Source organism: Schistocerca piceifrons, chromosome 7, assembly GCF_021461385.2.
Source record: "Schistocerca piceifrons isolate TAMUIC-IGC-003096 chromosome 7, iqSchPice1.1, whole genome shotgun sequence".
Taxonomy (NCBI): Eukaryota; Metazoa; Arthropoda; class Insecta; order Orthoptera; family Acrididae; genus Schistocerca; species Schistocerca piceifrons.
The window spans coordinates 350,854,955-350,999,133 of NC_060144.1; the positions used below are offsets into that span (position 1 = coordinate 350,854,955).

The window sequence follows — 144,179 nt, forward strand, 5'->3', positions numbered from 1 at the left end:
CAGAAGAAGTAAAGAGAGAAATGTCTGAGTACGTTCAGTTCTGCTCAGCTGCTTGAAAAACAAATAACGTAAGAGGTTTATCAGCACAGTCATTCATTAATTTTTCCAATGGGACGTTTCAATGTTACTGTTTTTAATCTTATTTTAATAGAGTTTTATTTACATGTCAATGTCTCTTGTGGTTGGCACCGCTACTTATGCGAGCGCCATCTAAGCGTAAGTTTCCTGCTGGCTTGTCCCTTCTGTCTTATTAGTTGTCCGTTTTTTGTACGCTACACATAGTCTTAGATTTTACAAGGACAGTTTTTACTCTTGACTAAGCCTTATGATATGTTTTTCTTCTCACACAGTGTGTAACACCCAAGTTTATTTCTATTTCCACCGTATGTAATTTTTCAAGTTGTTTTTTCTCTTTCTCTCTCTCTCTCTCTCTCTCTCTCTCTCTCTCTCTCTCTCTCCCTCAGTCTCTCTCTCTCTCTTTTTTTTTTTTGTTCGATGTTATTCGTTGCACTTGTCGGGTGCGGATTGCGGATGTCACAGGACACCCGTTCAAGTTCAGTGCAGTGTTGAGCCGTTGACTCAGTTTTTTATTACAAGCAATTAACAATTTGGGTCTGACAGGTAAATGTAAATGCCGTGTGACTAGGGCCTCCCGTCGGGTAGACCGTTCGCTGGTTGCAAGTCTTTCGATTTGACGACACTTTTTGACTTGCGCGTCGATGGGGATGAAATGATGATGATGATGACAACACAAAACCCAGTCCCTGAGCGGAGAAAATCTCCGACCCAGCCGGGAATCGAACCCGGGCCCTTATGATTGACATTCTGTCACGCTGACCACTCAGTTACCGTGGGCGGACAATATGAAACTTCCTGGCGGATTAAAACTGTGTGCCACACCGAGACTCCAACTCGGGACCTTAGCCTCTCGCGAGCACGTGCTCTACCATCTGAGCTACCGAAGTGTGAATTTCGCCTCGTCCTCACAGCTTTAAATTCTGCCAGTACCTCTCCCTACCTGCCAGGATTTAAAGCTGTGAGGACGGGTCGACCGTCATGCTTGGGTAGCTCAGATGCTAGAGCACTTGCCCGCGAAAGGCAAAGGTCCCGAGTTGGAGTCTCGGTCTGGCATACAGTTTAAATCTGCCAGAAAGTTTCATATAAGTGCACACTGCGCTGCAAAGTGAAAATTTCATTCTGACTATACTGCTTCTCAAAACTACACTAACTGCCTAATGCATTTTGGATTAGAACCAAGCCAGATTTTCTCGTTCGTCTGGACTCTTAGCTCCTACTGAGTCAACTGATGCATTCTTCAGCATATTGGACTCGCATTCGGTAGGACACTGGCTTAAACTCGCCTCCGGTCAACCTGCCTTAGTTGCTCCGTAATTTCCCTAAATCGCTCCAGGCAAATATCGAGATGGTTCCTTTGAAAGGGTACGACCGGTTTCCATCCCCACCCTTGAATCAATCCGAGCTTCTGCTCTGTCTCTAATGACCTCGATGTCGACGGTCCGTTAAAACCTAATCTTCTTTCCTTTCTTACTTAACCCATGGTGCACCGGGGCACAACTCAGGATTCGCAGAGGCTGTACTGCTGCGCTCCCCAAGGCGTAGAGATCGGGAGATGGCTGTCAGCGTTCAGGAAACCCTGATCTTCTCCGAGGCTCATCTCCTTATTGCTTCAGGAGGATTGTTGTAGATGGACGTTCTGCCGTGGAGCGTGTCATTGTCGTGATAAACCGCCTCTTCTTGGTTGCCTCTCGGACATGCAGGATTGCAGTTCGTGTACGACATTACAAGCAGCAGTTACCTGTTGTACCTCAGCCTCCAGAGGCAGTGATAACAAGGTGGGCAACATTGACAAGCTGTGATTTAAGCTGTCTACGAGATCAGCCTGATCACTCCTTATTACGTTATAGGCTGTTGTATTAGCGAAGAAGTTCCCGTCCTGATATGTAACATCTTGTCAAGTGTCTGTGTGTATTTGGTGGGTATGTCATTTTGATTTTTGTATGTTATCGATGTGCACGTCAGAGAGAGAGAGCAAGTTATGTTACTGTGAAACAATCTTCGTTCCTGTCGTAGCACAGTGTTTGCCTCTGTGCAGTTTGATACATTCTTAGTTGAAGTGTGGTAGGTGATGGATGTATTCAATAGTGCTGTGTTGCCTGTGATTGTATCTGTTATATGAAGAAAGATTTACTGTAAAGAGCAGCAAGGATGAATATGATAATATATATATATATATATATATATATATATATAATTCATATTTTCTTCGCTTTCCAATATATATACTGTGTGTGTGTGTGTGTGTGTGTGTGTGTGTGTGTGTGTGTGTAGGAAAGCGAAGAGCATATGGAATTTTCAATAATGTTGTTATTTCTGAAGAGAAGAAGTCTGAGATAAGTTTGTAGCACTGCACAGTTAATGTTTTAGAATGATTGTTGTCAGCTACTTAACTTACTCATAGCTGCGAAAAAGACCACCCCACTTCCGTGAATCATGCATTAACTTATCAACTGATGAAGCTGTTTGGCTTTTTTTATAGAAATTCTGTTAACACTGTACCATTTTAAAATCATTTTTCACCTTGTTAAGCATGGTATTGTTCAGACCAATGTTACCTGTGAAAATCACGAGAAGCTTTACATTGTCTTTTTGAATACATACTTCATTCTAAAATCTTTGTCTTGGAATATGATTTCGTAGGAATAGTTACTCTCCCCATTCTACTATTTAAAGAAGGTTTATCATCACGGATTACCACATTGCACTGTGTGGCATGCAACAGTTTGAACTTTTTTCTTTTTTAATCTAAATCTCACTTAGCTGCAGCCTGCTTGCTGTTTGCCATCGTGCTTCCGAGAAATCTGCAACAATGTTGTCCGCAAGGTAAGTGAAAATTTGGCTTCAGTTGCGCATTTAGTATAAAGACAATTTGTATTCAAACCAGTTACAGTTCAATTCAGATTAGGTACTCTTTATTCAAAGGTTAGCATACGAGTTTGTGAGGACACAGTTTGGCAATACGTAGACTTTTTTATAGAGTAAGAGGTAAAGTGGGGCTATATTTCATATAGAAACACATATAGTGGGTAGATTACATGTACTGCGTTGTATTTTTAGTAAATACACACACACAAAGTTTTGCATCACCTCTATTCCGAAAGTTCCGGAACGTGTACAGAAAATTGTAATAGAGATCAACACAAACATCATGTCCGTACGTTTTATTGCTCATGAAAACCACACATCGCATGTTGTACCACCATACAGCGAGACCTTCAGAGATGATGGTCCAGATTGCTGTACACACCGGTACCTCTAATACCCAGTAGCACGCCCTCTTACACGGATGCATGCCTGTATTCGTCATGCCATATTATCCACAAGTTCATCAAAGCACTGTTGAGCCAAATTGTCCTTCTCTTCAACGGCGATTCGGCGTAGATCTCTCAGAGTGGTTAGTAGGTCACGTCGACCATAAACAGCCCTTTTCAATCCATCCCAGGCATATTCGATAGGGTTAATATCTGGAGACCATGCTGCCCACTCTAGTAGAGCGATGTCGTTATCCTGCAGGAGGTCATTCACAAGATGTGCACTATGGGGGCGCGAATTCTCGTCCATGAAGACGAATGCCTCGCCAATATGCTGTCGATATGGTTGCATTATCGGTCGCAGGATGGCATTCACGTATCGTACAGCCGTTACGGCGCCTTTCATGGCCACCAGTGGCGTACGCCAGCCCCATATAATGCCACTCCAAAACAGCAGGGAACCTCCAACTTGCTGCACTCGCTGAACAGTGTGTCCTAAGCGTTCAGGCCGGCCGCGGTGGTCGTGCGGTTCTAGGCGCTGCAGTCCGGAACCGCGGGACTGCTACGGTCGCAGGTTCGAATCCTGCCTCGGGCATGGATGTGTGTGATGTCCTTAGGTTAGTTAGGTTTAAGTATTTCTAAGTTTTAGGGGACTGACGACCTTTGATGTTAAGTCCCATAGTGCTCAGAGCCATTTGAACCATTTTTTCTTAAGCGTTCAGTCAGACTGAGTTGCCTCCAAACACGTCTCCGACGACTGTCTAGTTGAAGGCATATGCGACGCTGATTGGTAAAGAGAAAGTGATGCCAATCCTGAGCGGTCCATTCGGCATGTTGTTGGGCCCATCTGTACCGCGCTGTATGGTGTTGTGGTTGTAAAGATGGACCTTGCCATGGGCGTCGGGAGTGAAGTTGTGCATCATGCAGCCAGCCTGTTGCGCACAGATTGAATCGTAACACGCTCCTGTGTCTGCACAAAAAGCATTATTCAACATGGTGGCGTTGCTGTCAGTGTTCCTCCGAGCCATAATCCTTAGGTAGCGGTCGTCCACTGCAGTACTAGCACTTGGGCGGCCTGAGCGAGGCATGTCATCGACAGTTACTGTCTCTCTGTATCTCCTCCATGTCCGAGCAACATCGCTTTGGTTCACTCCGAGACGCCTGGACATTTCCCTTGTTGAGAGCCCTTTCTGGCACAAAGTAACAATACGGACGCGATCGAACCACGGTATTGACCGTCTAGGCACGGCTGAACTACAGACAACACGAGTCGTGTACCTCCTTCCTGGTGGACTGACTGGAACTGATCGGCTGTCTGACCCCCTCCGTCTAATAGGCGCTGCTCACGCACGGTTGTTTACATCTTTGCGAGGGTTTAGTGACACCTCTGAGCAGTCAAAGGGACTGTGTCTGTGATACAATATCCATTGTCAACGTCTATACTCAGGAGTTCTTGGAACCAGGGTGATGCAAAACTTTTTTTGATGTGTATATAAAGACAAGTTGCATTCAGACCATTTACAATTCAATTCAGATTAGGTTTCTTTATTCAAAGGTTAGCATACGAGTTTTAAGATGGGTAACAGTTTGTAGGGACATAGTTTTGGTAATATGTAGGCTTTTTTGTAGAGTGGGAGGTAAATTGAGCTATATTTCATACAGAAACACATATAGTGGGTAGGTTACATGTGCTGCGTTGTATTTTTAGTAAGTAGCTGGGATATGGACCATATCTCGAAAGGTAATGTATAGCTCCCTTGATCGAAGTATGACATTATGGATCTTGCTTTTGTGTTAGGAAAGAAATGGTAAGTTTTTCTCTCTGCTTATCCCATGTCCCACATTTCTCTCCATATCCTTATTTAAAGCTGCTCATATGCCCAGAATCTTCGTTACCTTATCATGTTCTCCCCTTTTTAGCCAGTACCGTGCAGTTCTCTTTCAGATGGCTTGTCCATAGGTAGCAAGCTTCAAATCAGCTCAGTCGGTGGTGTTCCATACGCGCCTGTCAGGCGGAGGAGTACGCTTCTCTGTGCTTGCCCGACCATTCCTGTGTGGCCATCGTTGTCGTTATTTCACAGTCTTCGACGGGCCCCTCTCTGCTGCCGAATCAAAGGAACCAAACGTTGTGGACAGTTGTTTTGCTAAAAACAAGCCTACTATCTGAACCAACATTACGTGACTGTGCGATCCCACAAGACGGGGCGACCTGTTCCATCGTCTAGGGCACTAGTACGAGAAGTTGCTGAGATCCAGCATGAGGTTGAGTATGGCTCTCCTGAACCATTTGATTCCGTATTTGCTTGACAGTCGTCTGAGCGCGATTGACACGAGCAGCGATATCGCAGTATGGTGAACTGCAGTCTAGATAAGCCACGACCCTGCGTCTGTGAAGTTCCAATAGACGCTGCTACACGTTTCTCCTTCTTACAGGAATCCTAACACAACCTCTCACAAACAACATTCAAATGTTATTTCTGACTGCAGGGTATCCCAGGAGGATTAGACAGTATGATATTACAGGAACCATCATTTGATGCAAAGAACTTCATATAGACATATGCCCTATTCCGATTCTCTTCCGAGGCAGAACACATTTAATGTACATTGTTATTTATATTTTGCACAAATATCTCTGAAAAGGTCGCGCACAGAATCGTGGATTGGAAAGGGTTTTGGTGTGCTCGGTTCCTATTTGTGCTACGACCGTGGGGTAAAATTTTTTGGTTTAGCCCGGACCAGCGGTCATTTGTATAGCCACTCGAATATCTGTCTTACTATACTGTGTTACAGTATATTGAGAAAAGTTTGAAAGATGAACTGGGGCAAATTGTGCGAATCGATCCATTTCCTCTTGCAAAAGATTTTAATTGGCCTGAAATCAATTTTCAGCTGAAGGCACTATTTGTATGCACACTTTTCGAAATTTACCTGCAAAAAACAGTTGCCCTCGTTCGGATTTTGCGTGTGAAAAGAGTCACCCATAAATAACTGCACACTAAAGTGAGACTGATGATTCGACTTTGGCCCACCGTTGTATCAGAACTTGATCTAACCGTTCTGGGAGATTTTTGCAACTTCCCCTTCCATAGTTTAAACTTGTACGAATCCGTCCAAATAAATAAATAAAGTCAAAAACAATTTAGTTAATCAGTAACATTTGTCCGTTGCACAAATACAGTGGTTTAAAATCGAGGTAAAGGACGTAAAATTCGATCTTACGTTAACTGAACGAGCGGAAGCGATTTGAAGTGAATCAAATAAATAAAAAATGTTTTCTTACAATAAAATTGAACTGGCTTTCAAAAACCTAGGTTCATTCTGATTTTACGTGCAGAAAATACGTTTTTGTGTGTCTTTTTACGAGCGCCACTACTACGACGGGCGTCAGTAAGTAATACATTTCCTTCTGGCACCGTATCACTCCCCATTCTTTCTATTTTGAGACCTAATCTCCGTTCAATGTGACGGCCTTTCGCCATCTTACTGGGAGGGCCTGTATATGTGCATGGACCATCCTACTGGTCGACGTCTTGCTGCCTCAATAACCTTCCCATCACTCACATACTGCTTCACACGAAATGCATCTTTCATTGGGCTAGACAGATTCTTCTGTTAGGCGACGAGGAACTCAACGGGCACACATTTTTGAAAACCCCATCTTGTGCACGAGTGTGTCAACACTAACAGTAGAGTCGTCCAGGTGAGCAGTGAAATGTTTGATTGTGACCCGTCGATAACTTCGAATGAGAGTCCGCAGTTTCCAACACTGCAGAAGTCACAGTTACGTGCGGCAGGCCGGCAACCGGGAGACCGGACTGTTTGGCGCGACCTTGTTGCTTTAATGACGTACGCTTTGCTCAACGACTCACTCAACTTTTGTTCACTGCCAGTTCTCCGTAGACACTCTGCAAGCGCCTATAGCTATCTGCGATGCTCTTGTTTTCCGCCAAAAGAAACTCAGTGACAGCTATTTGCTTCGAACACACCTCCGCTACAGACGACATTTTGAAGGCGACGTATAGCACTGCCACCTGTCGGACCGTCATGAAACTATAGGAGCTGAAGTAGGAATATTCCACGATGTCCCACAACAAATTCCGCATTTTTTCAACCGAAACTGTCACACAGAAAAAAATGCATTGATTGGCGGCTCCATAGTGTCCTGTGCACTACGACCAGGTAATGGGTATACTTGGAATGAGAGACAGCCTTGGTCGTATATTTTTGTTTATTATCGCAAAATCGATTTTCGATCACTTAGTGACCATCTTCAGTGCTGTAATACATAACTTAAATTAGTAAGCACTGGTATCAATCCATCGACAAATAGCTCATTAGAGACGGAGTACAAGCTCGGATTAGGGAATGAAATCTACCGTATCCTTTCAAAGGAATCATCCCGGCATTTCCGTGTAGCGATTTACAGAAATCGGGATGGCTGGACGGCAGTTTGAACCATTGTTCTCGCGAATGCGATTTATCCGTTGCTACCATATAAGCAACATGGTAAAAGACAATAAAAGGTTGCTGTGCCGGATCAATCGTCGCCCGAATCAACAAAAATCTACATCGGCTGCCAGGTTTTGGTGTACTAATGTCAAGATTATAGTAAAATAAAAGTTGGGAACCAGAATGAAAAATGCTCCTAAATACAAAAGAAGGTGAGTACATCCCCGACTGAATTAGGGATGTAAAAGAAGGGAACTAGCTTTTCGATTTATCTGGCAGCTTCAAAGACATTTAAATCAAAAGATCTTGGCATATTTTTTCGAGTTAGTCCTACTTCCCCAACACAGTGAGCTATCTTACACCCACCTCCTGTTACATGTAAGATGGGGAAAGTAAGAACAAATACAAATTTATATGCTTCTAGAGAGTAGGATGCACCTACATTAGGAAGTGTCCTGGAGTGGAGGCGTATCTATAACAGGAAGTATCCCAAAGTGGAGATGCATGCATCCATGTCGTTTTGCACTATATTACAAATGCTATGTTGCAGGACATAATGATACATGTCATGTTATACGACATTACGTCATAATAATACGAACAAGTAAAAAAGCGCGAATGTGTCATGATGTTTTTATTTGAATGTCTTCGAAACTACCAGATAAGTCGAAATGCTAGTTCCGTGCAGGACATGTTCGCCTTTTTCTGTGCTACGATAGGAGCATTTTCCATTCTGGTTCACTACACTGTCAGGTTTACATGTGTACAGTTAGTAAACGTCAAAACATGCGTTTTACAAAATATCAACATTCGCCTAGCCGTTGTTAAATACGTCACATTACACCTGTTTTATAGCTCATAATAAATGTTCGAATATCCCAGCATCAGCTTCAGTACATTTGTGTACTCTTGGGAGTGCATGTTGTGTTGCTCTTCTGCGTGCACCTACAAGTTCCCTAATGGGGGCAGCAGCGTCCATGATGTGACCCAGCAGTTCATCTCGCGGTATCCACCTTTCATTCGTACACATCAGACTCCACCCAGCCCCATAAACAAAAGTCCAGTGACTTAAGGCCTGGTCACCTTGGTGGCGAGTTAATTGAGCGATTAGAGTAAGTGCGGTTGGGATGTTCATCCACACAGATAGTAAAATGTGGATGCCCACCGTAATGTTGGAAGTGCACTGTAGTCCGCGTGGGCTAAGGAACATCCTCCAGCTGTTCAACAAACGAATTTTCCAAAAAATGCAAGTAATTCAGTTTCCTCTTTCGCTCTTCTAAACTGACCGGACCTGTCAACATGTTACCGAACGTGCCGTACCAAACATGGATTGAAAAACGACAGTGGAAAATGGTTTCCACTGTGGCGTACGTATTTTCCTGCGAACTTCAGTAATACGCGTGTTGTTGATTTCACTCCGTGTAAACGTGGCTTCATAAGTGAATAGCATTAATGGAAGCAACTGACAACTGAAGACCTCCATCAAAGAACACGACCACCATCAGCTGTGTAGTGGAATGATGACAAAGAAAATTTGTGCCGGTCCGGGACTCGAACCCGGATTTCCCGCTTATAGCGAGTTGTCACCTTCCCATTTCTTTTTTTTTTTTTTTTTTTTGTTCGATATAGTTCGTTGCGTTTGGTCTGGCGGACGTCACAAGACACCCGTTCAAGTTGATCGTTGATTCCTTGACTCAGTTTTCTTATTTCAGAGAGCACGCAGCCCTGTGACCGAACACGCTGAGCTACCGTGCCAGCAACCATTTGGCTAACGGTGCACGTTTCACTGTCAGACCCAAACTTCCATATGTCACCAACCATACGTCCACGACCTGTACTCGTACATCCATTATGTATATTCTCATGCAGGTCAGACGTTGTACTTGTAAGTCGCTTACCCGGTATCGGAAGATAAAAACCATATCGCACTGCCTGTGTTATTTTGATTACAATGCAAAGTTCCTCTGGACTGGCATGCCTGTCCAAAGGAACTTTGCATCGTAATCAGAATAACACAGGCACTGCAATTTCGTATACATCCTTATCCCTCAAAGGTTGTATATTACATATTTGGAAATACTGAGTTTCCACTAGAATGAAGTGGTACATCGCATGGGACATGCTACTAAAACGGATGTATTTTTCCTGTTTACAGTTTGAGCTACTTATGTTTGAAAAACCTGGAATAACGTTGGCTATCAATGAAGACGATGGATGAGGCTGATGAAACTAGCACTCCTAAGGATATTGTAACGTTAAATAAAAGCGTAGGAAGGAAAATGTATCGATCAAGGTAGAAGCAGAATTTCAAGAAAAGTATGCGGAACAGTGGAAAATCTTATATTCCCACAGCTGGTAAAGACGTGCCTCGAAAAAATTACATCAAATGTGGTATGTGCAAGAACTTTGTGTATCGTTATAATGCAAAAATTTTTACACTAGAATAATTTGTTTAGTCTGGCCGTTGGTTTGGGAAAACAACAACAGGACAGTGACACTTTTGTACAACTACCTTGTTTTATAGGATATTTTACATCAGTACAGCAAAAGTTTATTGTTTCAGGACGAAACTTTCTGCCCTGTGTCAGTAGTACCTATCTAATAATCGGAAAAAAAGAATAATGGAAGTCATGATTACGTATGAGTGGAAGTACGTTATACCTGAAGCTTGTTTCAGTGCACCTTTGATTATAAAAGAAATGAGCGAGAATGTCTTTGCTGCCGTCAATGTTCTTACTAGTTATGTAGTTGAAAATCAGGGCAGGTGATCGAAATTCAGTGTGTGTGTACCTTAGTCATAACGACACTCACACTTAGGTACCTCGTTCTCTGCTAAAAACAGAAGAGAAAATCTAATTCTACTTAACATCCCTGTCCACGTTACGAGGTTTCCTACATCCACATCTACGTGAGTACTCTGTAATTCACGCTTTACTGCCTGGCGTAGGGTTCATCAAACCGCTTTCACATTATTTCTCCGTTCTTCCGCTTTCTAACAGCACGCGGGAAAAAGGAACACTTAAATATTTCTGTGTGAGCTCTGAGTTCTCTTATCTTCTGACAATGATCATTTCTCCCTGTGTATACTGGTGCCAACAAAATATTTTCGCACTCAGAGGAGAACGTAGGACAGTGAAATTACGTGAAAACGTCTTGTTGCAGTGCAAAATGTCTTTGTTTTAACGACTGCCCCCAACCAGTACCCAACTCATGTGTCATACTGGTGATACTCTCTGCCCTATTTCGTGATGCCCTTCTTTGGACATTTTCGATGTTCTACTTTGTTATATGAAAAGTTTCTTCCTCTATCGAAAAAGAAAACTAGGAACTTGTTGAATATTGGTAAATGCCCTATGTAGAATACAAAGAATTTTTTATGAATTTACCTTATGAGTGAATTGTTTAGTTTATTCTGTCTCTGTTTATTTTTTTCTGTCTTATTTTTTCTTGTCCTGCATAGAACTAGTTTCTTTCTTACTTTTTGTTTTTTGCTTTTCTTAGGTTGGAGGTGGATTAGGTAAATACAGTGTATTATTTTGGCAATCTGTTAATGCTTTTCATAATTTTTCCCAGTGTAAGAGAAAATTATATTTTCTTTAAGAACATTATTCCACAGTGTACTTTTACAGGACATGCAACGTTCTTACACGGAAGTCCCATAAAAATTAAAGATAACTTTCTAGATATTGTAAAATATGCTAAACATGTGTTGCTGTTCTGTAACATACACTCCTGGAAATTGAAATAAGAACACCGTGAATTCATTGTCCCAGGAAGGGGAAACTTTACTGACACATTCCTGGGGTCAGATACATCACATGATCACACTGACAGAACCACAGGCACATAGACACAGGCAACAGAGCATGCACAATGTCGGCACTAGTACAGTGTATATCCACCTTTCGCAGCAATGCAGGCTGCTATTCTCCCATGGAGACGATCGTAGAGATGCTGGATGTAGTCCTGTGGAACGGCTTGCCATGCCATTTCCACCTGGCGCCTCAGTTGGACCAGCGTTCGTGCTGGACGTGCAGACCGCGTGAGACGACGCTTCATCCAGTCCCAAACATGCTCAATGGGGGACAGATCCGGAGATCTTGCTGGCCAGGGTAGTTGACTTACACCTTCTAGAGCACGTTGGGTGGCACGGGATACATGCGGACGTGCATTGTCCTGTTGGAACAGCAAGTTCCCTTGCCGGTCTAGGAATGGTAGAACGATGGGTTCGATGACGGTTTGGATGTACCGTGCACTATTCAGTGTCCCCTCGACGATCACCAGTGGTGTATGGCCGGTGTAGGAGATCGCTCCCCACACCATGATGCCGGGTGTTGGCCCTGTGTGCCTCGGTCGTATGCAGTCCTGATTGCGGCGCTCACCTGCACGGCGCCAAACACGCATACGACCATCACTGGCACCAAGGCAGAAGCGACTCTCATCGCTGAAGACGACACGTCTCCATTCGTCCCTCCATTCACGCCTGTCGCGACACCACTGGAGGCGGGCTGCACGATGTTGGGGCGTGAGCGGAAGACGGCCTAACGGTGTGCGGGACCGTAGCCCAGCTTCATGGAGACGGTTTCGAATGGTCCTCGCCGATACCCCAGGAGCAACAGTGTCCCTAATTTGCTGGGAAGTGGCGGTGCGGTCCCCTATGGCACTGCGTAGGATCCTACGGTCTTGGCGTGCATCCGTGCGTCTCTGCGGTCCGGTCCCAGGTCGACGGGCACGTGCACCTTCCGCCGACCACTGGCGACAACATCGATGTACTGTGGAGACCTCACGCCCCACGTGTTGAGCAATTCGGCGGTACGTCCACCCGGCCTCCCGCATGCCCACTATACGCCCTCGCTCAAAGTCCGTCAACTGCACATACGGTTCACGTCCACGCTGTCGCGGCATGCTACCAGTGTTAAAGACTGCGATGGAGCTCCGTATGCCACGGCAAACTGGCTGACACTGACGGCGGCGGTGCACAAATGCTGCGCAGCTAGCGCCATTCGACGGCCAACACCGCGGTTCCTGGTGTGTCCGCTGTGCCGTGCGTGTGATCATTGCTTGTACAGCCCTCTCGCAGTGTCCGGAGCAAGTATGGTGGGTCTGACACACCGGTGTCAATGTGTTCTTTTTTCCATTTCCAGGAGTGTATATTGCATCACTTATTCGCACATAATAAAACACATAAATAAACAGTACCAAAGGGAAACAACAATTATATTTATTTCCCAAGAAATTATGAAATTTTGATATACAACCTTCTTAAAGGCAGGTCTTCAATTGCCATTTAACCAGTGACAAAATTCGAGCCAAGTAGTTTTGTCGCCAATTTGAAGATCGTGGGCACGCTGCATGTGAAGTGAGTACATGTTTTGCTCACGTAACGTTTGCCATACACCTGTTCGTCGGGGGGGGGGGGGGGGGGGGAAGGCATTGATAGGTCGTCGTGTGCTGATAGTAGGACTACGTTGCTGCATTTCAACTGCATGTTGCTGTTCCTGCACAGGCAGTCGAACTACATGTTCAGAAGGAAAATAGGGACTTGGAAGAATTCCTGTTTCACGCAATGCGCTGTATGATCGAGAACAGACATGTTGAGAAGCGCCGATGGTATTTTTCGACAGCAGTAGGAACTCCATCATCGCAGAAGCCGTGAACATACGCCATATTTGTATATTCTTCTTTAGTGTAGATATGTGACAATTTCGCCAGTGCGCGTACAAGCACAGTTAACCGATACTTCGAAGAATTCTGTCTTCCGCATTACTTCGCTCACAACACGCTATTGACAGCCGTACATTCAACAGGCTGCGTTAATGTCAGAAAGACATCCCGAGCAAAGAAGTTGAAAGCAATGAGGCGGGTGGGGCTAGAATAAAACGCCAAAGAGTCGACCGCTAACACACATACGTGTGTGCCACTAGCCCAGAAAAATAAATGTACATTAAATGTAAATGTCGGAAACCACTCGAAATAGGGCATATGTCTATGAGTTTTTTTGCTTCAAAAGAAGTGCATTCCTTTCATACTCCAGTTCAACGATAATTACTTCGGGAACCCTGTATGCACAATGTAAATTGCCTGACTCCCACCTACTTTATGGAGTGGTGCTGAAAGTGATAATCATTTACGTAACCAAGTATGTAGTTCACTTCATGCCAGTTTGATGTTTGTTACAAGTGACTTACCTGGTGCTGCAGTTTCAATGAGCAGCAGGATAAAGACAGATTAGAAGAGCAGCACAGAAATCAACACCAGAACAACAAGGCGAAAGAGATATTTTGTATGAACGGAGAAATTTCTGAGGCAATGTAGAGAAAGATTTGAGCAAAATATTAATAAAACGTTTTGTAGATGTTGCACTCCTGTATTTTGCTACAATGTGGACACTGGGGAAGAAAGACAGAGAAAGGCTGGAGGCTTTTGAGATGTGGGCATGGCGAAGGATGGAAATAATAAGCTCGGTGGACAGATTGAAAAATGAGAAAGTACGGAAAAAATTGGAGACCAAAGGCAAATACTGACTGTAATAAGAAGAAGAAGAGAAATTGAATTGTACATTCGCTAAGAATGAAGGAGGGGAGTATGAAAAGTCTTAGAGGGTCATGTGGAAGAGGAGGTAAGGGAGGAAGAGATGATGTGTTGGATGACAGCTCACACAGCAACATTAAGAAGGAAGAGAAGGGTCACAGCAAGTGGTGACGCAAATAATCTGCCAACACAGCAGAAAACTGATGATGAGTGTTGTACGTACTAAGTCGTTCCATGGCCCCATTGTTAATTTGAACTAACTGCATTTCTCCAAGTTGGCTATTATAGTTTTAGTCTTATTATAATTTATTATAGTGCCTATCTGCACTAGAAGCAACAGCACAATGTCATCATCAAACTAAGCGCCTGGACAAACGGCTTAGTCTGTCGAAAGCGAAAAGAGCTGCAATGTTTTACGGTCGTTACTGCCCACTTACGAGCAGTAAACGCAACATGATTCATTGTTTTGCCCCTTTATTGAGACGTGACCCTGACTTTGAGAGCAGCTATAGCGACACGCGTGGTAAAATGGCCCCCTCGACGACTTTGTTACGAGCCGAGGGCGCCCACTGCCATTAGTCGACCTTCAGAGTGTACGCTAGCGCTACGTCGCGCCGCGGCCCATAACGGAACTAGCAGCAGCACGCTGGCCGCTGATGGCTGCGATCTCGTCTGCGCTGATGGCTTTCCCCGGCCAGTGCACCTCCGGCGCTCTGCCGAGACGAGTGCGCGCCGCTCCTCTGCGGTACTTCTAACTTCACCGGCATTTGCGTCTTCTGCCCCATGGAGCTAATACTCTTCGTGGGAGCGGCCGCGGTTGTGGGCCTGGCCGCACTGGCGCTGTACCGGAGGTGGACTTTCTGCAGGGCCGTCGACAAGATTCCCGGGCCTCTGGCGTTCCCGCTGATAGGGACTACGTACATAGCGTTCCTCGTCGAAAGGCAAGGTACTGTACCGACAATGAAAATTCTTGTATACAAACCCTATATTCACACGGTTAACCTTTGGTTACTGGTCACAACTGAGTGCCGGATAAGAGTTCGAACCTCAGCATCTGCTATTACAGGCAGATTTGACGAATATAAATGTACGAAGTTTAGGACTAGGAGCTGCGCCGCGTTGCTTATGCTTTGCATAGAAGACATTGATGCTGGTCCGATGTCTGGACTCACATATTTTTAAAACTAGATTACTAAATCCTCGTAAAATTTACGATTGCGAGGGGTATAAGATGGGATATTTTGTTTATTGTATCCATATTGGATCTTGTGAACTCCGCGGCCGTTAATGATAGTTGGTGATTGCCGTAACCAGCCACAAATACATTTTGAATGTTTTATTTTACTTCCGTGATCGGTTTCGGCTACCACGCCCATCTTCGGGTGGCTAACATTTTTCATTACATAGATGTTTTGGTTAAAGCATGTCGTGTGCCCCACACTGCACAAGAATATTTGAGTGATTAGTGCCACTTTATCAGTTGTTTTATTAATAAATACGCTGAAGTGTAAAATAATTGTCTTTATTTACATATGTATGTAAATGAACACACACACACATAATTATATATATATATATATATATGAATATAATAGAGGGAAACATTCCACGTGGGAAAAATATATCTAAAAAGAAAGATGATGAAACTTACCAAACAAAAGCGCTGGCAGGTCGATAGACACACAAACAAACACAAACAAACACACAAAATTCTAGCTTTCGCAACCAATGGTTGCCTCGTCAGGAAAGAGGGAAGGAGAAGGAAAGACAAAAGGATATGGGTTTTAAGGGAGAGGGTAAGGAGTCATTCCAATCCCGGGAGAGCGGAAAGACTTACCTTAGGGGGAAAAAAGGACAGGTATACACTCGCACACACACACATATCCATCCACACATACACAGACACAAGCAGACATTTGTAAAGGCCTTTACAAATGTCTGCTTGTGTCTGTGTATGTGTGGATGGATATGTGTGTGTGTGCGAGTGTATACCTGTCCTTTTTTCCCCCTAAGGTAAGTCTTTCCGCTCCCGGGATTGGAATGACTCCTTACCCTCTCCCTTAAAACCCATATCCTTTTGTCTTTCCTTCTCCTTCCCTCTTTCCTGACGAGGCAACCATTGGTTGCGAAAGCTAGAATTTTGTGTGTATGTTTGTGTTTGTTTGTGTGTCTATCGACCTGCCAGCGCTTTTGTTTGGTAAGTTTCATCATCTTTCTTTTTATATATATATATATATATATATATATATATATATATATATATATATATATATATATATATATATATATATATACAACACGCTGTTAACCAAAAACATCTATGTAACGAAAAACGATAGCCATCTGAAAATGGGTATGGTAGCCTAAAACCAGTTATGGCAATAAAATAAAACGTTCAAAGAGTATTTGCACTAAATTTGGGATGTAACGTACATCGGACATCTAATAGCGGTAACTAACTAATACACAATCTATAAACTATGGCTTCCACTGAACAAACTATGGAGTAGTGAACATTACGATGGTTTAGTAGCAATTTAACGTTTTTCCCTCTTGAGTGTTCTAGGGTTAATCTACGGGGTATTAGGCCTATGTAGATACAAACGAAAGAGGCGAGTATATGACGATGAAATAAGCAAATAATTGTAACAAACATAGGTCCGAAAACCAATGGTTTCCAAACTGCCTTCGTTTGATTTTATCAACATTCTGGATATTCAGTACTGGTAAATAGCATTTCGACAGCATATGTATTTTTGTCTTGGATCCCCAATGCCATGGCCACCCAGGTCCACCGACTTGAACGCGTTGGCTATTTTGTGTGAGGACATTTAAAAGGATGACTCTGGCAACATGTCAGGCATTGTTATCATTTCATGGGGAACCCATCTCGGATTTTTGACGTGTACAGGGATCGATAAGAGCACGTGCTGAGGCCTGCCTTCGCTCGTATTTATTCCCAGAATGATTTTTCACTCTGCAGCGGAGTGAGCGCTGACTTAAACCTTTCTGGTAGATTAAGACTGTGTGCCAGGACCAGGCCTGGACTCGAAGCTGGGACCTTTGCCTTTTGCGGACAAGTGCTCTACCGGTTGAGCTACCCAAGCTGTGATGGTGGGTCGAGATTTGTGAATGGATATCTACTCGATGGAGCACTTGCCCGCGTAAAGAGAAATTTCCATGTTCGGCGGCCGGTATGGCACAGTTTTCATCTGCCAGGGAGTCTTATGTAAGCGTTTTTCCTCAAGTATAGATCTGTAATTTGGATCTTCGGAGACTGTTATAAGGTGTTGGGGTACTCAGTGGTAATATGTGGTGTTAGTAAAACCATTGGTTTTCGGATCTGTATTTATAGCGTGTATTACTTCTCAAGTCAACAACCATTTTTCTCAACAGTTACCCATCGCACAGTATGAATCAGGTATCGTTAGAAAGGTTTTTGAGCGGGTTCTGACACTGGATACCGGTTTTGCGCTGAAACGTACTATTTGTGGGAAATTTTAACATTACAAATATTTAACTATCATAGGAAAAACGGCATTGTGGATTCCCAGGTTCAGACCTATATTTTACGAAGCTGACTTATTAATCTCTAATAACGGGCTGTCTTTTCATATTATCTTACTACAAATACCATTTTATTTGTTTTAAAGTACTTGTTTGTATATAGTACTGTCACAAATATTAACCGTGGCCACCGTGGTAGCCCATTATCTCTGCCTGTTATACAAACTGACTTTTCTAAGCGAATATACTTCCAGAAATGACAAATATGTTTGTCACTGTCTCCTTGATTTGTGATTACCTGTTGCTACGACGGCCTATCGTGCTTACTGTCACTGAAGATGTTTGTCGAGTCAAAGTCGTAGTTTATGTGGTCCTACTGATAGTCCCTCATCCCTGCTCGTCGTAGAAGTCGGGACAAACATTTTGTACACAATAAACATTTTTGGACACTTGCAAATGTATATACAAGGATGTATCATAAATTCTTGATTATTTCACGTCGTTCGGTTCATTTTTTAAAAAATATTTTCTCTTCATTCCAACGACAACACTTGTTCATTATTTAAATGTACAAAAGTGCTTAACTTTCGCACAGGACCCCTGGCTAGGATTATTTGCTTGTTTCATTGCCCTCTGTTCGTCTTTCCGTTTGAGCCTATAGTAGTACACATCCCATACAATGAAAGTTCGTTCCACTCTTTACCTAACATCTCCGTTGAATCTCCGTTAAATCTCCTTAAGAAAATACAGAAAATGAATTGAAAAGTATGCACTTGGTGTAGTGAATGATAACTCTGTTTATACGTCCTACAAGATAACGCCCGTAACAAAGAAATCCGATAATTCGATGCTAAGCTTCTTCTAAGACATTTGTGGAACTTGCTGTTTTAAATATTTACCGGCAATACTAAGAAACAGAAAAAGATAAATTTGGTAACACTGAATTTAAACAGTATGAACTCTTTTCCGAAGGTAGAAGGATCGTTCAAAAGTTTCGGTTTGAGGGCTTTGCTGCAGTGTATATAAAACATAGCGCGACTCTGATGCGGGTATACAAGCACCGACATGTGAGCAAGGGATTAGTGTAGCATTCGGGTCTTTCCGACGTACATGCGGTATATAAGGAAAGCGAATTGTGGCAACATTATTATCAAATGCATCCAAACAGGATCAACGTGCTGTTATTCTTTTCTTGGCGGCCGAAGAATTCATCTACAACTACATGGATACTCTGCAAATCACATTTAATTGCCTGGCAGTTATATCACCGAACCACTTTCACAATAATTCCCTGTTATTCCAATATCGTATAGCGCGCTGAAAAAATGAATACCTATACCTCTCGGTGCAAGCTCTGATTTCCCATATTTTATTATGGTGATCGTCTGTCCCTGTGTATATATTTTCGCATTCGGCGGAGAAAGCTGGTGATTGAAATTTAGTCAGATTCCGTCGCAATGAAAAACGCCTTTTTTTTAATGATGTTCACCCAAAATCTGTATCATTTCAGTGACACACTCTCCCCTATTTCGCGATAGTACAAAACGTGCTGACCTTCTTTGAACTTTCTCGATATGTATGGGGCAGCATGTCTGTCGAAAATATCCGTTGTGAACTGGTGCGTCAATTTCAGCAGTGGTCGCGATTCGACACAAGACGCCGCTCGATCTTGGAGGCCAGCCTCAGTCATTACGGAAAACAAAAAGCTGGTGGTTGATGATGAGATTTGGCCGGACCGGCGCATAACTATTCGTGCGCTAGCTGACGATCTCGACGTCAGCCTGCGTAGTGTGCAACACACCGTCCAGTAGAAGTTGGGCTACCTTAAAGTCCGCAGCCAGTGGACACACCGGACTTCGAACGGCGAACAAAAAGCAAACCGGATCCGGATGACTCTTTTCCTGAAGCACCTGATTCGTTTAAATGTTGAAGGCAACACGTTTCCTAAGCGCATTGTTACAGACGACGAAAGGTATGGCACCACTGGGAACTGGATTAGAAATTGTCGACGATGCAGTGGTCTCATCCATCGTCCCCTCGTCCGAAGAAGTTCAAAAGCCAGTCATCTGCTGGAATGGTGATGCTCACCCTGGTCTTTGATTACCAGGGCTCATTGCTTATTGATTTCAGCGTACCTGTGTCTCCATTTCTTGGGAACGATACTGCGCAACGCCTGAGAAATTACGGCGTGCAATTAAGGCGAAACGTCTGGTAAAACTGCGACAAGTTGTGCTGTTGCTTCATTACAACGCACGTCTCCATATCGCAAATGTCGTAACGCAGAAATTGCGCCAGCTACAGTGGGGGAGTCACTCGAGCAGACGTCTTATAGTCCTGATCTCTCCGTGCGATTATCACGCCTTCGGTCCCTTGAAGGTCGACGATTCCTGTCGGACCAATATGTGCAGCAGGCATTTACGGACCTCTTCACGCAGCACGACAGCGTGTTTTATCAAACGGGTATCTTCAGCCTTGTGCGTCGGTGGCATGATTGTCAAAACTAAGTTTTTGCCTGATTGGCACAGCGATTCTGCACTGTACGACCTTCGAGGGGGAACTTTTTGATCGCCTCTTACATTTCTCTAGAGCAGTGGTTCCCAATAGGTGGCCCGCGGACCCCTAGGGGTCTGCGAGCTATGCCACAGGGGTCCTCAAGATACTATTAGAATAAAAAATATTAAATATATTTCGTATTATAACAGATTTTTAGTTTTGGCAGCTTCCTGCATGAGCAGAGCTTTAGCGAACGCTATCTTCTGCGTCTGGCGTCTTCCTAGAGCCAAATGAAACTAGCACACTAGCGCAAAACTAGAATTAGACAGATGCAAATTGTTCTGCTGTATGCCGTTAGACTACACGCGCTGCCTCTTTGCAGCTGACAACTGTCACTTTACACAGAAACTCGCATTTCAAACGACAATCGGCCAATGTTAATTTATTTCCAGTGCTTTCACAGACCGTATTGTTCACATATTCAATATCCTGTATTAAAACAGTAATGAATGTAAAGCGTTGTTTTTCGGGGAAGCTACAGTTCGCGTAGTTAAAAATGGACCGTTTGTTAGAAAGTGGTTCGAGAAAGGCTTACAGATGAAGAGGAAGATAATGCATTTGTTATACTAAACACCCAGATTTGAAGACAAAGATTTTGAACAATAATCAAAAATATAACAATAACAATGATGGCTAAATTGAAAAAGTTTTAAGCTCAATATTTTTTCAATGATGAATATATCAATGTTTTTTTTCTAAGTACCAAAAATAGAAAACGTATAAAAAGACTCTTAATTTGGCTTTTTATGTACTTGATACTGTGATATGACAAGGGACCAATCATGCTCGATGAGGGGGCCTCGAGAAAATTTTGTTGGGAACCCCTGCTGTAGAGTGTAGCACTGAACGGAAGTAAGTCAGTTCAGAAAGAATAGAAGCATTCGGAATGAGGTGCTACAGAGACACTGCAGAGGATTAGATATGTAACTGGAATTGTACTCCTTAAAGAATATAAATTGCATGTTATAAGTAACAAAAATTAGCTACTCATGTAACTTCTGCACTTTTATGTAACCATAGCAATTACTTTTGATAAAATTACTGTTTACATGCACAAAAATTTATATAAGTGCTGTTATTATTTTCTGCTTAATAGAAGGTTTATCATGATCAAACGCAAGAACTTCCTGCTATTACTGATCAATGTGAAAGTTGTTTACGGATAACATAAACATGTTTTACTGAAGTTCGAAAAAGTACTGAAGCGATGTTTGATATATTTTTGTTATTTTTTTTTTATTTCACCTTTTTTCCCCACTCAGTTCCTAGATGGATCACCGATTCCGGTTTTTAGGGGAACCTAGTATGACACTGATAGACACTGATCGCATTCGGAAAGAATGCGATCGTAATGAACTTAACGCCCAACAGGTATGCAACACACCCAATTTACAGGTAAAACAGATTCGACCTTCCTTCACTGACCAAAGCTACTGGGAAAACTAGCGCATACTACGCTTACTTACGGTAGTCTATGGAAGCCTACAATAATATTACAACTCTATGCGTAACTGACGATGAGGTACTGAATTGAACAGGGGAGAAAAGGAATCTACAGCACAACACAGCTGAAACAAGGGCCCAGTTGATAGAACACCTTCTGAGGTATCATGGAATTAATCAATATTAAGCAGCAGCTGCATCCAGACATGGAGAAACTAATAACGTCTTGGAATTGTCAGTCGGTAATGGAGGGAAGTGACCGGAGAGGTGAAAATTTTAGGGAGGTATCAACGAGTGACAACAGAAGAGCGGTTTAGTTGAACGTTGGTTACAGTAGTTGTGCAGAAGAGGCTTGAATATGATAGCCTAGCAGGAAGAGTTGCATCAAACCTGTTCCAGCGATAGTTTTACTTAGTCGTCCTTTTTTTGTGCTTCCACAATCCGCTATTCGAACTTAAGCAAGTATATGGGTACCTAGTCAGAGTTGTTGACTTTTCCAGCTGTGCATCTCATTTCCATTTGCTCACGGTAACTGCTGCTGATAACATGAATGCCGTTTTTAACTCGTTGCCCTCAAGTTTGCATTCAGTACTGCCCCGTTCTGTCTAGGGTCTTGGTTCCCGGGCAGTGTTAGTTGTGCGTTAACGCTGACACATAAGTCCTGTGGACGGATTTAATGATGAACAGCTGGCCGATGTGCACCCCATGTGTGGATCCACTGAATGCAGTGGAAGTGTGGCATAACGACGCCACTGTTCTCGCAGCAACGGCAGTCACATCACAGTTCTGTCTGAGGGGTGTTTCATTACTCTGTGATGAATGCTGTACGTTCTGGTTATTTCATTTTATAGGCTTCTTCACTGTTTTGAAAGTACGGGATAGTTAAAAAAGGAATAGATTTCAGTTGTTTATTACAAGGAAACTATGAAAGATAGCAATACAGTGCGCATGTCACTCCATAGAGGAATGTTCAAAGTTTTGTGTTCGTACAGGTATTATACTGCACACATAACATGGGCACCATGAGTTGCTCGAGAAACATCGAAATTGCAGTCCATTTCATTCCACACACGAACCAACAGGTACCTGTTTACTGAATCGACAGTTTCAACAATTCAGGTCTTGAAGAGAAGTTGCCACAGGTGGGACAAGGACTCTGTCTTTTATGTACAACCACAGAAAAAGATAGCAATGTATGACTTCTGGTGACCTGGGAGAACAAAACCAATGAACAAGATCTTGTTATCCATCTCTTCCAGTCTAAAGTTGTGGGATGTTGGTGTTAAGATAACGCTGCACCTAAAGGTGGAAGCGAGGCGGGGCGCCGTCATGCTTAAAAATGAAATCACTGGAATCTTCGCGAAGTTGAGGAAACAATCAGTTTTGCAGCATGACCACGTATGACATTCCTGTCGCAGTTTCTTCCGAAAAAAAGGTCTGTAAACTTTGTGAACAGAAACGCCATAAACACGGTCAGTATCGGTGAGTCTCTTCCACGCTCGACAACGACACCAGGATTTTGTGACCCCCAAATTCTTACATTATGACAGTTTACTTTACCCGATAGATGAAACGTCGATTCGTCCGTGAAGATGAGTCGTTCAGAGAAAGTGCCCTTTGCCGTATCCTGTACAACTGGTATGCAAAATTCGTACCTTCTGTTGTGGTCGCCGTACGCATTTGCTACAGTAACTGTGACTTGTAAGGCTTCATATGCATGTGTCGTTTCAGAACGCGCCTCACCGTTGCTTGAGGAAATTTAACTGGCGTGCCCGTTTGTGGACTTCCGAGGGTTTCGTGTCAATGCATCTCTAATAAGCTCAACATTTTCATCAAATGTGGGTGGCCGATCAATGCTCTTCCCTTCGCATATGCAACCAACCTCCAAGAACTTTGTATGCCAGTCACAAATGAACGTCTGCGAAGGTGGCTTCTCGCTATATCGTCGGCAGAATGCACGTCGCACTTGAACAATGGACTGAATTCGCGCAGATTCCAACCCACAAACTGACTGGTAATGTAATCGCCAAGTTGCTACAAACAAACAAACAAGAAGGAGCTTCGAATCTTCCTCTACCCAGCGGCATATGCAATGTGTTTCTTTGATAGTTTGTCTGTAGTAAACAATTGAAACTTGTTATTTCTTTTTGAATCATTCCACATTTTCACAGAGACAGAAATGATTGCCCTAAAATACCGAATAAACCATAATTACATTTTTACTCTGCCCCCAGAGACCACGGATCCCTTGTACCAAAATACTTCGAAGTTATCTTCGAACAACCTCTGATAGTTTGTTGGTGGAGTTGGTTCACCCTGTATAAATCAGATCCACGTGAGGATGCGGTCTCCTCCAGTCACAACATTTAATAGAAACATGTACTCATTGTGAGTTAAGCAAAACAGAATGTTGTGATGGCTCCCAAACTCTCCACTCTGGACGAGGAAGACAGAAGTAATGCAGGCTAATGGGATGGATAAAATTCAGAAACTCGTAAAAGAATTTGCAACTAGAGTCTTCGGCCAACAGAATTAACTTCCAGGTGTCTAGGTAACGCCTGCGTAACTCGTCTACATATATTGCACAACCGTAAGTTACCAAGATACCTATTCGAGGAATCTCAGTAAGGAATTGTACAAACAAAAATTCAAACACTGTGAGAGAAAAACCAACAACAGTCAAAACAAACGAATATATACGCAACACCAAAAAATTATTAATGTAGTGTAATGAATGGTCTCGGAAACTGACATACGGTCGGGAGGGCGGTGTGCTGACCACATGCCCCTCCATATGCGCATCCACTGACGCCTATGAGCTGAGGATGACACGGCGGCCGTTCAGTACCGTTGGGCCTTCATAGCCTGTTCGGGAGGAGTTGTTTTTGTGTAATGAAACCTCGGGAATACATTTATCTAGGTAACACATTTATGTCATTAACATTTCTAGTACACACCTCCCGGTGTCTCCAGGTCTCTTCCACATATACAGTCTTCTTTTACGATTCTTAAACCAAATGTCAGCGATGATTGAATTATGCTCCTTGCAAAATTCTACCAGGCGGCTTCCTCTTTCATTCCATTCCCCCAGCCCATATACACCAGCAATTTTTCCTTCTTTTCCTTTTCCTACTATTTAATTCCAGTCCCCCATCACAATCAAATTTTTGTCTCCTTTAACAATCTGAATAATTTGTTTTATCACATCATACATTCTTCAATCTCTTTGTCATCTGCGGAGCTAGTTGGCATATAAACTTGTACTATTGTGGTAGGCGTGGACTTCGTGTTTATCTTATTTAGGGTGGGTGGGGGGGGGGGGGAGAGAGCGGGTTAATGTAATCGCGAGATTAAAAACATTGCAAATGTGAAATTGGGTACTGCAACTATCTCGTTCGTAGTAGCTTATCCGCGTTCCTAATTTTTTTATTCGTTATTAAACCCACTCATCCATTACCGTGATTTGATTTTGTATTTATAACCCTGTATTCACCTCACCAGAAGTCTTGTTCGTCCTGCCACTGAACTTCACTAATTCCCACTATATCTAACTTTAATCTATCAATTTTCCTTTCTAATTTTGTAATCTACCTGCCGTATTAAGGGATCTGACATTCCACGCTCCCTTCCGTAGAACGCCAGTTTTGTTTCTCCTGGTAACGACATCCTCCTGAGTAGTCCCCGCCCGGAGATCCAAATGGAGGATTATTTCACCTCCGGAATATTTTACCCAAGAGGACATCATCATCATTTAACCATGCAGTAGAGCTCCATGCTCTCGGGAAAAATTACGGCTGTAGTTTCTCCTTGCTTTCAGCTTTTCACAGTACCGGCACAGCAAGGCTGTTTTCGTTGCTGTTACAAGGCCATATCAGTCAATCATCCAGAGTGTTGTCCCTGCAACTACTGAAAAGGCTGCTGCACCTCTTCAGGAACCACACGTTTGTCTGGCCTCTCAACAGACGCCTCACTGTTGTGGTTGCACCTCCGGTGCGGCTATCTGTACCGCTGAGGCACGCAAACCATCTCACCGACGGCAAGGTCCATGGCTCGTGGGGGAGGGGGGGGGGCGGGGAGGGAGGGCAGGTTAATGTAATCACGAGATTTAAAACATTGCAAATGTGAAATTGGGTACATTAATTACCGGTGTAACTGCAAGAATGTTGAATACAAACGTGCATGCACTGTGTTGTACGGATGCCGGCTGTCAGTTTGTGGTATGGATTTCAATGCCTCTTGCACTTATTAGGTCATTACAGGGATGGTAAATTCTGTTTGTGAATGAGGCTGGATTTTTCGTCCGATGATGTCTCATATGTACTCGATTGGCGACAGATCCAGTGACCAAGCAGGGCAAAGCGATTTGTCGACACTCTGCAGAGCATGTTGGGTTACAACAGCGATATGTGGGCGAGGATTATTCTGTTGGGAAATACCGCTGGAATGCCGTTCATGAATGGCAGCACAACAGGTCTAATCACCAGACTGACGTACGAATGTGTAATCAGGGTGCGTGGGATAACCACGAGAGTGCTCCTGCTGTCATACGAAATCGCATCCCAGACGATAACTCCAGATGTAGACTCATTGTGTCTAGCTCACAGACAGTTTGGTTGCAGGCCCTCAAATGGACTCCTCCTACACGGCCTTCCCTGACACCGGGGCAGAGCCAGCATTTAACAGAAAACGCAGCAGATCACCACCCCGCCCTCCAATAAGCTTTCACTTGAAAACACTGAAGTCGCTAATGGATGTGGTTTGAGACCGAGGAATATACGCCAGTGGCCTTCTGGCTCAGAGCTGTTCCTGAAGTAATCGATTTGTAACAGTTCTTTGTCTCACTATGGTGCCAGCTGCTGCTCAAATTGCTGCTGCAGATGCAGTACGACACGCCAGAGCCATCCGACGAGTACAATGATCCTCTTTCTCGGTAATGACACGTGGTCATCCGGAACCTGCTCTTCTTGCGACGGTACATTTTTGTGACCACCGCTGCCAGCAATTATGTACAGTGGCTGCATTCTTGCCAAGGCTTCGTGCAGTATCGCCGAAGGAACATCTAGCTTCTCGTGCCCCTATTACACCACCTCGTTCAAACTCTGTGAGGTGTTGATAATGGCGTCATAGTTGTTTTAAAGACAGTGTTGACTAACGTCAACTCACCACATCCAATCTCAAAGGTAACCAGTGCTCACGATCCTTACAGGGCATATTTAAAGCAAACTTGATTTGTGTCCCCACAGTAGCGCTACTAGCGCTACTGATGCGTTTGGCGCCAAATTTGAATAGACATGATCTTTCGCATGTAAAAACATGCCAACCAACTTCCATTTACGTCACACAACTCATTCTTGGTGTTCCGATTTTTCACCTGTCAGCGTATACCAAATTCTTTGTAAACTGATTCGAATTTATAACCATTAAAGTAACATCAAATATCCTATCAATGTGTTAAGTTTCGTTTAGCATCTAAAATCACCATGATTGTTATAAACGACTTTGTCAGTTTCTACTTGTGTCGTGTCGTAAGAACTTAGTTTTACAGGGCTACATGAGAGGTTTAGCAGAATCACGAAAATCATTTCTAGAAGTTCGTGAGGTTTCTTCTCATGACCCACATGCGAACGACTACGACGTTTCACGCTGGCCTCAATCTCCACATCGATATCATTGTTGCGTTTCACACCGAAGTGAGATGAATTATGAAAAACAATCCAACACTTCTTAGTACAGAAGACGATTTTCTTTTCCAGACAGACTTCGTGTCTTCGACAAGGTGACGAAACAATACTGGCCGATATTCCGCGGCTGGATGGGTCCGAGTGCCTCAATAAACGTCAGTAAACCAGAGCATATCGAGGTAAGCCATTATTCTACTGTCTCCAAATCCATCAAAAACATTTAACAATATAGACTTCTTTGAGTTACAGACCTACGAAAATAAAGGAAATCCGGCACAACGTCCTTAAAGCATCTGACAATTATATTCCTAACCCGTCTCCAGAGGAAGATCATTCTCTGAGCTTTTCGATTATTGAAACCTCTGACTTCAGCAAAACATTTCCTATATCTCGATTAGTTGAACACTTACTGAACATAACTCCATAGAAAAATCATGAGAATGTTTCATGCCCGTTAACACCAGTCAGGTAAGATAAGATAAATCATGTTCTTTAATGTTTATTTTGCAAAAAAATAGCTGCATGTCACCAACAACGCAGCACAGAGAGACCCACGCTCTGTAGATCAAGCTGTTAGCGAGAGGCGACGACATAGGAAATTCTCAGCAGCCAACACAAGATAAGGCGGGTCGAGGTTAAGAGCCGTTTAAACTTTGTACACACGACCTCGATGTAGGTCTTTCACAGTAAGAAACAGCTTGGTCTTCTACTAACTCTGGTAGGAGTAACTGATATACGTAAGCCACAAGTTACTGTACAGTGTATGATAGAATGTATTTTGTACTAGTATTAGCCACTCTCTGGTACTAATGCAAACGGATATTAAGCTAGGTAACAAATCTTGTCCTGATTCCTCCTTTTGGAGATCTACGATGGGGGCAATAAAGCTATTGCTCAGAGTACGGCAAAACTAGGTCCCTAAATTTACCGGGAATAACGTCACCTTTGTTCCTGCTATTACAATTTAAATTCTTTGAGCATGTTCGTTCAGCTTTGGTACAAACAGTATCAACCTGTAACGTTCTCACAGGTGCTACTCTCAGTAGCTTTAACATCATTTCAGACTCAAAACGCTGAAGCAGTACTCCGTAACAGATGAGGTTCCTTTAGCAAATGCGCCGCACGCCACCAGAATTTCCTAAACAATATGGCACTCATCCACATTTAGTGCAAGTGATTTCACGTGCGTGTTCTCTCCATTTCATATCCCTTTGTAGAGTTATCTCCGGATATTTAAACAATGATACGTGCTCCATTAGTTTACCGTTATTGTTGCGGTCTGATAATGTCGGATACTTCCTTTATTTACTTTTATCACGAGGGCTACCCTCAGCGTATAGATGAAATTCTTCTAATAAATGTCTACCAAGATATTAAATTGATACATAAGTTGGTAGCATTTTTATTTTGCTTGTTGGTATTCCGGTTACTATGGATTTGTATATCGATTATCATTTTTTATTTGTAGTTCACTGTTGCTATTTAAGTTTACATTTGGAGATAGTGAGTGGAGCTGCAGAGGCTAGAAAATGGAGTGCTAAATGGAGAAATCGGAATATTTCCGACGTATTCTACGTTTGTTTACGTGGCCATCTTCCTCAGCAGCTCTTAACATATGTTACTATTAGTTAACCATCTTGAGCTCACTGCAATTTAATTAAAAAGAATTACACCAGATGCGTTTCGCTTTTATTTATAAAGCATATAACCGAAACAATAAATATTATAGAACAAAATCTTAAGACAAACAGTACACTTCCACAAGAATACATCAAAGAAGCAGTCAGGCTTCTAGAGATAAAACAGAACTGAACTATTTTCATTTCAATAATATATTCTTTTTATTAAGTGAAGGATAACCAGTGGGATCCCCAGTGTCTGGAACCATAGCAAACATATTTATGAACCATGTAGAATAGATTATATTTAACAAAACAGTGTAAAATAGGTACAACATCCTATACCGGATAAGATATATGGATCTAGTGCCTGATATATGAACCAAGCAATAATATTGACCAGTTCTGCACAGACATAAATTCTCTTCATGATAAGTGACATTTTACAATAGAGAAAGAACAAAGTAGACAGTTAAATTTGTTGAAATCACCATAAAGATTCAAAACAACCAACACACATTTGACATATACCGAAAACCGACAACAACAACAGACATAATTATACATGAGACGTCATAACACCCCAGTTCTCAAAAGCAGGCAGCACTTAGATACATGCTCCACAGACTAAACACAGTACCATTAGATACAGACAATTACAAAAAAGAAATGAGTACCATAATTCAAACAGCCACACACAATGGATACAAAGAGAACTTAGTAACAAAAGTGAACAAGAAAATCAAGAAAGAGAAACAACGAACATCCAGCTGTCATCAACACAAGGGCAAAATCACACACAAACAAATACACATAATACAAGAATAGGAAAAACACAGTGTTAAAGAAACAAAGTAACAGATAGCACACATTGACATACAACCACAAATATATACACGGAATATTCATTATTTAAAAAAAAAAAAAAAGGCTCAAAAATAGCCCACAGAACGAACAATTCAGTTTAGAAATACTTCCCGAAAACAATAGGAAAAACTGATCTATATAAGAAATCAGGAACATACCAACTGAAATCCAATACATGTGATTGGAAGATACATAGGTCAAACCAGGACGACTTTTGACACCAGATACAAAGAGCATCGAAGTATAGGACAAATCATTCAAATTTTGCCGAACACTTGCACCAACACCAATATAAAATTGCAGCCAGAGACACAGACCTGGAAATCATAAGGATAAACAACAATAAAAATCTACACCTAACCTTACAAGAAAACTACCACATCCAAAAAACCGTAGTAGAAGAGAAGCAACTCATAAATGTTGCAACCAGCTTGGCAAACCGCACACTATTTAAACTGACTGACCACTTAATATAACGTTAAATATAGACATACAACCACAGTCGCCATTTACCTCTACCATCTCCTCGCAGATTATGTCCTATAATCACCGTCCAGGCCCATTCCCACTACCCCACCCCCACCCCACAAAAAAAGTCAACCACCTCCACTCCTTTCACGTCTTTAACTAAGATAAAACAATTCACAAATTTTCGCTAACTCAAAAAAAGTAGTAACATGTTGGCAACACACAACGTGAACGAAAACAAACGAACAGACATGAACGCTGTTACTGTGCGGAATGAGAAACAGTTTACAAAGTGAAGTGTAAATAATGCAGTGCAAGAAGTACTGCACAATGGCAAAAAGTGACAAGTGCAAATCTGAACCGAAGTCCTTTGACGTCAAGCACTGCTAGCTAGTTGGGATGCAGAAGAGTAGGTAAAGAAACAGCGTAAGTAACTTGCACGCCAACTTTACAAACGAAACGCTGTTTTTAACCTAAAACAACCAAAAATGTACAAATATATGTCTACAATTTGCAGAACAACTACGGAAGATGATTTATAAATAAAAGCGAAATGCGACTGGTGTAATTCTTTTTACGTCAATTGCACTCAGTTCAAGACGGATAACCAAGGCAACCGACGTGTTCTGTTTGAGTTAAATAGCTTGGTGACAGCAGCGGCGGCAGTAGTCATAAACATGTGCACATGCTCACCATGTACGGGGATAATGACATTGGAGAGAGCGACGGCAAGAAAATGGTTACCTCTTTTTAAGGATGACCATATTGACATTGGTGACTCTCCACGTTCAGGAAGACCTTCGGGGTTTGACCTCAATAAACCACGTCAGTGTACTCGAAATCTGACAAACTCGGTGACCGATCATTCCACCATCACCGCTGACATTTATTGTCAACAACTGAGAAGTCTTGCGGACGCAATCCAAGAAAAACGACCAGGAAGACGGCGTGAAGTTATGCTACTCCGCGATAACGCCCGCTCGCATTTTGCTAGACTATCGAAAAGCACTATACAGGAGTTGTGTTGGGAAGTCATTCCGTATCCACCTTTTCGTCTGATACTGCACCTTCATATTTTCACCCGTTTCATTCTATATCGAATAATCTTCAAGCAAATTCCTTTCCGGATGAAAATGTGCTCCGATCACGACTCGGCGGGTCCTTCGCCTCAAAACCACGTGGTTAATACAGTCGTGGAATCGATAAGTTAGCCAGCGTTGGTAGACTGTTGTAAATAGTGGAGGAGAATATATATTTGGTGACTAAAGGCTCTGTTATGTGTACCAATAACTTATGGAAAAACGCTACGAACGTAACGCAGCAACCCAGTTTATAAAGAAGAGTTTCAAATTGTTTGTTTGTAATGCACACAAATCAACAGTTTTGTTGCGATCATTATGAAATTTTGCAAATTTTACCTTCGAGACCAAATTTCGTAATCTGGCTTGAAACATACATGAATGTAATATATAAAGAGGAAACTTTGTTACCAAAAGTCTCTTAAAGTTGTTGGCCGATTTACAAAAAATTTCCCAACGATTCCCTAATGGACATGTGGGCTTACATGGGTTACGTATCTTTTTAGTGTACGCAATACTTAAACATACATAAAACAAAGAAGAGAGAAAGGTGTTGCCACAGATCTCGAGAAGTACTTGACCGATTTACTTCCAAGTTCTTGGTTGATATACATGAGATTTATACATTCAGATGAAAGAATAAGAAACATTAATGAAAAATTAAATTACTAACAAACGAAATATATCGTAGTAAACTGGGTGTAATTGCTACTGCGAGAATAAATTACAGCGGCAATACCCGTCTTGGAGTGGTACCATCAGGTCGCGGGACGAGCGAAAGCTCGGGAATTTATCAGAAACATGATTACAAACCCCTATTAATTGATTAGTTGCCGTCATTGCTTATGCAGTGGCGGAACAAGGCTGGCTTTAAAGAACCTATTGCCGAACATAATAGAGGTGACCATCATTACGGCGTTTGCCACAGGTGAAAACTTATTCATTCCTCGCGTTCCGCTGATACCTAGAGATTTAAATATGCCCTTCGATTTTAAGCAGTTGCAGTTTTCCATGCGGCTTGCGTTCTCCACAGGTATCAACGAGGCACAGATCCAGTCACTTTTTGTGGCAGGTATCCGGGGCACCGCCTGTCACTGTAGCTAGTAGTTAATAAAGTAACTGAATTGTTGAAGCAAATTTAGTAGTAAAATCTACATCTTTGTAATGACAACTCATATTTAAGCGTTTGACTTACCCTTAAATAGTTCACAAATTCCCTCGTTATAAAATTGACGCGCATGAGTCTTCAGCCAACCAGTGGCAGCGTCTTTAACTTCTTTGTCGCAGTCAAAGCGTTGGAAGCTTGGAAGCCATTTCATCTGTATAAAGAACTATAAATTACTTCGAGGCATATCTGTGCTGTAGATCGAATGTAAAAATCCTCGCATTTGGTCTGATACAAAATTACTTGCTTCTGCCGCATGGTGTGTAGCCGAGCGTCGTGCAGAAACATAACGCCGATAATTAACACAATGACCTATTTAAATACCCTACTGGTTACTGTAGAATCAGATTTAGTACGTACCACTTAGAACGACAGTTTCAAGTATCAGCTACATGACAATTGGGTGTGGTATACCTCTACACAGTCTTCTAAATGTAGAGCAACACCACACTTTTTACACTGCTATGCTCTTTCACTTCGTTTTCACTGCGACTACAGCTCGTCATTTGAAGCGCCTAGGTAAGAGACAGGGTCCCCTGCGCTGAATCCTTCCACGTTCTACAAAATTCACAAATCAGTTTCCTTTAGCGTTACTACAAAAGGCAGCCATAACCTTTCGGGCTAACAGAGCCTGGCGTCGTTCTTTGGTTTCTTGACCGAGGAAAAGCCCACGTCGAATCATCACTTACGATTCTGTTCAGTAGATCTTCTGCTTTTGCATCGTAAAGAAAAAAAATTTAGACAATCAGTCATCGTTTGAGTTTTTCGTTTCCAGAAATGAGTTTTGTATCGAATCGAGCACTGAACTTGTCGTCTCCTAATTGTTTGGAAACTAACTCACGAAGAACACTCAGACAAACTGTGGAAAGTTGTCCGACAGTTTATATTTCGTGAACTCTTTCCTTTACCGTTTGCACCGGTGCTTTGGCGATTACAGATCTATCTTGCATCTGTCGACATTTGGGGCAATCTCTTTTCAGTACATCAAACTGTTTCGTGTTTTCCCACAGTTATTTAGCAGGTTTAGTTGTCTGCGTGCCGCAGTGTCGTCGGCGAGCAGCCTGACAGTCAGCTGACACGCCTGATAGAAAATTTATATATACTGAGAACATAAGCTTCAGGAATTCCCGACGTTTCTTTTTGTTGAGCGTTCACCATCAAGCTAAGCCTGAGGGCTTATGGAAGAAATGCAACCGTTTTTAATTTAATATGCCAAAAAAACTTGTTTTAGAGCTGTGTGTTCTTTCCGTACTGACATAGCGCTGTGACATTTGGATTTTAAACGAGTTTTTCAAAAGAAAACTTCGAGCAGTTGACAGAAACATAGAAACGTGAATCCTTGATCTCACTAAGAAAGATCGGAGAGGAAGTGATGATCAACAACATGAGTTCGGGACATTGTGGAAGGGTGAAGGCTCAAAAATGGAAATGGATAGGACATTTCGCACGAAGAAATGATGGAAGATATACGTAATACTACAGTGAAGTCTCAGAGAAAGACGATCGCAAAGCAGACGACCAGACCGCTGGGAGAAGAAAGTCGCAAGCTTGAACTGGTAGAGAACAGCAGGAGACAGGGAGGTCTGGAAAAGGAAATTGAAATCGCATTTTTAGCTTAAAATTAAAGAGTTTAGACCATGACAAGGTTGAATTAGCTCTAAAATAAATAAGATAGTTCTACGCTTCTGTCCTCACCAGTTCACAGAGTGATGCAAGAAGTTTAGTAGCAAGGACTCTTGTCGCTATGCCTACAGGTGCCATGACTCAAGTACAATTAGAAGCCACGAACATACTCTTCACCATAAGGGTGTGATTTCCTACGTCAGAATTCATGATGAAGAAGGTGGTGGGGGGTGGGAATGGCGTCGGGCTACTTTTGGCCCGCTGTTCTCACACCATCTCAGTCAATTTATTTGGAAATAGCTATGGTTAAATATCGGAACAGCTCAGCAGTGCCTTGAACATCTTTAAATCAAAATACAAGTTCTGTATATGTGGTGTCTGTTCTTTCGGATAAGTCCGAAAGAACAGATACAATTTTGATTCTGCAGCCACTCTGAATCAAGATACAATTAAATGGAAGACATTATCTATCAGTGAACATTGAATTTTATATTTTGACCGAGCGGTTCTAGGACCTTCAGTCCGGAACCGCGCTGCTGCTACGGTCGCAGACTCGAATCCTGCCTCGGGCATGGATGTGTGTGATGCCCTTAGGTTAGTTTGTGCTGGACCACGATTCGAACCTGGGCCTCCTGTATGCTGCGCAGATTTACTGACCACTACGCCATCCATTCGCAGTGGTCACGCCTCCTGTCAGACACAAATTCTCATCTTACACCACAGACTACTGATGTAGTGCCTGTGCTCTTTAGCCTCATTACAAATTTTCAACATGCCACATTCATGTAATTCAATGCCCACCGGCAGGTAGTGTCTTTAATTCCTTTGTATCTTGTTACACGTATTGTGTTTCAGTTCTGTAACGCCAATACTTGGAGCAGTTTAAGATCGAGTTAAGCATTTTGACTTGTACTTAGTCGTTTTGTTATCTTAAGTGAGCTACGCACTTTCCATGAACTCCAGTACGACCTTTTCTTTTTCACAGAAAATCCTGGCGAGCAGCGAGCTTATCAGCAAGGCGGCCAATTACCGCTTCCTGTTCCCCTGGCTCGGAGAAGGCCTGCTGACAAGTGCTGGTGAGCTCTCCTGCTTTAATGTACGTATTCTGAACGATAATTACACTAGCAGCCTCTCGTCTGAGGGTTCAGTTGCTGTGAAGAGGAACGCACGATCGAGCTGGGCAGGAATGACGCAGGAATCGGCCGTTTTCAGGAATCCGTTCCATTATATACATGAAAAGATTTACTGAAATCGTGGAGATCCAAACTGGATCTTACGACTTCGAGTAATCAATGCACCATCTCAATCAGTAGCAGCTGTAAGTGAAATCGTTGCATGACCACTAGTTTCGTAAAAATAACTGGTACACATATGGCAGAATCTTCATGTACAAACGAATAGTTACTTAAATTCTCTTGTCCGTAACTTGGGGGGTTTTACGGCCTCCTCTTGTTAAGAAGCTGCTTGACGTGCCTAATCTGCAACGTATCCTCGTTGAAACTGTCAAGCTGTTATGAACTGTTAGTTGTTCAGTTCCTCCTGGTATCAATAGGGATTAAGTAGGTAGGTACGTTGATTGATTGATTCGGTGGAGAGGACCAGACAGCAAGCTCACCAGTCCCATCGCATTAGCGAAGCATGGGGAAGGAAGTCGGCCATGCCCTGTCACAGAAACCATCCAGGCATTTGCCTGAAGCGATTTAGGGAAATCATGGAAAACCTAAGTCAGGATGTCTGGACGCTGGTTTTAACCGTCGTCCTCCAGAATGCGAGTCCATTATGCTAACTACTACGCCACCTCCCTCGGTAATGGAGTTTAAAGAGTCTCTGTCAGACATAGAATTTAATTAACCTCATTCGCAAGAAGTAGAGAGATAAACAAAGAACTATAAACCTACTGTATATCCTCATTTTGTAAATAAACAAGACGCATATAGAAAATTTTCAACAATCGTGTAGAAAAATCATTACTTTATAATCGAGGGAAAGGACAGACTGACTTACAATGTGAATATAACACAACTGACCTTCTGCAGATGGTGAACGAGGATTATAGGGAACCTTGCAATGAATTATCACTTTCACTACAGTTCATTGTTTTTGATAAACCTTTGGGCTCAGTTTTAGTAAAGTCTGCACTTTAAGCCTTTCGTATACAAAGAATGGAGGAAAATGGGGGCTTAACTTCCTATTGACAATGAAGTGCAAGTTCCGAATTCCAAAGGGTGACGAACGAAATCATCAAAAAGAATCATGCCAACATATGCCTCGGAAAACCTACATCTGCACAGCCAGACGCAGTTTGAACCGCCGCACTCGTGAGCGCCAAAATGGCTCTGAGCACTATGGGACTTAACATCTGAGGTCATCAGTACCCCTAGACTTAGAACTACTTAATTAACCCGAGGACATCACAAACATCCATATTAGACAGGATTCTAACCTGCGACCGTAGCAGCCACGGGCTTCCGGACTGAAGCGCCTATAACCGCTCGACGACAGCGGCCGGTCCTGAGCGCGAACACCTAGACTTAAGAACTGCGCTGCCTTGCTTGGTTTGGGAAACGAGGGCTATAACATTTCATCAACTTACATCACTGTGGGGAAGATATATGCCCCAGTACATCTCCAATCAGGCTTCTTAAAGACAGTGAGGAATTCATAATTGAAAGAGAAGTCAAGAAAGAAAATCCATGTCAACAAAACTATTCTAAGGAATCCTATAGGACATTTCCAGATCTTTCAGTTTAGGAAAAGGAGTAGGAATGCATGTTAATGGAAGATACCTGAATCACAGGCGTTTTTAAGATTAAGTTGTACTGTTTACCTCTTTGAAAAATCACCAGTAGCAAAATAACTTAATAGAGCAAGTTTGAAATAAAATCAAAAATCAATAACAATAAGGCAAAAATAATGTATACCTAACATACCAAAAAGAAAATTTTATGAACGTCTATATATAAAAGACAATCTCCCGACCAACTGACTGGCTGACTGACTCACTCACTCACTCACTCATTGACTCATCCCTATCCAACCCAAACCTCCAAGCACAGAAACTTAAAATGTGCAGAGGGTGCTGGTCTTATACTTTAGGCGTTGTTTAGTAAGGGATTCTTCGAAATAATTATGAAAAATCTGCCTCGATTTCACAAACTACCTTGTGTTTACCTAGGTTTCAGCATGGGTAACCACACCTTCTTCAGAACAAATATAAAACAGCTTGCCTCAATAGTCATAGTCAAAGGCTAAAATCAACACCTACAGTGGCAATATGTTATTAATATAAAATCAACTTTATATTAAGTTAACTTAAATATCAATTAATTAAATAATCTAACTATAGATAATTATATAACTATTATTATAATTAATATAATTATTTATGTTAATGGAAGAAATTATATTTAATATTATTAATTTTGTTTATTATATCCAATTATAATATTTAATATTAATCTACATATTATTATATACTTTATAATACAATAATTTATTTTAAGCTAAAAACATAAGTAGCTATAATCCTTGGTAAATAAATATATTAAAATAATCACTTAATAATAATAAAATAAACTTATAGGTATTTATATCTAATTAGATGTAATATATTAATATAAATTATTTATTATATATAGATATGTATATTAAATAAAGAAAATATGCGTAAATCGAAACAAATTAATTGAAAATAACTGAAACTATACACAACCTAATTTATAAGAAACTTAATTTATATATTAAATAAATGAAGTGCCTGATTAAAGGATTACCTTGATAGCGTAAATTAAGTAAATAAAAATTACCTTCATTAAACAAATTACATAAGATAGAATTAAACTACTTCCTTTAGTATCATAAAACTATCGTGCATCATGCACCTTAAAATAAAAAGGTAAGCTAATCAAGTTAATGGGTTCATACCCCATTTATAGAGGTATCAATCATCTCCTTTTTAATGAGCAACAACTCTACAAAACTTCTCTTCCTATCAACATTAATGATAGGAACGATCCTGTCCATTTCATCAAATTCCTGACTTGGGGTTTGGATAGGACTTGAGCTCAACTTACTTTCATTTATGCGGCTTCTAACAAGAAATAAAAAATATAATGATAAATCAATTAAATATTTTATTGTCCAAGCAATAGCTTCAACAATACTATTATTTTCAATTTTGTTGATTCAAATAATGTACCCAATAGGACGCGAAACAGAATTTATCCCCTGAATAATAATTAGATCCAGATTATTATTAAAGATTGGAGCTGCACCCTTGCATTTCTGATTTCCAGAAGTCATAGGCGCTTCAAGCTGAAATAACTGTTAAACATTAATAACATGACAAAAATTCCCCCAATAATGGTACTATCGTAATGTATTCAACTAACAACCTTTATTTGAACCATTATCATTTTAAAAATTATTATTGGGGCAATAGGAGGTTTAAATCAAACATCTTCACGAGAACTTCTAGCATACTCTTCAATTAGTCATTTAGGGTGAATACTCAGATCCTCAACAGTCAGAGAATATATCTGGGAACTATACTTCATTATTTATTCATTACTAAGACTAATCATAGTATTATTATTCAAGCAAATAAATTTATTCTTTATTAATCAGATCTATTCAGCTAGAAACATAAAAACTGAAATTAAATTCATAATATTTTTATCCCTACTATCTCTAGGTGGTTTACGACCATTTCTGGGGTTCCTACCGAAATGAACCGTAATAATTAATAGAAAACAACATAACAACCATTATGACTATTATAGTCATACTAACTACAATTACACTTTATTATTACACATGTATTAGATTCTCAGCTCTAATTATATCATATACTGAAAATTCATGATCTATAAAGATAAAGTTTCAAAAATCAAGAATTAGTCTTCCTATAAGCATAGTAATTTCAACATTAGGATTAATTTCAACATCAACCTTAATCTCATTGTAGTAAGGACATAAGTTAATTAAACTAATAACCTTCAAAGTTATAATTAAAAGAATAATCTTTTATGCCTTAGTGAAACTTAACACCTCTAGAATTGCAGTCTAGAATCATAAATGAATGTAAGACCAGATTATGGTATGAGAGAAAATATCTTATAAGTATATTTGCAGTCTACCACCTAAAATTCAGCCATTTTACTGCGAAAATGATTATTCTCAACAAACCATAAGGACATTAGTACTTTATACTTTCTATTTGGAGCATGGGCAGGAATCGTAGGAACATCAATAAGAATACTTATTCATGCTGAACTAGGCCAACCAGGATATCTAATTGGAGATGACCAGATTTATAATGTTATTATTACAGCCCATGCATTTGTAATAATTTTCTTCATAGTAATGCCTATTATGATTGGTGGATTTGGTAATTGACTTGTACCATTTATAATTGGTGCACCAGATGTAGCATTCCCACGAACAAATAATATACGTTTTTGACTACTACCGTCCTCATTAACCCTTCTTCTTACATCTTCCATAGTAGATAACGGTGCTGGTACAAGATGAACAGTTAACCCCCCTCTAGCAGGAGCTGTTGCACATTGGGGTGCATCTGTAGATCTAGTCATTTTTTCACTACACTACACAGGTGTATATCAGTTCTTGGTGCAGTTAACTTCATTACAACAGCAATTAATATATGATCAGAAAGTATAACTTTAGACCAAACACCTTTATTAGTTTGGTCTGTAGCTATTACAGCTCTTCTTCTTCTCTTACTTCCAGTTTTAGCAGGAGCCATTACTATATTATTAACATATCGGAACCTAAATACATCGTTCTTTGACCCTGCAGGGGAGGGTGAGACCCAACTCTATATCAACACTTTTCCTGATTCTTTGAGCACCCAGAAGTTTACATTCTAATTTTACCAGGATTTTCTATTATTTCACACATTGTATGTCAAGAAAGAGGAAAAATTGAACCATTTGGAATGTTAGGTATACTATATACCATGTTATCAATTGGATTAATAGGGTTTATTGTATGAGCACACCATACATTTACAGTAGGAATGGATTTTGACACATGAGCATACTTCAAATCAGCAACAATAATTATTGCTGTACCTACAGGAATTAAGGTATTCAGATGATTAGCTACATTATATAGAACTAAATTCAAGTTTAATCCACCATTATTATGAGCTCTAGGATTTATTTTCCTATTTACAATTGGTGGATTAACAGTGTTAGTACTAGCAAACTCATCACTTGACATTGTATTACATGACGCATATTATGTAGTAGCCCACTTATGTTATGTCCAATCTATAGGAGCAGTTTTCGCTATTATAGGAGGTGTTATTCAATGACACCCATTATTCACAGGATTAACTATAAGCAATACATGATTAAAAATTCAGTTCACAATTATACATTCTTCCCTCAACACTTCTTAGGAGTAGCAGGAATACCACGATGATATGCAGACTACCCAGACATATATACATCATGAAATGTAGTATCAAGAATTGGATCTACAATTTCTATTGTAGGAATTATTATATTCATTGTAATTATATGATAAAGAATGATTACAAACTGAGCAATTATATTTAGAGCTAAAATAAGATGATCAACAGAATGACTACAAAATAATCCACCTGCAGAACATAGTTACTTAGAATTACCATTAATCTATAGAATCTAATATGGCAGATTAGTGCAGTAGAATTAAACTCTACAAATAAAGGTTTGACCTTTTATTAGAAAAAGCATCAATGGCAACATGATCAAATTTATCCCTTCAAGATGGAGCTTCACCATTAATGGAGCAACTATCATTCTTCCATGATCATGCTATGGTCATATTATTATTAATTACAGTAATTGTAGGTTATGCCCCAAGTTATATACTATTTATTGCCTATACAAACCGAAAAATGCTTCATGGACATTTAATTGAAACCATCTGAACAGCTTTACCAGCAATTACCCTAATTTTTATTGCTCTCCCATCACTACGACTACTTTATTTACTTGATGATTCAGTAGATGCAATAATCACAATCAAAACAATTGGACAAGAATGGTACTGAAGATATGAATATTCAGACATTATAGAGGTAGAATTTGACACCTACATAACACCAGAACAAGATTTAGATGTAGATAACCGAACAATTCTTCCAATAAATACAGAAGTACAAGTAATTACAAGAGCATCAGATGTTCCTCACTCATGAGCAGCACCTGCTTTAGGGGTTGAAACGGATGCCACACCAGGCCGACTAAATCAAGGAAAATTTACAATAAACTGTCCTGGACAATTTTTCAGCCAATACTCAGAAATTTGTGGAGCAAAGCACAGGTTTATATCAATTGCAATTGAAAGAACTTCAGTAAATTTATTTATCAAGTGATTATCTAAAATAAACTAAGGAGTATAACATTAGAGTGTAAATCTAAAATAACTAAACAATTAGTAAACCTTGAAACATCAGATGATTGAAAGTAAGTAATGGTCTCTTCAACCAGACAATAGTAAATTAACGACTACTTCCAATGGGGAAATTTAAATCTAAATCCCTCAAATATCTCCTCTCAGATGATTCTCCATATTCGTTATATTTTCAGCTACTTTAATTCTATTCAATCAAATAAACTTTTTCTAATTTAAACCTAACCTCATTAAAAGAGCAGAAAAAGAACAATTGACATAAAAAATCTAAATTGAAGATGATAACAAATTTATTCTCAACATTTGATCCATCAACTAATATCTTCAACTTGCCATTAAATTGAACTAGAGCATTCTTAGGACTATTATTAATCCCAACAATTTTCTGAAATAAATTAAACTTAAATTTACACAACAAATTTAAACATTACTAAGACCAAAAACATTTAATGGAACAACATTCATCTTTATCTCAATCTTTATTACAATAATATTTTATAATTTTATATAACTATTCCTTTATATTTTTACTAGAACAAGCCATTTAGCATTAACATTTGCAATCGCTCTGCTCATGTGATTAAGATTTATAATATTTGGATGAATCAATCATACTAACCATATATTTACACACCTTGCACCACAAGGAACGCCACCTGCATAAATATCATTTAAAGTATTAATTGAAAAAATTAGAAATGTCATTCAACTAGGTACACTAGCAGTATGACTAGCAGCAAACATAACTGAAGGACAGTTATTATTAACCTTATTAGGAAACACAGGATCATCTGTAGCAATAAATTTAATTTCACTGCTAGTTAATGGACAAATACTTCTATTAATTCTATAATCACCACTAGCTATAATTCAAGCTTATGTTTTCTCAATTTTAAGAACATGGTATTCTAGAGAAGTAAACTAAACCTATGTTAACAACTCACTCAAATCACCCATTCCACTTAATAGACTACAGACATTGACCACTAACAGGAGAAACTGGAGCAATAGTCCTAGTATCAGGTTAGCAAAATGATTCCACGTATTTAACATTAATTTATTCATGACTGGATTCGGAATTACCTTATTAACTATGATTCAATGATGATGAGATGTAGTACAGGAAGGAACCTATAAAGGTTACATACAGCATTTGTATCAATTGGATTACGATGAGGAATAATCCTATATATTGCATCAGAAGTGTTGATCTTTGGATCATTCGTCTGAGCCTTCTATAGAAGAAGACTAGCACCATTAATTGAACTAGGAATATTATCACTGCCAATAGGAATTCAACCTTTTAATCCTATACAAATTGCGTTACTTAATACAGCTATTCTTTTAGCCTCAGGAGTAACTGTAACACAAGCACATCAAAGCTTAATAGAATCTAACCACACTCAAGCATTACAAGGCTATTCTTCACAGTACTATTAGGATTATATTTCACAATACTTCAAGCATATGAATACTGAGAAGCACCTTTCACTATTGCAGACACAGTATATGGATTAACATTCTTAATTGCAACAGGGTTCCATGGACTCCACATAATTATTGGAGCAATCTTCTCAACAACATGTCTACTTTGACACTCAATAAACCAGTTCTCACCATGACACCATTTTGGATTTGAAGCAGCAGCATGATATTGACACTTCATAGATGTAGTATGATTATTCTTATATATTTCTATTTATTGATGAAGTAGGTAATTGTTTTTCTAGTATAAATAGTACATTTAGCTTCCAATCAGAAAGCTTGATGTAAATCAAGAAAAACAATCTTAATCATATCTACAAGAATTTTTATTAGATTTATTATTCCAATCATTGTTATCAAAAAATTAATCAATAACCGGGATAAAAGATCACCATTTGAGTGTGGGTTTGATCCAAAAAGATCAGCATGAATACCGTTCTCCTTTCGATTCTTCTTAGTCGCAGTATTTTTTTAATCTTTGATGTAGAAATCACACTAATTCTACCAATTGTAATTATTTTCGAAACTTCAGACATTATAAACTGAACAGTATCAACAATTTTTTTTATCATAGTCCTACTAGGTTGACTATATCATGAATGAAATCAAGGAGCCTTACAATGAGCAGAATAAAGGGCTGTAGTTAACTATAACATTTAGGGTTGCATTCAAAAAGTATTCACATAATCAATCAACCTTAAATAGAATAAGAAGCGAAATATTCCAGTCAGTTTTGTCCTGTAAGATTGGTAAATAATATACCCTTATTCTTATTAATTGAAGCCAAAAAGAGGTGTATTACTGTTAATAATATAATTGAACTATTAAGTTCCAATTAAGGAAATGTAAAGCCAATATGCAATCCGCAAACTTTTTATGTTACCAGTTAAAATCTGTTAACATTTCTAAAATTTATATAGTTTAAATAAAACATTACATTTTCACTGTAAAAATAATATATTCATATTTATAAATACCTAAAAGTAAAAAATACTTACTTAACATCTTCAGTTCCGTGGTCTAATTATAAGCTATTTAAGCATAAGAAAAGCAACATCACTAAAATAAACATTCAAAACATAAAAGTTAAAACACAAATGTTAAAGTTAGAATCATATCAAACTTGGATATAACCATTTAAATAAATAAATAATCTGTATGAACGCTGGCCACCAAATAACTCACCTCAATCATAATCAAATGGTTTTGATGAATAATAACCCAACTTTAAAGGAATATATCTAACAAACTTAGTTGAAAGTAAAGGTATAAATCATATAGAATCAACAAACCTAACAAAAGAAAGCATACTTAAAGAAAATAAATTATGAGAAAAATCAAACTTAGAAATAAGATTACCCAAATAAGCACCCAAAACAACAAATGTAATCATAAAAAACTTTAAATAATAAGGGAAAGCAATCACATGAGGAAAAGAGAAAATCAACCAAGAAAAAAACGACTACCACCAGAAACATCAACAAATAATAAACCAATCATCCCAAATGAAATATATTTACCCTGATCATCAAAAGAAAATATAGAATAAAAATTATTATCCCCAGATATTGAATAATAAAATACACAAAACGAATAAGAAGCAGTTACCCATAGCAAAAAATAACGAAATAAAATTAAACAATTCATTCAGCTTAAACAAACAATTTCAAGAATCAAGTCCTTTGAATAAATCCAGCCAAAAAAGGTATACCACACAGAAACAAACTAGAAACATTAAAACGAACAGAAGTTAAAGGCATAAAATTAACAACTGGGCCCATAAAACGATTATCCTGAGACTCCTTTAAATTATGTATTATTGAAGCTGCACACATAAATAATAATGCCTTAAGTTAAGCATGAGCCAACAAATGAAAGAATGCAAGCTTTGGATAACCTATAGCCAAAATTGTTATTATGAAACCAAGTTGTCTTAAAGTAGAAAGAGCAATGATTTCCTTTAAATCAAATTCAAAATTAGCACCCAATCCAGCCATAAATATAGTTATGCAACCAATTACAAGCAAAAATAAACCACAATTATAAGTATCTAATATTGGTCTAAAACGAATCAATAAATAAACTCCAACAGTAAAAAGAGTAGAAGAATAAACTAAAACAGAAACAGGAGTAGGAGCAGCCATAGCAGCAGGAAGTCAAGAAGAAAAGGAATTTGAGCTCTTTTAGTTATAGCTGCTAAAACAATTAATATAGTAATAAGCTTTATTTCAAAAGAATTAGAAATAAAATCATAATAACAAATATAATTCCAACCACCAAAATGAAAAATTCAAGCAATAGAAATTAAAATAGCAACATCACCAAAACGATTAGAAAGAGCAGTTAATAAACCAGACTCTGAGATTTCAAATTTTGATAATAAATAACTAAACAATCAGAAACCAACCTAAATCATCCCATCCTAACAAAATTGTAATCAAATTAGGACTAATAATCAGAAACCCTTTAGAAAGAATAAATATTAAAACAATAGTGATAAAATGATCTATATTTTTATTTTCCTGACATATAATCCTCTCTATAGTAACTCACCAAAGAAGAAATATACACAACAAAAGTTATAAAAGTAAGAGATATTCAATCCAAAATTAGAGTTATAACAACTATAGAGCCATTAAAATTTAAAAGATCTCATTCAACAAAAACTTTATAATCAATTATTAAATAATAAATTCCTAAAATAAAAATTATAGTTACCGAGAAGAACAAAGAAAGTAACTCAAAGAACAAATAGAAAATAAATTCACGGCCTAAAACGAAAAACTTCATATCATTGATTCCACAAAAAAATGTTTTAAACTAACAGACTTAAGTAATTTATACAAAGAAATACTCACCCATCAAACAAAGAATATTTAAAGGTAATCAACACAAAAGTAAAAGATGATATTCTCGAAAATAATCAAGAGAATAAGTATAAACCTCAGAATAATAGTTTCCATGCTGAGAATAAGACTATATCTATAAAATATAAACAGCTCTAAAAAAAGACAAAAAGATTAAAGCAAAAAATCTAAAAGAAGATCAGGACATAATTCTATTTAATAATCTAAGTTCACCTACGAAATACAATGATGGAGGATCAGCCGTATTTGATGATCTTAAAAGGACTCACCATAAAGCCATTCTAGGTATTAAATTAATTATACCCTTGTTAATTAATAATCTTGGTCTACCTAAACGTTCATAAATAATATTAGACTAACAAAACAATCCAGAAGAACATAAACCATGACCAACCACAAAAGAAAGTGAACCTATTCAATACCATCAACTTATAGCCATCAATCCACCAATAACCATTCTTATATGAGTGACAGAAGAATACGCAATTAAAGACAACCTGATGAAAACAAATAAATCTAACAATAATTCCACCAGATAAACCTAAAGACAATCAAAAATAATTAAACCTTAAACACAAATAAGAAATAACCTTCATAATATGAAAAATACCATAACCAACTAAATTTAATAAAACACCAGCAAGAATTATTCTACCTGAAATAGGAGCCTCTACATGAGCCTTAGGAAGTCATAAATTAACTAAAAACGCCAAAATTATAAATACATGAAATATAAAATAATAAGAACCCAAATCAACCAATAAGGGGAAATATAAAGTGATAGAAAAATCATAAACCTTAAATAAAACCAACAACAAAAGCAATCTACCAACCAAAGTATAAAAAATTAAATAAACACCAGCCTGAAAACACTCAGCTTGATAACCTCAACCTGAAATCAAAAGCAAAGGACGAACTAATCTAGCCTCAAAAAAATTAAGATTAAAGAAAAAATTCAAAAACTGAACAAAATTAAACTAAAAGATAAACAATCAATACCAAAATAATATCTAATAATTTTTAAAACAGCATATGACTAGTTTGGACAAGAAGAGAACAGAAGCTTTCGAAATGTGGTGCTACAGAAGAATGCTGAAGATAGGGTGAGTAGATCACGTAACTAATGAGGAGGTATTGAATAGGATAGGGGAGAAGAGAAGTTTGTGGCACAACTTGACTAGAAGAAGGGATCGGTTGGTAGGACATGTTTTGAGGCATCAAGGGATCACAAATTTAGCATTGGAGGGCAGCGTGGAGGGTAAAAATCGTAGAGGGAGACCAAGAGATGAATACACTAAGCAGATTCAGAAGGATGTAGGTTGCAGTAGGTACTGGGAGATGAAGAAGCTTGCACAGGATAGAGTAGCATCGAGAGCTGCATCAAACCAGTCTCAGGACTGAAGACCACAACAACAACAACATGACTATACACAAATTATAAAAACAAAACTCGACAGAAACATTAAACAATGAACCAATCACCAAAAATTATTTAATAAACAAAGAGAAATCAAAAAATGGTTATAAATAAATACTTTAACAGAAGGATAAACCAAAAGAGTTTAAAGAATCATTACCATGGGACCGAATTATTGAAACCAAAATAGAAAGACCCTAAGCACCTTCACAAACAGAAAAAACTAAAAAAATAATAGGAAAGCAATAATCGTAATCAGATTCAATAAAAAAACAATAATTAATATAAATAAGGAAAGAATTATATACTCCAATCACAGAAGAATCATTAATAAATGCTTACGGTAGGAGAAAAAACATAAACACCAGCAAAATATACCAACAAAGACATAAAAACAGAGAATATAAACATTCGGTTTAATAGTTTAAATGGTCTTATAAACCAGAAATAAGTCTAGCCCCCAGTTTTAAATTTCAGAGGTGGAAAACTTCCACTGTCAGTCCCCAAAACCGATATTTTTAAATAAACTACTACTGAAATGATTAAAATAATAATTATATCACTGTCAAATGTAATAAGTATTAATTTTATTAAATTAAGACACCCAATATCAATAATACTTTTCATTATCCTTCAAACACTCCTAGTTTGATTAATAATAGGAACAATAATGGAAAGCTATTGACTATCATATATTTTATTCGTAACAGTTCTTGGTGGTATATTAGTTCTATCTGTTTATATTACAAGAATTGCATCAAACGAAATATTTCAACCTAAATCAATTACCATAATTATCATCTTAACAATATGAGTTGTTATTATATCAACATTTATTATCCTAGACATAACAATATTTATAGACTTCTTAAAAAAAACCGAAACCATAAATTTTGATAATTCAATCAATTGCCAAGAAATACCAATAAAGATAGAAAAATTATATAATAGACCAACATTTATTATCACAATTATAATAATAATTTATTTATTTTTAGCACTATTACCAGTAGTTTAAATTACTAATATTAACCAGGAGGCTAGTCATAAAACAAGATAATTTATTAATGAATAAACCCTTATGATTAAGACATCCTTTAATTAAAATTATTAACAACCCTTTAGCTGATTTACCTGTACCAACAAAGACTTCATTTTGATGAAATTTTAGATCTCTACTAGGATTGTGATGGTAATTCAAATCATAACTGGACTATTTTTAGCTCTACATTATACATCAAATATTGAAATAGCATTTAGTAGTGTAGTACACATCTGTTGGGACGTAATTAATGGTTGAATTATTCGAACTTTACATGCAAATGGAGCATTTATATTTTTTATTTGCATTTATTTGCATGTAGGACAAGGAATTTACAATGGATATACATATATATGTATATATATATATATATATATATATATATATATATATATATATATTACGTTGAGGCCAAACATCATTCTGAGGTGCAACAGTATTTATTAATTTACTATCAACAATTCCATACTTAAGAACAGATTTAGTTCAGTGAGTGTGGGGAGGATTTACTGTTGATAACGTGACATTGAATCAGTTCTTTACATTTCATTTTGTATTATCATTTATTATTGCAGCTATAGCAGCAATTCACTTATTGTTTCTTCTTCAAACTTGTTCTAGTTACCCGTTAGGGCTGAACAGAGGTCTCGAAAAAATTCCATTTCACCCATATTTTACTTTCAAGGATTCTATCACATTAATAACATCATTACTAATTATATTAGGTTTAATTAACCCATACCTTCTAGGAGATACAGATAATTTTCCACCTGCCAGTCTATTAGTAACAACAGTTCACATTTAACCAGAATGAAACTTCCTAGTTGCATATGCAATTCTACAATCAATTCCTAATTAGTTAGGAGGTGTTATTGTACTATTCTTTTCAATTAGAATCTTAATAATTTTACCATTCTATAACAAAATACCATTCTGAGGTATCTAATTTTATCCTATCAATCAAATTCTATTCTGAATTATAGCAGTTGTTGTATGTTTATTAACATGAGTTGTTAAACTACCAGTTGAAGAATCTTATATGATAACAGGACAAATCTTAACAATTATATACTTTACACACATCTTAATTAATGCCCATGTTGTAAATGCATGAGATTAGCTAATCAAGGAATAAATAAGTTAATTAGCTTAGGAAAATCATATGTTTTGAAAACATAAAACTAAAAGTTTGACTCTTCTGTTAACTTTGCTTTAAAAATTTCACTAAACAAATGAAATAAATAAAATATTTAAACCAACAAAGAAAATAAAAAATTTTAAAGATAAAGGTAGAAAACTTATTCATCCAAATATATCAACATATCATAAGGAAACATTGGTAAAGTACCTCAAACCCAAATAAAACCAAAAGATATAATAATTAATAAAAAATATAAAAGAATAAAAATCACCACCTAAAAAAATTAAAGCTTACAACATTCTTATAAAAACAATTCTAGTATACTCAGCTAAAAAAATTAAAGTAAAACCACCTGCACCATACTCAATATTAAAGCCTGAAACTAACTCAGACTCACCTCCAGCAAAATCAAAAGGCGTACAATTAGTCTCAGCTAAACAAGAAGCAAAACAAGCTAAAGCTAAGGGAAAAGAAATAATAATAAATCAGCAATCAAGCTGATAATTTATAAAATCAAACATGTTAAAACTACCAATTAAAATAATTAAAGACAATAAAATCGAAGCTAAACTAACTTCATATGAAATTGTTTGAGTGACAGAATGGAGGGAACCTAATAAAGAACAATTTGAATTAGAAGATCAACCAGCAATTATAACAGTATAAACACCTAATCTAGTACAGTATAAAAAAATAAAAACCCTTAAGAGAAAGAACACATATAAGTTAAGTAAGGGAAAATTACTCAAACAGCTAAAGAAATCATTAAATTAAACAGGAGAAAAATAATAAAGTAATTAATTAGATATAATAGGAATAGGCTGCTGCTTACAAATCAACTTAATAGCATCACTAAAAGAATGTGGGATCCCTACAAATCCTACTTCATTTTGACCCTTACAAATCTGAATACAACCTAAAACCTTTTGCTCCATTAAAGTTAAAAAGGAACTCTAATGAAAACACAAATAACTAATAAAAGAAAATTTAAAATTAACATAAATAAATCGTTAAGTATCAATACTATCTGTAGAAAAAATCTACATAAATGAATTCTAAATTCAACACATTAGTCTGTCAAAATAGTAAATTAATTAATATTAATAAATTTACTAAAAAATAATTTAACTATATCATGCTTTCATAGTAATATGGGTTAATATTCTTAGGATAGAAACCGACCTGGCTTGCACCAGTCTGAACTGAGATCATGTAAGAATTTAAAGGTCAAACAGACCTAATCACTGGGCTCCTGCACCCAAAATTTTTCTTAATACAACATTGTGGTCGCAATCTGCTTTGTCGATATGAGCTCAAAAAACTAATTACACTGTCATCCCTAAGGTAACTTAATATTATAATCAAAACAACAAACATAAATCAATGATATATTAATGAAGAGTTTATCTATTCTTCATGTCACTCCAAGAAAACAGTAACATTAAATATAGAAAGAGAGACAAAAACCTTTATAAAAGTAAAATATTAAGCTCTATAGGGTCTTCTTGTCCTTAAGAAGAATTTAAGCCTTTTGACTCAAAAGTTATATTAAAAAATTTATTAAGAGAGATTTGATTTCTCATCAAGCTATTCATTCCAGCCACTAATTAAAAGACTAATGATTATGCTACCTTTTCACGGTCAAAATACCATGTCTCTTCAAAAATCTGCTCAGTGAACAGGCCAGACCTCAAAATATTTTCAAGAGGACATGTTTTTGATAAACAGGTGGACATCAATTTTCCCTAGTTCCTTATAATAAATTTACAAGGTAAAAATTTTGTACAAATAAATATACTAATTCTATCATTATTAGTAAAAGTTAAAACAATTAAATCAATAATCTTAATAAAAAACCTAAAATAATTATAAAATCAAAATATAAAATAATGAACTAAAACGTAATCTTAAAGATTACTGGTTTAAAACTTACTATTATATTTTAGAAAACTAATTATAGGTTAATAACTTCGAAGCTTATCTCTTAAAGATTAAATTAGTTGATATTTATACTTAAAAAATTAAATAACTTTAAAAACTTAAATTTTTTCTTAAGAAACTAGATATCTTAGAAAACGATTAACAACTCATATCTATAAATAATTTAATAATTATTATGATCCATTAACTATAAATTCTTTACAAATCAACCCAAATCAAGACAAGTAAAATAAATACTAAAATTTTGATAAAGCCTGATACAAAAGGTCAAACAAATAAAATCTACTTTAAAAAATTTAAAATAATATTTCATAAAACATTTACATTACCAATGTACTATAATTTTAAAAATCAATTCTATAAAATATACTAACACAAACACCAACAAAATTATTTATATTAAATAATTAAATAAACAATAAATCAATATAATAAAATAAATAATCAAGACATCCTGATTGCACAGAAAAATTTTCAGTGTAACTGAAACACTTTACTAATAAGTTATATCTTGAACCTCTTCTTAGATACACATTCCAGTAAATATACTATTTTAAGACTTATCTCATCTAAATTGAAGCTACCTTAAAATACTCAAAATAGAATACTCAATAATGAGAGCGACAGGTGATGTGTACACAACTCAGAGCCAATATCAGTTAAATTAAATAAATCAAATTATTATCAAATACACCTTTATCAACAGTAGTTCACCATCAAATCCATTATAAACAAAAATCTATTGTAATGCACCTCCTCTTAACTATATATTGCAACTTGACCTGAAATATTTTATGATTATAAATCTTGAAAATTATAACTCTAAAAAGATTCGCTGATAATGGAGATATATAAACAAGTAAATTAAGTATAGTAAATCATGTATTATCAATCACGGGGTAGGTTCGTGTGAATGGAATGAGATACTGTCAAATTCTTTCAGTTTAAAGACCTTAACTAATAGTACCCCGGTAAATATAATTAACATTTAAAGTAATAGGGTATTTAATCCTAGTTTATTATTTAAATTAAACAGTTCGTAAAAAGAGCTACAAATAAATTTCAACATTCCACCTTACAAATTTATATTTTAACCCTAATAATATAAACAACTGTTTTAACCAATAATATTCATTTGTATCAATTGTATGGCACGAATCATGCCGATACTAAATCAGTGGTTAAATCCCAAATCGCTTGATAATTAAATCAAATTACTGCAAAAAGAACATTTAGTTTAGCAAAACTTAAATATAATACAAAGAAAAAGTGAATAAACCAGCAAGAATAAAACTTTTAGCAAAAAATAAGAATTTTAAAAATTAATCAAAATAGGAAAAACACAAATATTTAAAGAAAAAGAAAGAAAAAGTACAGATAATAGCAAAAAAAGAAACAGACCCCCTTTCATGACCACAAAACTTCTCTATTATATATAAATAAAAATAGATATGGAACACGTATACCAATAAATGTATGATATTCTTCCTTATTTAATCTTTCTTTTCACTAATAATAAAGAAATATTAAATAATATAATAAATGTTTTCGATATAAATATGTAAATTAATAATAATTTAGAAAAATCCTCCTCAATTGCACAAACCCCTAAGGAGTTGAAATAGGAGATGAAACGTTTTTTGAAAATACTTCGCTATTAAGGGAATCTTGAAGCTACAGTTACCAAAATTACTATTTGAATTCTCTATCAGAAATTAAAGCACATGCTTCAGAATTTTCGAATTTCAGTGACTAAGGAGAACAATAGCAGATGAATTCTTTTTTGGAAAATAAAGCACTACTGAAACTCCTAGTGAAGCATTATCAAAGCTACATCTGTGAAAGCTGATATTAGACTTCTTGGTCAGAAACTCAAAAATATGTTTCTGTTTTTTGGAAATTCAACCCCTAAAGGGCTAAGAAAGGGGGTGGAAATTGATATAAAACACTTCATCATGAAAGAGTCTTTTAAGCTAAATCTACGAAAAATTGTATATGGCTTCTTCATTAGGTGAAAAGGACATATTTCAGTGTTTTTGGAAGTTCAACCCCTGAGGGTCTGAAGTAGAGGATGGAAATTTTTATGAAAATATTTAGCTACATTAAAACATTTTTAAAGCTAAAGCTATGAAAATTTGTATTTGACATCTAAATAAATATGTGTTAGGAGATGGAAGATTTTGTGGAAATATCACCACAAGAATGTAAAGGCATGATTAACAAAAACCAGTCTGTCCAAAGTAAACTCAAAAGACAGTGTTTCTATGGTCTTAGTTAGCTTGCAAAGCTTAGAAAATGCTACATTTTGTGAACAACATAAAAATTTTATTAAAGAAAAACAAAAAAAACCTCTGCAGACTATACAGCCAACACGAGCGAAGCATTGGACGCAGTAAAGACATTAACTGACTGGTAAGCACTTTTGTTCAGGTCATTTGCAAACAACAATCGAATCGGCAGCAAAACAAATCTTTCGGACGAAAAAAGTCTGTATGGGCTGACGTTGGTATTCTGAAAGAAGTTTTCAAATAAAGGTTCTGATGTATTTGAAACTGAAAGCTTACATTCAATGTGTGGCACATGGCTTCTAGCTGCGAGGCATCAACTTTCATTGTCAAAACCGTTCAAAAACTGATAGTTACTCATCACGGAATGTAGATGTGTAAGTGAATGATTACTGGAAGAAGACGAAATCAAACTAGTGCACTGTGGAAGTAGGAAGATGTGGGAATATCACGTAACTAGAAGAAAGGATACAGAATATACTAAGAGCACTGTATACTGAATTCTTTTGCACAAGAAGAATCAGACGACCACATATCTGAAGATATAGAAATGAGACAAGAAAACATAATAGAGAAATTGTATATTTACGTCTGAAAGCCATAAAACATGGACAAATTTCGAGGAGGCTGTATCGAGAAGTGGATGTCAAATGACTGATGATCATGGTGATTCTGATGATGATACATACATCATGTTATTTAAAAACAGAAGGGGTGTTTGTGATGGCACCTAAGTCACCACAGTGAGTGGAATAATTCAAAGTACCACGTCACTTGTAATGGCTGTCAGTGTTTCCCTGAACACAGGATGGGCAAGACAAATGTTATTACAATATTTAAACTGTGACAGGTAGATGACAGGCGACACAGAAGAAACTCAAAGATCCTGCAGATACTGAGATTTTCAACTACTGCTTGAGATTCCCAGTGTGTACCATCATGTCAGAAATGTACTGTGATAAGCCTCAAATGGGCACTGTCTGATCAAAATGATTCAGACACCCTATGTAATGTGGAATTGACCACCAGATGTCACGAGAAGCAGAGCTCCCAGTACCAAAAAAGAGACGGGGAGTATTTTACTGTCAGTAGAGAAGTAGCAACAGCAGGATGGGTTGGTAAGGTGAATTCATTGAATTCGAACTTAAACTTGTCTTTGGATGTTACGTGAGTAAATAATCTATCAGGCATCTTTTATCGCTTTTAAAGCTGTCCAATTAGACTGTTAGTGATGTGACTGTGAAATGGAAAAGCGAGGGAATGAGCACAGCTAAACCAAGACCAAGCAAACTTCATGTACTGACGCGACAGGTACTGTCAAGCATTCCAGAGACTGGCTGTAAGAAATCACATGAAATCGGCTGAAGGACTCACTTTTGAGTTCCAGAGTGCCACAGGCAGTCAAGCTAGCACTATGACTGCCCACAGGGACTTAAAAAGAATGGAGTATAATGGTCGACCAGTTCCTCATAAGGCACACAGTTCTGTAGTGAATACTAAGTGACGATGGAGCTGTAAAGAGCTACGCCACTGGACGGTAGATGACTGGATACGGGACACTGAGGGTGACGAATCACACTGTGCCCTGTGGCGAGCCGAGGGAAGAGACTGTGTTTGGCGAATGCTTCGAAAGCGTTACCTCACACATGTGTATTGGCAACAGTGAAGTGCCGAGGACGTAGTGTAACGGTTTGAGGTGGTTTTGGCGGTTAGAGTGGGGTCCCCGTAATGCGCTTAAGAAAACTCTAACTATGGTAAGGATATGAATTTTACTGTATTGCGTACTGGAGACGATGATTGTATGAGCTTCACAATACACCCGGTCATAAAGTAGCATCTACGGGACCATGGTTTGTGGATAATAACATTCCTGAAACGGACCAGCGTATCAAGATTCCGGATATGGAAGTAATGGGACACCTTTGGGGTGAGTTAGAACGTCGACATTCTTCGGTTTCGGCTCTTGGGTAAGACATTCCCACACCTCATTGAAAGTATCTCCTTATTAATATACAGTAATACACTCAAGAGCCAAAGAAACTGGCACACTTGCTTAATATCGTGTAGGGTCCCTGCGAGCAAGCAGAAGTGCCGCAACAAGACGTGGCATCAACTCGTCTAATGTCTGAAGCAGTGCTGGAGGAAACTGACACAATGAATCCTGCAGGGCTGTCCATAAATCCGTAAGAGTATGAGAGGGTGGAGATCTCTTCTGATCAGCACATTGCAAGGAATCCCAGATACGTTCAATAACACTCATGTATGGGGAGTTTGGTGCCCAGTCGAAGTGTTTAAACTCAGAAGAGTGTTCCTGTAGCCACTCCGTAGCAATTCTGGAGGACCCGGCCTGAGTGGCCGAGTGGTTCTAGGCGCTACAGTCTGGAACCGCGCGACCGCTACGGTCGCAGGTTTGAATCCTGCCTCGGGCATGGATGTGTGTGATGTCCTTAGGTTAGTTAGGTTTAAGTAGTTCTAAGTTCTAGGGGACTGATGACCTCAGAATTTAAGTCCCATGGTGCTCAGAACCATTTGAATTTGAATTCTGGAGGTGTCACGTGTCACATTGTCCTGCTGGAATCGCCCAAGTCCGTCGGAACGCACAGTGGACACGAATGGATGCAGGTGATCAGACAGGATGCTTACGTTCGTGTCGTCTGTCAGAGTCGTATTTAGACGTATCATGGGTCTTACATCATCATAACTGCACACGCCTTACAACATTATAGAGGCTCCACCGCTTGAACAGTCCTTTACTGATATCCAGAGTCCATGGATTCATGAGGTTGTTTCCATACCCATACACGTTCATCCGCTCGACACAATTTGAAACGAGATTCCTCCGACCAGGCAACATGTTTCCAGACATCAGCAGTTCAATGTCGGTGTTTATGATCCCAGGCCAGGCGTAAAACTTTGTGTCGTATAGTCATCAAGGGTACACGAGTGGAACTTCGGCTCCGAAATCCCATATTGATGATGTTTCGTTGAATGGTTCACACGCTCACACTTGCTGACGACCCAGCATTGAAATGTGCAGCAATTTGAGGAAGGGTTGCACTTCTGTCACGTTAAACGATTCTCTTCAGTCTCGTTGGTCCCGTTCTTGCAGATATTTTTTCGACCGCAGCGATGTCCGAGATCTGATGTTTTACCGTTTCACTCGTGAAATGGTCGTACGGGAAAATCCGCACTTCCTCGCTGTGTCCCATCGCTGTACTATAACACCACGTTCAAACTCACTTAAATCTTGATAACCTGCCATTGTAGCAGCAGTACCCGATCTAACAACTGCACCAGACACTTGTCTTATACAGGCGTTGCTGACCGCAGCGCCTTATTCTGCCTATTTAAATATTTCTGTTTTTCAATACGCATTCCTATACCAGTTTCTTTAGCACTTAAATGTAGATGTCTGGAAACCTCTGATCAGATACTGTACCAATGCTGCCCGTATGACGCTTCTTCTTTAGTGTATATATCTCACGATAGCTATCGATTGGTCGCTCTCTACTTTGTTCCGTGCCTCTTTCTTAATCTGTCGATAGATTCCTCAGTTTTTAATGTCATCTAGCATTCCGCGTCTTCTTCTTCCATTTCTTAGCTTTCTGTAATCATTTCTTCACCTAATCTTTTGCACGCAATTTCCTCATAACACACTTTCTGTACCACACAACGTTTTTTTACTCGTTCTGTCGTTTTCACTAGTTTTCTTTCATCTCCTAGTCTTAGAAGTACTTCTTCATTCATAATTTCGTCACTCCATTTCACTTTTATCATATTCCTTCATAAGTACATTTCAAAACTATTCAATTATTTATCCTCTTTTTTATGATTATCCATGATTCGCTGTCACACAGCACTACACTCCAGGCGCAACGCTTGGTGAATCTTTTTCTTAGTTCTATCTCAATTATCACCGAAAAGAAAAGTTGCAACCAGTCACGCTATTTGAATGATTTTTTTTTCACTGTAACTAGTTTCGGTCGCAGATGTCAGTAAGGTTTCGTACAAAATTCACATTTCGTGCTATAATGTAGAATGAAATGTAACATTCTGTTTGAGATTTTGCGGTTTAGAAAAGCTTTTACTTTGTATACAAAGATACATTTTGCTTTACTTAAGGAAAAGATTGTGTTTTATACACCACATCACAGACGACTCCTTCATTGATACGTAACACGTTGGAGCATGGACTAAAGACAAAATGGCGGGCCCTTGTACTTACATCGGACGTCACGTCAGCTGATTATAAATGCTATGGTTAACCTGTTCTTTTCACTTTGGCAGTTTGAGAATCACATTAATTCGTATTTGCTTCTTTTTCTTCTCATCTTTACCTTTTCCTGGTATTCTTTCATTCTCACACTTTGTACCCTTTTTTGCTCTTCTCTCCATAATGTCTCTGTACTGAGCACATCCCCTCTCCTAAGCTTCACATGATCCAGTCACCTAGCCATACACTCCCACACCTCTGCTGCAACATCTCCAAAATGTTAGGGTATCGCTGGTTGTAGCAATTTTAACATTTCACGTGGGAGTTGAAGTGGGCATGCACATATCATGCACTTGTCGCCAAAGCTCTGTTTGCTTATCTTTTGTCTTCTGAAGTGGTGGACATCTTGCAGAAGACCTCGCACCATCGTGGCTAATATGAGGATTCGGTTTTGTGGGTCAACTACAGGTCTACTTTCCAGAAATGAGTACATAATTTTTAAGGGAGCCAGGTATTTAGTCCACGTTGCAGTGTTTGGCGTAACACTCAAGCAAATCGCTGTTGCAGTCACAATTATATCCTACTACACACGTCCAAATTAATGGTAGTGAACTATTTTACAGTGTCATAGGCACTATTGCGTAGTGCCATATACTCAGACACCGGTATATTACTGCTTCATTCGACCGTACCGTCTAAACGAAAGCCATGAACTCAATGGAATGCAATAAAATTTGAATAACACTGTATTAAAACAAACATGCCGATTAGTGAACGCACTTCTCGGGTCACAAATTCCCTCTCGGTAAGTCTCACTAATGAATGCTGTCTGAAGATTGCTGTCGGCGCCTGACGCCACTGAATTGACAAGCTGCAGCGGATTTTCTGTCACTTGGTTCTGGCCAAACAGAGGCCACAACACGCAGCGCTGCCGTATGAGGCGTTGCTACGACCAGTCAGTTAGAGGTAGGGAAACAGTCCTCACGTGAATACCTACTCCTTAGCTCCTGATCACAAATCAATAGGCTATCCGGTAGAGGGATTTAAGCCATACTGCATTTTACTGTTTGCACCAGGCCAATTAGTCATAACTTATACACAATGATGATATTCATATCAGAAAACTTGTACCATGTAGAACTGTTATTATGTCTTTAGTTTTTCCTTCCTACTTTTAATACTGCAGTCATGCAACTTGTATATTTTAATATCGTGTTCCGTCGTTGTACACTGTGTTTTTGTTAACATCCTTGACATCCTACTGGAACAGGTAGTATTTTACCCGGCTAATATCTGATCCTGCATGATCAGTATAGTGTTACTAAATGTTGACCCGTAGATCATAGACTTCTTTGCGTCTTTTCCTCGCTTCCCTTACTGATACGAGCACCGAATTAAGTTACTAGTTGAAACATTAGCCACTGTCCCACCGCCAAAGCAGGTGTTGTGGTGTGACACTCTTTCTTAATTCAATTCCTACGAGCCAAGATCGGGAAACTCACGCACATCTCTCCCCAACAGATCCAGAAGCCTATAGTGCTGGAGATAAGCGCTATTCCCTATCCGATAAAAATGTGCCTCCAGTACCTTGGAACTGTTGACGTGCTTGCGAAACATAACTGTTCCAGGAGAAGACAAAATCTGTCATCGTTAAAGCGACGCACCGATACATCCGAGCCATGACATAAATTTTCCAATGAGGTGGTCCGATGTCCCTGCGACGCCATGTCTACATTCATCGATATCATTACTAATTAGTAATTCTTTTTCCAATTGAAAGTGTTTGGACACAGATGAAGTTTTGGATTTCCCATCCGTTCTTCCTATTAAAAGTCCAGTTTCATACAATAGTAAGAGTGTTTCGGAACGCACTAATTTTGTAGCTCAGGAATGTAATGATAATTTTATGTTGCTCAAGGACATAAAATGTACGCCGAATAGTTTCCGGATCATTCAAAAGTTTGCGAAATTATTGTTGTGTTTGTATCCTGTTTAAGGTCAGAAGTGGTTCTTACACCGAAAGATGATTACGCCAGCTTTTCACTTCAAGATCCTAGATAATTTCGTGGACATATTTGGAGAGAATTCACAAATACTGGTCGAGAAGTTGAAGAGCAAATCGGACGGGCATGCCTTTGACATCTATCCATACATTACGCGTTGTGCCCTGGATATCATTTGTGGTGAGTATTATTTTCGAAAAGCGTAATATTTTGGTAGCCTACTAATAAATACCTGTAAAAAGTGAGCTTTCTTTCTTCTGAACGTGTGATTGCTTAATATGCCACACAACAAACTGGTTAAACGGACCTATGTACCTCTAAACAAATAACGTATTGAAAGTTACAACTCTGAGGCTTTTTTGGCCACTTCATGTCTTTTGTCAATTTTAATCGAACAATCCAGTAAATTTGGTTTACAGTTCCCTTTATAAATTATCTTTGCTTCCCAAGAGTTGCAGCTACTGCTCCCCTCGCATACTATTGCTTCCTTAAATTTAGGAATATATTGACTAGTTTGATCATGGAGCAGGTAAGCGGTTAATGCTAGGAATAATTCTGATCAGGGTTCAAGCGCGTTTTATTAGCTTAGTCTTCTACCTAAGATAAAAAAGGTACAATTTCTTGAAAAACATCTGTAAGATAAATAAACAATAAAAGGCTTTTACTAACTCGTTTAATTTCGTATTTTGACTTCGGAAAATTAACGGGACACTTCTGGTTTACTGGCGTTTACGTAACGAGCCTAATGGAGTTTTGGAATCCATACATGTTATAAAAACGTATGTGTGTATGTACGTTGCACGTCTCCGTCTAAACCACTGGACTGATTTCAGTCAAACTTGTGCACATGTCTTTTACTGTCTCGAAAGAAACGCTGTTGTGGTAAGAAGCACCCATCTATCAAAGGTGTGAGTGGAGGTGAAACAGAGGTGTGGCCCACAAGTCGCGGATACCCATACTTTAGTCATTCAGTATTTGACAATACGAGCACTTAGTGACTTACAACAAACTTCAAACCTTTACAAATTTTTTTCTCGCTGACAACCTCTACTACATGATGAAAGGAAAAAAGTATATCGCTTGCTTTTTTCCAATGTTCGTGCAGTAAAAGTACAGCATGAGGCATGACGTTATAATTTATTGTTTCTTTACTACTAACTGTATTCGCGACACATTTTGCTGCCAATATGCGCATATTGCACTGAACGTAACTACAAAATAATATCATTGTAAGATACGTAGATCAGGAGATATGACGTCATAAAAAATGAGATGCGTGAAAAACTGCCGCATCGTAAATGACCTTTAAATTTGTTACTTCGTTACTAATACCTTCATTTTGCAGACACTGTCTGCACACGCCGCTAAATGTACCTACAAAATTATATCACTGTATGACACATAGATCAGGAGATATGACGCCATAAACATTAAGCACAAGGCCAGACGCTGTATGATAATGACGTGGACGCACAGATATAAATAAATACCTGGGCAACGCCGGGTTTTTATGCTAGTAGTAATAATACCTACCCCCCATGAACCATGGACCTTGCCGTTGGTGGGGAGGCTTGCGTGCCTCAGCGATACAGATGGCCGTACCGTAGGTGCAACCACAACGGAGGGGTACCTGTTGAGAGGCCAGACAAACGTGTGGTTCCAGAAGAGGGGCAGCAGCCTTTTCAATAGTTGCAGGGGCAACAGTCTGGATGATTGACTGATCTGGCCTTGCAACACTAACCAAAACGGCCTTGCTGTGCTGGTACTGCGAACGGCTGAACGCAAGGGGAAACTACAGCCGTAATTTTTCCCGAGGGCATGCAGCTTTACTGTATGGTTAAATGATGATGGCGTCCTCTTGGGTAAAATATTCCGGAGGTAAAATAGTCCTCCATTCGGATCTCCGGGCGGGGACTACTCAAGACGACGTCGTTATCAGGAGAAAGAAAACTGGCGTTCTACGGATCGGAGCGTGGGATGTCAGATCCCTTAATTGGGCAGGTAGGCTAGAAAATTTAAAAAGGGAAATGGATAGGTTGAAGTTAGATATAGTGGGAATTAGTGAAGTGCGGTGGCAGGAGGAACAAGACTTTTGGTCAGGTGAATACAGGGTTATAAATACAAAATCAAATAGCGGTATGCAGGAGTAGGTTTAATAATGAATAAAAAATAGGAGTGCGGGTAAGCTACTACAAACATCATAGTGAACGCATTATTGTGACCAAGATAGAGACGAAGCCCATGTCTACTACAGTAGTATAAGTTTATATGCCAACTAGCTCTGCAGATGATGAAGAAATTGATGAAATGTATGATGAGATAAAAGAAATTATTCAGGTAGTGAAGGGAGACGAAAATTTAATAGTCATGGGTGACTGGAATTCGAGAGTAGGAAAAGGGAGAGAAGGAAACATAGTGGGTGAATATGGATTGGGGGAGAGAAATGAAAGAGGAAGCCGTCTGGTAGAATTTTGCACAGAGCATAACTTAATCATAGCTAACACTTGGTTCAAGAATCATGAAAGAAGGTTGTATACATGGAAGACCCTGGAGATACTAAAAGGTATCCGACAGATTATATAATGGTAAGACAGAGATTTAGGAACCAGGTTTTAAATTGTAAGACATTTCCAGGGGCAGAGGTGGACTCTGACCACAATCTATTGGTTATGAACTGTAGATTGAACCTGAAGAAACTGCAAAAAGGTGGGAATTTAAGGAGATGGTACTTTGATAAACTGACTAAACCCGAGGTTGTAGAGAGTTTCAGGAAGAGCATAAGGGAACAATTGACAGGAATGGGGGAAAGAAATACAGTAGAAGAAGAATGGGTAGTTCTGAGGGATGAAGTAGTGAAGGCAGCAGAGGATCAAGTAGGTAAAAAGACGAGGGCTAGTAGAAATCCTTGGGTAACAGAAGAAATATTGAATTTAATTGATGAAAGGAGAAAATATAAAAACGCTGTAAATGAAGCAGGCAAAAGGGAATACAAACGTCTCAAAAATGAGACCGACAGGAAGTGCAAAATGGCTAAGCAAGGATGGCTAGAGGACAAACGTAAGGATGTAGAGGTTTATCTCACTGGGGGTAAGATAGATACTGCCTACAGGAAAATTAAAGAGACCTTTGGAGAAAAGAGAGCCACTTGTATGAATATCAATAGCTCAGATGGAAACCCAGTTCTAAGCAAAGAAGGGAAAGCAGAAAGGTTGAAGGAGTATATAGAGGGTCTATGCAAGGGCGATGTATTTGAGGACAATCTTATGGAAATGGAAGAGGATGTAGATGAAGATGAAATGGGAGATACGTTACTGCGTGAAGAGTTTGACAGAGCACTGAAAGACCTGAGTCGAAACAAGGCCCCGGGAGTAGACAACATTCCATTGGAACTACTGACGGCCTTGGGAGAGCCAGTCCTGACTAAACTCTACCATCTGGTGAGCAAGATGTATGAGACAGGTGAAATACCCTCAGACTTCAAGAAGAATATAATAATTGCAATCCCAAAGAAAGCAGTTGTTGACAGATGTGAAAATTACCGAACTATCAGTTTAATAAGTCACAGCTGCAAAATACTAACGCAAATTCTCTACAGACGAATGGAAAAACTGGTAGAAGCCGATCTCGGCGAAGATCAGTTTGGATTCCGCAGAAATGTTGGAACACGTGAGGCAATACTGACCCTACGACTTATCTTAGAAAATAGATTAAGGAAATAGCAAACCTACATTTCTAGCATTTGTGGACTTAGGGAAAGCTTTTGACAATGTTGACTGGAATACTCTCTTTCAAATTCTAAAGGTGGCAGGGGTAAAATACAGGGAGCGAAAGGCTATTTACAATTTCTACAGAAACCAGATGGCAGTTATAAAAGTCGAGGGGCATGAAAGGGAAGCAGCGGTTGGGAAGGGAGTGAGACAGGGTTGTAGCTTGTCCCCGATGTTATTCAATCTGTATATTGAGCAAATAGTAAAGGAAACAAAAGAAAAGTTCGGAGTAGGTATAAAATCCTTGGAGAAGAAATAAAAACGTTGAGGTTCGCCGATGACATTGTAATTCTGTCAGAGCCAGCAATGGACTTGGAAGAGCAGTTGAACGGAATGGACAGTGTCTTGAAAGGAGGATATAAGATGAACATCAACAAAAGCAAAACGAGGATAATGGAATGTAGTCGAATTAAGTCAGGTGATGCTGAGGGAATTAGATTAGGAAATGAGACACTTAAAGTGGTAAAGGAGTTTTGCTATTTGGGGAACAAAATAACTGATGATGGTCCAAGTAGAGAAGATATAAAATGTAGACTGGCAATGGCAAGGAAAGCGTTTCTGAAGAAGAGAAATTTGTTAACATCGAGTATAGATTTAAGTGTCAGGAAGTCGTTTCTGAAAGCATTTGTATGGAGTGTAGCCATGTATGGAAGTGAAACATGGACGATAACTAGTTTGGACAAGAAGAGAATAGAAGCTTTCGAAATGTGGTGCTACAGAAGAATGCTGAAGATTAGATGGGTAGATCACATAACTAATGAGGAGTTATTGAATAAAATTGGGGAGAAGGGGAGTTTGTGGCACTACCTGACAAGAAGAAGGGACCGGTTGGTAGGACATGTTCTGAGGCATCAAGGGATCACAAATTTAGCATTGGAGGGCAGCGTGGAGGGTAAAAATCGTAGAGAGAGACCGAGAGATGAGTACACTAAGCAGATTCAGAAGGATGTAGGTTGCAGTAGGTACTTGGAGATGAAGAAGCTTGCACAGGATAGAGTAGCATGGAGAGCTGCATCAAACCAGTCTCAGGACTGAAGACAAAAACAACAACAACAACAACAACAGTAATAATAATTAGCAGATAATGCAGAACGATAATACAGAGAAAGAAACATTATTAAAATGAGCATGTAGAAGTTATAACTCCACTTTGAACAAGCGACAGAATCTGATTACGAAAACACAAGAGGTGACAATTATACAGCTTGAAACATTTATACACAAAAGAGTTGTGGTCCAACGCTACAGAAACTCTCTCTGCTTGGCCCTCTCGACATTATCATATAACTTAAAAAATACGAAATGATTATAAAAGGTTCCCAGTTGAGTCAATAATTTCAATGATTGAGTGTAGTATTCGGCCGTTATAAGGAAAACGTCATCACTCATAATAAACGAAATTGGTAAACACACACATGAAATATTAATCATAGCCTTCAGGAGTAGGTGAATGTTCAGCGCCAGTTTCCCGGTGAGAGACAATTGTAGCATAAAGCTTTCACCAAGTAATCTTTTTTTCGTGATCGTCCTGCACTAACGGTTTCGTACTGTTCGATGTCGTTTGCCAAAAATTGATCCAATTAGGTTAACTTCCTTCTTAAGGCGCTTCCAATGTTCACAGGCAGTCCTGGACTGCAGAAAACGCCCGGTATTAAAAGGCGCCAAGTATAACTTTCCCACTATACCACAACATGGACTCACATGGCAGAATAGCGCCTCTAGCCCGTCACAGGTGTAAATGTCCCAACTAACTCATACACGACTGACTCTTGAGGATGACCAACACTCTTAAGTCGGTGAAACGCTTACTGCCCCCTGTGGGCGCGGAAGGTAAACACCTTCCTGCAAGTTTGGCAAATTCAGAGTTAGAAACTATCCATTCCATACCACTCACTGCCCTTCAGTCTATCGAAGTGTTAATGTTCCTGTCTCTTTCTATCTCTTTTCACATTTTTTCTCGTTTATCCTTTTCTTTCTGTCTGTCTTCTGCCAACTGCGTGGTTACGAGATTCTATACGGCAAACAGAACTAACTACAGTCGATATATGTCAGCACAAAATGTATAGGAGGAGGAACATAGATTTCGAAGCACTGGAAAATACGTTGATATATTGATGTCAAGACGAAGTTTCTTGCTTTGCAATTACGTAAACACTGTAAACATTGTAGGTAACGTGGGGAAATTATTTTGTGTTGTATTTAAATGTTCTTTTTGTACTGAAGATGTTGAGATGTTGAGGTAATGTTTTTTTTACAATAGAGGGTCAAATAATTTCACAATGACTGATTCACAAGATCACATTCCGAATCAGTAAATTCTTACAAATACCTGGCTGTAACAGATGTGTGGATAAGAAGTGAAATCATCACACAGACTAAATCATAGGTAAAGCAAGTGACAGATTTCGGCTCATTTGTAGGACTCTGTGAAAATTAAGTCAACTAGTTCTCAAGCGCATGACTTTTATAGGACTACCAGGGAATAATGAATGCCAACTGGGTCAAAACTTTCATTATAGAAATATATCTACATCTGCATCCATACTCTCCAAACCGCTGCAAAGTCCATGGGAAAGGATACTTTCCCATGTACGGCCATTTCTCATTTCATTTGAGTACGATTATGGGAAAAGTGACTTTTGAAATGACTATTTGCGCCCCGTAATTGGTGTAACCATGACTTCGTGGTCCCTACGGGAGTGATGTTAGGTGTTTGTGGTGTACTCCTAGATTCCCCACTGTTTTATGAAACATTATAAGTAGGTCTTTGCGGGACTGTTGAGTCTGTCTTCATGCGTCTGCCACTTCAGGTTTCCTGGATTCCTGTGAGGTTCCCACATGAGTGAAACAAGCCTGCTACCGCTCGTGTTCCTCCTCTTTGCATACATTCTGTATTCCCTGTTAGCCCTATTTGGTATCGATATCACGCACTTGATGACTACTGTGGCTGACTTTTCACAGTGTACTGCAAATGAGCCGAAATCTGTCATTTGTTCTACCTATGATTTAATCTGTTGATGATTCCACGTCATCTCCCGACAAATTGTTACAATCAGTAATTTGTAAGAATTTACTGATTCAGACTGTGACCTTCTAAATCAGTCATTCTAAAATTATTTGACCCTCAATTATAAAGAAAATACTATCTCATCATCTTGCATAGAAAAAGAAAATTTAAATACATCTCCTACAAGACAAAACGATTCTCCCAGTTACCTGCAATGCTGACCCAATGAGCACCTGACTGTGAAGAACAGATTAGCCGCCAAACACAGCGTTTAAGTAATTGCAAACGAAGAAACTTCGTCTTGACATCAGTACAACAACATACTTTCCGGCGCTTCGAAATCATTGTTCTTCCTTCTTTCCATTCTGTTACTCCAGTTTGCCATTGTCGAACAAAATCTTGTACCTTACAGTCAGCAGTTTTATTCAGATATTCTCTAGTGCGCCATAACAGTCCCGAAGTAGCGGGTGCTAGCTAAGCTTACTTTCAAATGAGATAAATATAGGAAAATCTTCTTTATCTTGTATTAATACTTTAAAAAAATCTGAAATCGTCATTCATGTTACGAAAAAGCAGTTAAATGTCGCATGGCACTGTTGGCTGGGATTTCCCATGACAATGGTTCAGCCGCCTGCCAGAAAGGGTGTTCTTTAACCGTGACATTGACCGCTTTCTTTGCGGATATGTGAGAGGTGGGTCTTACGTTAATTTGTATAGTGTTGGGTTATAGATGAGTATATAGAGTAGTTTTAGGATGGATTAACAATGTCACATCCCTCACTTCTTAGGACACTGCAGAGAGCTCCGAAAGTTAATCCAGGTCATTGGCACAAAGACTAGTGATCGGAAACTTAACGCCGCTACCTTTCCTTCCCTACATGATCAATTACTAGCAGCTAGGATTCCAACCGGCTTACATCGTTTTCGTTTACTTCCAAAGATGTAAAATTTCGGCTCCTGATAAAATTGTGCCCAACACGTAGTTCTCATGTACATTTACCGCATCATGCTTGTGTAAACAGTTAAATTTAGCATATTATGAAAAGTACCTAGAACTACAGCAAATCAAGAAACCAAACAGTCCTCCACTCGGCATGCATTATGATATTACTGCAAATTTCCAATTATCTTGTTTAATAACAGACTTTAATTTAGAGATATTGAAATGATCTCAATACATTTCTCTTCGCAGAGACGGCCATGGGAACATCTGTCAATGCCCAGAATGAAACCGGATCAGAATATGTGTCAGCAGTGTACAAGTAAGTTATCTCTAATTAATCATTCGCCTACTTTTCCCCTTAGCATTTGAATTAACCTAAGTCATTAGATAATGCACCCCGGAAGAACGAAGTCCTCCACTTCATTACGTCAAAAACACGGAGAAGTTTTGACTTTATGCGTCAAAATGGAAAAAATCGGAGAGAGTCAAAGAAAAGTCTGAAGTCTCGTAGATTTTGACAGGTCTAGATGGTGAGCGAAATTATGACCGGACTGAAATCACAGCCCTGAACAGTGGGGAAGGCAAGTTGTTGGAGAGTGCAGCTGAGCTCTTAGAAATTGTGTATAGTCACACACACACACACACACACACAGTCTCTCTCTCTCTCTCTCTCTCTCTCTCTTTCTCTCTCTCTCTCTCCCCCTGACAACTGCCCACCGCGAGGGTGGATGAGACCTGCTGGCACTGCGGCTATGTGACACACTGCGCCTTTGACAAAGAGCAGATTGTTGTGGACCAGAATCAGGCATCGACAAGACTGGGAGGCTTTCCGCGTGGTACTGGCTTGAACGTGTGGTTGAAGGACTTGAATGAAGATGAAATAACGAATAGGCAACAAGATGTTGCCTCAGAGGTTGCCCTCAGAGGTGTGCTTCGAAACAGCTGAACCTGCACCAGCATACTGCTCTGCCGTCATATATGCCATCCGTAGCCACCTATCCTGCTTTACAGGGGGGGTGGGGGGGGGGGGCACACCTCCAGCCCCTACGTTCTGTGATGAGGCAGTTATTACGGCCAGAGGTGGTTGTTCTGTGTACTGATTTCTCAGGATCTATGCACCCAAATTGCGTGAAAATGTAATCACATGTCAGTTCTAGTATAATATATTTGTCCAATGAATACCCGTTTATCATCTGCATTTCTTCTTAGTGTAGCAATTTTAATGGCCTGTAGTGTATATTAAATTAAATCTCGAAAACCACTCGGAATAGGGCATATGTCTATGAATATTTTTTTGCTTGAGAATGAGTCCGTTCCTGTCATACCCCAGTACAACGATAACTACACCGGGAGCCCTGTATGCACAATGTAAATTGCCTTACTCCTACCTACTCTGTGGAGCGGTGTTGAAAGTGCTAATCATTTATGTAACCAAGTATGCAGTTCACTCCATGCCAGTTTGATGTTTGTTGCATGTGAGTTAAATGGTGCTCCTGTTTCAATGAGCAACAAGATAATGACCGATTAGATGAGCAGCACAGAAATCAGCACCAGAACAACAAGGCGAAAGAGGTATTTTGTACAAACGGAGAAATTTCTGAGGCAATGTAAAGAAAGTTTTGAGTAAAATAATAATAAAATATTTTGTAGATATTGCCCTCCTGCATGTTGCTACAATGTGGACACTGGGGAAAAAGGCAGAGAAAGGCTGGAGGCTTTTGAGATGTGGACATGGTGATGGATGGCAATAGTAAGTTCAGTGGACAGAGTGTAAAATGACAAAGTACGGAAAAAATGGAGACCAAAGACAATTATTGATTGTAATAAGAAGAAGAGAAATTGAATTGGACATTTGTTAAGAATGAAGGAGGAGTGCATGAAAACAGAGGGTCATGCGGAAGAGGAGGTAGTATTCATAAATCAAATATTCTGTTTTGAGTTCTTTTAAACAAAATTCTCGTGATGTAACTTTCCACCTACGATCTTGTTCGTACTTTGAAGATTAATACACGCACATAAAGCTTAATTAGCAAACTGAAATGGTAGCTAGCATGCAGATGGCAGGAGTAGTAGTAGTAGTAGTAGTAGTAGTAGTAGCAGCAGCAGTAGTATCAAGAAATATGTGACAAATGGAAATTTGGACCATGGCCAGGATTCGAACCCACATCTCTTGCTCACGAGGAAGATGCACTAACCATTACACCACCAGGGCACAGTGGCCTTGGACAACTGCAAGGACTACCTTAGCACACCTCCCTCCTCAATCCAAATTCCCTTTCAAGGCTCAACCCACCTGCTATACTCCCTAAACTCGAACATTTCCGGCCTCGGTATGCATTTTCATTTGTCACTTGAGTCTGCATATATACATCATAGATGTTTGAGACCTGAAAAAATGTGTGGAACCATTTAGTTTTATTTTATATCCAGAAAGAAGAAGAAAATTTTACAAAATTTTTTCGTCTCAACGGCATTCGAACAGTATTGACAAAAATGAACAACTGTTTTCTGAGAAAGATAAAATTTCAGTTAACACAGAATTATTTTTGCCTTCTCCGAAACAGGCGTTATACGAGCCACCGTAAAATTATTAATGAATCACGCAATGAGAATGACGCTCCAAGTTCTTCTTTTAAACATTTAAGGAAAATGTTAAAATTTTGCATACCTTAGTTTAAAATCCCATAAACAGTGAGAGATTCAAAATTAACAGAATTTACAAGTTTCACAACAATTTTCCGTTATTCAGTAGATGAGTTAATATAACACATAAACAATGGCAGAACACGATTCACATACCCTCTCGCAATCCACCTTCCGCCAGTACACACTCTTCCATCCTCCGGACTTAACAGAAATCATACTACAAAACTTGCGAGGGTAGCATTCCTGAGAAACTGCAGGAAAGTTTCATATCACGCACGTTCCGCTGAAGAGAGAAAATTCTATCTGGACACGATCCGCTAGGCTATGGTTAAAGCATTTCTCAGCCATATCCTTTCTTCCAGGAGTGGTGAACCCGCAAAGTATGGCAAAACAACTATAAAGTTTGGAACACAGAAGAGACTTACTGGGGGAAGTAAAGCTTTGAGGTAGAATCCTGAGTCGTGTTTGGATAGCTCAGACGGTACTGCATTTTCTCTCCAAAGGTAAAGGTCCCAAGTTCTTGTTTCGGTCCGGCACACAGTTTTAGTCCCCCAAATTTCAAATCAGCTTTCACTCCTCTACAAAGTGAAAATTCCTTTTGCTAAAATAGTAACTTGGTACTTCTAACTGATCAACACGAAATATTCTTCTTGTTTTCAGAGATGTTTGTAAACGTTCACGAATAGAACTCCTGTAAGGATGCTACCGTATAGGAAATGAGTAAACTACAGCGCAAGGGATTTAACTGCTGAGGTCATCAGTCCCCTAAAACTTAGAACTACTTAAACCTAACTAACCTAAGGACATCACACACATCCATGACCGAGGCAGGATTCGAACCTGCGACCGTAGCAGTCACGCGGTTCCGGACTGAAGCGCCTAGAACCGCTCGGCCACCGCGGCCGGCAAACTCAAACATCCTTGGTTTTGTGGAAGTAATATGTGGGTGACGTTTCACGCTCTGACACATGTCTACAACCTATTTGCGCGTTACACATCGGACACTACAGTGAGAGAGGGAATCGCGTAGCAGTACACCCACCAGACGTAAATAGGGAAGCACACCTATTATTAGGAGCGAAGAGCTGGCGACTTGCCATGTGCGTGATGTGGTCTTTGCGTTTTGCCGTCGACTTATTGAATGAACGTATCATACAGCTGCTTAGTGGAGGAAATACTCTGTTAACGTAATCCTATTTACAAAACGAAACTGAATGACTGAAGTAGAAGTGTGATTGTTGACTTCTTTTCCTACGAAGATAAAGAAAAATTTCAAATATTATTGACTGACAATCTTACGGATGTTTCTGTGTTAACTATTATTGGGTTTGACACAAAAGAAAATATTTCCGAGCCAAAGTAGCTAATTTCTTTCATTGTATTTAGAGACGTACGATATGTTAATACATAGGCTCTCCCAATCCAATGGGAGAAGATTATACAGCTGGTATAAGATCTTATAATAAGATAAGGAACTAACGGCCGGAAATGAATATCAGGTGTTTTGTTGACGTAACTTACACTTTTTAGTAACACCTTAAGGAAAAGGTATGCGAAGTTGCAGTACTTTAAAAAAAAAAAAAAAGACTTTAAAGTACAAATGTTTTCCAGGCAATGTAATTAAATTTGACACATTTTAAGGAATGTTATCTGGATACAAACATAAGTTTTCACGCTTATTGAAGTTATACGCTTTTAATTATAAACAATCGAAATTTTTTCAATAAGGTGAGTAAAAAAGCCACTTGATTGAAAAATCTTTCAGAAAGAAATTAATGTATTTTTGTACCAAGTTCAATATACCGCTAAAAAAATCTGCGGAACAGGGTATTTATACCTTCTTTTGCTAGACTTTTACAGCTCTCCAAATTTCTGTGAAAAAATTTTCCAGATCTTAGGGCTTTTCTTTTACGTAAAAGCCTTTCTGTTGTGGTAAATGAAAATTCCTTACACAGAATGTTGCACTATAGTACTGACTAATTGCAAGCCAAATTTAAGTACTATAATGTCTTTGGTTTATGAGGGAAAGATACGTGAAGTTGCCAAAATGTAGGTTACTGGAAACCTGAATCAAAGATTTCACAGTGTTTGTATTAGATCTTACCTTATCTGGGTGAACTAGTGCAAAACATATGCATTCTTCTCTTCATCCTCAACAGTCTTTTCTTTGTTGTCCTCTTACGTTAACCTGATTTTCGAACTGAGTTACAAAAATGTCAGTTGCACCAACTCCCTTGTTATCAATTTCTTTCAATATCGACAGTGTGAAACCTCCTTGCCTCTGTAGAGTCCATAGTCTGCAAGTTTACCAAACTTAAAAACCAAACAAGAGTCATACGCTGCAGTTTTGTCAGCACTTGTGGAAACAAATGATTTCTTGTGGGATGGTTTTCCTATGAGAGAATTGTAACTTTTCTTAGGATTTTGAGTCTTTCCATGAACACACTTTTGTAGAGGTTCTGGATCTGTGAAACACCGAAATGTTCTCCACACTGTGACTGCATAGAACAGGAAGATAAAATCGCAGAAATACTAATATGCGCCATTGCAGAACAAAGGGGTGTGACATCGTGCAAGTTTTTGTTAATTGTTACTTTTATCACTCCTTGGCGTGGAACTGGAAAGTAATATTCTGGAATAGAAATTTCAGTACCATGCAGTAAACGAAAATCCAATAAAAAATTTTTCGCAATTTTGGTCGCTTTGACATACGTCCCTCCTGAGGCCCAAAGCAATTGTGCAAAGTGGCGAGCATCAGGTACAAAACATACATTACAATGGCGCTCAACAAAAAAATCAATTATAAAAAATTTCACAAAATTGACTTTTATCATCATTCTAAGCAAGGCAAATTCAGGAAGAATTTGGCAAAAAGTAAACAGTTATTTTAGGATGTGGTTTCACTGTGGAATATAATTTCAGAATTTCACAAAATTAACTTTTATTATCATAGTAAGCAACGAATTCAAGAAGACATTGGCAAAATGTAGATAGTCAATTGTTTTAAGGTTCTTGTTTCATTATGGAACCACTTACACAGACAGATTTCAATCACCCATCAATTCATGAGATGTATATGTGAATGCAGTTTCGCAGTTTTCCTAGACACAATCCCCATCTCGAAACTTCCATGAACTCATAATGCTTAAAGTAAATTAGTCCTGACCAACAAGCAGAAATGGGCCTAGATACAATAAATTTATATCAAAAGTACATTCTGTTCCAGTGGTAACATTTCGTAAATACTCATAAAAACGTTAGTACAAACTAAATATTAGATTACAATAACTGTAGCTGTACTTACTTTCTCTGTCAATTACCTCTTCAAAAGGATCACTATAAGAAGACCATGTGTCACAATCTCATCTCGTACAATCACGCAGCACAGTCTCCGGAACGACTGTTGCTTTGAACGCTGTAAGTGACCGTTACGATGCACTACGTTCATATAACTATCTCAGTGAAATTCAGGACATCTCCCCTTTGCAACAGCGTCGGTGGTCTCATGCGAAAGGCACTGGTATTTTAAAAAAATTGATAATATAATGACAGAAACCACTGCTACTCAAAGGATTAAACCTTTACCACACATTCTCGAATATAACTGTTCTCTCTTGAACAAAGACACGGGCAACTACAACTCTAGCATCCAGTTACTCCTGGAAGCTTCCTTTGTTGCATGTCTATGGCTCAGTAAACATATTTTTATCCAGACATATTACAGATGTGCAGCATATACACTCCTGGAAATTGAAATAAGAACACCGTGAATTCATTGTCCCAGAAAGGGGAAACTTTATTGACACATTCCTGGGGTCAGATACATCACATGATCACACTGACAGAACCACAGGCACATAGACACAGGCAACAGAGCATGCACAATGTCGGCACTAGTACAGTGTATATCCACCTTTCGCAGCAATACAGGCTGCTATTCTTCCATGGAGACGATCGTAGAGATGCTGGATGTAGTCCTGTGGAACGGCTTGCCATGCCATTTCCACCTGGCGCCTCAGTTGGACCAGCGTTCGTGCTGGACGTGCAGACCGCGTGAGACGACGCTTCATCCAGTCCCAAACATGCTCAATGGGGGACAGATCCGGAGATCTTGCTGGCCAGGGTAGTTGACTTACACCTTCTAGAGCACGTTGGGTGGCACGGGATACATGCGGACGTGCTTTGTCCTGTTGGAACAGCAAGTTCCCTTGCCGGTCTAGGAATGGTAGAACGATGGGTTCGATGACGGTTTGGATGTACCGTGCACTATTCAGTGTCCCCTCGACGATCACCAGTGGTGTACGGCCAGTGTAGGAGATCGCTCCCCACACCATGATGCCGGGTGTTGGCCCTGTGTGCCTCGGTCGTATGCAGTCCTGATTGTGGCGCTCACCTGCACGGCGCCAAACACGCATACGACCATCATTGGCACCAAGGCAGAAGCGACTCTCATCGCTGAAGACGACACGTCTCCATTCGTCCCTCCATTCACGCCTGTCGCGACACCACTGGAGGCGGGCTGCACGATGTTGGGGCGTGAGCGGAAGACGGCCTAACGGTGTGCGGGACCGTAGCCCAGCTTCGTGGAGACGGTTGCGAATGGTCCTCGCCGATACCCCAGGAGCAACAGTGTCCCTAATTTGCTGGGAAGTGGCGGTGCGGTCCCCTACGGCACTGCGTAGGATCCTACCGTCTTGGCGTGCATCCGTGCGTCGCTGCGGTCCGGTCCCAGGTCGACGGGCACGTGCACCTTCCGCCGACCACTGGCGACAACATCAATGTACTGTGGAGACCTCTCGCCCCACGTGTTGAGCAATTCGGCGGTACGTCCACCCGGCCTCCCGCATGCCCACTATACGCCCTCGCTCAAAGTCCGTCAACTGCACATACGGTTCACGTCCACGCTGTCGCGGCATGCTACCAGGGTTAAAGACTGCGATGGAGCTCCGTATGCCACGGCAAACTGGCTGACACTGACGGCGGCGGTGCACAAATGCTGCGCAGCTAGCGCCATTCGACGGCCAACACCGCGGTTCCTGGTGTGTCCGCTGTGCCGTGCGTGTGATCATTGCTTGTACAGCCCTCTCGCAGTGTCCGGAGCAAGTATGGTGGGTCTGACACACCGGTGTCAACGTGTTCTTTTTTCCATTTCCAGGAGTGTATTATAAACTTTTTTAAGAAAAAGGAAAGCACCGTATTTTATTTTACTTATCTATACTCGCCTCTATGAAACTTGATTGTGGTCGTCAGATTGGCCCCCCATTATTAACAATACGATAGATCCGTCCACCAAAAATGGAATCAGTGATATTTACATAATTCAAAGATATTTATTTAATCTTTGGAAAAAATAACCTTTCTTAAATAATTGATTTATAGTTTAAATTTGTGTACATTCATAACGAGTGTACAGACGTAAGTAAATGAAATTGAAAGAAAAAAACAGAAGAAAACTTTTTGAGACACTGTAATTTTCCATTTTGATCAGAAAAATAAAATTTTATGTTTTGTTGACCAGATAAGTTTAGTGTCCAACATAAAATGCGGCAGTAAGGGAACCCATTACTACAGAAAATTTGTTGCTCTACCGAAGGTGACGTGCCTGCAGCTTGCAACTAGATTCGCCATGGGGCGCTTAACACTATAATATAGGGAACACAAAATGAATCAAATATCAGTCATTCATTAAAAGTATGCACAATAACAACACTCGTACTAGTCTGAAAGTAAATTCTACACTTATTACCTAACTCAGCGTACGATGATTACTTAACAGAAGTTCACTCATGGACTACCGCCGGTTGACAGTCCATTAGTTCAGGCTCTATGAAAGTTGAACGCTTTGACACTCGGCGATGAGTGTCCGAGAAATCAGTCACTGGTAGCTGCTGCGCTGTAACTGCGGCAACTGCAGATAACTGTTCGGCAATCTAGAATTTGGTGGCTACTGTAGACAAGTGATCGGCAAGTGGTGATCTGACGCAAGTGGTCAACAGGTGTGCCGAATAAGTCTGTGCGCACACATTTATCCTTTAACAGCGGAAGGATGTTCATCTGTGATCCATTTTGCTGATGCAGCAAGTATTCGCTGGTGTCGGTACCCTCTGTGGCGGCTGACATTACTATTGGCGGATAGAGCGAGCTACACTGCGCAGCACAATTAACAGGCCACTTTTTCAAACCCCATCATTTTCTCCCATTCCAAAGCATGAGTTCTAAATTTGGCTCGAAGGTGCCTACAACCTTCTTCTGTGATCGTACAAAAGCGTGGCACTTTCGGCAACCCTCATACACTATGCGACCAAAAGTATTCAAATACCCCCAAAAACATACGTTTTTCGTATTAGGTGCATTGTGCTAACACCTACTGCCAAGTACTGCATATCAGCGACCTCAGTAGTCATTAACATCATGAGAGAGCAGACTGGGGCGCTCCGCGGAATTCACTTACTTCTAACGTGGTCAGATGACTGGGTGTCCCTTGTGTCATACGTCTGTACGCGAGATTTTCACACTCCTAAACATCCATAGGCCCAATGTTTCCAATGTGATAGTAAAGTGGAAACTTGAAGGGACACGTCCGGCACAAAAAAGTACAGGCCGACCTCATTTGTTGACTGACAGAGACCGCCGACAGTTGAAGAGGGTCGTAATGTGTAACAGGCAGACATCTATCCAAACAATCACACAGGAATTCCAAACTACATCAGGATCCACTGCAGCTACTATGAAAGTTAGGCGGGAGGTGAGAAAACTTGGATTTTATGGTCGAGCGATTGCTTATAAGCAACACATCACGCCGGTAAATGCCAAACGACGCCTCGCTTTGCATGAGGAACGTAAACATTGGACGACTGAATAGTGTAAAAACGTTGTGTGGAGTGACGAATCACGGTACACATTGAGGCGATCCGATGGCAGGGGGTGGGTGTGGCGAATACCCAGTGAACGGCACCTGTCAGCGAGTGTAGTGTCAACAGTAAAATTCGAAGGCGGTAGTGTTACGGTGTGGTCTCTTTTTCATTTCATGGAGGAGGCTTGCACCCCTTGTTGTTTTGCGTGGCACTATCACAGCACAGGCCTACATTCAAATTTTAAGCATCTTCGTGCTTTCCACTGTTGAGGAGCAATTCGGGGATGGTGATTGCATCTTTGAACACGATCGAGCACCTGTTCATAATGCACGGCCTGTGGCGGAGCGGCTATACGACAATAACATCCCAGTAATGCGCTGGCCTGCGCAGAGTCCAGACCTGAATCACACACAACACCTTTGAGATGTTTTGGAACGCCGAGTTCGTGCCAGGCCTCACCGACCGACATCGATTCCTCTGCTCAGTGCAGCACCCCGTGAAGAATGGGCTGCTAATCCCCAAGAGACCTTCCAGCACCTGATTGAACGTAAGCCTGCGAGAGTGGAAGCTAAGGGTGGACCACACCGTATTGAACTCGAGCATTGCCGTTGGAGTACGCCACGAACTTGTAAGTCATTTTCAGCCAGGTGTCCGGATACTTTTGATCACATAGTGTATTTCGCATGTGGTCAGCAAGCACTGATGCAGTGATATAGCGACACTCAGCTCAGGTTGGGTCGATGGGGTTGCCTGCACATAGTCATCTGTGAGTGAATGTATCTGTACAGGGACATTTTTTAAATACCTGTCAAAGGTGTGCGAGGGCACCGAGGGCGTTGCCAAACTAGTGGTGAGGGTGCGAGGGGGGGAGGGGGGGAGGGAAGGAGGACAGCGGTTTAGAGGGATTATTTGCTCTTTTATTCATGTGCTTGTTATTGTCAAATTGCCGTGTGATTATGCCACACGACGGCTCAAATCAGGACTAAACAAGCATAAAGACACTTTTCTCCTTCGGATCATGTTCATACTTCGCCGAATGTTTTTGAACGGTCTCTAGTGATTCCATCCTATTTACCACAATCAAAATTGCGGTCACACTCCACTGCAAACTGGTTCGATCATGTTCTGTGAGGTTGCAGCCCTACGATATCCTTAGAGAGAGGTCGAATCGTTGTCAGCAGTGTGTAAGGTTGTCTAGAGCGCCGTTCTATTGCGCTTCACACGGCAAATTGTCATTCTTCGACCGCGAGATGTGTGTGTACTAACGCCTCAGCCGACCGGAGTGGCCGAGCGGCTCTAGGCGCTACAGTCTGGAGCCGCGCGACCGCTAAGGTCGCACGTTCGAATCCTGCCTCGGGCATGGATGTGTGTGATGTCCTTAGGTTAGGGAGGTTAAGTAGTTCTAAGTTCTAGGGAACTGATGACCACAGCAGTTAAGTCCCATAGTGCTCAGAGCCATTTGAACCTTTTTTTTTTTTTTTTTTTTTTTTAGCGTCTCAAGCGAAGGAGTGGTTTCATTGACACCCTCTGTGCCACGTCTTGAGACCTTTTCGTGTCGATTCTGACCGTCGGTAACTGAAATGTTTTTCCTTTACCACCCATAAGAAAACCTCGTGATTACAGTACTGGGCGTCGCGTTTCTTATTTCCGTCGCAGCGGCTAAAGAGGAGGTGTGAGATGTGGGTAGAGAGGGCAAAGGGGAGAGGAAGTGACGACCCTCCCATCGTGTGACACGTTCACGGTGGCGTTGCGCACACTTGTCATGAAATTTGGTGCTAATGTGTTATCATTAACCCACGTTACACCTCGCATGAACTTCTGAACTCTGGCTTTTTTTTCCCCACACGTGTCGACACCTAGCTGTTTGAAGCGTCTCCGAGTCCGAGGGTAAAGTCGCAGGCTGCTACGTTATTGCACCATTAAAGAGGAAGACTGTAGGCACCTTCGAGCCAAATTTAGAACTTCTGCATTGGAATGGGAGAGAATAACGGGGTTTCGAAAAAGTGACCCTTTAACTCGGTTGCGCATTTTATCTGTAGGTGTTCTGGCGGAAGCGTAAAAGAATCCTGCTGTGTGTGCCCTGTATGTGGCGACTGATCTGCACCATGCGTTACCACGGTGTAGACTGCCTGGCAGGTGGTGCCCTCCTAGCTGTGTACCGTGTGTGACGATGGACACAGCACAGAAATTGCAATAGCCGGTTCGGTTATGAAAGAAACTCAGGCACAGGCCTTGCTACGCAACTGTCACTTTAAAAAAGAAATCCCTAACGATGTATTTGAACCCCACGTCATGAAAATAACAAAATGATTTCATCCATACCGCGCTGCGATAGCTAATGAAGAAACCGATACCTGACGAAACGAATTCCCCTGCTCTCAAAACCATTAAATTCTCCTATTTTAGCTGGGATTTCACAAACCAACGACTTCTCGTATTGCAAAGCAACGCTGCAGTATCTCTGAAGAAACGTAAACAGTTGTCAAGCACATGGCTGACCTGCAATACTCATTTAATAGCGCATACCTTCTACATCAGTTCCTAATCTCAGGATAATCAGTTTAAAATCCTCTACCATTTGCAGAACCTCCGCCCTAAAAGGGCTGTAAAGCAAATTTCAAGTACAGGGTCTTGCCTTAACTGAAAAAAGAACATTCGGTGTTCTTTCAAAACATTCATACAAAAAGAATATGTTTACAGTGGAGAAAGACAAGTATGGCATGCCGAATACTCTCACTGAAACAGACCCTCAACACATAGCAACAGATGTGGCGAGATTCACAGAGAATATCATTGAAAATAGTGAAACCCAGACCCAGTAACGATCCGTATGTGTAGTAACATTTAAATCTCAGTATGCCCCACAGCACATTTATTAGGGTGGAATACAGTGCTCTGTTGATCATCACGTGAACCGGTCCATAAATGCTTCCACTGCCTCAGATTGAACGACGTGAAAGCATTGTATCGCTGTAACACTCGGTGTGCTAAGTATGGTGGATCGTAGGCACTTGCTGACTCCACAGTTAGTAGAGATCCTAGTTGTTTGCTTTGCTGCTGTATTCACCTCGCCACAGACCGTAGTTGCGCAGTTTATCGACAGATAGCATCAGTCAAGTAAACACAATTTTTCGGCACTCGGCTTCTTTCGCCATATTTGTGCGTAGTAAGCAAATTTTAAATACAGGGTCTCACTAAGCTGAGAAAAAATCCAGGAGAAGATAATGACATTTCATCTAAAAGTATCAACAACAAAACCGACTGATGCAAAAAATACACTACTGGCCATTAAAATTGCTACATCAAGAAGAAATGCAGATGATAAACGGGTATTCATTGGACAAATATATTATACTAGAACTGACATGTGATTACATTTTCACGCAATTTGGGTGCGTAGATCCTGAGAAATCAGTACTCAGAACAACCATCTCTGCCCGTAATAACGGCTTTCATTCGCCTGGGCATTGAGTCAAACAGAGCTTGGATGGCGTGTACAGATACAGCTGCCCATGCAGCTTCAACACGATACCACAGTTCATCAAGAGTAGTGACTGGCGTATTGTAACGAGCCAGTTGCTCGGCCACCATTGACCAGACGTTTTCAATTGGTGAGAGATCTGGAGAATGTGCTGGCCAGGGCAGCAGTCGAACGTTTTCTGTATCCAGAAAGGCCCGTACAGGACCTGCAACATGCGATCGTGCATTATCCTGCCGAAATGTAGGGTTTCGCAGGGATCGAATTAAGGGTACAGCCACGGGTCGTAACACATCTGAAATGTAACGTCCACGGTTCAAAGTGCCGTCAATGCGAACAAGAGGTGACAGAGACGTGTAACCAATGGCACGCTATACCATCACGCCGGGTGATACGACAGTATGGCGATGACGAATACACGCTTCCAATGTGCGTTCACCGCGATGTCGCCAAACACTGATGCGACCACCATGATGCTGTAAACAGAACCTGGATTCATCCGAAAAAATGACGTTTTGCCATTCGTGCACCCAGGTTCGTCGTTGAGTACACCATCGCAGGCGTTCCTGTCTGTGATGCAGCGTCAAGGATAACCGCAGCCATGGTCTTCGAGCTGATAGTCCATGCTGCTGCAAACGTCGTCGAACTGTTCGTGCAGATGGTTGTTGTCTTGCAAACGTCCCCATCTGCTGACTCAGGGATCGTGAGGTGACTGCACGATCCGTTAAGATGCCTGTCATCTCGACTGCTAGTGATACGAGGCCGTTGAGAACCAGCACGGCGTTCCGTGTTATCCTCCTGAACCCACCGATTCCATATTCTGCTAACAGTCACTGGATGTCGACCAACGCGAGCAGCAATGTCGCGATACGATAAACCGCAATCGCGATAGGCTACAATCCAACCTTTACCAAAGTTGGAAACGTGATGGTACGCATTTCTCCTCCTTACACGAGGCATCACAAAAACTTTTTACCAGGTAACGCCGGTTAACTGCTGTTTGTGTATGAGAAATCGGTTGGAAACTTTCCTCATGTAAGCACTTTGTAGGTGTCGCCACCGGCGCCAATCTTGTGTGAATGCTTTGAAAAGCTAATCATTTGCATATCACAGCATCTTCTTCCTGTCGGCTAAATTTCGTGTCTGTAGCACGTCATCTTCGTGTTGTAGCAATTTTAATGGCCAGTAGTGTAATTTCATTTCCTCTTTCATACAAAAATGTGATCTGCAGCAAATGTAACTTCCAAGAGGGTCCAAAAATACATGTACAACGCCATCCATTAAAATTTGAACACCATGAAGATGCCATGCAACAAACGTCAAAATGCTATAAATCGCACTGCATGCTTTGATGTACTAATGGTTAGCATATCGCCGCAGCCACATAAAGCAGGTGACAGTAAAGCTATCTATAAACTATCCAGGGTGATTCAAAAGTCATGTCCCATAGGACAAATAGGGCGAACCAGAATACCACCGACAAACTTTCAGAAGTGATAGTATGGGATAAAACAAGAAAAAAAGTCTACTAAACATGGCTCTAAAATGCATATCTTAAAAGTTACGAGCATTTCTTCATCTTCGTTACTGTGAAATAAATCTCTTCTGCTGTAGTCTCTTTGCTTTCCATATTTTCAGACTTAGTAGTATGCACCAAAACAAGAAAAATATCCTGTGAACATGGGCTCTAAAGTGGATACCTTAAGAACTATACGCACTTGTTCAGTACAAGACATGTGTTTCACAGTAGCGAAGATGACCGTTTGTTCATGAATCCCAAGGTGTGCTCTTTAGAGCCCATGTGTATTGGAAATTTTTTTCTTGTTTTGGTTCATACGACCAGTCTCAAAATATGGAGAGAAAAGAGTTTACGGCAGAAGAGATGTGTTTCACAGTAACGAAGATGAAGAAGTGCTCGAAGCTCTTAAGGTAGGCATTTTAGAGCCCATGTTTTCTTCCCTACAATCGCGTACCTTCAACTGTATACGTTTACGTCATACACCCTGTTCAAAGCATAGCTTAATGCTCAGTTTATTGGGAATGGTACACATGATAGTGTTACGACAAGCGTTACACCTCTATACTCTCTTGTTCAAGAGATTTCAATTCATCCTAAACAAATCACTTGATCCAATTATAAAAACAAAATACTTGCTTCAGTATCTTCGTTGATACAAGAGTATTTTCAGTTCATCAGAGTTATGTGCCCCTCTGCCTATAATCATTTGCCGGAAACGTCGTTTCGATACCTTTAAACGTTTGTGAAATAAAAGGGATGCAAATTTTAGGTGATCATCCTGAGTATATGCAAATATACTAGATAGAATTAAGTATGAAAATCATCATCTTCGAAAATGAAGATTTGCTATTTCAGGAAGGTTATTATACAAAAACAAAAAGCTGTCGCAAGTAAGAAGAAAATAAAAGAAGACAAAGTCTCTAAATGCATGTGTCTGTTACTAAAGGCGTGGCTATAATCTCTGGAAAACAATATTAGAAACACGATACAATGTTCTGAATTAAATAAAACCTTAGAAAAACTTGCATAGTGTCACGTAGGTAAAGTGACTGGCTTATGTTTTTTTTTTAATTTTATTTTCATACTTTTTCGATAAAACCACATGAGCATTTCACAAACCGCTTGCAGCATTTGCCTTTAGTCTGAAGATGATGATTGCCTGGTCGAAAGCGGTAACGGCAATGTGAAATGCTCATGTGATTGCGTCGAAAAAGTATGAAAATTACAAAGAATTAGTAACTTATTTTCTAATACAATTCTGAAAATGATTATAGTTTCACACAGCGTATATCTTCCGGTAGTTTTTCTGTAAAGTATTTCCAACATTTACATTATTATTTTAAGCATCATTTCTCAAAATGCCAATCACCACAATTTCTTGTATTATTTCTAGGTGTTCAACATATTTTAAGTAAATTCTGTTTTTTCTGCCTTCCTTACATGTAACGAACCTATAATTCAGCAGCTATCTTCCTGTTTCGACGGTTATAATTTCTTATCGTTATTGCTGTCTCTGTTCATATCTGCTGCAACGTAGCCCATTTTAATTATATTTTTTACTGCTGCAGCATAAGCGCTCTCACCATAAAAAGGATAGTGCGACCATGGATTCACAGCGACTTCATCTTTCGGAGAACTAGTACCGGGAGAGAATACTACAAACACTTGGACGTTATACACAGCTTCACGAAGAAGGTGAGCCTTATGTTTCATGTTAACAGGAACTGACATGCATTCTTTTGACGAGATAGGGGAAATCATAAGGAAGTAAAGGAATTTTTTCTTGTAACATCAACTGCTCTTTAAACATAGTTTTTTTTCTTTATTTTACGCTGATAAAACTTGGGAGGGATTATCCACTGTCATTCAACTGTTCAACACTACTTCAGTATGACTGCAGTCGTAGAAAATTTTGTCGGTTGATAATGATGATTGTAATAGAACTAAATGACCAGACAGAGTACCTAACAAAATTTTCCTAAGGAATTTCTATAATTTGCTCACATACTAAGTAGAGCCATGAAGAAACATAATCCGATGTGAGCCATGCAATGTATGTACTAGTTCTACATGATGTAAATCTGTTGTCCCGTCTTTATTGTTTGTAAATGTCATTCCAACTATGAGTGAAATACGTAATATTAATTCTTTTATATAAATTTAATACATTATTTTTTATTTTTATATCTCAGGTAGTCTAATTAAACACTCACTAATGCACTTATTTAATAGCCTCATCGATTACTCAGCACATACTTGCTAAACTGTTTCATTTCTTTTTCGTCATACAGAGGATTAAATTAGAAATAGTATTTTCATAACCTCTAAGCAAAATATAATTTGACCATAGAAATAATTTCCGTATGTAAACAAAGATGTAAGTCGGAAACATAGCGGATACTGGGCTGTTTTTAAGCAAGGTAGAAGTGGAAAAGTGTTTGTGCCACATCTATGAACAAGAAAAGAGGGACAACAACAATCAGAGTAGAAAGTAAGTACATCTAACCAGAAATATATCGTAAACATACAAGTAGATATTTTGTAAAGGCAGCTGCAGTATTCAATTTGCCGTCGATATTTTAACGACGTATTTACTGAAGATGCAAATATGTATTACGCTAATTAAAGATGGATGGTTGCCCGAAACGCGTATTAGCTTACATAAAAATACAGAAAAGTGGCTGGTTGCCGTATTTCTTAAAATAACACTACATACAATTTAGATAAATCACTAAGAGATTATTTTAGTTTATTTTCCCTTTTCTCCATGTGTATTTCTCTCTCCAGAGACACAAGCGTGAGCGACGTAGGCCCTACATACTAGGTCCTAAAGCGAACAGTTCTAAAGTAGTGCTCCAGGTTTTGGAGTCTTTATTAAGAAGGTATGGCAGTAGACAACGAACAAATTCAAACACTCTCGGTTATTACGTCCTCGAAATATTATTTTTAAATTCCATTAAGCTAATTTGTCATATAAGGATGTGCTGAGAAACATGGATGTTGAACATGTAAATAATTTATCTTATAAAACAGCGACTGACGAATTCGAGACAGTTGAATTATGTGATTCGCAACAGTGCTGATTACTAGAAGTTATTTGAGGGGGATTTCACAAAAGCACTAGTATTCGAAGCACAGTACTCATTATTCTAAGCCACAATCGTCACACACGGCTCTCAACGCCGCACTGATTCTTGTTACAGAGCGTCAAACCACTAAAAACAAACAAATAATTATGCTGAGTGTCTGTATTCAGAATTTCCCTGTCCGAGACAACTCACAGATTATCTTTAAATAACTATTTAAACCAAGTTTTTTGGCTGGTTGCGGATTTTTAGCTAAAAATCTAGGTTATTTCATTTTTTTGCTTTTATTTAATAAAAATGTTTGTTTCCCGGTGATGAAGACGCTACACAGTCTCTTTACAATTTTTTTATAAAGCATTTGAGGAAACTGCCAAAATGCTTCGTTCAGCAAGTTAGGTATAGAAACCTTTACGCGTACTTGTTCACCTGAAGTAGTGGTCCGTCTATTAGTGATAACTGTGGCCACATTACCTTCGTTAAGAGTCTGTTACTTCTCTGTTTTGAGTAGTACTTTTAGATTACAGAACAGGATTTCTCACAAACTTCACGGAAAGCTATACTGTTGGAACTTCTTCCCTCTTTGATTTTGGAACTTTTGGAAACCTTGTGCATATTCCTTTGTGTTACACAAGCAGTAAATGTTATACTACATTAGCGCTGTACGTATGGTGCTTCTTTTTAACCGTTAATTCATGTTTCGTAATTGAAAATACGCATAGTAGTATTGTCGTTACCTAGTAACGCAAAATGTGTTTATTAATTTTACAGGGGTCTTGTTGGTTTCACTGCTAATGCTTCTTAAATTTTATTCTATTTAATTATTTTTAAGTGGCCTATGTCCTTCATAGAAGTTATGATTTACATATACAGCATTAATTCCGTATTTACTTCGCAGGTCATTAGACAAAGGCAATTATCGCGGAAGTTGAAGGAGGGTGTGACCAAAGACGCACTCGTGGACGACATTGGTATGTTATTGACTGTAGCTTCTTCTGCGAAGTATATTTACATTTGGGCCAGAATTGTATTTCGATATTTTTGCAGGTCGAAAACGACGTTTGGCATTCTTGGACCTCCTACTAGACGCTTCCGAGAATGGACAGAAACTTTGTGACCAAGAAATACAGGAAGAGGTCGATACATTCATGTTTGAGGTATAAAAATGACTGTCTATTTCTACCACGCCTTGTTCATATACTGTTGAAAATGGTCTTGGTTGACGAATCTGAACGTGGTGATCCAAAAGAAAAGTATAACTGATGCTAGCTGATTCCAATAAAATACGTTCAGAGAGTATAGCGCTCTAATTAACGTTTCATTAAACAGTTCTGTTTAACCATTTGTAGTACTCCAGCGGAAGCGCAGACGATAACTTGTGTTGGTTGCAATTGTTTCCCATGTAGTGATTCCAATGAAAGCATTGCTCTTACACAAGGACGACACACATATTGCTAGAAGGCCACATGCAGTTTCCGCCCTCGTGTTATGTCACTGCGTTACCTAACAGGAGAGTGCACGCCATGTGGGCGTGGTGGGCACACTACTTCCTGTCATGCTATATTGCAGTGGATGTCGCCTATCCTATCAACTGTGACATCGAACAACGTCACTGAAATGGGGCAGTTCTCCTTTAATGTTTGTGATCAGTCCAGTAAGCAGTACATTAATACGATAACTGAATAATTTCAAATACGCTCAGAGTTTGACAGATTAATAATTACCTTGTTATCAAACTCTTTTCACTGATATTATTCTAATCCCTGATTTAATACTTTTTGTATACAGTAATGTGTAGTATTAATTTATTGAAAGAAAATCATTTTGGGAACACCAGTAAGTTGCTTTAGGAAAACAGACTGCTATGTGCATATAACTACAGAAACTGCTACGTTGTTTATGAGGCATATCCATTGTATTGATCAGGTGGCTTGCCAAAAATACACTGTCTGATCAGAAGCATCGACACACTTGTCCATGGACGCTAAGATGGGATATGTCCATTCTCCAGCTTTATGATGGCTTCAGGTGTGTGAATGTCTGCAGAGGAATAGCAGTCCATTCTACACCAGTAGTGGAAAGTAGAAGAGGTAGTGATGGAGGATACTGTGATCTGTAACGAAGCCGACGCTCGAACTCATCCCAAAGGTGTTCCATTAGATCCAAGGCGGTGATCTGAGCAGGCCAGTCCATTTCAGAAATGTTATTGTCCATAAGCTATTACGTTACACGATCTCCTTTATGACAGGGTGCACTGTCATGTTGATACAATCATCGTCTACAAAACGTTCATCTACTGTTCGTAGTACATAATGCTGTAAAATGTGTTCATATTCTTCCTCATTTAGTGATCTTAAGCACAATTATGGGATTACATCCCAAGCACGAAAAACCCTCCTCTCTACTTTACTGTTGGCATTACACATGGCGGGAGGCAACGTACACCAGACATTTGCGAAACTCAAAATTTTTCATTGGGTTGCCACAGGGTAAGCATGATTCATCACCCCAGATCACTTGTTTCCAGTAAAACACTGCGCAGTGACCTCGCTCTTTGTATCACATCAAGCGTTGCTTAACACCAACAACAGAAAATGTGTGGCTTATACAGAGTTGTGCAATCATTGTACCCTAATTTATTTTAACTCTCTACGGAGAGTCATTGTTGGTTCAAATGGCTCTGAGCACTATGGGACTTAACTTCTGAGGTCATCAGTCCCCTATAACTTAGAACTAATTAAACCTAACTAACCTACGGACATCACACACATCGATGCCCGAGGCAGGATTCGAACCTGCGACCGTAGCGGTCACGCGGTTCCAGACTGTAGCGCCTAGAATCGCTCGGCCACCCCGGCCGGCAGAGTCATTGTGCTAGCTCGATTGCCAGTAGCACTTTAGATCTCCTACCGCTGATTTCATGCGTTTTTTTTTTACGTACATTAGGCCTCCCTGGTCTTGGTTTTATAGATGGTTGTTACTTCGCGTTTTCACTTCACGATCACATCACCAGCAGTCGACTTGGGCCGCTTTAGAACAGTTGAATTGTCCCTGATGGATTTGTTATTCAGGTGATATTCAGTGACTAGTCCGCACTGGAAATCACTTAGCCCTACTGACCGACCCTCTGTCATTGCTTTTCTAGCGACAACACAATATTTGCCACTCCTTTAATATCAGCGGGACCGCCTCTCTTGGAATCTAGTGGTCAATTCCGCATTACATACGAGTATCCGGATACTATTTATCATATAGTGTACTTTCAATTAAGTATCTTAGCAGGACGTAGATCATACATGACCAATTTACCGTATGCTCATTTTGAATGTGATCCGAGATACTGAAAATGAAACAAAAAGACCTGCCACTGCTGCAGCCTCTGCCTGACCTAAGAATCCACTGGACGATAGGACTGGAGACGAATATGGCCAGTACGATAACCTCAAATTTGTTACTGAAAACTTTCGAAGCCTCATTCAAGTAGCCCTTCTATTGTCCTCCCAGCCCGACTGGATTTAGTTTATGATCTTTCACTGAGTAAACTTTTTGGCGGTGACGGGAATCAAATGTTTTCTACAAGCGCAAGAGTGCAGCCACCAGTTGTTAGGTGTGATTCAGTGTACATACGTAACAATGAATTAAGAAAACCTTTCTAGTAGCGAGGAGCACACCATTTCTGTCAACGGCGACCACGCATCATGGGTATGACCTTCATATGACGTCGAAAGTGCTGGAAATCAGTCTTAATACAAGACCGCACTCGCCACCGGTAAAACGTGGGGAAGTGATCTCGCTCGATGCTGTGAAGGCTGTGCTCAATAGAACTGGGGTTACTTGAAATGACGAATCATTGAAGCCGCTTTCTATCTATGGAGGATTTCTCAAACCGTGCTGACTCAGTTCTGGGCCGGTAGACTGGTGAAATATTCGTGGTAAAGGTACAGTCTTGCAGTCGGACTAAAGGATATACATGTTGGGACATTAGTTTCCTGTAGTCGACAGCAAACGTATCAGGGCCATTTCAGTTCACATGAACATCTCAGAAACGAGAACACTTCCACCACCTGCTTAAATAGTGTCTTGTAGGCAAGTGGGAATCATAGCATACTTGGTTTTCGAGGTACTTGTAACGTGCCATTGACTGTACCAGAGTGCACCTCTGCTAATCTGTCCATGCAACCATCATCAATAATTCGAGCGTCTGTTGGTGACTTTCCTACGCCCATGCTAATCTGTCTGTCCTCTGAAGAGTGTTGAGCAACTATATACAAGCATAATTCCGAAACTAATCGTCTCTTATTTATTTTCATGGAAACTACAACTACTACGGAAAGAATAATGCTACAAGGCAAGATTTCAGCAACATAATTTCTTAGAAAACAGTCTGCATGCCGCGCTCATGAAAACATGAACCAACTGAGGTTAGCGAATGTCTTACAACTGAGTCTGGAAGATGTTGGTTTCGTAGTCCATTTTCATATCTCCAAAGATATAGTACAATGAAGACGCTAAATTAGGACTGTATGGTGGCTGTAAAGCACAATCCAGAAATATTTAACAATTAATTCGATGGTTGCAGAACTATTGGCCACCTTAACGGAAATTTGTAGTTTTCACTGGCCTGACTGGAATTTTGGGCCTTCAGCCTATTCAGTGTCTTCTTGGTGTGTCCTGGATTCCCAGTTGCTTTAGGTTCCAAGACAACCAATAGAACCCCACCATCCCTATCTCAGAAGACTGTGCACATCACTTTGCCTGCAAACGGCCGTGCCTTGAATTTCCTATTTCTTGCAGCATTTGCAAATCACCACTACATGAAATGTCTTTTGGAGTACGGCTCTTAATTGTGGCATCATGTCTAATCCCAGTCCCGGTATGGGTCCAGCAGTTCTCAGCAAATTTTCTGTTCGGTGACGTTTATGGTCCTGTGTAACTTCCGCAGCACCCATCTCACACACTGCGATAATCAAGGTTGCGTAACATCTTGTCTAAGGTATTAGAGCCTACATTCACCTGTCCTCACAATTCCTTGATGTAATACACCTATCATCGCGGATGTATCGATTGAAACGGTGTTCATGGCGCAAGATGTCTGCTGAGCAGGGTCGACTGGGGCGTAGCTTGTCGTTCACACATTCTAACGACTTCTAAAACCCGGTAGCCACGGTTTCACGTTGCTCACGTCCTCTCTATCGTCTCCATACACCTTTAGCAAGCGCCGATGGATATGAGTTGGTGCTAAGTTGTTTAGCAATGCTCAGCTCAATGACACATCTTTGTTTTGTACGAGCCTCGATGTCCAACCTCATTAATTTTTGGAACGCTCGCCTGCTGCTGCTGCTGCTGCTAAGCCAATGAAACCAACAGGTCCTTAGTGAGAAGATTCATAATTTAGTGCTACGCCAGAATAATCACACTTGAACACTCAAAGTCAACACAAAAAATTGGGAGGTGATGACAAATACACGCTTCCAATGTGTGTTCACCGCGACGTCGCCAAACACGGATGCGAACATCATGATGCTGTAAACAGAATCTGGATTCATCCGAAAAAATGACGTTTTGCCATTCGTGCACCCAGGTTCGTCTTTGAGTACACCATCGCAGGCGCTCCTGTCTGTGATGCAGCGTCAAGGATAACCGCACCCATGGTCTCCGAGCTGATATTCCATGCTGCTGCAAACGTCGTCGAACTGTTCGTGCAGATGGTTGTTGTCTTGCAAACGTCCCCATCTGCTGACTCAGGGATCGAGACGTGACTGCACGATCCGTTATAGCCATGCGGATAAGATGCCTGTCATCTCGAGTGCTAGTGATAGGAGGCCGTTGGGATCCGGCAAGCGTTCCGTATTACCCTCCTGAAACCACCGATTCCATATTCTGCTAACAGTCATTGGATCTCGACCAACGCGAGCAGCAGTGTCGCGATACGATAAACCGTAATCGCGATAGGCTACAATCCGACCTTTATCAAAGTCGGAAACGTGATGGTACGCATTTCTCCTCCTTACACGAGGCATCACAACAACGTTTCACCAGGCAACGCCGGTCAAGTGCTGTTTGTGTATGAGAAATCGGTTGGAAACTTCCCTCATGTAAGCACGTTGTAGGTGTCACCACCGGCGCCAACCTTGTGTGAATGCTTTGAAAAGCTAATCATTTGCATATGACAGCATTTTCTTCCTGTCGGTTAAATTTCGCTTCTGTAGCACGTCATCTTCGTGGTGTAGTAGTTTTACTTCAAGGTAAACCGTTAGGATGATCCTGAAGAATGATATGAATGTCCTTACCTGTTACGGAGCGCTGGCAAAAGCAACGTTTGTGCTCTTCAGCTGCACAGATTCTAAATCTGCGATGATTAACTGCGATGTTCACACAGCTGATGTTGGAGATACCGATAGAGCTGATATGGCTCTAATGGACGGTGGCCTATATGAGACTTCGGGTAATCGGACGAAACGAGGTTGTGCGAAGCTAAGAGGAGGTGCGGCATAGTAATAGAGCTGACGCCGTCGTAATTGTTACATAAGGGAATTGACAGCTGAGGCTTGGGGTAGTGGTTTACGATTAGAGGCACAGATGCTGCTGAGCGAAAGTAATAAGTAAAAGTGTCCAGGAAGGATGCCGTGTAGTAAATGGAATAAACAAGGTTGTCTAAGCAAGAGAAACGGAATTGGAAGTGATTCTGAGGGTGCGTGGATATGGCATTCAGGTGAAATACATAGCGAGCAGCCAGTATGTTTTATTGGTAGATATGAGGTCGCCCAAATGAGTGAACCTTTTCGAGGGTAGAGGTGAGTAAACAGGTTGTATACTGGGTTGTATACTCGGTCCTGGTGACGCAATGTAAGGAGTTCTTTGAGTGGAGTGATATGTCGATAGAACAGATAGTGACAGCTAATTCAGATCTAGTGGAAGTAGGCTTTACATTACACGTACAAGAGTAGGCGGCGTGGGATAGACTGCGAGCGTTGAATATGAGCAATGATTTTCTTTGTACCTCTCAGCAGACAAGCGTGTACCACTCTCATCATTAGCACTAGCTTCGGTTCATCAAACCGTCGATTGTCTGGGTAAGACATCCTGCCGTAGCTACTCCCACATCATCAATCAATCAAATTACTTAAAAACCCAATCCTAAAAATTCCCCCACAGAAGACAGAATATCAATAGCCCAACCAAACAGAAGCCACAGTATTCCACTCCAAGCGGATTACAGTGAACCAACGGACACCGTGATCAGCACAATCCAAATTTATACTCCATCCTTCTGTAGGAAATCTCCTCCAAAGGTTGAGTTTCCATGCGTCGTGGTCCGCACTAGGTCCCTAACCGAAACGCTGACCACAGAACCTCAAATTCGTGATAAAGCCGAGGAGGTTGAATTGGAACGTAACTCCTATTCTGAAATTGAAATTGGAAAAACCCTCCGTATCCGAAATCTATTGACCGCACATTTCACGCTCTCATTTTTTCTTAATCGCCATTTACTTTCAATGACGTCATCACCCATGGCGCACATATTTACAACTGTATAAAGCACTTAGAATCTTCCTGATCCCCAGTCAAAACGTAATTTTGCTACAGATGTCTTACATACAATGATCACCAGCAGAATAATGTAAAAACGCTCCCATCTGTCCTCAAATCAAAATCAATCGTCTCCTAAAACAGTGTCCGAAGCTGCAAACTCCACCCCAATGAAATACCTGTAACCTACCTCTTCTCGTCTCTTCCGACAAGCGTAAGGCAAAAAATCCTCTATCGCAAGCCTGAAATCGCTGTCCCCATTTTCCCGATAGTCACACCACTCCGAACAACTATCGATGTCATCTTTCTATCACTGAAGATGTAATCATTTTTGTTACGGCTGCCTCCCGTTATATCCATTCACTTCAGTTACTCTATGTTCTTCAACAAATCACAATAGCTGCTCTTTCTGTATTTCATGTGAATCCCCTGGACGTATTTCGTCTGCAACTGTGGCTACACAGGCCTGTGAAAGTGAAATCATCGATACTTGTGCGAGATGTTCTTTTCCATGTCTTGCATGATAATGCTCGACCAATAAGAAGCACATTTTCTACAGAAAAAATGTTTAATGAAAAGAGTGGATAGATCTGTTCATAGACATGAAACCCATAGAGAACATGGAGAAAGCTTTCTGTCGGAGTTCGTGCTCGCAGTATTGCGCCGACACTAACTTTGCGACACGAACGAATGTTCACTTCCTGTAGATCTCATAGCCGCTGCTGTACGAACTTCATTATCAAACATCACATTAATATTATTTGTACTTTTGCGAACTGATACGCCATTTAGTTTCAATTCAATTCTAACTTAACTCTTTTGTCCAGTACTGTGTTTTCGTGTTACGTTTATACCTGTTAATTGTGATGTTCCATGCTTTCGAAATGTTTCTTCTTATCTGAAACATAAAAAATTAGAGATCGTTGTCTTTCCTTAATTTTGTCATTGATAAATAGTTCAAATGTAATGGAGAAGGTTTCGAGGGAAAAACGACTGTCTGTACACCTCCGTATGACCAATAATTTCTCGTATCTTATCTTCGTGCTACTCACACGAAATGTATGTTGGTGGCAGTAGAATCGTTCGGCAGTCAGATTCAAACACCGGTTCTCGAAAAGAACGTAACCTACCCCCCAGTGATTCCCCTTTGAGTTGCCGAAGCATCTGCGTAACACGTGTTATTCAAACCTACCGGTAATAAATCTTGCAGCCCGCGTCTGAATTGTTTCGATGTCTTCCTTTAATCCTACCTGGTACTGATCCCAAATGGAAGAATCCGCAGATAGTTTTCAGCACATTTCGCAGATAACGTTGCCGTAAAATCTATAGCAGTAGATCTTCATATTAGTAAATTCAGATCATTCTTTCCCATGTTGTTAAAGACTTACACACAGTTCAAAAAGTTAGGTGCCTGGGGTTACAAAGCTTGCAAGAGAATGGTACAATTCGACATGTCGAAACCTATTTTAAGCACTTATGCCATATCAAAAATTTCTCAAATCGTTATTTTTGTTGAGCAACTTGCAGTTCATACCGACAGCTAAACGGCTGCAGATGTAATAGTTACACAAGTGACCGGCAGAGGAAAGAAAATCAAGACAGTGCATGCTGTTTCATTACAGACGACTTCCATCAATCGGGACTTCAATTTCTGTAGTACAGTTCTTATGATAATTTTTAAATACTGTATGTATGTATGTATGTATTTAAGCGGGGATCTAGAAACGACTGAGAGGCTTCGTCCCGCCGTAGCCCTCAGTGGTCCACAACCCCACAACAGGCCACAGCAGTCCACCCACCCCACTGCCGTCCCACACCGAACGCAGGGTTATTAAATACTGTATACTTTGCTAGCAATGAAACAGTTCCTCGTTTATTCCCTATAGTTGTCACAAAATGTGAAGCGTCTCTTGGATGAGGAAAACAACTTTTCCTGTGAAATTTAAAATTTTCCCTGCGAATTAAATGTTCGAAGAGATTTCGCGATTGCAAACGGTCATTGTAAACTTCATTCCACGATATTTCATCTGGACACCTGCCAGTCATCTTGAAGTGAGCCATCAAACATTTTCCTTTCACCAGACACATCCGATAAAGGAAAAATTACTGCATGCAGGCACTTCACAGCAATTACTACTTTTACTTAGGCGGAACTGAAATGAAATGAGAAATAGTAATATCAGTTGGTTTGTATATTGTGCTGTGTACCAGGCAACTTGATCAAATTCGTAAAATTTTATGTGCAAAACTGACAGTGAAGAAATGACTGAAATTTAACAATGCTGTTCCTATGATAAACCTGAAATGACAAAGACCTAACGGAAAACTACAGATTTTCTGACTGCTTTAGGCTGTTGAAAAGTATTTTATCGAGAGGCTGAACCACGCTACTAGTTCCGGATGGAATCCGAATTATATTAACACCCTTTTCAGCGTCCTCCTAAAGGCAGAGGTATCGTTATCTCCAAGCCAAAAGTCCAACAAAATGAATGAATTATTGTCTACAGATGGCAAGAAGATGCTTCGGACGTAACATTGAAAATTATTGTCTCCTATTTTTCCAAATTTTGCTACGTCGATTGCAAGAATTTTGCAATAAACTGTCCTTTCCCTGATGTTCCTGAAGGCAGACATATAGCTGCAGAAACAGTAACACTGGCGTTGTTGTGATGATGACGATGATACCTGGTTCGTGGGGCGCTCAACTGAGCGGTTATCAGCGCCCTAAAATTTCCCAATCTTTTCATAGGCCAGTGACGCCAGTTTTCCCGATTGATGATGAAGTCAGGAGGATAACACAGACGCTCAGTCCCTGGGCGAAGAAAATCCCCACCCTGGCCGGGAATCCAATCAGGAGCCCTGCGATCCGTAAGCGCTGTTGTACGAGTATATGAATCCACAAGATTCATCGACTGCACAAGCGACTCTGTCTTTCTTGGCTCTAAACAATACAGTGAAGAAGTGCGAGTTGCAGGAAAACTGACTGACTGGCTTTACACACAGCATTTTAGGGGATAAGAAACTTCGACTTCACGTCAGCTACGAATTTCTCTATGGTATTACCTTTTACGTACGCAGCTCGTGGTCGTGCGGTAGCGTTCTCGCTTCACGCGCCCGGGTTCCCGGGTTCGATTCACGGTGGGGTCAGGGATTTTTCTCTGACTCGTGATGACTGAGTATTGTGTGATGTCCTTAGGTTAGTTAGGTTTAAGTAGTTCTAAGTTCTAGGGGACTAATGACCATAGATGTTAAGTCCCATAGTGCTCAGAGCCATTTATTACCTTTTAGTGACACCTCCCCCATACATTCACTTGAGGTAAACTTCGTAATTTTGGGACTTCCTTTTCCCTATAATTTCCTGAGTCCACTTAATAAGTTCGGAAGAGGCTGAAAATCGGTAATGTCGATCTTGCTTGCAGTTAAGAGCACCCAGTCGGTTAGTCTCCTTCGGTAATGCCGCATTGACCCTCACGAGTAGCTCTAAGTGTTTCGGATAGTTATTGTTTCACACTTTTGAGAGTTTCATTTTGGCGCAAGTTTCTACACCTATATCTTCATCTACGTAGATACTCCACATGCCACCATATGGCGCGTGGTGGAGGGAATCCTGTACCACTCCTTGTCGTTTCCTTTCCTGTACCACTTGCAAACAGAGCGAGGGAAAAACGACTGTCTGTACGCCTCCGTATGACCAATAATTTCTCGTACCTTATCTTCGTGTTAGTCACACGAAATGTATGTTGGTAGCAGTAGAATCGTTCGGCAGTCAGATTCAAATACCGGTTCACGAAAAGAACGTAACCTACCCTCCAGTGATTCCCCTTTGAGTTGCCGAAGCATCTGGGTAACACGTGTTATTCAAACCTACCGGTAACAAATCTAGCAGCCCGCGTCTGAATTGTTTCGATGTCTTCCTTTAATCTTACCTGGTACTGATCCCAAATACTCGAGCAGTACCCAAGAATAGATGGCAACAGTGGTCTCCTTTATAGATGAACCACTCTTTCCTAAAATTCTCCCAAGAAACCGAAGTCTACCATTCGAATTCTCTCGCATGCTCGTTCCATCTCACTTCGCTTTGCTACGTTACGCCAAGGCATTTAAACGAGTTGACTATGTCGAGCAGGACACTAGTAATACTGTATCCAACATTACAGGTTTATTCTTCTTACTCATATGCATAAACTTACATTTTTCAACATTTAGGGCTAGCTGTCGTTCATAATACCAACTGGAAATTTTGTCATAAATCGTCTTGTATCTTCCTACGGTCACTCAACTTCGGCACCTTACCGTACACCGTGACATCAAGAGCAAACAGCAGCAGATTGATGCCCATCCCGTCCGGCAAATCATTTATGTGTGCAGAGAACGACAGCGGTCCTATCACACTTTTCTGGGGCACTCCTGACGATAACCTTGTCTCTGATGAACACTCGACATCGAGTACAGCATACTGGGTTCTATTACTTAAGAACTGATCGATCTACTCATATATCTGCGAAATTATTCCGTATACCTATACCTTCATTAACAGCCTGCAGTGGGGAACCGTGTCAAATGTTTTCCGGAAATTTAGAAGTGTGGAATCCGCCTGTTGTCATTCATTGCCTTCATCCATAGTTCGCAGTACATCATATGAGAAAAGGGCAAGCTGTGTTTCGCACGGGCGATGCCTTCTAGAACCATGCATATTCATGGACATAAGCTTCTCTGTCTCAAGAAAATTTATTATGTTCGAACTGCGAATATGTTCAAGGATGCTGCGCAGACAGAAGTTAGAGATATTGGTCTGTAATTTAGCGGGTACTTTCCTTTACTCTTTATACACTGCAGTCACCTAAGCCTGAGTCCCTTGGTACTTTGTGCTGGGCGATAGATTCGCGATGAATGCAAGCTAGGCAAGGGGCCAATGCCGTAGAGCACTTTTTGTAAAACTGAAATCTGACCTCATCCGCACCTGGTGATATATTTGCTTTGAAATCTTCCAGTTATTTCTGTACGCGGGAGATGCTTATTACTACGTCGTCCATACGGGAGTCTGTCTGATGGTCAAATGACGGTATGTTGTACGATTCTACTGTGTGAACGATTTCTTGAACATGAAATTCAAAACTAGGGCTTTCATTTTGCTATCTTCAGCTGCCACCCCACACTGATCAACAAGGGTCTGAATGGAAGCTTTTGACCTGCTTAGCGATTTTACATACGACCAGAATTTCCTCGGGTTCTCTGGCAGATTTTCTGCTAAGTGCGACGGTGGTAGTTGTATGCATCGTGGACAGGTCTTTTCACAGACGCACGGATCTCTCCTAACCTTCCCTTGTCGTCATTTGTGCGTTCCCATTTGAACCGAGAGTGCAACAGCCTCTGTTTGCTCAGCATCCTCCGACTTTCCATGTTAGGTCTTTTCCATCGTTTATCCACTTATTAGGCACATAACTCTCCAGACCATGATTTACAATCTGTGTAAAATTTGTCCATAATTCCTCTACATGAATCTTACTGGAAGTAAGTGATACCAGTTCGCTGTCTAAATGAGATGCTAATAACTGCTTATCTGCCCTGTCTAGTAGAGACACTCTCCTAGTATTCTTGACTGATTTATTGACTTTCGTAATCATAGTTACTATATTGACATCATGATCGCTAATCCCCGTTTCTATACTGACATTGTCGATAAGGTGCGACCTGTTTGTAGCTACAAGTTCTAAGATATTTCTATTGTGTGTGGGTGTCGAGCTAGCTGCTCAAGACCGTTTTCAGAAAACGTGTCCAGAAGTATCTCCCAACACACTCTGTCTGTACCCCAGCAGTGAATCCATTGACATCCCAGTCTATACTCGATAGGTTAAGATCGCCTCCAAGTAGAACTTATTAGGAGTGATTTAAAATGGAATGATCATATAAAGTTGATCGTCGGTAAAGCAGATGCCAGACTGAGATTCATTGGAAGAATCCTAAGGAAATGCAATCCGAAAACAAAGGAAGTAGGTTACAGTACGCTTGTTCGCCCACTGCTTGAATACTGCTCAGCAGTGTGGGATCCGTACCAGATAGGGTTGATAGAAGAGATAGAGAAGATCCAACGGAGAGCAGAGCGCTTCGTTACAGAATCATTTAGTAATCGCGAAAGCGTTACGGAGATGATAGATAAACTCCAATGGAAGACTCTGCAGGAGAGACGCTCAGTAGCTCGGTACGGGCTTTTGTTAAAGTTTCGAGAACATACCTTCACCGAAGAGTCAAGCAGTATATTGCTCCCTCCTACGTATATCTCGCGAAGAGACCATGAGGATATAATCAGAGAGATTAGAGCCCACACAGAAGCATACCGACAATACTTCTTTCCACGTACAATACGAGACTGGAATAGAAGGGAGAACCGATAGAGGTACTCATGGTACCCTCCGCCACACACCGTCAGGTGGCTTGCGGAGTATGGATGTAGATGTAGATGTAGATGTAGATCTGGGTATTTACGTACTTCATTTTCAGATTTCACAAATCCAAACCGGCTTTGCATACTGCTTATGTATTTCTCCCTGTTTCCTTTAACCAAGCAATTTAAGCATTTTCTTTGTCACAGGAAGCTATTACTGTACAAGTTCTCTTTGGGCTTGGAAGGGATTCTATTTTTGTTCTGGACTTTAATTAGCACAACAGTTGTCGTTCGAACCACAATTCAAGGAATCTTCAAAATTATGTCCTGTTTTCCCTAATGTTTCGACAACTGCTAACGACATGTCCAAAAAATTGACTGATTTATAACAAATATACAGCTCTTCAGGAGAAGCAGGTGATTTCGAAAGCTTACCACATTATTCAAATTTCGTCTTTTCAGGGCTGAAAACATTAATTGAATTTCACGTTACTGTGAAACTCTGTAAACTGCACTAAGACAGATGCTATTAGCAAGCATATGCGAAGAAATCTCGAAGAAAATTAATTCAGTTCTATATCGATTGTTAACACTTAGCGATACCACAAAGGTATCTGCTAATTATTATGGATAGTACATGAGTTACAAATTCTAGTAAATGGTAACTGCGAACAACTGTGTCCGAGAAACTGTCAACGAAAACTGATATTCGATTTACAAATTATGATCGCGTTGTGCCATGTCATCTGTTCACTGAAGTGCTGTCAGCCAAGGATATGAGCCCGCCGTGCTGCGCATGGGCTGTCTGCTACAGCGACACCAGGTGTATACATTTCTCCTGCCACCAGGCAAGCTACGAATTTGGTAAATTTCAACATTTTTAAGTAGTTGTAGCTTTTCTTAGCAGCTAAAATTTCGAGATTGAGTTTCTTTCGGTGTGTTCTTCCCATTTAAAAAATTTCGGGGCAGGCTTCGACATGTCGGACTGGACAGTTCCGTTGTTAGTTGAGGATTTCAGGAAAAAATTTCTCCAATTAATCTAGTACATAACAAACAAAATTCTTTGTGAATATATTTCTGTTATGTATCTGGTACCGCCAAGTTGGTCAGATAACTAAAGATTTGAACTACCTATCTCTCCGTATTTATTTCTGCAGGGCCATGACACGACTTCAGTTGCCATGTGTTGGGCTCTTCTTCTTCTGGGACACCATCAGAACGTCCAGGTATTTTCGCATATCAAATAAACAGTGGAAGCAGAGTTACTGCACTCACACTGCTACTATCGTTTACCTCTGCTCATTATTATTATTATTATTATTATTATTATTACTATCTATTTCAGGACAAAGTTTACTCAGAACTTCACGATATATTCGGACATGACAAAGATCGCCTTCCAACGTTGCAAGATCTTAACAGTATGAAATACCTCGAGATGGTCATCAAGGAGACGCTACGCCTATATCCCAGTGTGCCGTTTATCGGGAGGAAGGTCACCAAAAATATCGAAATAGGTACGTCACTTCCATATTGTTTCTCTATTTTAGATACAGATAACATAACGTACCGAGTATATACGATAGGAAAGGGGCCCTAGTAGCCTTTGTAAGTAGTCGTGGGATGTGTAACGAATTAGTAAGAGAATCCTTAGCTCTCCATCATAAGGGTTCTATAAAAATTATGCGGCAATAGGGGACATAAAGAGAGGGTGACTCAAGCCGAGTCAACAGACTGGTCGTGAAAGAAAAGGGGAAGTGGGAAAGCTGGTGAAATAAGTAGCTGTGTACTTCCATTCTTTAAGGGACTATCGTAAGAAAGTGAAAAATATAAGCTGCATGGCAACTACCAAGCATACCACAAAACAGTAAAGTGCGCTGTAACCAACTACGTCACCCTTCGCTCCTGATATATAAAGCATACATTAAAAGGACGATCTTTTCTGAAGGTATGTGAGGTTATCTGTTTGAGGACGTTGCTGTGGCTTATAGGCAACGTAGCGCGACTCCGATGCTGGTATATAAACACCGACTTGTAGGCAGGGGTTAGTGTGGCATTCGTGTCTTTCCGACGTGCTTGCGGTAGATGCGGAAACGTGAACTCCATGGCGAAGTTATTACCAAAGGCGTCCAAAGTGCTATTATTCTTTGCTTGGCTGCCGAAGGACGAGCACAGGTAGACATCCTTCGGAGAATGAAGAATGTGTATGGGGCAGAATGTCTCTCGAAAACCATTGTTGTCGACTGGTGCGCCAAGTTCCGCGTTGTTTCATGATAACGCTCGTCCCCATATCGCAAATTTCATGAAGCAGAAGTTATGCCACCTCAAGTGGGAGACACTAGAACACACGCCATTCAGTCGGGATCTCTCCCCATGCGATTATCATGTTTTCAGTCCCTTAACAAAGGCCTCGGAGGGTCGATTCCTTTGGGACAGGGACGTGCAGCAGGCAGTTACGGACTTCTTCGTGCAGCAGCACACGGCATTTTACCAAATGAGTTTCTTCAACTTGTTGCGTCGGCATGATGATTGCTTCAATGCTCACGGCGAGTTTCCTTGGTTGACATGACGATTCAGGACTGCACGGCCTTCGGACAGAAATTTTTTACCGTTACTTATACACGGTGACAGATAAAATCCGGAGGTTGTTGAGGGATGTTTTCTGTATTTTGGTACAAATGACCTGCTGTCTGCGATTGCTCTTTACAAAGTCATTGGATTTTGTTTGATTTCTTACCGCAATAATCATTTTATATGCGTTTCCCTAATAAATCTGCATAAAAGTGCAAATTTCTTCAGTATGCGCTGTTGTCTTGTCTGGAAAGGAACTTCTGCAGTCTGCTGACGGCAGTTTCTGTTGTCAACCGTAATTCCCACTTTACCCTTTGCCATCAAGTCTGCATTCGGTACTGCTCAGTTCTGTCTCAGTTTTGTTCTATTGGCAGTGTTAGTTGTGCGTTAACAGTAATACAGTGCAGTACGGATAGGTTTACTAATGAGGGGGTGGCTCATACGCACTGTTTCGGCGTAAAGTCAAGTGCCGGCACGACGGGAAAGAACGTCAGAGCAGAGGGGGCTATGAGACGAAGACAGCCAGTAGTACGCTGACCGACCCCCGTCTAGGACAACAACGAGACAGAAGAGGACATAAGCGCCTCGCCGCCTGGCCGCGGCCCAGTTGAAGATTGGCCGCTCTACGAACTCAACAGCAGGACTTAGAAGCTGCATAATTCCACTTGTATTAGGCGTTGTTGTACTAATGAGACTTCTGATATGTCTGCCGCCATTTGCTTGTGTCACACCACTGTAAATTCCCAAAATTAAATATTGTCATTTATCTTGCTGTAATAAAAATTCATTAATACGATTTGCTGGAATTGTTTTCTAGCGCTCCGAGAAAGCAGGTTTCCCAGGCACCCCATATTCGACGAGCAGGCAGGATACAGACGGGACGAGGTTCTCCTCACTCGGCTTCGGATAGGCCACAGTCCTATGACGCATGGCTTCCTGCGCCGGCGAGAGAACCCTCCAATGTGTGGTACTTGTGGCATCCAGGTCACTGTGTGCCACATTTTATTGGATTGCGTTTTATTTTCTGACCAGCAGGCCGCGCCTGACTTGACGGTTGATTTGCCATCTCTTTTAGGAAATACTCAAACGAATGTGGTTAAAGTTTTAAAGTTCTGCGACTTTTCCATTGTTTTTACCAAGATTTTAGGGAGAGAGTCTTAATTTGGACACAGGATGACTGGCTCGCCCATATTTTACACAAGTGGCAAGCCAATGACAATTTCCTGTGGCATCCTTGGAGCTCCTTTCTCGTTTTCCTTACGTTCTATTTTCTTGTACAGAATTTTGCAGATTTTCCTGCTTTCTTTGCATGTATGCTTCCATTTTATTAAATTTGTCCACATTCGTTTCCTTTTAATGTGTATGAGGGCGCTGATGACCTCGACGTTGAGCGCCCGTAATCCCCAAAACACACACACACACACACACACACACACACACACACATACAAAATGCGCATCACGTATGAGTTCATCACAAAATAACGATGGTATTCTGAACTGTTACCTCAGCGATGGTAGTCATGTCACAGAACTTCTGCATCCCCAACTTCTACAATCATCATTAAACCTACCCATACTGCAAAGTATCGCTGTTGATGTGCAACTAATACCGCCAAGAGAAATTAGCGCGACAATATTTTGTAGCGTTTTCGTTACGAAATGTGTGGTGCTGCAATTCATTGGGAGATTAGGTCGAAAACATCAGTATCAGTCACAAAATACTTGTATAACATGCTTGCGGATGACACTGCCGGACTTCAGCGGAGATCAGACAAAAATCCAGTAAGTAAATATCACAAACCGATGGCTTTTGCAACTAACTGCTTTTAAATCTGGAAGCAACCGGAAATTGTAAAAAGGGTTTGTTTGGAAATCATTGTCGAAGTTTTAAATTAATAAAACAAAATTAGTAAAATAAACTTAATTCATGTGTATTAGCAGTTGCAAAGATGGATCTGAAATACCTTAAGTGCACAGGGGTCGCACAAAAATATGGAAGCACCAAAGACACAACACATTACCAAGCCTAATAAGTTCTAGAAAACCCGATGGCATTTAAAACAGTCGTCTCGCAATTAATAAGTACGGGTCTTGCACGGTTTTCAAGAGAATCTTATATCATCCTTCTAGCAAAATTGTGGCAAGTAGAGAGAACGATGATGATGATCGATACCTTTCGCGCACCCTTATCTTTCTTTTCACTAATAATAAAGAAAGATTAAATAATATAATAAATATATTCGATACTAGATCACATAGAATCAGTAACACAGATCTCATGACTGTTGTGGCTAGAAGAGATACGGCATTCATTCTAGTGCTCGAAAAACCTGTCCTGACCGATGCAGGCTGTAAACAGGCGGCATATCCTCTTGGAAAATAGCATCGCCATTGAAAACAAACATTGTGACACACGGTGCAACTTTATCAGCCAAAATGTTCACAAGTACTTTGCAGCAATGGGACCTTGCAGACTAACCATGGGGCCCATTGAATACCACGATATGGCTGCCCAAGTCATAACCGATTCCACGCCGTGTTTCACTCTTGGGACGCAAACTCGGCCAGAAGTTGGAAACAGTATGAAACATCCGATAAAATGACTTTCTTTCTGTGCTCCCCAATCCAGGCACCAAGTTTTGCTATTACTGACTTTTGCATCGCTAATGTGTGGTTTTGTAATTCTAGCTCGCCCTGCAATTTCCCGCTTATGGAGTTGCCTTCGTGTTGTTTTGGTGCTGACAGTGGGCAAGAGTGTGACATTCAGTCGAGCAATGACTTTTGCACCTGTAGTTATCTCATTTTTTAGTCACAATTATCTTTATGATCAGATCAACACACACTTTCTTACGTGTTAGGACTTAGAGAATGCTGCTTTCCCTGTATGCGGTATCCACATGCATGTTCAAGCGCGCATTTCTCGCTGTTTTTCCATACTTCTGTCCGACGCCTGTGCATGAGATATGTTAAAAAATAACAGGATTATGTGTTCCTTTTTGAGGTAAGATTTTTATTTATTCACCTATATCAATCTCACTTCCTTTAAAATAGTCCAGACTTTTATCAGTTTTTTTCCCAATCCACGAACTCTTCTGGAACTCGATCTATGGGACAGCTTTTAGCTCTCTCAGGAATGAGTATATAATATGGTCGATGCTTGTGAAACAACGGTCTTTTCAAGTTTTCTTTACTTTAAGGAACTGATAAAAATCACATGACTGGCGAATATGGAGGATGGGTCATCATTACGGTATTATTTTTCGCCAAAAATTCACGATCGCGCAACGAAGTTTGAGCAGATGCGTTATCGCCATGACTACTATCACTTCAGGTCTTTTTTTTGGAAAGCTGCTCGCGAAAGGTATTGAATTTGAAAGTAGTACTTCTTAATATCGTAATTGCGGCAGGAACTCGTGGTGCACTATTCCGTTAAAATCGAAGAACACGGTGAGCATAACCTTCACATTTCACCGTACGAGATTTTCCTGTTTTGGCGATCCATAATGCTTTCACTAGGACAATTAGACTTAGCTTCGGCGCTATCAGCAAATTCATGCTCCCTACCTGTTATTATATGTTTCGTTGTCCTTCATCTAGCGACTCCTAAGCAACTATCAGTAGCCAAAGTTATCGTTCGAAATTCGACAACTTTTGGGAAAAAGTTTTCCGTTGCATGTTTCATAACAAAAAGGACAAAAAATTCATAGCATGCGTGAGTTGATATGTCAGCATCATCAACTGCTTCACTGATTGTGACTGACGATCTTCAGAGCCCTTTCTTTAAGTTTCTCCATCATTTCATCAGGTTACGATGTGCTGGGACTTTTAGGGCGCTGGCGATCTTCAACGTCTTGACAGCCTTCTTCGAAATGCTTATACCACTCACAAGCCCTTGTTTTACTCATGACAGACGCATCAAAATCATTATTCAACATTTCTGAAACTTTCCTGTTCTTTATTCCGTTCGTAGACCAAAATACAAATTCTTTGACACATTTTTACACAGAATAAATAATCTCCGACAGTATCAAAACACGTGTAAACAGATTGGCATCTCTCAACACACTAAATATCCTATATGCCTAACACGATACAGACACTTAACGAACGAATCGGACTAATACACAACGCCAAAGTGCATTTTCCCCTCTTTGAACACACCTTGCACAATTCATATTCTGTTGATGAAAATCGGATGCAACGAAATTTTCGTTGATAATTAGTAGGATAAAAATAGTACAGACCGAGTGTGATTCGTAGTGGTCTCCTGAGAAGGAGTGCTACCTAAGTGGCGTGTGTGTGTGTGTGTGTGTGTTTCTGCAGGCGGCTACGCTGTACCGGAGGGCGCCATGCTGAACCTGCACATCTACCACGCACACCGCGACCCCGACCACTGGCCGGACCCGGACAGCTTCGACCCGGACAACTTCCTGCCGGAGAGGGTGCAGGGCAGACACCCTTACGCCTACGTACCCTTCAGTGCCGGGCCTCGCAACTGTATAGGTAAGGCACACACTAACTCGCCGTCCTCGTTGGGTCAGTTGGGCTTATCCAAGATAACCACAAAAAATCACCCAGCTTGTAAACTAACCTAGTTTTTGTTACGAATAATCAATGTGTGCACTTTTAATTATACAGCACACATCCGACCTAAAACCAAATTCTTCCCACTTTGTGATAGAACAGACCAAGGGTACCCTTATACTCCTTTAAAGTATTCGGTGCCATGCTTTTGCGTATCATACGATACACATTTCACAGTATGGCAAATACTGGAAAATTTGGAAATTTGTTGTAAGTTCCTATGGGACCAAACTGCTGAGGTCATCGGTCCCTAGTCTTACACACTACTTAAATAAATTAACTAAGGACAACAGTGCACCACACAAAACACACAGACACACACACACACACACACACACACATCCATGCCCGAAGGAGGACTCCAACCTTCAACAGGGGAGGGAGGGCGAGCAAATATTAAAACACAGCTTTAGGTGGTCTGTATCGTATTAAGTAGCACTGTACACGAGATATATAAAATGTAACACATTCATTCAGTCAAGTACAGCTCATTTAAATACAATTAACAGGAATCTTTAAATAATGGAAGAAGTCTTGTTGTAATATCAATTTTACGAAATTTACAGAAAAGCTAGTTACTGGTACTCCGTTTGTGTAACTGTCAGAAAATAATCACCTAGAAATGTTAGTGTTAAAATAAGTTCAGTGATTAAATGGAAAATTAATTGTCAAAATTCTGTTATTTCATAGAACGTGAAAATTAATATTTTGGTTAGGTTTCTGGCTAACTGATGCAGTGAAAGTTACAGTCACTTTCAGGAGTTTATGTTTCTATAAAAACTTAAATCAGATTCAGTGTAATTAATTCTATAATTACGACTTCTAGAACTTTCTGTCATAAATAAACTATTATTTCGATCATTTGGTCAAAACGAGGTTATTAAGTAAAATTTGAACCTCAAAATCTATTTCCTCATTATGTAAAGTACTCCAAAATATGTTAGCATCAAAATTCCTGTTATAATTAGCGAGATAATACTTATTTTGTATCAAGTATTGTTAGTCAACCAGGATTCGGTACTAAATTTTAAAAGCGATTTAAAAATTACACTTGTTGTAGTCAGTCATTTATTAGACTGTCGTCAAAACTGAACTATAATTTCTTATGAATCGACCGATTTTAATTGTACCTCAATTAATGTGACTGTTGAACAGCACATTCAGAGAACTTGTATTGTTACGAAACTATGTAAGCAGTGAGCCTAAGAGTTCGGGAGTGAAAGTAGAGGGGCAATAGGGTGGCATTAGGGTGGCAGTAAAGTTGCAGTAGGGTGGCAGTAGGGTGACAGTAGGGTGGCAGCTGCTTCCAGTTAGTTCGACTGCATGATCTGTAAGGCCAGTTTCTTTGAGCTGAGCATTGTCCAAATTTTCTGGGACAATATAAACATTAACGCAAAGAACAAACTATGTGTTGGGGTAAGTTATTCAGTATCATCGGCTTTTTAAATTAACGCTGGGATTCCTGCAGTGAAGCAATTAATATCATGCAGCCCAGTTAATACTGAATCTATGGAGGAAAGTCGTCGAAGCCAACAAGATAAGTTCACGCTCCAGGGAACACAGATTCGTAATCTACGAGTAAGCCAATCGGGCATTTTTAGCTAGAACCTGGAGAAAAAGGTGTGTTAGAACTTTGGTTAACAAATCCGGAATAAAGGAAGTAATAGTCTCTTAAATTCTGTCTCTCGACTCTGGCATATCATTAGGTAGTGGCGGAACGTAGACACAATCTTTTATAATGCCCCAAAGGGAAAAATCGCATGGCGTGAGGCCAGTGAGCAGGATTTCCGCCGTACTGAGCATTACAGCCAGTCCAGTGGTCAGGGACTTCAACGTTCTTCCTGGTCTCATGCTTGATCTGTGTTCAGTTTCTGACGGGCCATCCACTGGGCCATTTACCACTGAATCAGAGGGGGTGCGATGGGGAGTTTCCCTTGTGTGTATAATTGCCCACAAGAATCGTAATATACTGCGTACTTCAACTTTGGAGTTCATTTCCAGTTGCCGCGCCATTTCACTTCCATACTGTGATGCAATTGTTATCGGACCACTGCAGGAAACCCTGAACACATACTACTCCCTTCTTTCGATAGTAGGTAACTCTTGTTGCTCAACGGCCTTAGCGTGGGACGACATCTGTGAATTACTTTTGGTAATCTCCTCGTAAGTATGGCAGAAATTGAAAATGACATTCGTAAAAAAAGTACTACACACTGCGCCTCTTTGAGTTCACGTCACTGATTGTATTTTGCAGGGCAGCGGTTCGCCATCCTTGAAGAGAAGACAGTGCTGTCGCAAATCCTGCGCAACTACCACGTGCAAACCTTGGATACCCCAGAGCACACCAAGGTCGCCATAGAGCTCATCCTGAAGCCTGTTGAAGGGATAGTGGTACGCCTGACGCCGAGGTAGCAACGAGAGAAGCTGCTCGTAATTACCTCCTTCTCGAGGCACACTTTTCAAAAGCCTTGAATAAACATTCTTAGTTCCTATGACTTTGTAACACAGGCGTTACCACCACCTTAGCAGACACCGTGGTACTGCATCGTGTAGTGCATCCCTACGTAAGCTGCAGAGGGCGTCTATGCTCAACCGCTGGTCCTCCAGTCTTCGCTTCACATATTATGGAACTTTACTGAACTGTTCAGACCATCATGTTTCACACAACATTTTTCTGATGTCAGTAAGAAGTTTCTGTAGACGGCAGAATGTTTCATGGGCAGTTGCCGAACTGTAATATACGTTGTGTCTGCACCCCACCGACAGAACTTCGTAGGCTATCGAGGACTTGTTACATAGTAACAATTTCATTATAATTCATCTTGTTTATCATTCCAGTTACCTTTATTGCTACACATATATTTTCATGGCCGTAAAAAATCCTGTAATATGGAATGAACAAGATATACAGGGCGAGACACGTAAGACATAACACCCCTTTTATTGCGTGAACAGTTCCAGATATCGAAACGATGTTTCCTGCAAATGGTAGTACGCTAGCGGGCAGCCACTTCGGTATGTGATGAAAAGTCTTAACTTTTGTATCGATCGAAATACTGAAGCAAGTATATTTTCTTTAATGGAATCATATGCTTTTCATAACAACATTCAGTAGCTCTTGCAAAGACTATTACAGTGATATAGCGCTTGTTCGTGTTGACGTTGTAACCTTTCGGAGAAGAATCCTAGAAATGTACAAAAACTGGAAAGCAAATGCCGCCAGAGTCCGCCAAGCAGAACGCTCACGCCTGGTTTCGTCGTTACATATGGCGAGACAGGCCTACGCTACTAAGATAAAATCTCATACTTAAAGGGTCATCTACGATTTATGTGTGTGGATCTACGGCATGTGCTACTTTCTGGAGCTTCAGATGGATCTTAGGAAAACTATTCACAACGTGTGTACGTTTCCAGCTTTTTGTGGAAACAACTACAATTGCGTCAGGCTGGTGTGCATTTAAGCCCTCGCGGTTGCTGCTTGCTTGTTGAAGCCGAAACAGAAACTTCGGTCGTTCAAACTTATAAACAACCCTAATCACAGGAAAAAGAATCTATTGTATAAACTTATATTTGAAAATAACAAAATAATGCCTGACCTGTCTTTGCCTGGAGGTGTCTCAATGCTTATTAAAGGTAAAACACCGACTACCGGACACATGTGTCTGTAGATACTATGCGAAATACAGTTTAAATGAAGTAAATATTTTATCCAGACTGACTGACGACATGTCTCTGCAAACCAAATACTTTTCTCTAAAAAAAACCGTAGTTTTACACTTTGCTTAAGCACGTGCTCCAGTTGTTTACAACTGACTAAAAGGCACATTTGCAACTACCGTGCTAAAGAGAGATGAACAGATGAAAGAACATTGGATGATATGCCGCTGCACGTTGTGGAGATTTAAGTGCGCATATCGTCTGGCGGGGTTGGGTCTTCGTGACAGACTGCATTCTTCAGTGCTCTCCATAGAAATAAATCAAGCGGAGTCAAGTCAGGTGACCTTGCCGGCCACTGTACTGTAGCATTCCGTCCTATGCAACGAGTAGGAAACTTTTAATTCAGTGTTTGCGATGAACACTCGAAGAGCGAGCTAGGCAGCCGTTGTGTTGGTATCACACACACTCGCATATCCAGTGCTACGTCTTCTAGAAGAAAGGGTAGAAAGCAAGGAAGTGTGAGTAAGTGATGCCATTTAACACTTCTAGGATGAATTATGTTCCCGCAATGGAATTTCCTAGGATGCCGCGCCCTACGTTTACTCTCCACGGCCATTTATGTACATCATCAGGCCAGCGTGGATTTTCCGACGCCGAGTAGTTCTTGTTACTTAAATTTACCGTACCGTTGTTCGTAAAAGTTGCCTTGTCGATAAAGAGCACACATTAGAAAAACGTAGAGTCGCCTCCTAGGTGCTGCAGAGCAAACTGACTAAATTGTACCAGAGGTTGAAAATACCGCTACAGTTGTAAAGCTCTTTTATTGTTACACGACCGGTTTCGGGCTCTTATACGGCCATCTTCAGGCATCGTAACTTGGTGCTGTGACCCCCGAGCACCAAGTTACGACACCTGAAGATGGGCGTATAAGAGCCCGAAACCGGTCGTGTGATAATAAAAGAGCTTCACAGCTGTAGCGGTATTGTGAACCTCTGACAGTATAATGCTCAGTTGCGGATGTTCCTCCAACAGGATTGTTGGTCTGACTAAAATCTAAACAACGTTCGAAGTCACTACCTCAGAGTGCCTGATGTAGTAACAGATGATAACGGTGAATTCGTGTCGATGCAGGATAGGAATGAGACCCTTGTCTGGCTAATCCCACATTCCTTGGCAATACGTCTCCTGCCACCATGCGTACTGACAAGCGTCGTAGCCAGAGCAGCTTCATGTGCTATGTCAGTTGCAGTCTTCGTCCTCGCCTTCTGACATGAAAGCTGCCTATTGGCAATAGTGACCTAATAATAGGTGCAAGTACCTGGCACGACGGACAGCGACAAATAGGGCACACATCCGCATACCACCGGACAGTTTCGACACGATTTCTTTGGTACTCGCCTTACGAAAGAATGCCTATCGTCTCATCATTGGTGCACGTGTCTGCATGCAAGGAATGTTGAAGCAGAAATGACCTGCCGATATACGAGACGGTTCCTGGTAGTTCTGCAGTGCAGACAATAAGCAGTCGAAATGGTTTCTACAGCGATGTAGCGAGGCATGAGCGTTTCTACAATTGAAGCCCACGAGAAGGGTAGGCCGCGGCGCGCACCTCGCAGCGCGGGACACTGCAGGTCTTACGAGAGCCAATAGCCGTCTCCAACTTCGAGCGAGTGACTGTTTTAGGCGACTTTAATAATTCTTGACTGCGCGTTTAAATTCACACGAGCTCTCGATAGCACACGACAAAATTAAGACCTTTACTGGGTACTTACTCAATAACATATTGATTCCTTTGGCTCTTGCGCTGAACCAGGCGTTTCGGATGTGTGGTGGGCAAGCCGACAAGTGTGACGTCACAAGTTCGTTGCGAGGCCCGTATATCTCGCTGGCCCCGTTTAAAACGCAACAGCCGATTCCGGCGGACTTGCCTTTCAAATGGTTCAAATGGCCCTAAGCACTATGGGACTTAACATCTGAGGCCATCAGTCACCTAGACTTAGAACTACTTAAACCTGACTTAACCTAAGGACATCACACACATCCATGCCCGAGACAGGATTCGAACCTGCGACCGTAGCAGCAGCGTGGTTCCGGACTGAAGCGCCTAGAACCGCTCGGGCACAGTGGCCGGCCGTACTTGCCTTTCAGTTTAAAAATATTTCGTAGATTCTTTTGTGAAGAGTTAGATCTCTTCAAGCGCTTTCGAATGCCACTAAAAAAAGTAAACATTCTATTTAAAAAACTCGTACATACTTCAGTATCTTGATCGCTACAAGAGTTAAGAATCTTTATCGCATACCAAAGGACGTGCCCTTTGCGTGTTATCGTCTGCCGAAAAGCTCGTTTCGATATCTGAAACCGTTCACGAAACAAAAGGAGTATCACATTTTACGTGCTGTTCCTACTGGAACAGCTGAGCATCGCGACATTTTGCGCCTCTTCCATATGCGACGTTTTATTGGCCTACTCATCATCGGTAAACCTGTCTGTGCTGCAGTGTAATACTGTTAAGGTACAACTATCACTGTCGGAAAAGCAAAGCCGAGCATCACTGGGTACAAACTTGGGTGGAGAAAAGTAAAGTGAACTTTAATGTTGTTAGGAAAATGTACCGTGCGTGAGTGGACCAAGTTGCTTTCTAAGCAAGATGCACAGTGCATAGAATCGACATCTACAATCTGCTTCTTGTTCCTTACCTTTGTTCGTTTCCCTACGGGGTCTGCATTGTTATATGGTGTTAAGGGGAGGGGGGAACATTCATAAAAAATACAAACTATTTAAAAGATGTACCAAACCCACAATTTTGAGGACACGACTATGAAATTTTCTACCATGCTTAACATGAAATTAACACATTTATTGTTAAGTTCTTTGGATTCTATATATTAAACTTTTTATGGAATTTCACAATTTTATTTTCAAGAAAAATGTGGATATCTTTTTCTCAGAAACTATTCAAGAAATTCCTACTAAATTTTATTTGTTTAATCTTTTTGCTTATAGCAGAAGTAGATAGCGTATGTATGTTCAAGCACAGCCACGGCTGGGGGCCGTCGAGCTCTTATCAGTGATGCCAGAATGACGTCATATGATGACGTTATTGATAAGAGTGCTGAAGTGTCTTATCGGTGACGTCATCAGATGACATCATGTGATAAGGGTTATGACATGTCTTATCGGTGAGGTCATCAGATGACGTCATGCGATAAGGGTCCTGACATGTCTTATCGGTGGCGTCATCAGATGATGTTATAAGGGTGATGAAGTGTCTTATTGGCGTTGTCATCAGGTGACGTCATGTGATTACGGTGTTGATGTATGTTATCTGTAACGTCATTGAATGTCGTCGTGTTTTTACTTGGCGTTCCTCTAGCTTATGGACTTATGTTTCAATTTCTGTAAAGAGTAAAAAATTAGTAATTTTCAGTGATGTAATGTTATAACCCTATGGTTTATACCATTGATAACATCCATTGTTGTTTTGCTGTATGCATTCTAGCCTTGAGGCAAAGATTTTAATATTTTGATTTTGTTTTAGAGAGGTCATTGCCTTCAAACTCTCTCTCTGTTCCTCTCTCTAACGCGCGCGCGCGCGCGCACACACACACACACACACACACACACACACACACACACACTCACACACACATACACACAATGGTAAGGTAATAAAGAAGTAACTTTTTCACTTTGTTAGCGTTGTTTATTGTAGTAACAAATGTGTAGATACAATATATTGAGGAGATTATTTTAATCATGTTCATCATATGACTTTCTTTCATGTATTATTTTGTCCTTACGCCGTAAGTACTTGCAATGAGGGTAGCAGAATGTGTGCTGCTGCCATGGATCATCGCCCACCTCCCAATCATGTAGTCCTCCACCACAATAGAAGCAGGTTGTAGAATCACCAGTGCCAGTATAGAAGAAACCAGCCTCTACTAATTTTTCTAGTCATACTGGTAGATATTTTGACCAATTTTTGAAAGATTCTTTACATGCTATCCGAGAACAGTACTGAGGCCATGCAGGTCGTCTGATATGCGCCAGCTTCTGTTCATTAAACATGAATTGCTTACATAAATCAATAGCTGCAGACCACACGAAGGGACATTTTGGAGAGTGACATAAATGTCTCACTAGTGGATCTTTACCCAATTGCCAGTCACTCTATTCAGTTTCACAATAGATACATTTGGCAGTATCATTATCAACATCATCATGTTGGCGATTAGGTCTGTAGAAACCAGGATGTGCTAGCTCTTCAGACTGCAAAAATTATTTGAACCAATTTCCGTTTTGAAAGGTTTCCAACCACTCAAGAAATGTGAGGTACATCATGAAGCTCGCTCTCTGTAATCACTTAGCAGACACTATGCAGCTGCTAGTTTGATGTTCATAACTTATATTTTACATGTATCAAGTGTCCCTCCCCAAGTGTCTGGTAACTCATAAAGTTACATAATTATTCCAGCTTCTCTCAACTCTTCTTCGATAGAAATAATTTCATTGTCATGAGAGGTATTGCCTGCAGCTCTTGAACCATGTAAGAAGAAAAGTCATTCAACAAGTTCATTTGCATTATCCCAATACACGGAATCTACAGAGAATGTTTCCCTTCTTTTTACTGTGATATCTTTACCACTCTGAACGCTAGGTTCACTTTCTGAAGTATCATCACTCAGTTGATGATGTTCTTCTAATAATTGAGCTCTAGATTCTTCGCGAATTAGTCTTATATCTGGTTCCATATACGTCTGCAGACTTTTTAGAATTCTCTGGTACTTGACACTCTTATTAGCATTAACAAGTTTATAACTAGCATAGTTTATCCTTTGTGCATTAGTAGCTTTCATAATTTTTCCATACATTGAAAGATCAGCTTCTGTATATGTTTTCTTGGAGGGTCTCTTTCTAAACAGTAAATGGTACAGTCCTTTTGTTCCATTATACGTTATACCATTAATAACTAAATCCTCCCCATCATTGTGAATTATTATTTTTTTTCAGTATTACTTGGTATTAAACTGACATATCCTTCATTCTTCGTAATTTCTCTATCAGCTTCCAACAATTTGTACTTTCACAAATCTTTTATTATGAAGTGACCATCATAATTAGTCAAATTATGAAATACTGCAGGTATTGTAAAACTAGATATATAGTTTAAATTACATGCTTGATGTGCTGCTCCATGAAACTGTCCAGTAAAGTGACAATGATCTCGTACTCTAATATCAGTCTCTAAACACTGCTTTTTACATATATGACATATTTTGGTTTTTTCAAAAAATTCTCTATCTTCATCAATCATATACATCTGCTTATTTTCTTGTAAGCACTGTACTAACTCATGTGAAACTGAAGTAAGTTTCTCAACAAACCACTTCATTCAGTCTTTTCCTCTATATGAATAAAAATGTGAATGCTGTTCATTATAAGTGCAATGAATATACATTGCTGCACTGTAAGGAATGCGACTATGAACAGATTCTGAATGTGTTTTCTCATTAGTTTGACCGCAACTTGTATCTGGTTGCAGGATACATTCTATTTCAACATAAATAATAAATGGTGCCTTTTCCTTATTTCTATAATTCTCAAATTTTGTTGTTTTATTTTCCTCACTTGGCATTATCGTTCTCACAGCTACAAATGTGTTACAATCTTCTAAATGAATCTTTAGTTTCTTTTCAGTATAAAAGTAACACAAGCATCTTTCACAAAAGTGAGTTGACAGAGTATGTTTTGTAAGTGAAGATCTTACTAGACGAAATATACTAGTAATGCAAAAGAAACGAAAACTGTTTGACAAACCAGACTGGAGGTTTGCATGTTTTTCACATCTTTTTTTACTTACATAAACAGGTACATAATTAAATTCTCTATTACGATCAACCTCCTTTCTAACTATCATCCAATCACCATTATCATATTGAATACCATACACATTTACAGACACCCTCGGATTTTTACTCTCAAATACAGTAATGTGTTTCAGCTCAATTGGAAATGTAATACCTGTGAAATTAAGTTTATCCTCATGTTTCGTATACCTAGACACTCTGCATGTATTCCGTTCCACAGAATAGAGTGCACATAGTACAGCCCATTTGAAACATTTCTTGTCATTGGACTCTATGTTAACTACCACTTTTTTTCTTTTTAATAAATTCAGGCAACTCAACATCCTCTCCTACATGAAAACCTCTATTCTCAGTTAGGTTTACACAGAGTTTCACAATGTCCTTTAGAGCTAGCCCTGAACCAAGCTTCTGAAATGCATCAAATTTTTTCATAATTTTTTCTACAACATTTTCTGTGTACCATGCTTCTGTATCACTTGAAATAAAATAGTCTTTGTTCTGACAGTTAAGATGAATAGTATGTTCTTCACCAGAGGTTGGTTTTATAAATGTACATTCAAGACTACAATTGATTTTTAGAGGACGATTCCGTGCTTCAACTTTTGATCTAAATAAATTAAAACATCTTTCAAGGAAATATCGTGGGTCTTGAATATTATGATTATATATTTCACCTGTATGTAGATGTCTTTGGAATGCTGATTCTTTGTCAGCCCACTCTAAGTCAATATCACCACCATCACTTCCTCTTCTTCTCCTTAACTGGTTGTCATCCATTAAATTACACCTTCATGTATCTGATCAATACCAAGAAGTATCTGAATACAGTTTGAGTAAATGCAGTTTGTATCCCCATTTTGAAAATGAGATCTTAAATTGCTCTCTAATTCCGAATAATCGTAATCACAAAATATAGATGCAGTTTTTGCACATGTTCGTAAAATGTACAGTAGTTCCTTGAAATAATATACATGACTCTCCTCGTCGTTAAATATATACAGCTCTGTCACATACTCACATTCAGTTTTGACATATCTTTGATATGCTAAATAATGTTCACCTTTTACAAGCACACCGTTAAGCAATTTCATGACCTTTTTGTAAATTTCACTGTTTTCATAATTCCCATTAATTTTAAATATGAAATTAAGCGTATTTTCCTTCTTAAAATATTCCATGCAACTATCAGTTTTCTTACTGTAAAGATCAACTACTTTAATGTTCCCATGCCTGGAGACTTTGTAATACTCTACAGACATTTCGATATATTAACAGGACTTAAATTATGGTTAGTATTCTCTATAAAGTTATAAACTTTTGTGAATATAATTCAAAGACTCTTCACATAAATATAGTACATTTATTTATAATTATTAATAAAAATTAAGGTAAAGACACACTATAACTTTACAAAACTTTTACTACATGAATGAGATTATGTGCTGAAAGTAAGTGTATCCATTCCAGTAACCCTACCGTTGTAAGGTAGTCGAACTTTTCCATTATTGAGAAACGTTAAGTCTTCTTCAGACATGTCAGAGAACCGAGCTGGTAAAAAGAGTTTTTCTTTTTCAAGTTCTATTAATACAGATGGGCTAAATGGTGTGTTGACCTGCTTTGCTCCCACCACCAGAAACTTTTCATTTAATGGAAGAGCTGATGCTCGTGTAGTCGGTTTCTGACGACCAGCTCCACAGCCAAGATCATTTAATTTCTGCAAAGAAGGGTTCCTGTCTTGAAATATAAACTGTGTTGACTTACTGTGATGCTAATGCTTTACTGTACGTGAAACAGTTGCAAGTACTTACATTGTGTCTTGTTCTGTAGCAGATGTCTTCTTCCAAACAGGCGTCCTGTCTCTACACACAACACACACCACAACTACAAGTGTGGCAACTTCAGATTCATCTGTCTTCTGATGAGCTTATATAGTCAAATGAGCTTATAACGATTTGAGTATCTAAAAATTCTATGGGGTCAAAGACCCGATATCAACTGAAACTTCCACTCACATATTCGCACACTGTTTGCAATGTGTATAAGGTTATCCATGTGGGTCAGCTGATAAAGAGGTTACCATACTGGGATCATTTACATCAGAAAAATAGCATGCTCCACTGACATAAGAGGAGTGAAGGACCTTAGAACTTTATCTGTAGAGGTCAGACTCTAAAGGAGTTATCATGCTTAGATCATTTATCTTAGCCAAATACAGCTTTCATGACATGCATGAGCTAGTGTATTAATGAAGTGTGTTTGTTTTATCACATGTATAAGGTTATCCGAATAGGTCAGCTAATGTACTAATTAACAGCGACTGTTATACCTCATGTATGAGGTTATCTGAATAGGTCAGTCAATGTACTAATTAGCTGCGTCTGTTTTATCACATGTTTGAGGTTATCCGAAGAGGTCGGTCAATGTACTGCTTCAGAGTATCTGTTTCATCATAGGTCATCACTTCCAAAAAGTTTGGAGCGTATTTTATCGCGTGTTTGAGGTTATTCGAAGAGGTCGGTCAATGTACCGCTTCAGAGTACCTGTTTCATCATAGATCATCACTTCCAACAAGTTTGGAGCGTATTTATACTGCGAATTCACTTCGTGCAAGCAAAATATATTTGTCAGAATGTATACTGTAATCTTTGACTGTCAGGGCTTCAAAACGACGAGCAATGTCTTTATGTTTAAAGAAATTGCTTTTAGATAACTTTGTGATAAGAGTGTAGTTTCCACAGGATACTACATAATAAACTACACTGTGCCCTATGAAGAGCTGGATACGAAAACTGCAGCATGGTTCAGCAGTCATCATCACCAGCTGGAGGTATATTCCCCTGGTGTGCCGCTGGAATATGTGATTCAGACAATTCATTCTATTATTCCGCCTCAAACACCAGTACTTGTTAAAGGTACAGAAAAAGTGCTTTGGGTAAGAAACCTGCTACCTACATTTACGATCATCAACATTGAAGATAAGGGATGTCCATCACTGCATGCACTGTGCATGATAATGGGTATTAGCAGGACACAACCCACAACAGCAAAATTAAATGTTGACTTGCTTCAAAAATGGTGGATCGATTCTACTCTTAGCAGTTTCCCTCAACAAAAGAGTCGTCTGTAATTGGCTTGATGTTGATGGGATGATTAACCTGCCTTCCTTCTACAAGAAAGAAGAGAGACGACTTCTCACCATCTCTACTTCATCATTGATACCGACATCGACTTTTGCTGCTGTGTGCTCTTCCAAGTGCGTCATCATCATCATATTTTGTGTCGTGAACGTAGTGACTGTAAGCTGAACATTCCACTGTGATAGTGACTGTTAGTTCAGTGGTTCAGTGTGTGAGCATTTAGTAAAACATGCCAGTGAGAACAGATTTCTGCTGATATTAACTTAAGGTATCTGTTACTGTTCTATATTAATGAATGGTATGTGATGTGACTCTCATAAGTCCTGCAGTCGTCGTTTTATAGAGAACTGAATACTGTTAATTACTTGCATTACATTGTACAGCAATGTAATACATTTCGTTTTATTTTATAGTAATCCAACTGTTGTGTTCTTTATCAAACCCTACCATTTCACAAATGCAGTCTTTCCCTTCTTCCTCAACACTTTCTCTACAAGATACGTATGTGGATAGTCAGTTTTCTGTAACTCATATCCATAAAATGAGCCAGTAATAGTATGTGCTTGATTGTCTTGTATTATATATGTTCATGGATTTGTTTCTTGAACTTTAACTATCTTAAATATTTCACTTGACCAATTTGGAGTGTAACCTTTATCAAATACTGCTTTATGCTTGCGGATTCTCACATAATCACATATCTGAAATTTCTTTTTGGACTTATTCAGAGTCTGTTTTTTATTATATACTGTAGATAGAAGGCTGTTATCTTTATCATCACATGGCCCCATCTTAATAGTAGAATGTTTTGTTTAATTATATTTATCAATTAAATGTGGAAGTGGGTCAACCCATTGTATAGAACCTAGAGCTGTAAACTCTTTGAACATCAGTCCTTTTAATGTTCTGTTAAATCTTTCAACAACAGAAGCCTTCAGATTAGAACAAACAGAATAATGATGGATACGAAAACGCTTCTTTTAAGATCTAACTTTAGTCTGTTTGTAGTAATGCAGGAACTCTCTTACTATTTTGTATAGCTTTTTAAAAGCTCTAGATACTTCAGAACCAGTTTTGTCCTTAAAGGTACAGCCCAAGCGTATTTAGAATACACATCAATGAGTGTTAGTATGTACTTAGATCCTGAATTGTATTTAGAATATTCTCTCATTTCTACCAAATCAGCTTGATGTAAATCATTAAGTCCTTTTGTAATGACTGATAGTCTAGGAAATACTCGTCTAGCACTGTGATGCAGTTCATTAGCAATTTCACGCTGAGCCATATTCAGTGACATACTGGTACGAAAATGAGGTGATATTTATGTATTACCATTGTGTTATACAAAGGTATCATAGACTCTGATCACAACATACTTAAGTTTCAACGTGTCTCTTACCTTGTGTGTGTGTGTGTGTGTGTGTGTATGTGTGTGCGTGCGTTTTAGAGAGAGGAACAGAGAGAGAGTTTGAAGGCAATGACCTCTCTAAAACAAAATCAAAATATTAAAATCTTAGCCTCAAGGCTAGAATGCATACAGCAAAACAACAATATATGTTATCAATGGTACAAACCATAGGGCTATAACGTCACATCACTGAAAATTACTAATTTTTTTTACTCTTAACAAAAATTGAAATGTAAGTCCATAAGCTACAGAAAAAAACATGTTAGAACTTACAGTGCCAAGTAAAAACACGACGACGTTCAATGACGTTACAGATAACATACATAAATATCACCTCATTTTCGTATCAGTATATCACTGAATATGGCTCAGCGTGGTATTGCTAATGAACTGCATCGCAGTGGTAGACGAGTATTTCCTAGACGATCAGTCATTAAAAAAGGACTTAATGATTTACATCAAGCTGATTTGGTAGAAATGAGAGAATATTCTAAATACAATTCAGGATCTAAGTACATACTAACACTCATTTATGAATATTCTAAATACGCTTGGGCTGTACCTTTAAGAACAAAAACTGGGGCTGAAGTATCGAGAGCTTTTAAAAAGCTATACAGAAATAGTAAGAGAGTTCCTGCATTACTACAAACAGACTTGGGTAAAGAATTCTACACTTCTAAAGTTAGATCTTTAATGAAGCGTTCTCGTATCCATCATTATTCTGTTTATTCTAGTCTGAAGGCTTCTGTTGTTGAAAGATTTAACAGAACATTAAAAGGACTGATGTTCAAAGAGTTTACAGCTCTAGGTTCTATACGATGGGTTGACCTGCTTCCACATTTAATTGATAAATATAATTAAACAAAACATTCTACTATTAAGATGGGGCCATGTGATGTTAAAGATAACAGCCTTCTATCTACAGTATATAATAAAAAACAGACTCTGAATAAGTCCAAAAAGAAATTTAAGATACGTGATTATGTGAGAATCCGCAAGCATAAAACAGTATTTGATAAAGGTTACACTCCAAATTGGTCAAGTGAAATATTTAAGATAGTTAAAGTTCAAGAAACAAATCCATGAACATATATAATACAAGACAATCAATCACGTACTATTACTGGCTCATTTTATGGATATGAGTTACAGAAAACTGACTATCCACATACGTATCTTGTAGAGAAAGTGTTGAGGAAGAAGGGAAAGACTGCATTTGTGAAATGGTAGGGTTTGATAAAGAACATAACAGTTGGATTACTATAAAATAAAACGAAATGTATTACATTGCTGTACAATGTAATGCAAGTAATTAACAGTATTCAGTTCTCTATAAAACGACGACTGCAGGACTTATGAGAGTCACATCACATACCATTCATTAATATAGAACAGTAACAGATACCTTAAGTTAATATCTGCAGAAATCTGTTCTCACTGGCATGTTTTACTAAATGCTCACACACTGAACCACTGAACTAACAGTCACTATCACAGTGGAATGTTCAGCTTACAGTCACTACGTTCACGACACAAAATATGATGATGATGACGCACTTGGAAGAGCACACAGCAGCAAAAGTCGATGTCGGTATCAATGATGAAGTAGAGATGGTGAGAACTCGTCTCTCTCCTTTCTTGTAGAAGGAAGGCAGGTTAATCATCCCATCAATATCAAGCCAATTACAGACGACTCTTTTGTTGAGGGAAGCTGCTAAGAGTAGAATCGATCCACCATTTTTGAAGCAAGTCAACATTTAATTTTGCTGTTGTGGGTTGTGTCCTGCTAATACCCATTATCATGCACAGTGCATGCAGTGATGGACATCCCTTATCTTCAATGTTGATGATCGTAAATGTAGGTAGCAGGTTTCTTACCCAAAGCACTTTTCCTGTACCTTTAACAAGTACTGGTGTTTGAGGCGGAATAATAGAATGAATTGTCTGAATCACATATTCCAGCGGCACACCAGGGGAATATACCTCCAGCTGGTGATGATGACTGCTGAACCATGCTGCAGTTTTCGTATCCAGCTCTTCATAGGGCACAGTGTAGTTTATTATGTAGTATCCTGTGGAAACTACACTCTTATCACAAAGTTATCTAAAAGCAATTTCTTTAAACATAAAGACATTGCTCGTCGTTTTGAAGCTCTGACAGTCAAAAATTACAGTATACATTCTGACAAATATATTTTGCTTGCACGAAGTGAATTCGCAGTATAAATACGCTCCAAACTTGTTGGAAGTGATGATCTATGATGAAACAGGTACTCTGAAACGGTACATTGACCGACCTCTTCGAATAACCTCAAACACGCGATAAAATACGCTCCAAACTTTTTGGAAGTGATGACCTATGATGAAACAGATACTCTGAAGCAGTACATTGACCGACCTCTTCGGATAACCTCAAACATGTGATAAAACAGACGCAGCTAATTAGTACATTGACTGACCTATTCAGATAACCTCATACGTGAGGTATAACAGTCGCTGTAAATTAGTACATTAGCTGACCTATTCGGATAACCTTATACATGTGATAAAACAAACACAATTCATTAATACGCTAGCTGACCTATTAAGATAACCTCATGCATGTCATGAAAGCTGTATTTGGCTAAGATAAATGATCTAAGCATGATAACTCCTTTAGAGTCTGACCTCTACAGATAAAGTTCTAAGGTCCTTCACTCCTCTCATGTCAGTGGAGCATGCTATTTTTCTGATGTAAATGATCCCAGTATGGTAACCTCTTTATCAACTGACCCACATGGATAACCTTATACTCATTGCAAACAGTGTGCGAATATGTGAGTGGAAGTTTCAGTTGATATTGGGTCTTTCACCCCATAGAATTTTTAGATATTCAAAACGTTATCAGTTCATTTGATTATATAAGCTCATCAGCAGACAGATGAATCTGAAGTTGCCACACTTGTGGTTGTGGTGTGTGTTGTGTGTAGAAACAGGACGCCAGTTTGGAAGAAGACATCTGCTACAGAACAAGACACAATGTAAGTACTTGCAACTGTTTCACGTATAGTAAAGCATTAGCATCACAGTAAGTGAACACAATTCATATTTCAGGACGGGAACCCTTCTTTGCAGAAATTAAATGATCTTGGCAGTGGAGCTGGTCGTCAGAAACCGACTACACGAGCATCAGCTCTTCCATTAAATGAAAAGTTTCTGGTGGTGGGAGCAAAGCAGGTCAACACACCATTTGGCCCATCTGTATTAATAGAACTTGAAAAAGAAAAACTCTTTTTACCAGCTCGGTTCTCTGACATGTCTGAAGAAGACTTAACGTTTCTCAATAACGGAAAAGCTCGACTACCTTACAACGGTAGAGTTAATGGAATGGATACACTTACTTTCAGGACATAATCTCATTCATGTAGTAAAAGTTTTGTAAAGTTATAGTGTGTCTTTACCTTAATTTTTATTAATAATTATAAATAAATGTACTATATTTATGTGAAGAGTCTTTGAATTATATTCACAAAAGTTTATAACTTTATAGAGAATACTAACCATAATTTAAGTCCTGTTAATAAATCGAAATGTCTGTAGAGTATTACAAAGTCTCCAGGCATGGGAACATTAAAGTAGTTGATCTTTACAGTAAGAAAACTGATAGTTGCATGGAATATTTTAAGAAGGAAAATACGCTTAATTTCATATTTAAAATTAATGGGAATTATGAAAACAGTGAAATTTACAAAAAGGTCATGAAGCTGCTTAACGGTGTGATTGTAAAAGGTGAACATTATTTAGCATATCAAAGATATGTCAAAACTGAATGTGAGTATGTGACAGAGCTGTATATATTTAATGACGAGGAGGGCCATGTATATTATTTCAAGCAAATACTGTACATTTTACGAACATGTGCAAAAACTGCATCTATATTTTGTGATTACGATTATTCGGAATTAGAGAGCAATTTAAGATCTCATTTTCAAAATGGGGATATAAACTGCATTTACTCAAACAGTATTCAGATACTTCTTGGTATTGATCAGATACATGAAGGTGTAATTTAATGGATGACAACCAGTTAAGGAGAAGAAGAGGAAGTGATGGTGGTGATATTGACTTAGAGCGGGCTGACGAAGAATCAGCATTCCAAAGACGTCTATGTACAGGTGAAATATATAATCATAACATTCAAGACCCACGATAATTCCTTGAAAGATGTTTTAATTTATTTAGAGCAAAATTTGAAGCACAGAATCGTCCTCTAAAAATCAATTGTAGTCTTGAATGTACATTTATAAAACCAACCTCTGGTGAAGAACATACTATTCATCTTAACTGTCAGAACAAAGACTATTTTATTTCAAGTGATACAGAAGCATCGTACATAGAAAATGTTGTAGAAAAAATTATGAAAAAATTTGATGCATTTCAGAAGCTTGGTTCAGGGCTAGCTCTAAAGGACATTGTGAAACTCTGTGTAAACCTAACTGAGAATAGAGGTTTCCATGTAGGAGAGGATGTTGAGTTGCCTGAATTTATTAAAAAGAAAAAAGTGGTAGTTAACATAGAGTCCAATGACAAGAAATGTTTCAAATGGGCTGTACTATGTGCACTCTATCCTGTGGAATGGAATAAATGCAGAGTGTCTAGGTATACGAAACATGAGGATAAACTTAATTTCACAGGTGTTACATTTCCAAGTGAGCTGAAACACATGACTGTATTTGAGAGTAAAAATCCGAGGGTGTCTGTAAATGTGTATGGTATTCAATATGATAATGGTGAGTGGTTGATAGTTAGAAAGGAGGTTGATCGGAATAGAGAATTTAATTTTGTACCTGTTTACGTAAGTAAAAAAAGTTGTGAAAACATGCAAACTTCCAGTCTGGTTTGTCAAACAATTATCATTTCTTTTGCATTACTAGTTTATCTCGTGTAGTAAGATCTTCGCCTACAAAACATACTCCGTCAATTCACTTTTGTGAAAGATGCTTGTGTTACTTTTATACTGAAAAGAAACGAAAGATTCATTTAGAAGATTGTAACACATTTACAGCTGTGAGAACGATAATGCCAAGTGAGGAAGATAAAACAGTAAAATTTGAGAATTATAGAAATAAGGAAAAGGCACCATTTATTATTTATGGTGATATAGAATGTATCCTGCACCCAGTTACAAGTCGTGCTCAAACTAATGAGAAATCACATTCAGAATCTGTTCATAGTCACATTCCTTACAGTGCAGCAATGTATATTCATTGCACTTATAATGAGCAGCATTCACATTTTTATTCATATAGAGGAAAAGACTGAATGAAGTGGTTTGTTGAGAAACTTACTTCGGTTTCACATGAGTTAGTACAGTGCTTACAAGAAAATAAGCAGATGTATATGATTGATGAAGATAGAGATTTTTTGAAAAAACCAAACTATGTCATATACGTAAAAAGAAGTTTTTAGAGACTGTTATTAGCGTAAGAGATCATTGTCACTTTACTCTTACAGTTTCGTGGAGCAGCACATCAAGCACGTAATTTAAACTATAGATCTAGTTTTACTATACCTGCAGTATTTTATAATTTGACTAATTATGATTGTCACTTCATAATAAAAGATTTGTGAGAGTACAAATTGTTGGAAGCTGATAGAGAAATTACAAAGAATGAAGGATATGTCAGCTTAATACCAAGTAATACTGAAAAATACTAATAATTCACAATGATGGGGAGGATTTAGTTATTAATGGTATAACGTATAATGGAACAAAAGGACTGTACCATTTACTGTTTAGAAAGAGACCCTCCAAGAAAACATATGCAAAAGCTGATCTTTCAACGTATGGAAAAATTTTGAAAGCTACTATGCACATAGGATAAACTACGCTGGTTATAAACCTGTTAATGCTAATAAGAGTGTCAAGTACCAGAGAATTATAATAGGTCTGCAGACGTATATGGAACCAGATATAAGACTAATTCGCGAAGAATCTAGAGCTCAATTATTAGAAGAACATCATCAACTGAGTGATGATACTTCAGAAAGTGAACCTAGCGTTCAGAGTGGTAAAGGTATCACAGTAAAAAGAAGAGAAAAATTCCCTGTAGATTCCGTGTATTGGGATAATGCAAATGATCTTGTTGAACGACATTTCTTCTTACATGGTTCAAGAGCTGCAGGCAATACATCTCATGACAATGAAATTATTTCTATCGAAGAAGAGTTGAGAGAAGCTGGAATAATTATGTAACTTTATGAGTTACCAGACACTTGGGTAGGGACTCTTGATACATGTAAAATATAAGTTATGAACATCAAACTAGCAGCTGCAAAGTGTCTGCTAAGTGATTACAGAGAGCGAGCTTCATGATGTACCTCACATTTCTTGAATGGTTGGAAACCTTTCAAAACGGAAATTGGTTCAAATAATTTTTGCAGTCTGAAGAGCTAGCACATGCTGGTTTCTACGGACCTAATCGCCAATATGATGATGTTGATGATTATACTGTCAAATGTATCTATTGTGAAACTGAACAGAGTGACTTGCAATCGGGTAAAGATCCACTAGTGAGACATTTATGTCACTCTCCAAAATGTCCCTTCGTGTGGTCTGCAGCTATTGATTTTTGTAAGCAATTCATGTTTAATGAACAGAAGCTGGCGCATATCAGACGACCTGCATGGCCTCAGTACTGTTCTCGGATAGCACGTAAGGAATCTTTCAAAAATTGGTCAAAATATCTACCAGTATGACTAGAAAAGGTAGTAGAAGCTGGTTTCTTCTATACTGGCACTGGTGATTCTACAACCTGCTTCTATTGTGGTGGAGGACTACATGATTGGGAGGTGGGCGATGATCCATGGCAGCAGCACACATTCTGCTACCCTCATTGCAAGTACTTACGGCGTAAGGGCAAAATAATACATGAAAGAAAATCATATGATGAACATGATTAAAATAATCTCCTCAATATATTGTATCTACACATTTGTTACTACAATAAACAACGCTAACAAAGTGAAAACGTTACTTCTTTATTACTTTACCATTGTGTGTGTGTGTGTGTGTGTGTGTGTGTGTGTGTGTGTGTGTGTGTGTGGGCGCGCGTTAGAGAGAGGGACAGAGAGAGAGTTTGAAGGCAATGACCTCTGTAAAACAAAATCAAAATATTAAAATCTTAGCCTCAAGGCTAGAATGCATACAGCAAAACAACAATGGATGTTATCAATGGTACAAACCATTGGGCTATAACGTCACATCACTGAATATTACTAATTTTTTACTCTTAACAGAAATTGAAACATAAGTCCATAAGCTAGAGGAAAAAACATGTTAGAACTTGCAACGCCAAGTAAAAACACGACGACATTCAATGACGTTACAGATTACATACAACACTTTTATCACATGACGTCACCTGATATCGTCACCAATAAGACACTTCAGCACCCTTATCACATGTCATCTGATGAGGTCACCGATAATCATGCCAGGACCCTTATCACATGACGTCATCTGATGACGTCACCGATAAGACACTTCAGCACTCTTATTAATAACGTCATCATATGACGTCATTCTGACATCACTGATAAGAGCTCGATGGCCCCCAGCTGTGGCTGTGCTGGAACATACACACGCTATCTACTAGCAGGCTTGTTTCATGAGGGTTTTTGAATAATTCGAATAGGAGAATTTTAATAATTTTTATTATAATTCTGTAAGGGTAAGACTAAAGCAAAATTTCAAGCCCTTCACCCCTCATCTTGGCTTACTCTTAAAGCAACATTTATTGGGTTTATAAAAATAAGTGCACAGAACTTCATAAGTCTAGCGTTCATAGATTCTGAGAAAAGATACATAAACCTTAAGAAACATAATTTTCAGAAAATACTATTTGACGTTCAACCTAATTTTTTTTCTTGTATTACCTCTTTAGAATGCCCCAAATACGTACACTTGGCCATCTTTCCTTCAAGGCTTCTCTTCTGCTTTCGTATTTTCTACCTTCTTTCCTTTAGCAGGTCTTCAACTGACTTTTCAGCTGCAGAGAAGCGTTGTAAATTTATTTTTCTAAATATGTCTTAATTGAAATTTCCTGTTTTAAATCCCATTGTTACTAACTGCATGGTGAGTTGCAGTTCGAACACTTGAGTAAAGCTCTGCCAGTAGCGCAAGGCATACCAATTGCTTCTTCATATACGAAGCAACTGATATGTTATTCTTTCTAAGATACAGAACAGAGTTACAGATGGTCTATAAAACCAAATAGTATATATCTAGATGTATCCCGTGGAAGTTTGCTTGAAACTAATCCACGAAACCGTTGTTCATCGACCTAGCATTGAAGAGTTGCTACAAAAAGCAGGCGTGGCAAGCAGGTAGTGTCACACATTTATTTTTCGGGCACTCCGGATGTGATTTCATTGTTGAAACTTTGTAACTTATTGTCAGTGAGATCAACTAACAAATAACAAATAAATTGAAAAGTAAAATTTGCGGTCAATTTCATGACCGTTCCCCCTTAAAGTACATCTAATACTGTCGGAAAAATAAAACCTAGGGAGAACCGAGCAGCACTGATTGCAAGCTTGGTTCGAGAAAAGTAAAGTCAACTTTAAAGTGTTAGCAGCTAATAGCGAGAGTGACTGATCAACACAGTTTCTAAACAAGACACAAATCGTGTAGTGTCAACATCTGCAGTCGATTTGTAAAGGTCCGTCTCGATCACACAAATGTTATATTTCACTATTTCCGGTTTCGGCTACTGGTATCTTCAGATCGGTTACAAATAAAATACACTGTGTAACCTAATTTCAGCTAGCTAAAATAAAATCTATAACAGTCCTGGTGATACATAAAATTATTTACAAGATTAAAAACCATGCATACCGTAAAATATTCTGATGAAGGTATCATGTGAAAATCTATACATCTAGGTACATAGTAAATGCTGGTAATGGGCTGGACGTATCTGGTATTTATACACATAACTGAGGTCAGCAGAGGGCACTATAGCTAGGGTACATGAGTAACCAGTAACTTAAATTTAATAGCTAAAATGCAGTATGTGTAGTCATTAATTAAAATTAATTCACATGGCAAAGTGAGCGATTGACAATAAAACATGAACTGTCATACAATATGTGGAATTAGATCCACATTTAAAAAACACATAAGAATTGTAAATAGTAATAATGGGAAGCCCTGAGCCTGGCAAATCAAATAGCACGCAGCTGTGTAAAAGCCAGAACAACAGTTTAAAAATAACATTACACCTATAAACTGAAACCTTCCAGCACGACTAAAAAATTAAACCATAATCGAAATTGTAAGGTAATTAACAAAACAGTGATTCATCATCATCATCATCATCATCATTTAAGACTGATTATGCCTTTCCGCGTTCAGCCTGGTGCATAGTCCCCCTTATAAAATTCCTCCATGATCCCCTATTCAGTGCTAACATTGGTGCCTCTTCTGATGTTAAGCCTATCACTTCAAAATCATTCTTAACCGAATCCAGGTACCTTCTCCTTGGTGTACCCCGACTCCTCCTACCCTCTACTGCTGAACCCATGAGTCTCTTGGGTAACCATGCTTCTCCCATACGTATAACATGACCCCACCATCTAAGCCTGTTCCCTCTGACTGTTACATCTATAGAGCTCATTCCCGGTTTTTCTTTGATTTCCTCATTGTGGACACCCTCCTGCCATTGTTCCCATATACTAGTACCTGCAGCCATTCTAGCTACTTTCATATCCGTAACCTCAACCTTATTGATAAGGTAACCTGCATCGACCCAGCTTTCGCTCCCATACAACAAATTTGGTCGAAAGATTGAACGGTGCACAGATAACTTAGTCTTGGTACTGACTTCCTTCATGCAGAAGAGAGTAGATCGTAGCTGAGCGCTCACTGCATTAGCTTTGCTACACCTCGTTTTCCAGTTCTTTCACTATGTTGCCACACTGTGAGAATATGCATCCTACGTACTTGAAACCGTCGACCTGTTCTAACTTTCTTCCTCCTATTTGGCACTCAATCCGTTTATATCTCTTTCCCACTGACATTACTTTCGTTTTGGAGATGCTAATCTTCATACCATAGTCTTACATTTCTGTTCTAGCTCTGAAATATTACTTTGCAAACTTTCAATCGAATCTGCCATCACAACTAAGTCATCCGCATATGTGAGACTGCTTATTTTGTGTTCACATATCTTAATCTCACCCAGCCACTCTATTGTTTTCAACATATGACCCATAAATAATATGAACAAAAGTGGAGACAGGTTGCAGCCTTGTCTTACCTCTGAAACTACTCTGAACCATGAGCACAATTTACCATCAACTCTAATGGCTGTGATTATTAATTAAAAACTCGATAGTTGATAACACAAAGTGAATGGGATGCCAATGGCGTTCATGGCTTCTCCGTGTGAAGTTCTTGTTTTCCTGTGGCGGAGTTTGCGGAGAAGGCCCAGTCTCCCTGGCGCTGGTGGCCGGCGCACACCACCGCCCGCCAAGCTGGTGCGGAGCTCAACTCTGCTCAAACTAGTGGGTTTCTGAATAATCATTCGTTAAACCCATTCCGTTCAATCAGCAATAATTACAGTTGCCGTTTTCTGTGTACATAAATTTTCGTTCCATAGAGTAGGTTCAGTAAATGTTCCTTAGGTGCTGTGGGGTGGCTGGTGGAATTAATTGTTCTTATTTAAAATGTAGAATGTAATGTAGAAAAGATGCATTTCCCGGCCGATTAACCATATGTGGGGCGGCGGGTGGAATTAATTGTTATATAAATGCTCCTATTGTTTATGCTGTCCTTTGCTGTTCTCAACACTGGCTCTCTAACTACAATATTGGCAACCAGAAAGTGATCAGCAAAACGTGAAGTCTGTAATTAGAATTCCTAGCGCCCACTTCATCTGAGAAATACACTTATAGCTACAGCTTATAGCTCTGAGGAATTAGGAGATTGTCTGGGATTCATCAAAAACGATTCTGTCTAAAATGTTCACTATATTCTGAAAGTCACAGACCAAAAACAATCCACACAATCCAACTAACAGAGCAGTTCAGAGTCTAATGCGCTGATGCAACTATAACTGTTCAAATTAAATGTTTAAGTGAATGCTCGCCATAATTTGATGATAATGTTCATCAAACACCACGCTAAATAATGGTAGAATGTCTGTCCCGCGACGGCACTTGAGAATACGACCTACGCAAAATGAAGATAGATCATTAAAGTCATCCCAGAATTAACACTTCACTCGAAAACGATTTCATGGTTACGCGTAACCCGAGTAACTTATTACGGCATCTGAGGCTATTTATAGCAATGATACCAACGTGACGCGACTCCCGGCACAGGTGGTGCGCAAATCAGCATCTGAGGAGAACTGGGGCCTTCTTCTCTCGTGCAGCGTTCTTATATATAAAGCCACGGTGCGGACAGCTAAGAGAACGCCTGATTCAATCCGCTCTCCCGACTAGCCGCTGGGCTAGTAATGCACCACTTTAAGTTATTGAATAAATCATTGCTTCCTTTGCTGATGGCCGATGAAGCTCTCAATTTAAATGTGCAATCAGCACACAGGTAAGTAATCATAATAAAAGTCTGACGTGGCTAAGTCAATTATTTTGGGCGAGAGAATTAATTTAATTACACTACACGCAGTGGACGAGCTCTGAACTTGCCCTTTGGAGATACGCTATCGCTATAGTTTCATAGTTATTCGATTGAAACTTCTCACATCTTTATGCTTATAGCGGATCTCCCTTATACTTAAATTTAAACATCCTAGCCTTATTTATTCGCCTACTTAATCTATCTTGCTTCCTTAATTTCTAAGACAAAAACCAGAAAATTATGAATTTCAACTAAAATTTTAATTTGTGAGATCCAAAATACTGTTTCTACTAAGTTATTACGAAAAAGGAATCTAAATATAAATTTTTAAGTTTCTAGCTCTTTTCTGTTGCGCCAATGATTATTACAGATAAACGTCCAAATTTCGAAAATAGTTAAAGTTATTGAACTGATATTCAACATATATTAATTTAGTATTACTCCTGACGTGCTAGACACGTTTCAGGTTATTTACTTGATTTTTAAAGTATTGCACAACATTTATTACGTCAGAGCTAGTTACAGCGGACTAGGCTGGCACACAATGGAAAGACTGATGAAAATTTTGTAAGGCTTGAGTAGGCTGCTTCCCTACATCACCCTCTACTTAATTTTTTTTTGAATGTAAATGGGAAAAAGAAAGAGAAAAATTAATTACAAAAAGGGAAGCAAGAGTACAGCTTAACTCCCTATGAAAATTAAAATTGAAATGTAAACATGTAGAAATATTAAAAGAAAACTGATTACCTACTTCAATTATTTAAATTTCTGACATGTTCACTGCCTCTTAAGCAACATTATCACTCAAAATTTAAGCAAAATCAATGAAACACTTTGGCATACATATTGCCTTAGACAGACAAACACATAATAATATGTAAAATTATGAAAATCTTAAATCCATTAAATTGTCTGTAAATATTTTTACATACAGAAATTCAAAGAAAATAACACTGTTATTCATGATACATAAACAGATAATTATATCTTAGCAGTGTTTTCTAAACCTGAACGAAAATTTCACAATTCATGACAATTTCATTTTTACACACGTGGTTGTAGCCGCTTTGGCTGGCGTTCTACACTTCCATTCACAAGGGTAGAGGAGAGGAAGTTGCTATGGAGTGCGTCCTTCACGTTCACTCTAAATTACATGGGGAAAGGGGGGGGGGTGGTCACTGTGAGTTGTGTCCAAGTCACTCCACGCTTTCACGTAGCTACCAGGCTGCCATTATCTGTTTTGTCCTGCAGAACAAACATAAAGAGTGCCTCAGACTCTGTTCACTTAATATCTAAGGGTGGGTCACAATGAAATGGGGATATATACATTTTATCTTTCAATATGTTACTGGAACAAAGTTAACAGAACTTTTTCAATTTTACTCTCGCGGTTACATAACTGTCATAAAATCGATAAACAAATGGCTCAAAACGCCGTTAGTCACGTACTAGAGAAAATTTATGCTCAAGGCATACAATCATAAATCCTATTTAATTTCAATTTATTATTTCTGGGCCGGAACACTGAACCAATGCTCGGTACATTCTTGATACATTTGCATTTTATTTACTTAGCTGACTCATCTTTGATTACCTTATTCTTAGAGATAGTATGAGTATATTTGATTAGTAATTGTCTTCTCAGCCTCTTTGTACATGTGAGTAACCTGTGGTAATAGTACAGTTCTGAGTGTTCAAAACACACTACGCTTAGTTGGCTACTAAATCCACTTATTGGTCCTCTGCTGCTGTGTCAGTTCCACATCTGCAATTATGTACTTACTTCATCAAAGTGTGTTTATACTGAGCTATAAATAATGTTTCCAGTCTGCCATTATGTTACTCAATTATGTTGCTAGTGTATGAACTTAAGTAATACTCACTCCATTAAAATTTAAAGCATAGGATAGCACATTTATTTCATATCTACAGTGTATTGCAGCTGATCAGTTTGCTCATGTGGCAATCCATTTCCACTCGATCGGACGCTGAAACCACAGGTAGTCTCTCTCGACCTACCACTAAAGTGCATTAAGTAATTATGGACGAGCGTAATGCTAAATTCCTTAAACCTATAGGACACCATGAGCTGCTCTGTCTCATCTAACGTAAGGGTGCCTATGGTCGCATTCAAGCCTCCAACTCATAACCTCAATACATGTAGGTGTGTCCTGTCACACACTACACCAAATAACGGCCAGCTCCAACCTTATAATTATTTCAAAGACGTGTCCTTCACGTCTCAACCACAAACACTGTTCAATTCTATTACACTGCCATTTCTTGCTACAGAAGGTGAGTTTATTCTTACAACTTACCTGCATATTTTTCATAACACTAAGCAATCTCTTTTACTATTAATTAGTTAGCTCTACAGCATACAATGGGTTACACTCCTTCAGATCCTGCTTGTACACGAATTTGTATATATTTTTAAATTACTGTTGGTGGACCATTTCCAATAAAACAACAACTTTGTACTTATAATATTACCAGGGTTCTATACATACTTGTTACTCAAATACCTTTGTATCTTAATTACATCATACTTCTCTGTTGTTTATGTCACTGTTAGGTTTGTCACATTAGGTATTTTCTTCACTGATCGGTGGATAGAATGGTTACAGAACTCATGGCTTGATAGCCATGACGGAAAATTTTTGTATTGCAAAGAAGGAGTCGAAACTTTGGTGGATATGAAAGATGAAGAGAGAGTGAAATCTGAAATGGGAAAGATCTCATACAGCTGGGACTGCACAGCTGCCACACTGTGTAGAGGTTACAGAGCAACCTCCTCCCTACAGAGTTCATTGGTTTCAGAAAATTTTCGTATTGGAAAGAAGGGGTCGAAATTTTTGTAGATAAGAGAGATGAAGAATGAGTGAGACCTGAAATGGAAAGAAGATCTCACACAGCTGAGACTGCACAGCTGCCACACTATGTAGAGGTTACAGAACAACCTCCTCCCTACAGAATTCATTCACTAGCTATGAACTTCTTTAGGTCGATCACGTTCTTGAGACCTAATAGCTTTTTACTTTTAAGGTACTCTAGCCTATATGCCTTGGCATGTGGTTTTCCTATGATCCTAAAAGGTCCTTGGTATACGAACATGAATTTCTTTGTTTCTGCATTTATTTTCTTTGATTTTTCCTTGGTTTTGACAAGGACTAACTGACCTATTTCAAAACTGGTGGGTACAGCTTGTGTGTCATGACGCTTCTTCCTTTCCAATGCTCTTTTTCTTATATTTGCCCTAGCCTTTAACTTCTTCTTGTCTGTGGATATTTGCGTTAGAATAGAGAATTCTACCATATCTGCAATCACATTGTGCGGTTCTTGGCCAAACATCAATTTGGAAGGCGCAAAACCAGTTGCATCATGCCTTAAGTTGTTAATTACATTCTCAAAATACTTCATGTGCTCTGCCCAACTTGAGTGTTTCCGAGCACAATAAGTCCTGCAAAACCTATTCAATTCTCTCATAATACATTCACTCATATTTCGTTGGGGGAAATACGCAGATATTTTCAGATGTTTCACTCTGGCCTTATCCAGACATTCTTTAAATCTATCAGAAGTAAATTGAGGCCCATTGTCTGACAGCAAATTCTTCGAACGCCAACGTTCATGAAGAAATCTTTTTCCAACTTTTCTACCAACGTTTTTGCATTTGCTCTTTTAATTGGGTATAGCTTAACATATTTACTAAATCCATCCACAACAATAAAAACATGGGTGCATCCACCTCTCGAAGCAGGAAGAGGGCCAAACAAATCACAAGCCAGTAATTCTAGCGTTTCAGTTGGCTCTACTGAATGCATATCCCCTTGTATTCTGGTGTTAGCAGCACGGACTTTCTGGCACACTACACAAGATGCTAGACGCTTGGCAACACGGCGGTACATGTTTCAAAACACTACTTTCTCTTTTAATTTTGGAATGCACTTCTTTCCACCATAATGCCCATACCTCAGGTGTACATAGTCGATAAGTAAGTCTACATGTTGTGAGGGAAAGCACAGCTTCCACTCAGAAACACCTACCTTTTTCCTCCTAAACGGAATACCTTTATGCAGACAGTAGTATTGAGAAACCTTATGATAGTTCGCATCTCCCAAATAGCTCTTTACTAATTTCAGCTGGTCATCTGCATTTTGCTCACGACTCAAGTTCTTAATCACCCTCTTCAATGCACTTTCTTCCTTTACTTCGTGCAACGCTAACATTCGTACTTCACTTAGGTCTGTTGCTGAAATTCTCTTGTCATCACAGAACTCCGCACTTCTAGATAACCCATCAGCTACCAGATTGTCTTTCCCTTAAATATTTCTAACCTCAAGGTCAAACTGCTGGAGATACAATGACCATCTTACCAAACGAGCATTCCTCAACTTACAGGTCTTTAAAAAGGTCAACGCCTTATGGTCACTGTAAACAATTATCTTGTGACCTAATAGATACTGCTCAAATTTCTGTACCCCAAATACAATTGCCAATGCTTCCAGTTCTGAGATGCAATAATTTCTCTCTGCTGCCTGTAAAGATCGACTAGCGAAAGCAATAGTCTTGTGCACTTCTTGTTCGTTTTCTATTTCTACTGGGAATACCTCCACAGCCATACCATAGCCACCAGCATCAACAGACATACAGAACGGTTTTTCAAAATCAGGATGATGTAAAATATGACTATTAATTAAAGATTGTTTAAGCACCTCGAACGCCTGTTGACATTCTGCTGTCCAAACCCAAGGGGTATTCTTTCTCAGCAGGAGGTGAAGACAGGGCGCATCAAAAGCCTGATCACTAACAAAACTCCTATAGAAGCCGAAAAGACCGAACATCGATCTCAACTGCTTCTTGTTTCTGGGAGCCTCAAATTTTTCAATGACTGCTAGCTTGCCTGGGTTAGGCAGAATATCTTTCCCACTTATCATATATCCCAAGAAACCTATTTCCTCTTTAACGCACTCTGTTTTTTCAATCTTTAGTTTCACGCCACCTCTCAATAGCCTCTAACACTTCCTCTAATAAAACTATGTGTTCTTCCCAGGTAGGAGTTGCTATCAACAGATCATCTACGTAGACTGTTATTTTATTAATTGAGGCTGGTCCTAAAACATGGCACATCACACGTACGAAGGCACAAACAGAGATATTAAGTCCGAAAAGTACCACACGGTATTGGTAACAAACTCCTTCGTACAAGAATGCTGTGTACTTCCTTGAACTTTTCGCCAGTGGTAAATGCCAATATCCACACGTGATGTCCATAGAAGTTAAGAAGGTTACTCCCCGGAACTTTTGCAATAACTCGTCCATGTTCTGCGGTCTATCACTTTCCCTAACCACTATTTCATTCAACCAACGAGCGTCCAAGACCAATCTGACACTCACGTCTCTTTTTGGTACAACAACAAGAGGATTATTGTACTCACTGACCGCTTTTTCAATCACACCCCACTCTAGCATTCTCTGTATCTCCTTTCGAACCGGCTCCTTTCTAGCTACATGTATTGGGTATGGCTTCCTGAAAAACACTTGGCCAGGTTTCACCTTTAATTGACATTCATAACCTTTGACCACGCCAGGTCGATTTGAAAATACCTTATGATGCCTTTTTAAAACCTGTCTCAGTTCTTCCTTCTGATTAGCTGAAATTTTAACGATTTCCTGCAAATTGGCTTCTATTTTGTCCAAAATAATTGCCTCTTCTTCTTCTGTGTTTAGCTTACTTTTACTAAGATTAACACCTTCGTCCCAATACCTCCTATTTTTCAGAACTCAGATAGGCAGCTCCCAAGTTTCATCATTAGTTACTACATGTTTATCACTAAAAGGTACCGTAATTACTCCGGTTATCGGCAAGACCACTTTTAACTGGCTTCTTTCAAAGTCAACAACACTCTGATATTTTGTCAAGAAATCTATGCCAATTAAAACCTCAATACTGAGATTATTTACAATTAAGCATGGGTGATCAATTAAATTACCATTAATGTTAAAGGGCAGCAAAGCTGCTTGCTTTACCGTTTTTGACACCTTGCCAGTAGCACCAATTATTCTTAGTCCTGATACTCTCATTACTGTAAGCTTGTCTTTACCAGGTAATGCATCAAAGAAGGACTGAGATATCGCACTCACCTCACTTCCACTGTCTAAAACACAACGTACATTGATACCCAACATATTCACTATTATTATATGGTGGCTTATTCTAGTTTGTACAGGTGGTTCCTCAAACTCATCCAATAGTTCCTTTTGGATTTGTCTCCAACTAAAGTGATCGACATCTGTCTTCATTACATTTAGGTCAAAGTGTGTAGGGGTTTCCTGAATTACATTTTCAGCTGCCTTTTCCAGTCTGTCTATTAATTTTAAATCGAAACACCGTACGACTTCATTACATTTAGTTTGCTGAACATGACCCAAATTACTGTAGTATGAGCGATTCTGCGCCTCCAGACCGGGCATAACACTAGTTACAGCTAAACCACTTTCATTATTATCGTCGGGTTCCTTCTCAAGTGACAACTGGTCACAGCTACTGGGTTCATCGACCCTCAACAGGCTATCCTCTACATTCTCACTTACCTCCTGTCCTAAATCTATTAGTACAGTATCAACATCCTACACAGGCACTTTAGATAAGAACACATCATCCTCATCGTAAATATAAGCATGAATTTCTTCTGCTTCTTCACCTGACAATTCAGTATTTTGTAGCTCTTCCCTACCGTTACACTGCTGTGCCTTCTCTTTCTCTTCCCACTTAGAAAGCTTCTCTAACACGGTATCTATCAAATACTGTGAGTGATCTAATATTTCTGCTGTATCCTTAGATGCTACCGATCCCTCATCCACATGTTCAGTCTGAGTATTCTGGTCTGTCTTACAAATTACTGTAATTACTGGCTTAGGAAAAATAATCACCTGGTGATCACCAGTGTCCTCATAGACGGGAACTAGTTTTCCTGCCTCGGCTTACTACTGTTTCCTTTATTTCCATTATAGTTAACTGGCACAGCATTGCTTTCCGCACTGTTGTTTACCTGCATAATTTTGTTCGGAACAAAATTACTATCATTTGGATGCCATTGTTGGTTCTGATAATTATTTCTCCAATTCCTACCTCTCTTAGGATGGCGAACACCTACTGTTCTGATGTTTACATTGCCATTCTGCTCGTTCTTAAAATTACTACTAGTGTTATTAGCATTTCTGTTATTACGTGCTTGCTCCTCATTGGCAGCCACACGCTCTACACGTTGCAAATATTCAATGAAACGATCCAGATTGTCTCTAGGGGCAGATGTAATTCTAGTTTGCCAATACCATGGCAGTTTGGCTTCAAGACCTAGTATTATCATTTCAGGTTTTAGCTTTTCGGCCAAATGTGACAAACGTGAGATCCATGACCTAGCAAACTCTTTAATAGATTCCTTGCCTGCATTGAAGCGTTTTCCACTCCAAAAGTATCTCAACACTTCATTCTGCTTATTACTAGACCAATACTCATTAATGAAAGCTGTTTTAAATTCCGCTAATTTTTACACTTCAACATAACATCAGCTGACCAACGCATGGCGTCACCTGCTAAATGGCTTCTAATAAATGAGATTTTCTCTCGTTCAGACCAAGTTGGTGGAATCACATCTTCAAAATCGTTCCAGAAATCTAGTGGGTGGATATTTTTATCTGGATCGAACCGCAAGAACTGCCGACACCCGATAAAAGCGGCGTTTGCAGCTACAATTTGTTGCATACTACCATTACCAGAAGTTACTGAAGGTACTTTACTCTCAATGTTAGCAATGTTAGTACTAATATTTTCCACTCTCATTTCAACATTATCTACTTTTGCACAATATGAGTAGTATCAGTTTTGATTGCATCTACTTCTGATTGACATATGTTTACTTTTATATTAACATCTTTAAATCTATCTGAGCACAGTTCAGATTCCGCCTCGATCTTTCCTGTTAACTTGTGGTCCAGCTTCGCATCTTCCATTTGGAAGTCTTTGCGAACCTCAGCAACTTCGGATTTTACTGTTTTATACATCTCAGATAACTGTTGAGCAACCTTTTTCTTAAATTTAAACTGTCCAGATCCTGTTTCAACTTATTGCAACCAGCCTTGAAGGTATTGTCCATTTCCTCCAATCGTTTATTAAAATTGGTTTGGCTGGCCATAATCCTGTTATTTACCTCAATTATATCAGATTTTAACTCAGCTGTCATTCTAGCATTACTGGCTGACATTTTTGCATTGCTGCATTTGACCTCAGTTATTTCAGACTTTAATTCAGCTGTCATTCTAGCATTACTGGCTGACAGGTTTGCATTACTGGCAGCTATTGCTTGTAATATAACATTTAAATCAATAGCCTCAGTATCTTTGGGTTGCTCACTAGCTGGCTTTTTATCACACTCAGGTGACCGAAAACTAGCTCCAATACAAGAATCATCAAAACGAAATGAAACTTCTGATTGATCAGTCATATCTAACTTATCCTTTTTAAACTCTACCACCTCTGATGACTGTTTCGTTTTTAACTCATCATATAAACTATCATCCGATAAATTAACATTTTCTGCTTTCTGCTTTACTACAGGGGTCTCTATTATTGAATCATTGCCCCTTCTCAGACTACTGTCAGGAGACAATACTTCATATTTCACTTTAACATTACTATTTTCATGCATATTTACACTTGAACTGTTGTCTGGATTTACAGTTCCCTCAACAGGCATAGGTTCTGATTTAAGTTTAACCTCAGTTTCTTCTGGCAGTTCCATCTCCGACAGTCTTTTAGTGCAGGTTAGTAAAATTTTTAACAGCTTTTCACTTAACTTAGTTCCTTCTGCACGACATGTGGCGTTGGCGGCGTGGCATACCAGGATTACTGATGTGACGTGGCGCGTTGAACTGCAGATGGCACTTCGACGGCTGCTGTGTGTTTGCGTGGCCCACAACTGCAGGCGCGGCTCCGGTTGCTCTGGCAGACGACTGCGGTGAGACGAAACTGGCTTCTCGCGATGCCGGCAGTGCCGCTAGACTCAGTGCCAGCTCTGTCAATCCAGATGCGTTGTTAATCCAGTTGCGTCGTCCACATGCACACGTAACACTATCACTGTTCTATTACTCAGTTGCGTGACGCATTTCACTCCCGAATCCGAATATTTAAAAATCACTTTCACTTTTACTCAGTTTCTTTCCTGGACGATGCACCATATGTGGGGGGGGGGGGGGGCGGCTGGTTGGAAATTAATTGTAGAATATAATGTAGAATGTTTTGTAATGTAGAAAAGATGCATTTCCCGGCCGATTAGCACCAATTGTGGGGCGGCTGGTTGGAAATTAATTGTTCTTATTTAAAATGTAGAATGTAATGTAGAAAAGATGCATTTCCCGGCCGATTAACCATATGTGGGGCGGCGGGTGGAATTAATTGTCATATAAATGCTCCTATTGTTTATGCTGTCTTTTGCTGTTCTCAACACTGGCTCTCTAACTACAATATTGGCAACCAGAAAGTGATTAGCAAAACGTGAAGCCTGTAATTAGAATTCCTAGTGCCCACCTCATCTGAAAAATACACTTATAGCTACAGCTTATAGCTCTGAGGAATTAGCAGATTGTCTGGGATTCATAATCAAAAACGATTCGGTCTAAAATATTCACTATATTCTGAAAGTCACAGACCAAAAAGAATCCACACAATCCAGCTAACAGAGCAGTTCAGAGTCTAATGCGCTGATGCAACTATAACTGTTCAAATTAAATGTTTAAGTGAATGCTCACCATAATTTGATGATAATGTTCATCAAACACCACGCTAAATAATGGTAGAATGTCTGTCCCGCGACGGCACTTGAGAATACGACCTACGCAAAATGAAGATAGATCATTAAAGTCATCCCAGAATTAACACTTCACTCGAAAACGATTTCATGGTTACGCGTAACCCGAGTAACTTATTACGGCATCTGAGGCTATTTATAGCAATGATACCAACGTGACGCGACTCCCGGCACAGGTGGTGCGCAAATCAGCATCTGAGGAGAACTGGGGCCTTCTTCTCTCGTGCAGCGTTCTTATATATAAAGCCACGGTGCGGACAGCTAAGAGAACGCCTGATTAAATCCGCTCTCCCGACTAGCCGCTGGGCTAGTAATGCACCACTTTAAGTTATTGAATAAATCATTGCTTCCTTTGCTGATGGCCGATGAAGCTCTCAATTTAAACGTGCAATCATCACACAGGTAAGTAATCATAATAAAAGTCTGATGTGGCTAAGTCAATTATTTTGGGCGAGAGAATTAATTTAATTACACTACACGCAGTGGACGAGCTCTGAACTTGCCCTCTGGAGATACGCTATCGCTATAGTTTCATAGTTATTCAATTGAAACTTCTCACATCTTTATGCTTATAGCGGATCTCCCTTATACTTAAATTTAAACATCCTAGCCTTATTTATTCGCCTACTTAATCTATCTTGCTTCCTTAATTTCTAAGACAAAAACCAGAAAATTATGAATTTCAACTAAAATTTTAATTTGTGAGATCCAAAATACTGTTTCTACTAAGTTATTACGAAAAAGGAATCTAAATATAAATTTTTAAGTTTCTAGCTCTTTTCTGTTGCGCCAATGATTATTACAGATAAACGTCCAAATTTCGAAAATAGTTAAAGTTATTGAACTGATATTCAACATATATTAATTTAGTATTACTCCTGACGTGCTAGACACGTTTCAGGTTATTTACTTGATTTTTAATGTATTGCACAACATTTATTACGTCAGAGCTAGTTACAGCGGACTAGGCTGGCACACAATGGAAAGACTGATGAAAATTTTGTAAGGCGTGAGTAGGCTGCTTCCCTACATCACCCTCTACTTAATTTTTTTTGAATGTAAATGGGAAAAAGAAAGAGAAAAATTAATTACAAAAAGGGAAGCAAGAGTACAGCTTAACTCCCTATGAAAATTAAAATTGAAATGTAAACATGTAGAAATATTAAAAGAAAACTGATTACCTACTTCAATTATTTAAATTTCTGACATGTTCACTGCCTCTTAAGCAACATTATCACTCAAAATTTAAGCAAAATCAATGAAACACTTTGGCATACATATTGCCTTAGACAGACAAACACATAATAATATGTAAAATTATGAAAATCTTAAATCCATTAAATTGTCTGTAAATATTTTTACATACAGAAATTCAAAGAAAATAACACTGTTATTCATGATACATAAACAGATAATTATATCTTAGCAGTGTTTTCTAAACCTGAACGAAAATTTCACAATTCATGACAATTTCATTTTTACACACGTGGTTGTAGCCGCTTTGGCTGGCGTTCTACACTTCCATTCACAAGGGTAGAGGAGAGGAAGTTGCTATGGAGTGCGTCCTTCACGTTCACTCTAAATTACATGGGGAAAGGGGGGGGGGGGGTGGTCACTGTGAGTTGTGTCCAAGTCACTCCACGCTTTCACGTAGCTACCAGGCTGCCATTATCTGTTTTGTCCTGCAGAACAAACATAAAGAGTGCCTCAGACTCTGTTCACTTAATATCTAAGGGTGGGTCACAATGAAATGGGGATATATACATTTTATCTTTCAATATGTTACTGGAACAAAGTTAACAGAACTTTTTCAATTTTACTCTCGCGGTTACATAACTGTCATAAAATCGATAAACAAATGGCTCAAAACGCCGTTAGTCACGTACTAGAGAAAATTTATGCTCAAGGCATACAATCATAAATCCTATTTAATTTCAATTTATTATTTCTGGGCCGGAACACTGAACCAATGCTCGGTACATTCTTGATACATTTGCATTTTATTTACTTAGCTGACTCATCTTTGATTACCTTATTCTTAGAGATAGTATGAGTATATTTGATTAGTAATTGTCTTCTCAGCCTCTTTGTACATGTGAGTAACCTGTGGTAA

At 39.5% G+C, this 144,179-nt stretch overlaps 1 protein-coding gene across 2 annotated transcripts; it reads left to right on the top strand.

The window, feature by feature from the left end:
- The first annotated feature begins 15,014 nt into the window (after positions 1-15,014).
- Positions 15,015-113,064, top strand: LOC124709114 (cytochrome P450 4C1-like). Of its 2 annotated transcripts, XM_047240768.1 has the most exons (12): positions 15,015-15,258; positions 27,569-27,675; positions 35,303-35,393; positions 60,134-60,319; positions 68,106-68,175; positions 83,922-84,048; positions 86,335-86,407; positions 86,484-86,593; positions 100,506-100,574; positions 100,694-100,865; positions 106,245-106,424; positions 108,760-113,064. In XM_047240768.1, exons 1-12 carry the CDS (start codon positions 15,096-15,098, stop codon positions 108,915-108,917), a joined length of 1,506 nt encoding a protein of 501 aa, XP_047096724.1. In that variant the 5' UTR covers positions 15,015-15,095; the 3' UTR covers positions 108,918-113,064. The 2 variants fall into 2 exon arrangements, with proteins under 2 accessions (XP_047096724.1, XP_047096725.1); XM_047240769.1 differs by lacking the exon at positions 60,134-60,319.
- Positions 113,065-144,179: the final 31,115 nt, after the last annotated feature.

What these genes read in the sequence shown, in the direction of transcription:
- LOC124709114 (XM_047240768.1), top strand. Translation starts at nt 15,096, where the DNA reads ATGGAGCTAATACTCTTCGTGGGAGCGGCCGCGGTTGTGGGCCTGGCC. An exon ending in TGCCCTGGATATCATTTGTG is followed by an intron (nt 60,320 to 68,105) that starts GTGAGTATTATT and finishes TTCTCTTCGCAG; the next exon opens with AGACGGCCATGGGAACATCT. An exon ending in TATGTGTCAGCAGTGTACAA is followed by an intron (nt 68,176 to 83,921) that starts GTAAGTTATCTC and finishes TTACTGCTGCAG; the next exon opens with CATAAGCGCTCTCACCATAA.